Raw genomic sequence first — 143,532 nt, forward strand, 5'->3', positions numbered from 1 at the left:
AAAGGCTAGCACTCCTATTCTTCATGTCTAGCTGTGTTTCAACTCTCTCCAGGGAGAAGGCAGCAGCTGGGAGCATGGTGTGGTGAGAGTCACTGCTGAACGCTGGTGTCGTGAACTGCTGCGTCCCACTGACTGCCTCCAACCACACAGCTGGTAATGGTCTTAATGGTCTTAAAAATACAGCCTTTTATCTTGTACCATTAAAAAAAAAAACCCAGTCTCTCTGTTTTGGGCATCTTCAGGTTACTGCTTTGCAAATTGTAGGACACCTGAGCAGAACATCTTTGTCTGTTGGAAAGAAATAGCTAACAAAACTGCTACTGGAAAATATCTTCTTCAATTTTTAAAAAATTTCTAAATTTCAGGTTTTGACTTTTTCTTCACCTTGTGACTGCATTCTTTTAAACCAGTATTATACATGATGGGTTTACTGTCAGGAAATAGTGGAAATGTTTAAAAAAAGTAGGAAAGATTAACTAAAAACACTTATTTCAAAGTTAAAAATCATCCAAACAGGAAAATTTATTTACCATCACTCATTTACTAAATCCAATATATGCAATAAATTGTTTTGGAACAGTGAAGAAATTTTTATTCTTTGAGGAAATTACTAATCAAGTCAAATTCAATAATGAATGAATATGGTTAGCTCTAAACATTTTTTCCTTCTGTATTTTGACATGCCTTTAATTATTCACAAAGCTAAACCATCCTCTGTATTTGTCAGCTGTTAGTGATACTTAGATGCCATCACAGAGGCTTGGGGTATTTGTTTTCTCTCTTTAATCAAGCTATGCGTGGTAACTTATTAGTGAATTATTTGCAGGCAAAAAAATCTGATCATATGAAACATGTATTGAGTGGGAAGGCATTATATATTTAAATAGAATATGAGGATAGGTAGGATATAATATATGATAGCATATGAATCTGCTATTTTAAATAAGGCAAGAGAAACCTTGCCCAGACAAGGATCCACTTTTATGTGTGTTACATATTTAAGCTACATCCCTAAGAGACATGCTATCTAAAATCAATGGACACCGTTACAACATTCATATTCTCACCTTGAGATATCCCAGGAGTCTGATTTTTTTTCATTGTGACTAAAAGTGACCAGGCACACTCAGAAGTCCTTGTCTTTCAGATATTGCAGGCTCAGTACTTAAAAACAGAAGCAGCAGAAAACCTCCTGTATCTGAAAACCTTGACCAAGTAGTTATACGTAACACATACTTATCTAAATCTCTATTTTATGTGAATACTGAATTGTTCAATTTTTCAACCTCACTCATTAAAAAAAAAAAAAAAAAGAAATATTTTTAATTTGAATATTTCTGAAGTAGGTGGTTAGAGAACAGTCCTGGGCAGGGAGAAGAGTTACACAGGGAGAGCTAGCCCAGGGCGTTCATCTGTGGAGATAACAAACTGAAAGGCAGTCTCAAAATCACTTTTACAGGGGCTTTTAATCTGAAAACCAAAAAGCACTCTACAGACTTTGTGTCCTGGCTGGGCTGCAGTCACCTCTGGCTATTCCTTTCAGAGGCTTTTCAGCTGCTGTCTGTCCTCAGAGCTGCTCTGTCAGTCCTAGCCTAGTACCTCCCCAACAGCAGTCCTGTGCAAATCAGTGCACTGTTCAGAAAAAGCAAATTGAGAAATAAACATTGCATAGACATGAGCTTCACATCCACCAAACCATGGCAGTCCAGAATTATGGACACTGAAACAAACACCCACAAAACCAAACCATAACAAAGAAACCAACCAAATCTGCAAGAGAATTGGTTTTAAGTGTTGCACAATGCACAACTGCAGAACTAGACAGAAATATGGACTACTTTGAGAACTTTTAGCAGGGGTAAAGAAGGGGTTTCTCTTGATTTGTGGTGAATCTCATTGCAAAAATAATTTAAATCAGTCCTTAATCTTGCTACAGTGCTTTTCTTTTTTCTTTTCTTTTTTTCTTCTTTTCCTTTTCTTTTTTTCCTTTGGTAATATTTCCTTTCTGAAGACCATATAAAACAGGACACAACAAAAGCATTTGCTTCTCTGGCCTTTTGAGATGAATTATATTTAAATCCAGTTCTTCCAGTATCTGGGGGATGATGAGCTTGTGTGCTGCATCCCTTTATCCAGTTCTTTGGTGTCGTGAGGACTTCATGATTCACCATCACTGTGTACACATGAAAAAGAAGTAAACACCAGTGTCACACTGTTGGGTTAGTTGTCTCAGCAGGAAATAACATGCAAGAGTATCTCTAGAGTTCATGAGAAGTTGTTACCAGAAAATAAATCTGTCACTCCTGTAATGGATGAACTGATGCTGGCAGGAGGGCTGCTCTGATACCTGTCTGATGGTTCATGGCTGCCCAGCACAGCCTTTCTCCCGCTCCTGGCTCTCTTTCCACAGCTGAGGATAACTTTGGAATTTTTGGTTTACAGCTGACCTCATAACACGTGCATTTTCTCTTTGTCCCACTGGCTTCTGCCCAAGTGGCTTGCTCCCTAGCACTCTCTTAATAATGTTTGGCTCATGCCAATGTTAAAAAATGTGACATCTTATATTGGCTGATTGAATTCAGTCAGCAGGGATAACCAGCTCTGAAGCTAAAAGGGCCACTCATAATCTTACTATTTTACATGTTTTCTTAAGTCTCTTGCCAAAATGATGTACATTCGGGGAATGCAGTACTTCTTTCTGTACTGGCCTATCATCCACCCAAAACATTTCTCCATACTTTTTGGAGTCAGAAGGAGACATACTTTTTCAGATGGAAAGACTAGGAGGGTGCCCAGCAGCCCCCAAGACAAACCAAACCTCTCAGGTGATAAAGCACAGGGGATTGCTTGTACTCCACCCCCTGCAATGACCCATGCTGTGAACGGGACAGGCTGCACTTATTTTTCTGGAACAGTAAAGGTCCCTAGAGCAGAGATTGGTCTCTACCCACCTTGTGCCCCACAGATCATCAGCCCTTGCCTGCTGCCCCTGCACACACTGCCTGCTCCCTCCTGCCTGCACAGGATGGGAGACCTGGCCCCAGGCACCTGGGGGTGGCAGTGGGGGGAGTTTGCAATTCTGTGCTCAGGCACAATCAGGATTCTAGCAGTAGGTTTCAAATGCAAGAGGTTTTGATTCAAATATATATATTTTGAAAAGTGTATATAAATTTTGAAAATGTGTATATACGTATGTTTATAACTTAGCCTACAAGGCCAGGATAAGTGACTTCCCCCTATCAAGGAGCCCAGGCTGTCATATCTTGCCTCCTATGCACAAATGTGCAGCTTTGATGCTCATGAGTATAAATTTTGCCATAATTATAGCTTTGTTTCATTTTATTTCTTAGTCTTCTACTTTCCCTGCTCAAAAGAACTGCTGAAAACATCTATTTATCTGTATGTAATTCTCTTTCTGACATTATTCATCTAAGAATTTGGGAAAAGAGGCAGATCTTGGACTGATAAGGTTCAATTTCAAATAAACAGGAAGCAATTTTTTGTTTGTTTACCCAGAAATCCCACCATTTCAAATATTTTTTTTCAATTTGAAATTAAGCATATTTCAAAATTTCATGTGAAATGAAATTTGAAGAAGTAGCCTTGGGGTAAGGGAAACATTCAACATAGAAATATTTTACTCCCACACAGTTCTGCTCATCAAACATTAAAAAAACTTTATATTAAAAATTCACTTACTCTGAAGACTAGTTTTGGAACAACCATCATTCTGAAAATGTCAAAGTGTCATTATTGAAATGTTTTGTCTCATATGTTTTCAAAATTGTATCAAAATCATTCATAGTTCAAGACATTTGGGTCTTGATGAACTCCCCCTCACCATCTTTGTGAAGAAAGAAAAAGCCATCTCTGTTCAGTGTGGCCTAAGATGTTTCCCATACTGAAATATCAATAAAATCTAAAATATAAATTACCCTAATTTTAGAAGAATTTTGCCCAAACAAAGTAGGCTTTCAGAATCTTACATTGAATTTAATGTTCCTGCACTTTGTATTCAACTAATGTCCCTTGTCTGAGCAGCTCTGAATGTTTTAGAGATAAATCTCCTATTTTTGTTTGCATTTGTTTGCCTTTCTACAATTTAGGAGCATAAATTTCTCTAATCTAGTCTGATTCTAAGATCCATTCACAAGAAAATTTGCTTAAATAATGTGTGTGCCTTTGCTCTGACTGAAGCATACTTACCTGAACAGGGTTGCTTTTTTGTATCAAGGCTTAAGCCTCACTGTAGTTTTCTAAAATAACTCTGTTTTACAGCTGGGGAGTTTGAGGTAGGGTGTAGCCCAAAGATGCCTTTTGATAGCCAGGAGCAAAATCCCCTTCTTCTGATGAGGTTAATGCAAATCCAGTACAAAACCACTCCTTTAGCGAGGATGGTAAAATGTCAGCTCAAGCTGATAATTAGGTAGGCCATGATGATTTTTCTTCCTCTTAACATGAATTGTTAAATATTTGCAAAGTAAACTTGATGCTAAGGGTGATGTTGTGCCTAAAAAGCCTTTACAATATGACTTTTGCTAGTGTTAGCCTATGGCTGAAGCATCCTTTGTGCTGTACTCCCTGCTGCTGTAGTCAGTGGTATGCTAAAAAAATCTGCTTTTAGAGAATTGCTGTGCAGCTGCCTCTCCTTAACAATTTTCCCCCCTCTGAGTTATCATTCAGCAGCAGGAAGACCCAGATGGCTAACAAATCCAGGATATTTTCCAGTTGCTAAGGGTAAAATTAATGTGCTTGCTTGCATCTGGAATCTAGGATCTAAGCCTTTTTTTTTTTTTTTCCAACAAAACTGAACTAAAACAGCAACAACATTGATTTCACTTGCAATAGGTGTAAAAAGAAACCTTTTCTATACAAGTGGCTGTAGTGGACAAGCCCCATCCAAAGGTTCCTCTGAAACTGCAGCTTTGGAGCAACTGAGCTGCAAACTCTGCAGCAGTGATGATTTAACATCCCTATTTCACTCCTAGGCAAGGAAATTCAGAAATGAGGATTGGAATATTATGACAGTCTACAGCAGGAGGTGCAATTCTGCCAGAGAGGCATGGTCAGTAGAACGATCTGATGCCAAGTGAAGCAGAAGACCTAGGTCCTCTCTCTGCTCCTGGCATTGCCTGATTGCATCACTGCTTCCACTGCACCAGGGATTTCTTGGCACACAGGATGGCTTGTTTGTTATCATAACCTGGCACAGAGAAGCTGCTTTGCCCACTCCTCAAAATGCAGCTGCAACACAAGGGTGCAAGCAAGGGCAATGTACAACCTCTTGTTTCCAGCTGGAAACAAGAACCAGAATTTTTAATTAGGGAAAATTGCGAGGGGTTTTGGAGATCTGAGCAAAATCCTGAGGAAACCAACAAGAAAGATTTTAAGTCTACAAGCTGTCAGGATTGTGGTTTTGCATCCCATTGGGATCTCTGCTTGGACTATCAACTAGTGCCAGCTCTGGGGGAGTGCTGCAAGGGGGCACCGGGGAGATCCTTCATGTTTATCATTCTCATTTTTTTCTTGGAGTCAGACAAGTCCCTGTCTGTCAGGTCACAGCTCCAGCCAAAACATCTGGCAGTGATTCCCAAGAACCTATAGGCACCAGGTGGCAGAGGGGAACTGGGTGCCTTTGGTGAAGGGTGCCAAGGAAGCTATGCTGAATGCTTGTATTAACACCTTGGGAAACTGTGATTAAAGTCTGATCAGTGAATGAAACTCCATCTGTGCCATCTGGTTGTCTGTCTTGCACCATTTTACAACTGTAAGATTATTTAGCAGTGCAGTTTACAGGAAGAGACCTGTTTAGAAATAGGAGTGTCAAGCCTTTAGTTTAAGTTGAAGTCAAAGTTTCTATATATAAAAATTTAAAAACTTAAATGGACCAAAGAATAATTATATAATTACATACAAAAAAAAAAATTAGAATAACACTGACCATATTTCTTCAAATAATAGAATGAATTAAAGTACCTTGGGTTGGCAATTGATTCTTTTTCTTCTTCTCTTACAGTAGGTAAACATTCACAGTCACCTGGAAAAGGGAAAGAAACAAGAATATAGTTACTCTACTCTGGCAGTTTTTCTATATTTATTTCAAAAATGCATAAACTTTTATCATGCAGTCACTCTAGAATACAGATCTGCAGATGCACTTCTGCACCCTTTTATCTGCATGGTTCCCATATAATGAATCTTACACCTCCTTCCCTTTGATAGGTGTCGCCACAATTTATTTCTTTTACGTGTTCCAGTTCTTTATGTACACCTATACAAATGAGCTACTTTTGAGCACTGTCTCCTGCACACTGCCACAGGGAGAGTTTCCACTACTGACCGTTGCACCTATGCTTTATAGTCCAGCTGGAAGTTTGGGGCTGGAGTTTAGGGAACACTAACACACACACACACACACATGAAAGTATGTAAAATATTTGCTCCCTTCTCTCCACAAAATTTTTAAATATATTTTACACCACTTTCCCCCCATGTAGTACAGTTAATACCTCTCTTTCACTACTGCCACTTAGTACATGTTTTCTACAAGAGCTTTCAGACCACGAAGGTCAAAACCCCATCATGTGGAGCAGTGTGCTAATGCAAAGAAATGCTCCAAAGAGTTTTATGTCCTGAAAAACAAAGCATGCCTAGTAGGTCAGGCAAATGAGCCATTTGGATAGAAGGCAAGGGACCAGGAATGAAAAAAAATATCAGTGTTTCAGCATTTCTTAGCCAGTGAAAAGCTGTTTATGGTTCAAAATCAGGCCTTGGTTAACTCATGGCTTACTGAAGGTAAGCATTTTTTTGAGGAGACCCTGCATTTTTTGAGGAGACCCTGGAAGGACAATGCAGACCCCTTAGAGATTTTGACTGGGGAATTCACCTGGGAGAAAAATGGGGGGGAAAATGCAAGACTTATAAGTAACTGAGAAGGCAGCTGAAGATGCTGCTGCTGGTAGTTACCACATGTTCTAATTGTTCCATGTGCTGATAGCCTTGCAAGGGAGGGGAAGGGGTATTCATAGGCTCCTGGCAGCAATTTTAAATAAATGGTGATCTGACCTATGAGCAAATGAATGTTTCTTCTACAATACCTCAGTGTGGAGCACAAAAGTATAGAAATTCTGGAGACTGAAAAGACTAGATGCTTCAGAGAAACTAGTATTTAGCATTAAAATGTGTGTTTGAAAATATAAATAATATTCACAGCTATAAGTGTATTTCATAGAATGTCTACTGGAAACTGAAAACATTTATGATATTCTATCACATATTAAAAATAAACTCCCACACAAACTAAAATACTCCTCTGGAAAAATCTACCCCTGACATTTGTTCAGTTATTTTAGTAGGAGGGAGTCAAGAGCACAACTAAAAATGTTGTAGGGAAAGCAGTGATATGCATACAAAACACCTTCCATTGGTTTCCTATGCATGGGATCTATGTCAGCAGGCAAGAGAGGGAGGATGGAGTAGAGAGGTTACCGTGTACCATTTTTGTTCATGCTGTTCATCCATTTATCAAGCTCTTCCATTTCTATCTCCATAACAGAGGGTGTGTCTTCTTCAAAAATAGGACTTGAGAGAAGAGAGGGGGGAAAAAAGGCATTACACAAAATGCTTAATTAAAACAACTTACAATGTAGTGATTTTGTGTGACTTCCTATAATTCCAGACACATGTATTAACTCTGAAAAGCCATCCTAGCCCAGTAATCTGAGGAGATGTCAGCCCAATGGGTGTGAACCAAGGGGCCACGAACCAGTGCCGCGAGGGAGCGGCACTGAGATGCCAGTCCTGGGCAGAGGTAGGGCCAGTTGAGACATTACAGAGGGGCTCAGTGCAGCCAGAGACATGCCAGAGCACAGGATCATTGCAGCTTCTTGAAAACTGTCCCTGCTGTAAATAGAAAACTAAAAAAAAAAAAAAAAAAAAAGATAGTTTGTCCCTCCCTGCCCTCCTGGAACACATGACAGAAGTACCATTGCTCCAGTGCTAAAAGCTGAAGGCCTAAAGTTTCATATCTGTGACTGACACTTGCAGCGACTTCAAAAGGAAAGGTCATGAGAGCTGTATTTCTTTAAATGCCTCTGGTTAGCTTCCTTTTGCTTGTAGAGCCAATTCGTCAACTTTCAGCATTGATTAGCAAGATGGAGGTCAATAAAAGGCAACAATAAAAATTATGATTCTGATAAGAGCCACACAGCTTCTTGTCTTGTTTTTCAAGCATCTAAGACATTGCTCCTGTGGCAGCCAGGCAAGCCTTTCTGGCTCACCTCTGAGTAAGAAGATAAACTTGAAAAACAGGGGAGCAAGACACAGAACTTATTCTGAATAGCAAAAGCCTGTGATGAGCCTGGGAACTGATCCCCTTTGCTCATGGGGCACCTTGTACCACTCGTGGCTGATGGAGCAGGAGGTGCCTAAGAGCAGGCTCAGCGAGGTCTGTGGGCTGTGGGTGTCTGTGGGGCAGTCCTTGCCTCAATCACCACTAACCCTTGTTTGCCTGCTCTAGTCTTACACTTCAGCCACATATTAAAGTCACACTTTATCCACCTGTTGAGATTGCTGGTTCAATTGATGGCAAAAAGTAATGGTTTTTAGTGTACAGATAAATTAGAAGAGGCAGTGAAGGAGACAAAGGTTAGAGTAAAAGTAATTTTTTAAAAAAAGAATGATATTCATAAAATTTACCTTTTTACATTTTCACTTCCCAGCTCATCTGGAAAAGAAAAAAGTTGGTGTTCGTAGTTCTGCATGATATTTACCCATTTCATTTTCAGGGTCCAGACTGCATGCAAGCCTTGAATAGGGTCAAGTAAAACAGGTTGCATTTTCAAAAAGCATAAAAACTAAATGGCAGATGAAAGACAAAACATCTTATCCTGTTTGCAATTTTCAGAGGAACCCATTATTTTGAAGCTAAAAGCATCTCATTGTTAGCACAGCGATGCTGGGAGGAAGCCCAGCGTTGGTGTTGCAGTGGGCAGGACAGGGCAGATGCACACTTCCTTCAGCAAAACAGATGTGCTGAGGGAAATGCTATCCTGAAAAGGAACCACTTCTGCAAAAAAAATATTTACTAGAAGTATTGGAACATTTTGCTACAGATTACACTCGGGCAATTCAGCTCTGTCTGGAGACTCTGGGAGCTGCTCATGGGGAGAAGAGCCGTGGGTGCGGGGGGAGTTGGACTGCATGGCAGATTAGATCTCAGTCAGGCAAATGAGGCTGAACTAGCCAGATGTCAAAAGGGATCCAATCTACTTATAACTCCAAGACAAAGCAAAAATGGGGGGGGGGGGGGATGGTGTCACAGACATAATTCTGATAAATATCTTCACCTCCAGGAATGAAGTGACTGAAAAACCTGTCTTAAATCACCTTATTTTTAATTCATTGTTGCCAGCAGATGATACCTCCCAGTTGTTCCAGCACATTCCCAGACTGCAGAGCTATTCCAGGACCACAGAGCCATCCGCCCCAGCCTTGAAGATGCTCAAAATCCCAAGCTGGCACAGGGCATGAGATCCTAAAATTGTGTTCCTGAAAGGTACCATATTTCCTAACCCTCTGAAGAGTGTACCTGCATTTCAATAATCCAGAAACAGGCAGGCAACTGGGTGCCTGGTTGCAAATTCATAGTTTGTTAGAGGGAAACCCAGTGATCAGACAAATGCAACCTAAAAATGCCCTGAAAACTTGACTTAAAATCTATGTTGAATGTGTTGCACTGTCTGCAGGCTGATGAGCTGACAGTTGCACTCAGACCATGTAGATACACTGATATGACCATCTCAGAATTTCACTTACCCACTGTGTGGTTTTATTAAAACACCTCAGTTTGTTCTCCTGTGTCTTGGCACTCCAAGTAACCAATTCCTGTTTAACAGATCACAGCACCTTCCTGAAGCATTGATCACCCTACTGCAGCACCCAAGCAGTCTGACCTAGCTCTTTTGCTGTGATGTCTTCATAGCAGCCTCCACCCTATGGAATCAGGATTCCTTAAAATCGTTCCTTCAAATTATTTTTCTTGTTCTTATTTTATTGAAGTTCCAAGCAGCTTTACCTTGTGGGCACTATGGGCAGTAGAAGCATTAATTACACCTTGCCTAAAGTTGTTGAGCATAAAGAGAGAACAAGCATTTGCAGCCACAGTTACATCCCTGAGCATTCTCAGCATTTCCAGGAGCCAGAGATTGATGCTAGGGCTCCCGTGGGTGTGGCAGCATGAGCAGGAGGTGCCAAGAAGCAGAAGTAGCTCCTGCCCAAGGAGAGGTGTGTGACCAGGTACTGCTGGCTGGGGAGGATTTCTCTCTTACTTGTCAAACATGCAACTACAGTCAGAGAAGGTCATCCTAAATGTGGCACCCCATGCCTCAAAATAATGCTCTGTTAATTTTGAACACATCCTAGAAACAGCCTTTTGATGTACAAGAAGACAAATTTACCTTGCTTGGATTTTTTCCTTTTATGATGCATTACAAAAAATGTGATCAACAAAACCAGCAGGACCAGCAGCGCCACAGGGACAACATATATCAAGATAGACTGTTCTGCTGCTTCTAGGCTGTCCTCATCGTTCACAGCATTCAGTTCAGTACTTGGAGAACTCTGTGTGTCAAAGCTGCTTTCAGTAGTGCTTGCAGTTACAAGTACTGGCTCATGGTCATCCACTGTCAAAGGACTCGTAGCAGGAAGATGTGTTGCTGTAAAAGTGGGTAATATCATCGATCCGTCTCCTGATCCATCATTTCCAGGGTCTGTCAAATATATGAGGACAACTTAACATTTTAAGAGTTGCATTAGTATTATCAGTGAGTCACAGTGTACAACTTCAGTATTTACTTCTCATTTGATGTATTTTTAATAATCAGTAGATGCCCCATACACACAGATTGGAAGTCTTGGCCATCGGATGTAAAAATAGATCTCAACTTTATCACAAAATCTTACCAGTCATGACCACGTTCTTCAGCAGACTTTTACTGGGACACGTCAGCATGTGCCATCTGTCTGCAAACAGCTGCCTTGCACAAACAGACTTCTTTTGCTGCAGGTTGGCATCCGGTCTTGCTCACATGAGAAATTATTCTGCTTCTCAGTAAACCACACCAGCCTGTTTTGCTTCTCGGTCTTGGCACATATGTCCCTCCCATTACCCAAGGAGTTAGGTACTGCCTTCAGGGAGACCATTATCTCTGGTTCACCAGTTCCTTTGGTTCACTCATCTCCCTGTTTCTGTGCCTTTCTCAAATTTGTTAAATTTTTCTCACTGTGAAAAACAGAGTTGGTGAAAGGAAGTCTGAAGGATGCAAAAGCTGTTGACTTCCCCATCTGCGTGGACTAGAAGAGGTGGTAGTAACATGGGGACCTTACTGCATACAGGCCCAGTTAACTGTGCCTCTGACTGATTCTACAGGCTGGCTGAAGGAGTGTGTGGCAAAGCATCAGTGCTGGATATTCCCCATAAGTTCTAAGACTGGGGGTTTTGAACTTTGATCTCAGTTCTGGTTTCATTTATCACACATTTCACAAGAAAAGTGGCTAAAATTGGCTGTGTCAGTAACAGTGAAACAAATGCTTTCCGTGTGTTTAGGTGAGAGTGTATTGACTGTCACAGAGTTCAAAAGCTTTACAGAAGTACAGCAAATTCTGGGCTGATACCGTATTCTATACTGATGCCCAAAATCTTGTAGTAGTCAAAGGTGCAAGAATAAGCCTTTAGATAAATTACAACAGCAAAGCCTTCAATAATTTTCTTGGCATGAAATTAAATTATGGGTTTTTTGTGTTATCTGCCCTTTCAGATACAATGCCAACATGGTGCACACCTCATTTTATGCAATAAAGCAGGATGGAATTTTTTTTACTTTTGCAATTACATGTTTCTCCTCGTTCTTGTAATTGCTGGGCAGCCAGAGTTTCCACAAGAGTTAGCAAGAGCTTAAGGTTTTCAGCACCTCAGTGCTGGCATTTCCAATCTCACAGGACTGGAACCAAAAGTACTTAGCATTTTAAATGCTTTTGTAAACACATTAATCTTCATAATGGCCCTGAGAGATGAGCAGTTATCATCTCCATTTTACAAATGAGAAATCAGAAGGACAGGGATGCTGTCCTTCCCAGGGATGCCAAGTGAGAGAGAAAAACTGGGATTAGAGCGCTATCTCTTGCTTAATCCATTCTGCAGCATCTCCTCTCCCACCAGATTTGTCTCAAAGTGAAGATGAGTATTTCATGAGACTGTATTCAAGGAAACCCAATTTCAGATGAATAAAATTATTTGAGTGTGACAGCAGTGTTTTGTCTCGATTTTTATGCTGCACATATCACACAGGCATCTGATTGTTTCATCCTTTCCTAAAAACTAGGAAAGAATTTGAATACTTAATGTAATACTATGAAGGTCACCAGACTCCTGCAGCACAAGAGGACAATGAAAATGATAGCTCTTCTGTGGCAAAGCACTTTGTATCAATACTCCCTCTGTCTCTTCAGTCAAGAGTATTTCAGTCAATAGCAAAACACTATCTCTGCCTCCCTTGCAGGCAACGATCCCCTTAGGTGTGTGCTGCTCCACCCCTTCCCATGATCTGCTGGCTGTCCTTAATCTTATCGCAGATGACAGGAGGGAGAGCTCCCCTCCCTTATTAGTTTGGCCATTTGACTTTTCTTTTGCAAGGTAGTTTGCAGTTCCCAGTGTCTGCAGCCAGTCCATTTCAATCGCTGTTGTGCAGAGCAGCGAGGCAGCACGAGAGATGTCTGTGCTGCAGGCTGCGGCATGATGGACTGTGCCACGGGCAGAGCTGATGGCCCGTCGCAGTCTCACTGAACCTCTTCAATGACCTTGCTTCGTTTTCCTCCTCTAGCCATTGCCCTTGAAACCCATTGCCTGCCACATTTGATATATTGAGAGGGACAAGCCTGTTGCTTAAAATAGGGAAAGGGTGTGGAGAAAATACCTTACTTTTCATTTATTCGTAGAGCTAAAATGGATTTTTCAAATGTCTAAGGCATGGTGTGGCTTTAAAGCAAAGCAAGCAGTCACACCTCATTAACTGCAGTCATAAACTTTCAGCTGCAGAGTATGCTGTGCTTGATTTCTGGGAGAGATTTTTTCAGTATCTCTGCCACTTTTCCTGGTTTTGAACTATGAAGCAGACTTCAAATCATTTGTCTCTGAGTGAAATAGAATTACTTTTCCTAGTCTCTAGGCAAAGAAAATGGTAAATCACAGGGAGTGACCTTGCTGCCATGTATTTTTTTCACTTTGCATAATTCCAGGGACAGAACATCATCTCTCTGGGAACACCATTTCCTCTTACAGAGCTCTTTTCTCTGAGTGAATTAAATACATCTTTCAGTAGAAGGGCATCCAATTGCACAATGTTCTTGCAAGGATATTGCTCTTATTTCCTGCATTTTACCTGCTGCTTCAACATACCCTGCTCCCTCGTCACCTCTGAGGAACAGAGCTCAGCCTCAAGGGATGCCTCACCTGTCACCCAGCAGTAGCTATCACTCTCAGGCCACCTACACATCACCCTTTTTACACAGTAGGAAAGCACAACCTGCACCTGGGCTGGCCCAGTGGCTTGCATCAGGGAAGGATCTGTGCCTCCAGTCCAGCAGGGAGTCGGGCTCAGGCTGTAGCGCCTGCCACAGCCACCTGCCCACTGAGACACACGTGGTTGACCTCAAGATAGTTGCTATTTGTCATAGTGTTTCAATTTAAAATGCTCAAAATAGCAAGTGGGCTGTGCTGCAGCTGGCCTGGGTGGCTATTTGGTGGCGTAAATTACAGTTGGGCATTACAAGGTTTGGAGCAGGGCAGAAGAACATCTGAAAGTTGGAGATTTTGTGAGGTGCTGTTCAAACATTTTCTCCATGCCAGATTTTTACAGTGATAATTCATACCGTGAACTGTCTTGTCAGCTGTGCTGTGGTTTCATCTTGCAGACATCTACTAACTCCCTGCAAATGGGAATCTTACAACAATACAGCATGACATTCAGGATGGAAAAGCAAGGTCAGTGGAGTGTAACAAAGAGCAAGTCATGTGTGACCATATAGATATCTCCTTGACTTTGCAAAGCCTGTGCCCTTTCTCTTTCTTGTTGAGTTCAGCCCCATGCTGTTGGCTACATTCCAACATCCATACTCATCCCTCTGCACATCTTGTCCAAGGAGCAAATGCTCATACAACAGCCACATGGGCTTCACCTTTGTCTGGACTACCTGGAGCATGAATGCTGGTGAATTCTTCCTGTGTTAAGGGAAGTGGATGGGAACATACCACAGCTTCAGCCCAGCCTGTATTGCCATTTCCCCTTCTTTCAAGAGAAGAAGGGAGAGGGGCTGGCATGCAGCTGCAGCCCACCCTGATGGAAAGGTAGGCACAGCTGGAACTGGAAGCTAAGAAGCTAAGAAGCTGGAGCTGGAAGTCAGGAAGTTCTCAGGGTTCCACAACTGAGGTATTAGAGAATCTAGAACTCAAGGGACCAAAATACTTGAGCAAGCACTAGCAGCATCTCAAAAAAAGTTAAATTAACAGTTCTTACAAATTATGAAAAAGCTATGTCCCTGTACACAGATACTATAAAGTATTACTCAACAGTTTTTTCTTTTAAAATATGCTTGGATCACTGATAAATTTTGCTTGAGTTTTGGAGGTGCTCCCAAATACACTTTTCATGGGAGACAGAAGTAGTTGAATATACCAAGCGGTTTTACAGATTGGAGTCCAAAAAATTATGTCTCAATCAAACAAACAACATTTCTGTTGTTGCAGCATTTCTACCTCTGTGCTGCAGCACTCAGAGGTGGTGATATGGGCTTCCTGATGAAGTAAGCAGGCAAACAGGTTTCTGAATTCATTTGGATGTGAGGCAAAGGAAAGTAGCAAAGGAAAACAGCTGGCAGTCAGCACATTCAGTTTTGTTGTAAAACCATCAGTCTCTCTGCTGCCTTGCCGTCAGACTCAAGGACTGGGTTCTCTCAAGGGAATTTTTCAAATTGCACCAGAGTGCCTACTGACAGAAAAAAAAGACAGAGAAAAAGATAGAGAAAAAGTGAGAGCTATGTCAGTGTGATAGCCAGGCTTATTAGTCTGAAAAGAAAATTTTTATTTCTGCAAACTTTCCCATAAGCTATAAAAATGCAGTGAAGGAAGGAGGGCTCATGAGAAGGTGACAGAACAAGAAAAGGCTATAAAGCTGGAATAAAGTTACCATATCCTATATCATTCTGCTCCATGTACACCTTCCCTTGGTGGTGTAGTCATACCACTCCACATGGTCTGTATGATCCTCTGGTGTATTGCTTGGCTCATCCCTGCGCTGTTCCTCTCTCCACATTTCAGGCTGCTGTAAGAAGAGCTGTTCCTTGCCGTGGCCAGGGCTTGCCCGGCTGCCTGTTGTGGCAGGTCTTGCCTGTCAGTCTGGCTAGAAGAGGAATCCTTAAAAGCCTGCAGGCTAGCTGTTGGGAGCATACACTCTTCTGATGAGGGAGCACAAGCATTTCAGGGTGGCTAATCTGTAGACAAGATCCTATTAAAACGAGGTGCTTAGAAAGCGTTATCTAGGTATAACCTGAAAGAGGAAACAACTGTTTAAGCTCATTTATACAAGATGGAAACTGCTTTTCCTCACTGTATTTCTATCCAGCTGAAGTGCTGCATTAACAGGCAGTGTCACAAATTCAGTCACACATCTTAGAGTCCAACTGTGAACCTGTAATCTCATTGCTCACCCCGAGTACTACAGACCAATTTATGCATCTAGTTGCCTCTACTTAATCTGATGGCCTTCTAGCTCTGCATCTGTGATACCCATGCGACCTCACTGTGATGCCAATCTCTCGGTGCTCCTTGCTCTCAGGAGGACCTTGAAATTAAAGATTCAAAAGCTCCAGAATCTTTCCAGTTATCATAAAATCTCTTGAGGGAAAAGAGACTGGTGTCATTGCCTGAAAATTAGTATAAAATCTTGCTGATGTAAATGAGAAATTTTCTGAAATGTCCCTGAAGCAGCTGAATAAAACAGTGAATGTTTGTGTGTGGCTAAAATGGAGGAATGGTAGTAAATACATAGGAGGAGTTTATGTGTTCAGTAGAAAGGATTTTTCATCTGCTTTTTAGGGCACTGAGCTTTGGAAAGAGAAAATGTAGCAAATCCTAATTTCTTACATTGTTGCTTTGCTAGAAAATTTTAACAGGTGATTGTAACAGGTTCAAACCCATTCTCAGTTCATAACTCGAGGGGGGAACGGGTCAAAATTATTGCTCCGTTAGAGACCTTGGCTTTGCAGGGGAGGCAGCCTAAAAGACAATTCTCTGCTGAGGAGAGAGTCACTGCCTGTGCTTGTGGTACAAGCTGCTGAATATCTGGGTCTTTGATAGCAGTGTTTCCTTGAATGACAATTCAAAACAATAGCACAGAGACACAGACAAAATAGAGCACTACCTGCAACCACCCTAGCTCTTCCACTTGGCGATATTACATGTTTTACTGTTCCTCTCCCTCACACATTTTCTTGCTCCCCATGTCAGACCACTTCTGCTGCAATTTCCCACCTGTTTCACTGAATGCAGTGGGAGATGGCCTAGCCTGGGAAGTGACTCAAGGGTCAGAGCATGTTCCTATAAGCTATAGTAAGGGACTTAATGCTTGTTACTAGAGTCAGCAGACACACCTGGGTAGGTCTTCAGGGCTGCTGCAAGGCTGAGCAGTGGGTACCATCCCCCACAGTAGAGATGATGCCCTACACTGTTACCTGTAGGGCTTCCTGACTGCATTAAAGCAAGGGGAAGGGAACCAGCGCAAACCCCAACATTCCCTCAGTTTGGAGCTGGGAGAAGGTCAGCACCCAGAGCTGAGACCTGAGGAATGCTCTTAGAGCTACTGGATTAGATTGATTGTAGCATCACAGGGAGAAAACCATCCATAAATTATAATCCAAATGGCAAGGCCAGGTTTTTACGAGGTTCTGACATGGTATGGGAACAGGACTTATAAAGACTTTAATCTGTCTGTGCTGCAAGATTTAATCATACTCTGTTTGCCTGGTCTCTAGACAGAAGACTGCTTAAAAGGTGAAGACTGTGTCTGGCAAAAGGTGAAAAAGATCCCTTAAAGGTTCTGCCCTGTTGATCTGTGAGCAAGGAAGGGTGAGAGCAAAGGATTTCCCTGGGAGGCTGCTCTCAGCGGAGGGGTTTCTGACCCACCAGTGCCTGTGGGGTACATAAGCCCTACATAAACTTTCCCCCCACTAGTTTCATTTCCCCCCAAGGGGGGGAAGTTCACAACTTCCCCATCCCACCCACAGTCAGAGTAAACCCCCAGGTACATTTTGGGGCTAGTTGCATAAGCAAAAACCACCTTTGTATGCGGAGCAAAGGTGGGTGCTGTCCTCCCTTTCCCCAGTGACTGTGGATTGGCTCTGTAGAGTGAGAGCTGACAGGGCTTGGGGAGGGCGCTGGCAGGACTGGCTCACTCCCAAAGAGGAACCATTTCAAAATCAACCAGAATTTAAAGGTGGACCTACTGGTAGGAAGTGGGGAGTGTGGGGAGTGTCACACACCTGGTGTGTGACATCTGCCTGGCACTTCCTGCAGCCCCTAATGCCCATTGCACAGAAGGGCAGGGGCGCACCCAGTCATGAGCTGAGGGGCTCTGGACTAAGGTGTCCTCCCCCCATGGGGATGTGGTGATGAAGTAGTATCTCTCAGAACCCTGCACATGAGCTAGAGAAGCAGGAGCCTGATCACTCTGCATTGCCTTTGTGCCTTCATTGTACTCCTCCATTTCCCTGGGACCTCTGTTTTGCTCTGCCCATGGCAGGACTTTTGTTCCTCTGACCGCTTTGATTCTGAGCTACACTCAGTGCTTGCAGCATATACTCCTAACGTGTCTGCAATGCAGCAGAGCTGTAGTAACACAGCCAAACCCAAACCATTTTATACCTCACTTAGCTTGCTTGTACAGTTAAGCAAGTCTCCTAAGTGCAAGCAGCTCAGCAGCACACCAGGAGCCCGCAGCCCAGCTCTACACCCTGCTTAGAGTACTGTTTTTCAGGGGAAAAACACTCACACTGAAACACCGATTCCAGCAGTACATTTTAGGTCATTAAGAGAAATCCAGTGATATCTGAGAGTGACTGTCTTCTTTACCTTTTTGCTTTCTGTAGATCACCCGCTTACTACAGCAGCACAGAGGTAGCAAACACTTCTAGTCCATACCAAGGAGCTTTGGCAGGGATTTGTTTGACCCCAAAAGGCTTACAAGCACTACCTCAGCAAGGTTTCACTCCAAGAGCTGCCTGTCATGTTCAGTCAGTGGCTGCCAAAATGCCAGTGGAACCAATGACCCCTGCAAACAGGCGAGAGTCTCTGCAATGACACCCCAGTGCCTCAGCATTTTGTCACAAGCTGCTTTTCCACTCATGGTTTTTTTCTTCAGAGGATCAGAACCTAAGTCCATAGCACCGGCCACTTTGTTCTGCAGCTGAGAGTTCAAAATATTTGTCTCCGGAACCGGGTGTTCCTTTGTTAAACCAGTTTCAGTGCACCGGGACTACGGAAATCGGCAGTCACTTTTGAATGGAAACAGTGCTTTGCCTTTAACTTTGCTATTAAACACTGGTGGCATGGGTGTGGGGTATGTAAAAGTTCAAAACATAACTAAAATTAGGAGCAAAATGCCTGATGGGTCAACATGGAAACTCCGCTTCTCTACACACCTGCAATTTAGGAAAAGTTTGCAATTGTAGGATTTGTTTACTGCTGTTCAGGCATAGGTCTAAGGGAAAAAAAAGTCAAAGCTTTGAAAAAAAGAGGCAACTGAAAACAGAGAGGGTAAACCCAGCAAAAAGCAGCAGAGAGCAAGTCCCCACAGATCTCCTGCCTGTGCTCAGTTTGGAGGGTGTTGCCCTCCAACTTGGTCCCATTGCTGCAGGCAAGACACGCGGTCCCACCTCGGCAGGCGAAAGGCGCTTTCTTACTCACCAGTGCCGGCAGATCCTCCAGCCAGCGCCAGGGCAGAGAGCAGGGTGATGAGCCCGGGGCTCCGCATGCTGCCCCGGCAGCGCTCCCACCTGAGGGGCGCTCCGGCAGCCTCCCTGCTGCACCCGAACATCTACATTTCCTGCTTCCTGCCGGGGAGCATCTGAGCTGCATTTCTTCAGGAGATGGACTCTCTTTGATGGGTTTTAGGAAGTGATGTAATTCCGTCTGGGCCTGTCAAGCGAGCAATGATTGCAAAAGAAAGAAGAAAAAAAAAAAGCCAGAAGTTGCTCTTCAGGCACACACTTGACTGAGGCACCTTTATGCTATAGGTGAGAGAGCTCCTGCTCTCTTCCTCTCCTTTCACTCCTGACTTTACCACCTTCTGTCTTCATCTACACACAGTGCCACAGAACATACAAATACAAATCAGACACAAAACTTCATATATGTATGTTAGCAGGAAAGTTTAATATCATTTTTCAGGGTGGTTAAGCAAGAAAATTTCAATAGTGCCTCCCCTCCTACCTTGGTTTTCAAGCTGTAATTCTCCCCACATTTGGGTGGGAGACTATGCATTTACAGTCCCAAAAGTAACCCCCAAGTGGGCTGTCTTTAGCAAATGGGATGAATGGCTGGCTCTCTTATTGGCCTATAACTGAGTATTCTGGGCTGGTTCTTGCAGAGGAAGAGGAAAAAGCAGAAAACCACATCATTTTTTTGTTATGAGCAGGTGGCTTAGTGAGAAAGTCTGAGACACTGGTGTGATGATGGCTGCAGAAGACAGGGGACAGAAGGTTTCAATCCCCACCAGGATGCAGGGCTGACAGCCCACAGTGCCATGGTTGATTGAGGTGGTAAGGGGAAGGTAATCCTGCCTCCCTTCCTGACTCCTCTTTATTTTTGCTCCCCCTTGGCAGTCTCTGTCTGGGTGTGCAGACCTTGGCTGTTGCCCCCCCCCAAATGCTGCCCTGTCCTCTATCCCACCACCCCATCACTGTCCACACACTCAGAAACATGTAAGAGCTGGCCAGGGGCTTCCATGGATTTCCTGTTGGTTGGTGCTCTCTGGGCAAGAGCAATGGAAAACTTAAAAATTAAACCAAATATTTTCAATCTTCTTGCTATACAGGGTGGGCCTAGCCAGGGCTCAGGATTTAGATCTGGATCTAAACCACACATGTATCAAGCAGGGAGAGTGGTTGGACCATAGATTTGGGTTGTTCCACTGTAGAAATAAGTGCTAGGTCTAAAATTAATCTCTCTGAGTTGAGGAGAGTCTGCACTCCAGAGTGCTCCTGGAGCATCCCAGGTTAGAGCCATTTTAAATACTTGCATAAAATTTTCCAGTAGTAATCTAAGGAAGGAGGGTTGAATGGTGACTGTGTAGGAGCTTCATAGTACTTCCCCTAGACATCAGTCTGTCAAAATCTGGTTTCTGGTCAGAATTTGCTGAGTTCTAGAATTTGTCGAAGCTGGTGAATCTTTCTGTTCAGATTGGTGGGGAGTGATCAATTGCTGCTGTGCTTCTCCAGCTAATATTTTTTCTTAACACACTGATGCTTTTATAGGTCATCAGTTATAGGTTATTTAGCTTGAGTAGCTGAGAAATATGTCAGTGATTCATTTAATGACCAGCTTGTTGATAGATTTAAGTCCCTTGAATGATACAGTTAACTAAAAATCTGAACTGGTTGCTTAGTATTGGCAATGCATGTTTATGAACTTCATAAAATAGTGGGGGGAAAAGCAAACTTGCAACATTTGCACCTACAAGTAGATAAAGAGGAACTCTGAGTTTTGAAGCCAGTACACTGACCAACAAATCAAATATTTCTAGGAGATATTCTTTAACATAATTTCATAGTCATATACAATAACACTTATCAGACACAAGTGTCAGAGGTGAAACTTGCCAACACTTTTAAGATTTTTCCATTAAAAAATGACAGAAACTCCAAGGATTAGTAATAGTGTCTAATTGACATAGACTGTTTGAATGATGGAAGTCCAGAAATTGAGGCTACCTGTCTGTGCTCAGAGGTGATTTTGTCTCGACTGGCGATAGGAAAACTGATAATGGGCTGGTGGCCAGAAAAGGCAAAGCTTGTCTGTGTTTTCAGGAGCAGAGTCTCAGATCCCAAGGCTGGAACTATTGTCCATCCTCAGCTTTCCTTGAACTTTAGTCAACAGTAGGCAAAGTCTTACTATTTAACAGTATTTTCGTTGCTTTAACGTACAGAAAAGATGTGCTGTACTCCTTTCCATTTCTTCCCCACTTCCTTCCCAACTTTGCCACTCTAATACCACATGGGCTGCAAACGTGTTCTTCTGATTTAGCCTGCCCTGCATATTTGTGGTTTTGCCCCATTCTGTAGACTCAGCCCAACTCACTCATCCATTATGAAAAAATAAACCTGGATAGGGAAAACAGGACAGGATTTGTATTTGTTTTGTATCTTTGCTGCATGTTTACACCATAGTTCTAATGTAAAGAAATTATATACTTTTCTCTTTTCCCTTTCAGTCTTTCTTCATAGGTTGTAGCATTTCCTCTCAAGTTCCCATCAACTATTATTGACAAATGTTTGGCTAATAACTCATCACTGCACCTTGAAAGCAAGATAGCCATCTACTGCTATGTACATAAGTATGATTTCTAAGGCAAATAAAAGTACAGGAAATGTGACTCTAGGCCACAGTATATTTTATTTAAGATTTTTAGAGGCATATGAAGGTGGTTTGGCATGAATTTGACTATCCTTTTTTTTTTTTTTTTTTTTATTTTTTTATTTTAGAGAAGGAGAAATGAGGTATTTTGGATGCCAACAAATCAGACTCTCAAGCAAGGGCAGTTACCTCAGTCTGTGCCCAGCAGCATTGGGATCGTGCTCCCCTGAAGTACTCCCAGCAGGCTCCCTTTTGCCTGCCTGGGAAGCAAGGTTGGTACCTTTGCCTTGGTTGTTGTCTTCAGCCTCATGCGTCTCTCTTCATAGTTGAAATACAGAAACCAAAAGCTGTAGTGACAACTTTGCTGCAAACCAAACTTGTACATTTGGAAACCCATGTAGCTTCAGGCAGAGATGATTTTATAATAGGGGTAGATTTTATCTGATAATTTCATAGGCCTTAGTGCATTTACTAGGATCCACAATGCACCTTAGCAAAAAGAAGTGTCTTTTCACAGGTAAAACCACTAAATTTTTGGGGTGCTTACAATGTATGTTACCCATCTGGAAACATTTCTGCATGTTCAATGTTACTGTTTCATTGGTTTTTAGAGTATAAAGGACAGCTCTGAGCACAAAGCTAGGCTGTTTGTTGATGTTGTTCCCTAATAGAGAACGATTTGCATCACTGAGATTACAGGATGTCATCAGAGTGATATTTTCAGAAAAACAGAAATGTATTGCAATGCTGCAGCCGCTTCGCTGATGCTCTTCTAGTTCCTTTTTCCTGTGAGAACAACAACAGCTAAACTTTTTCAAGTGATGTGGCAAGTTGATGGTTGGTTACAGGGCTTTTATTACAACCCTGCTAGCACAGCTTGTCTGCTGCAGTCCTGAGCAGCTAATCCACCTGCTCTGAAGTGCAGGCAGGGGCTAGAGCCAGCCAAGTTCTGCTAGTCCCTTCATGACTTGTTTCTGTCTCTGACATATGTTGAGAAAGGACAGATAAAAATTTCCCACAAGTTGCTGTAAAAGAATGGAAAATAGCAGTGTATTGCAATGCACTACAACATTTTAAAAAGAAACAAACATCAAAGCAAAAGAGTTTGTGCAAAGCCCACAGGGGATCTTCTTGAGTCAGCCACAGTGTCAGCAGCAATGGCACTTCTGCGGACTGCTGAGTTAAGTCAGATTTGCAGAACCAAGGCTAAAATCCATCCTTGTGTAGAAATCCCATGAGGATCTGGGACCACATTCACAGTTGTACTTGTTTCAGAGCAAGCAATGCCTGACTGAGTTGCAGATGTCAAAGCTCTCTTTCCAACAAATTCAAATCTAGATTATATGAAAGGATAAGTTACATTCTATTTCAGCCACAGAGGTGCTTGAGGAAAAGTTTTCGATCTTTCTGAAAACAATGCCACCAGTATAAATTAGAACAAAGCTTAGAACAATGAGATGTCATCCCTAACAACTGGGACAATGTAATATAGCTAAAATGAGAATGACAATAAAAGTATAAAAACAAGTATCTGCCAGTTTTAAAAATCTCTTTGCTTAACTGGACTTGTAATTGTCTTTTCTTTTTCTTTTTCTTTTTTTCCACATACATAACACAGGCTGTTATTTCATGCTGACAATATTTTGGATACTTCAATAGGAACAGAAATAAAATACAAAACTAAAATTGAAAATTTCCAGATGTTTGCACCTACAAAATTATACTTGAAAATATTCAGATGTTTGCTTTAGCAAAATAAAGTTTCCTTTAACAAAATAAAAAATGGGTTTGAATAGAGACTTCTAAGATTGAAAATCTCTAAATGGAAGAGGCCTCAGGGTGCATTGAGAGCACTGGCAGATTTATATTGAAGTGTAGCTGGACACTTAATTTCTACTAATTTTTGGAAAAGCAGTACATGGATTATACATTTTGCACATGCCAAAAGATTGCTAAATTACTTGTGACTTGTGTAAATTCCTAAAATAGATGATGCCTCCATTCCGTTGTAGTACTGAATGTGTTTTGAAAGACAGCTTTCCCTCAGGCAAAATCCACAGCTGAAACTGCACTTCCAAAAGGACAATGTCTGGCCAGCAAAGTCATCTTGTTATTTGACCACAAGAGAGACACAATTACTAGCTGATGTAGGTAGTCCCCAGCAGAGCTTTCCTGTAGCCTAGTGGGGATTCACCCATAAAATCCTTCACACAACAACCTTCCTAGACTCCTATCCTTGAAATCTAGGTGGGACTCCATGAGGTCTATCTTTGTCTCAATGCAGGCTGGATAAAGGTGGAATGAACACTCCAAAATATAACTTTAGGGTTTGCTTTTTTTTAAAGCCTGCACTTACCTCAATTCTACCAGTTTCATATTCCTTTTGGTAGCTAAATAATTAGTGCATTCTCCTAACTTTGTAACTTCAGAGTGTTCTTGGGCACCAGTAGTGGTTGTACCCTTTTCTGCCCCCAAAACTATCTATTTTAACATGGAAAACCCAGGGTTTTGGGCCAGGATGCTATGCCCCACTTATTTTCAAAACTGAGCAGAGCATCCTCATGAGACATGAAGCCATGAGCATCTCAGACAAGAAGCCGAGGTCTGAGCAATGAAATTCTGAGAATTGAATTTTCAGGCACTTTTATTCATTGTAACATACCACTACTGTGAGAGAAATTTACAATTTATTAATCTTTTACATTTTGTTGTTCTGAGGCCAGTGCTGGAATGAAACTGAAATAAAAAACATCAGTTTTTAAAAAGGCTTGGATCACCTTCCTGACCTTTTATTTATGAGTAAATCAAGCTTTGGCTTCTTTGTGGAACAGCATAGGGATTTATTAGTTAAAGGTTTTTTTCATTCTTTGAAAATAATTATGCACATATTGTATTAGGGTTTAAGCTGGAATTAGAGACTGAAATCATATAAATGGAAATATAAATTTTCTGTGGGGTTGCAGTATCCCAAACCTGTATTAAGTATACAGTTGGTGTAAACAATCCAAGTCCTAGTTAAAGGAACAAATGGGTCATTGGGCACTACAACTCAGTTGTCAGGAGAGGATCCCCTTCCAGTCTCAGTCAGGGGCTGAGGAACACTTCTGACCAGAAGTGGACCCCAAAAGATGAGCCATATAATAAGCTAGGAAGCATTAATTTGCTTGAGATGCTTCGCAGACGGATGAGAATGTGTTCAAAAGCCTGTTTAGAACAGGAGCTGGCTCCTGAGTCTCTGGTATCAGGAATAAAGCTGTTTTGTACAGAAATGGCTGTGCAGGCACAGAGAGCAGCAGACCTCCCAGCACAGACAGACACATGGCAGACAATACAACTGTCACGCTAAATGGATTATCTGTGCAATTTAGAAAAAACTTTGGAGAATGGAAATTCTCTGTGGCTGCTCCTGGGAGTGAGAGAAGAAACATATCCTGGGTGTCCCATGCAAGGATCAGAGCCTTGTCTGGTCACAGGCTTTCATGTGCCAGCTCACTTGATAGATGCATGGTCAGCAACTTAAACGGGGAAAAAAGCTGTCAGCCGGTGAATTATCTTCACATGAAACGTCAGCGCTGCGTGTCTTACACGGAGGTGCCTGCTCAGTAGTTGTCACTTACAAGTCAATGCTAGCTTAAGATCTGGCTTGAAAAAACCCATAGTGCTCTGTAGAAATTCAAATATTTCTCTTAAAGAGATAACTAGATGTGAGATTGATGAAGTATAGGATTGAAAACCAAACAGAAATCTGTCTTGCGTGCAGTCACTGGGGGTTTAGTAAAATGAAGAGCAGGGAGACAATTTGAGGGAAATTAAATTCGATTTTTTAAAATCCTCCTTATTTTCATTTTTAGGGTGCTTCAGCTGGATGTCTGAAGGTATTTTCTCAACTGTGAGCAATTCCTAAGAAGAGAATAAAATCTGAAAACACATTCCTTCAGGAATACTAGACCATAAAAAACACACCAGCACATCCAAATTGTAATGTGAGTACTAAGATTTTTCCAGCCACACCTAAAGCATCTGAAGATAATGTCCTAAAATAATGCTGCTTAAATGTTGCATGATACTTTTTTAGGCTGTGGCAGCTCTCATTTGATCCTCCCATCTAGGTCTCTTTTTCTGTTCTTGAATTAAATGTTCTCAAGTTTTCCTTTGCATATTTTCACTGTAATTACTGAACTTTACTTCACAAATAGTTTATATAGAGTCCAGACTCTAAAGAAACATTAAAGACAAGCCTTTTTAAAGCTTCTCAGATACCTAAAAATGCAAATATCCACTAACTACATTTAAGAGTATGGATATCTGATCTGGGGTAAATTTTGTTCCTAGATTATTTGAAAAATGTATTTTCCACAGCTTGTAATTTAAATACCTTTAAAGGACCTAACCCAAGTTCTCAGTTCTAGTGTAGTGTTATGAACCAACATTTAATATCATGGAAGCAGCTTCCAGTCCTGTCATAGTCAGCTCTGCAGAATCTGAGGACTTTAAGCATATAAATAGTCCCAGTTGAATTAAAGAAACAGCATCCAGCTTTAAACCAGACAGATATTAAAGGAAAAGGTGTGATAGTCTGCAGAGAGACTGTATTTATAATATGTATGCAAGTGAGAGGCTAAATTAGGGCTGTTTGGAAGCCTCTCAGCCTGTATTTTGAGCCTGTGCCTGTTTAACTTCAGGCCCCTGAATCAAAATGTGTTAGTGGTCCTGAAGGCACTTTGTCCGCTCCTCTATGCAAGTGGAAACTAGGACTGAAGCAATGAAACATAGCTGATTATTAGAAAACAAACATATTTTTGAAACACATATTTTTAAAAAATATATCCAGTTAAAGCACTTTCTGCATGGCATTCCACTGTTAATACTAGTTTGACCACCACAGATGCTAATATGTGATATATCCCTTTGTCAGGGTGATTATTCTAAACCCACATATTGCTAACTCAAAACGTTTTCAACAGCCTTTGCAGTGCCAAGGAAGCTGTTTCAGAAATTTTACACTTTTGTCTAGAATCTGAAATCAGAAACCATGCTGAAACCTGGAAAACCATGTATCTCCACCCTCATTTTCAGATGGAAATGTGAATTGTGTCTTGCCTACAATTCTTATTTCTCTGAAAACCCCATCTCAACACAGGGTGTATTTAATCACTGACGAGATCTTCAAACAGGTGATAGAATTTTTTGGTGATATGCATCCAAAATGCCATCAGTCACAACTCAGGGAGGGATGTACTGAGGGCATTTGTGGCAGAAAGCATTGTTTCTCAACACCCTGTGTTTAAATCTAACTTTCAGTTCAGTATAGTTGACTGTAATGCTGCAAGACTACCTGAAAAAAAAAATCATAAATTTGTCCTTCTGATTGAGTCTGGTATGGGGAGAAATCCTTTTCTAAGAGCTGGGTTGGATGTACTGCAGCACATTTTCAGGTGGATCCATGTTTTGACCAGTATCTGTGATGGCAGTACAGGATGGCACACCTTTATTAATTGTTTTTTGGTTGCTGTAGAGAGCTGTGACAGTGAAATATACTTCAGTATATATACTAGAAGCCAAATTACACATAATTATAATAGCAGTACACAGACTGATATCCCTTAACTCCTGTGGTTCCTCTTCTACGCATCTGTCCATGCCATAGTCACACCCCTGTGCCAAAGTGTAGGTGCACCAAGTCTGGTCTGAAATGAGAAGATCGTGGTTCTGATAGGCTGCTATCTTGCCTATATCCTGCTTTCTGAGGCTTGATCTTCTGTCAGAAGGTACAGGTTTTATACTTAGATGTATCCTAAGTATGAGACAAGCAATACTAAAATTCTGTGAGACCTGGCATTCAGCCATTCACAGGCAGATGCAGCAGGAATGAAAGAGGTCAGTCCTAACTATCGACTGTTAATGAAACCCCTGACAGAAATAATTGTAGATATGATCCTATAGGAAATAGAAGCTTCCTGGAAGTGAACATATAATTCCTCTTGTAATCTATTTTGGTTCTGAGTACTTAATTGTGAAGCTTTATGCCTTCTACCATGTCTGCAAAGGTCAATCCACACCTAATCTGAGTCTACACCCTTCTCAAATGTAAGTAAGGGCAGATCTCAACATGGTTTAAATTCTTATAATTTTATCTCCACACAGAGAGAAACACGGAGTTCATTTGAGGTTCACAACTCATTATTTTCCATTAGAGCTGGAAATGCTTTTAGACAACACAAGTATCCAATACTCAACAAAAAACCAAACCCCCCCCCAAAAAAAAGCCTGCCAAATATAGTGCTATATTTAAAGCCTGTACATCAGGAGGGTGGATTGCACAGAACCACCCCAGGTTTCCAAACTGTGGCACTGATCGGATCAGGCAGGCGGCCGACAGGGAATTTTTAATCTCTGAGAAGCTGGAATGGCAGACAGGACGAAGAGAGAAGGATGAATGATTAAAAGCAAACCAGTACTTGCATTACTGCTTTTGGAGGATGTAATCTCACAAATATGTGCCTTGCCTGAGGAGTCAGCATCCTAATAAGAAGCTGGCTCAGCCCAATTGGGAGGGAGAGCAGCAGTTAAACCTCCCGCTGGCTGGATCCCATGGGCTGTTTTCCACATGTTGCAAAATTTCTTCCTAATCCTTGCAGGTCAATATGCCTCTGAACACTAGCAGAGCTCTCCCCAAAGAACATTTTTCAAAATTATCTCTTTTGTGAGGCTGCACCAGTGCAAGCTACTGGATTCTCCCCCTGTGAGATGAGGTGAGAGGATAAAGAAATCTGAAGGAAGTTTTAAATTCATAAAGCTACCTAATCCCCATTCAAAATAATTCCTTAGGAAGCTTACATTAATTTAAGTTTCATATAATCACATTCTCCAGGATGCTATCTGCTATCCCAGTATTAGTACTCAACACATCATCACTGCAGATGCAGGCATTTCACAAAGAATGCAGGTTTGGATTTGCACATGTCCATTATGGCTGGGTATAAATAATGCTGTAGATATTTTTAGGGAATAAACAAGTCATTTTACTAAAGCTATTTAACCATGAATATTTAAGATTAAATTTCAAGAAGATTTCTAGCCACCCAAGCATTGTTTGCCAAATGCTCTCCTGTTAGCTCTGGCAGACAAGTTGTTGGCACCAGATTACACTTTGACAAAGCTCCAAAGGTGTTGTATGATTTAGGGCACCTAAATGTACATGAGATGAGTGAAGGCCAGTTGAGGATGGGATACAAAAAACTACAAGTTTTATTACATGTTTACTTCAGCTTTACCTTTTCTATTTGGATTTCTGTTGCTAACTTCTACATGGTAAAAGGGTATGAAGAACAACATTGCCAATTTGGCAAGAAATTATCAAAATCTAAATTTCTTTTGGTTCCTAGGAGAATTTCTGTTGCTTTTTGAAAAGATTGGGTTGGTAATAGGACATGTAGGGGAAGCCTCCTGATGGGAATTGGAGGGAGATACCTCTGTTTGTATTCATTCAACAAGCAGAGCCAAGAGCTTGTAGCTCTGTCTGCCTGTACTTGTATTTCTGTCCTGCTGTTGCATGTCTATAGCATTTGCCACATCTGTTCCTGCTCCTCTGCAGATGCTCAGTATATAATGCACTGAGTCTGGTCATCCTTAGCTCTCACAGGGATTGTCTCTACTACAGTTTGAATTGTAACTCAAATTTGAATTGTTTGCCTTTGCCATGTGTTGAGTATACATGTAACACTCAGAACCACTTTTTCTCAGAGCAGTAAAACTGATACCCATTGTGCCAGCTTTTCAAAAATAGTTCAGCAGTTGTTAGTAACAGCACATAATAAGTATCTCTAATTCAGATCCCAAGTTCATATTACCAAGTGTCTCTTGGTTAACTTCTGAAAAGCCATGTCAATTTTCAAGCTCATCTGACTCTTTCTGAGACGTCTAGACTCTGCAGAAACTCTTCTTACACAAAAATGCTGTTTCAGCCTTGCCTTTTCTCTAGGCAAATGTCTATTTGCCTACTGAACATCGATGAGCCCTGGGCAGGGCAGTGACAGACAGTTTACACAGATCGTGTCATTAGCTCTGGGGAAGACAATTCAAACACAGATTTGTGTCAGTTTTGAAGTGGAGCTGAATTGTGGGTGGCCATTTCTTGCTATCCAGAATTTAGAGAACTTGTGGTGTTACCTCTCATAATAATTTCTGTGAGCTAAATTATATATGGATATGGACTCTTGATGTTGATTTTTAATAAAAAGTTCTGCTTAACCTGACTTACAAATTCTCCTTGAGTTCCTGCAGGGGAATCTCAATAGATGAGGAGCCTGCCTTTTAACTCCTTTTCTATGTTCTACCTGCCTTTCTCTATGATCTCAGGCCACATGGGCTCGCTACACATGGCACAAATATCTGAAGTCTCACAAACAGCTATTGAAATAGCAAAAAGCAAAAATAAACAACAAAATATGTAGGTTCAAATAAAAACCTTGATAGATATTAGCTAATATTTGAGCTGGTTTTCAATCTGACTTTTTAAAGCAACATTGTAACACAGTTAGCTATGTCAACAAACAGTCCTAAACTCTGTCTTTGCGCAGGTTTTGTTGGTGGGTTTATTTTTCACAAGGTTAAAAAAAAAGAATAAAATTGATGCTGGTGATCAGGAGTGCAAAAGAAATGTCCAAACAAAGGCAAGACTTGACATTACTAAGATAAAGGATGGGGGGAAATGCAAAGAGGTAAAGTTAAGGAAGATAACATACTTTTAATCATTACATAATATTTGATGTACAAATATCATGGAGACATGCCAAGTAAGATAGAAAGTAAAAAAGCTGACTGTCTCCAGAAATACTTAAGTATTTGTTTTTGGATGAGAGAACTGGACATGAAATCACAGAAAGGAAGACAAGGGAGTTTGAAATACAGTTTAAATAACAGATGGGGCCAGTAAAAGAAGAGGGAAGAAAGAGCCAAAGAGCTAAGAGTAGCGATATAATATTTAGAAACATAAATGTAAAATTGGAATGTGGGAAGGATGCTATACAGGCAGGTAGGGGTAAGAGAGGAAAGAGAAACAGGAGCAGTTTAAACAAAGATACTAAATGTCAAATTGAGAATTTCAAAAGAACAGGTCAGAAGGGACCACTGAAAGAAAGAGAAAATGGAGACACCTGAAAGCAGAGAGTGATTATGTGTTTTGTTACCAGTTCTCTTGGACATCCTGGGGAACTGTTGGAAAAAACACTGCTCACCTTCTGCTACAAAAGGAAAAGACAAAAAAAAAAATAATGACATACTAAATGTTTTCAGCTAGATGAAGCAAGGATTTGGGAAAGTCACTAAATACAGCAATGGAGAAATTAGGACCTATGATCACGAGGATGTGTACCAAGAGGGTGATACATGAGACAGTTCAAAAATATGATCTGCAAAAGATAATATTAGAAATAGGGAGTGTAAAGAGGAAAGCAGTTTGCCAGAAGGTTAGGCCAACAATCCTAACATTAACATTAGAATTGTCAGGATATCAATTAATATAAAATGATACAGGCAATGGATGAACAAAAGGTGGAAGGGGAAAGAAATAGAATTTTGAATAGCAAAGTTTCATATTGCATCATTTATACAGGTTAGAAATAGGAGGCACCAATGCCGCTAGACGAAAAGCAGCGCTTTCATTAGGTTGTCTCCTTGTATGCATGATACGGAGGCAGCCCCACAGCACATCTCTCAAGAGAAATGGGTGACTTCAGATGAGAAATCCAACAACTAGTTACCACATGTCTAAGTAGTTCTTGAATAGCAAGTGTTTTGTAAGAACTTCTCCAGACCAAAAACTTTCTTTCAGCCTTGCTACTGAGCAGGGACCAGGAGAGCCGAGACATCTTAATGCCCTCCTCAGCAATCCTGGGTCCCACAGTCTTCAAACAATAAACAATGAATTATTTCATTTGGCATTTGGGATGAGGTTGCACTACCCCATCAGACCATGACTTTCTCAGACAGATGAGTCACTACCTTGGTGATTACAGCCAAGCGCTGACACAGCACATAGAGCAACGCAAGCGTGGGAGGATGCAAACCAGCTCTGGAACTCACCTCCCCAGTGACACAGCCACCACCTGTGGGCAGGCTGACAACTCACACAGATTGTAGCTACCTGTGTGTTGATGGGAATGACCTGCTCCCCTTGGTGCTATTCATGCACAAGGCTGGAATGTTGTGGCAGAGGTAGCATGACATGAAAGCTTAGGAAGAATGTGACTTTCAGCTGAAATATTATAAAACATAGAAAGCCATTTTAAAAATTGTCAAAAATACGGCACCTTCTCACTCAACAGATTTGGTAATTCAGTGTGCTATTTGTTTACTTTACTGATCGCACTAATTTGCAGTTTACACTTTTCCATTCTGCTCAAAGAACAGAGGTGACACAGCTGTGAATAAGCTGACAAGACACTACTGGCTTCCCCACTCTGCCTTAACCCAGATGTTATATGGTTTTAACTAGAGCAATGTAGTTAACATTTGAAACAAACCGAACAGCTACATTTGAAAGAAGAAAATTCAGCTCAAATAGAGTAATTGAGCTACCAAGAAGGGAAATGAGCTACACCTGAATTCCTGTTTCTATAAACCAATGATGTGCAGTTGTATCAGGAAAAGGCAACCACATGTCTATACCACACTGCTTTACCAGCATAAAGGCTGTGTGTAAAACCAGGCTGTCAATCATCAAGTTTTTATATTTTCATCTGTTGCAAAGATTTCTTTTCTGTTGTTAAAGCATGTATTGACAGAAATATGCTGTCACTCATCCCACTGCAAAAATTTCAGTTTGATTTGTTTGCTTATTAATTGACTAGGCTTTGTTCTGATTTTCAAGGAAGGGTCCCCCAAAACAGACATATTACAACATCTAGATACAAATACCGACTTCCTTGCACAAATATAAAAACTCTTCTCTGGCCACAGCATCATTCAATTCCCAATGAGAACTTTGCAAACCCTTCCTTTAACAAATGCTTCCCAAAACTAGGAAGCACCGTTTTTTATTGACATTAAAGGAATAAAATAACATGAAACACTGTCATTACATTCCATGGTTGCCCAGTCACCATGCATTTCAGGTAAATCTTGAGTAGGCAAATATTTCTCTACCATTTCAATAAACACAGCCACCAAAAAAACTTGGAGGTATTTTACTAATATTCTCATGTTGCAATTTAAATTAAGTTTACAAAAATATTGCACATAAAATTTAAAATCACTTAATACTCTGTGTGTTTGAGGGTATTATTCTCAAGACTTGTCTAACAATGTGAAACCATTGACTCATTTACTCCCATGATTGCTTAGCTATCAAAACATCGCAAGTCTTGAATATACAGGCACACATGGATTGCTCTCCTATGGATTCCTGACTGCCTTCTCTCTTCCATTTATGCCTAAGGGTGCAAAAAGTTATTTCCTTTTACCATTACAGGAGAGCAGTCTTCCTTTTGCTAACAGTTTTAAAAGAAGATGTAGTTTTATAGACCTGAAAGGTATCCAGAACTGCACACACAGTAAGAAACACACCAAAAAATCACAGTGTAATATTTCTTACAGTTTTCAAAAACCTATGCATTTTTGAAGAGCATACTTATTTTACATATTACTTATCTCAAGAATGAATCTGAGGATGCTTTTTATTATATCAAATATACTTTTCAATTTTTTTTTCTATTTTGGCCTTGTTTAGACATCAGATATATTTTTAAAACTTCATATTTTCAGTTCTAGAAGTCACTTTTGGGTTACCAAAAGCAACTTCACTGACTTCATGCTGAAAAACATTATCACTATCTAACTATAACATGAAGCAGAGAAGCTACACAGAAAAAGCACCTTGTTGTCTATACTAATGTTAAAGTATTAAAGCAAATAACAGCCTTAGTTACCTGCTTTTTGTAGAAAAGGTTCTTCATTTTAAATATGATGCAATCTAAAGTTTTATTCTTCCTCTCCCTCTAAAAGATACCACCCCAAGATGTAAAAAGCCTGGTCCTGGTGGTTTACCCAGGCAATGTAAAGAAATCTCCAGCTCAAACTGTGTGCACAGGCTAAACTGACAAACATTTACACAGCGCACTGCTTCCTTTCCCACTGTTTGTATTTCGGATCTGGGAGTCTGCATCTCCCCGTGATAAACACCTGAAAAAGTAACAACTTCAGAATGGATTTCATTTTCACTCACTATAAATGTGACCAAAATCCAAGTGAGGAGAAATATTTGGGCTCCTAAATAATTTTGAAAGCTGTAGTGTTAGACTATATGGTGTCTGACTTAAAGAACCAGTTTCAGTGAGTGCATTTTGGTTTCTCAGAATGAACTAGGAGGCGAGGAAAAGTCATAAATTCTCTAAAGATACAGGATTTTGACGGACAGGATGTTTTTTAAAGGAAGTTTCATAATTCAACTTCAAAGTCCAGGCCAAATTAGTAAATCCTTCCTGTTACTTTCATGAGGGACTATGACAACACTCAGTAATTCACTTCCTTCCTTTCCAGCCAACAATGTTACTTCCCATCTCCTGATTTTACAACCTCTTCTTGCAAAAGTTACACTTCTTGTAGAGTGAACCCTTGTTTAACCAAGATTTGCTGCTTACATACGTGAGTCATTCTCATTCAGATCCAACATTTTCACACTCTGAATTCTCTCAGAAGGAAACAGAGTTTCTTTATCTGGAACCCAGGCCAGTGAGGGCCACATGGAATCAAATCATAACAAATTACATATTTACTATACAGATAAGAGAAACTTTTCCCTAAACTTGCCTTTAGCAGGAAAAGCTGTTGCAAAGAAATAGATTTTAAATTGAAAGATTACTATAGGAAAATTGTCTACAGATGTCCGTGGGATTTAGATGAACTTCAAATAAGCTTAGACAGAATCAGAAGTACTTTTCATAACCTTGTTCTAAAGTATTTAACCAAGAAGAATGTGACACAGATTGTTAATTCAAAAGATTTTGCATCTGTATTTTAAAATAATAAATACCTAGAAGAGATAATTCGGAGGAGTACCTTTTTCACAGATTCTATAAATCTCCATGTAGGACTTTATTTATTGGGATTTCAACAGAAATTTCTTAATTTATCAGAATACCCTTTGGATGGAATTCACATAATATATTTCACAACAAGAAACCAGAAGTTTGTGGAAGGGCTTCTAGTAAAACGTTCTTACAGCCAAAAGCTTTTTCTCACCAACCCTAATATTTTCACTGTCTTCCAACAATCTGATACATTTTCTGAAATGATTTCTCAATAATGAACATGGATAAACTGTTCCACACCAGAAAAAAGCTGTAAACAAAGCTACAGCCAAACAATTTATTTAAAACTGAAGATTCACATATGCACAAGATTTTTTTCTCATGGTTTAATTTTAGGCAGCATAATAGATTTTTTTATTACGCAGGCTTCCTAAAGGGCCTCTAAATTAGAAAACTATGCCTCTAAATTAGAAAATTTATTATCTCCAACTTTTCAAAAAAAATTGAAACGTATAGATATGGAAAAGATTTAAAACAGGTTTTGAAAAAAAACAGAAGGTCATATACACTGTGGGTTTTGGCTCTTATATGATTACCTTGTTTGAAATGCATACTCAAAGACTTGTAAATGTTCTGTGATTTACACAACTTCCCGCTGCAATCATGCAAGCAGCACCCTTGTTAATGGGACTTGTAGTGATAAACCACATTAGTGCATTGAATCCAACAGCAAAGCCTCCAAGTATTGAAAATAAAACAAGAGCTCAGTGAGGTTTTTACTCCAGATACTGGGGTTTTTTTTCTGAATTTACTGTAGAAATTCATGGAGTTGCACAAAAAAAATCTACATCAAATCTATGCACCAAAAAGGCTGAAAAGGAGAGAATGACCTTCCTTTTTGACCTCTTCAAAGACCAAATAAAGGTTTGTTTGTCTTTTGACTCTTGGATAAATGATTATGCCATTTGAGCAGTTTTAAGAAAACAAAACAACACATTCAAAGCTGTGGTAACTTTCTGCTGTTCATCATCTGCAAGAGTAAAGATGGCCAGAATTCTTGATGAAGGGCAAAAAATATTTCTTTTAAAAATGCCTTACTTCTCAGAATCTAACCATGTATTTTCTGTGTTATTCAATTTTGTGTTTATGTATCAAAAACACCAAGGTGATAAATATTTACTACACCACTGTCAAAACTCCAAAAACACTGGTGAAAATATTGATGTGTAGAAGTGCTAGTTTCCTTGAAGAAAGAATTCCAAGTGGTCAACAGTTTATCTTGAGTTTAAACTGCTCAAAGAATTTCTTTTGCCTCCACTGTACTTATTGCAGTTAGCATTTTAAGGGTTCAGCTTACTCCCTCTCTTCACCTCAAATATATGTTATTTGCTCCTGATTTTGCGGAAAATTTCAGTTCATAGCCCCTTTTCATAGTTTTATGTTCATCTAGGCAGCTGAGCAAAACATACCAGAGAACATTTCAGCAATGCTTGTTTTTAAGCTATCTTTGATTATATAATTTCTTTTTTTTTTTTCCAATTACATGCTTTCCCACTTTGCTAAAATATTTATTCACACCCTACATGTTGAATAAAATCCTCCAAGTCAGCTAGGGAATCGTAAAGAAAATCATCTGTGTCTTGACTTTTGAGAAACTTTCGAAGGGTATCTAAAGCACACAAAGCCTCATTTTTGGATGGTAAAAGCTGTTCAGCTCCCTGAAGTTGATCACCTTGATCCTTATCTTCATCACCAACAAATGTCTCAGCTTTTTCTGATTTACTTTCTTTGGCACATATCCTTCCATTATTTGTGGGCACTTCATAAGTTACCAAGCCATCATCTAGAGCTGCATATTCTTCCGAAGACAAACCTTCTGGAAACTCTACTCCAGCTGCCCGTGCATGTGCAATCAAATCAAAATCATTTTCAACCTCATTGTCATTGTCATTTGTCTCAGTTTCTAATTTGAAACTTTTTGCAATAGTCTCTGGTGTTAGTTCCCTCCAGCACAGGTACAGCATCTCAATTGCATCAAGAAGGGTCAGCATAAACTCTTTATTACTTTCTACACAGTCAACAAATCTCTTTATAAGACAGTGCCTGTATTTTACCTTCAGACATCTGATAATCCTTTCTTTCATAGCTATACATGAAGAAGAGTCTGGAGGAAAGAACACTAATTTGACAGACTTCAGGTTCTTTACTTCTTTGTGAGCTGGGAGAGAATCAACGAGAATAACCACTCGGCGCTGCTGTGCTTCAAACCTGTGATTGAGTTTCTGCATCCACTGTTCAAAGATTCCTGAAGTCATGCACGCCTCATCATTTGCTTCATAATCCACTGTCAGTGATTTCACATCTTTGAAAGAGAGTGGACTTTTGCTTTTTCCTATAATGAGCAGTGGGAGTTTCTCAGAGCCATCCATATTTGTACCCACCACTACAGTGATGCTCTCTTTGCTTTGTTTACTTACAGAAAAAGTTTCCCCTTTAAATGCAAACGTGTTATGTGGTAACATCTGATATAACAACCCAGTCTCCTGTACGTAAAACACATTTTTTGCCTGATAATCATTTAAATAACAAGGAAGCACATTTTGGTACCAAAGAGTTGGAGCACCCACTGCAGGACTAGCAGTTGCTTCTACAGGCTGAGCTCTGAAAACTAAACCATACCTCGACTTGAAACGATCGAGCCAGCCATTGCTGCATTTAAAATCACTGTGTCCAAGCTTCTGGGCAAAATCATTCGCCTTTAGGCGCAACATAGGGCCATTGACCGGCACATTCAAGCACTCTGCAATTCTGTACCACTTCATCAATGCCACCTCCAGGTCGGCATAAAAAGCAGTCCTCAGTCTTTTCCTTTTAGGATCAAACCGCAAAGTTTCAAAGGCTTCCAAAACTTTTTCCTTATTCTTCATAATCGAAGACAGGGAGTTCCTCTTGATGCCATACTTGGCTGCAATGTCCGCCTTTTTCTTGCCGCTCTCCACAGCGCTTATGATGTCGATTTTCTCCTCGATAGTTATGCTTTTTTTCCTCCTCACTGTGGGTTCGGGCAGAGCCTCTGCCATGGCACCGAGCAGCGTCTCCCAGGCGCGCTCATCCGCGCCCACAGCCGGCCAGGCTCCTTCTCTGCCGCTCCGGCGGCTTCCCCCGCCGGCGGCCCGACCCCACGGGCACGGCACTTGGCGGGGCTGGGGCAGCCTCCCGGGCGGAGCCGGCGGTGGTTGCCATGGCTCCGACCATAGACATGACGGCCTAGAGAGGCCGCCGCCGTCATCCCTTTCCGGCCCGGCGCTTCCGGCTCCTGCTGCCACCGGAGAAGGAAGAAAATAAAGCTTGAGAGGGGCCGCCGGCGCCGCCCCGCCCGGCCTCCTCCGTCCCCCCTTCCCTCCTTCCGTCCTGCCCTCCCGTCCCCCGCAATACGACGCCCCCGGGGCCGCAGCGGCGCCGCCGGCAGGTGAGGGACGGGCCGGGCCGGGCCGGGCCGGAGCAGCCGCTGGGCCCGGGTTCGGGGAGGGCCGGGCCGCGGCTCCCGCTCCGTCCCGTCCGACGTGTCACCCCGCGGGAGCGGCCGCCCTTCCCCGGGCTCCGCGGCGGCACCGGCAATGCCCAGCGGGTCGGGGTCGGCCCGGCTCGTACGCCCCGCTCCGGGCGGCAGGACAGGGAGGGCAGCGCCCCAGCAAGGGAAGCAGGCGGGTTCCACGAGAGAGAAAGGGAAGTGGTGTGTTGGTGAGGAAGAAAACTGTAGCTGCTGTGTGAATTTTGTGCCCCTGGGAGTTATTCCACACCCTGGCAATTACTGTTTTAAGTGTGCCAATTTGTGTTTTGCTTACTGTTCTCAAAGCATGGAAACGCGTTGGTGTTGTGTGACAAGCAGGTGTTGCATGTGGTATTGTCTCCAAACGAGAGGCAGTTCTTCCAGTATTTCTTATAGTACCTCTCTAATAGGTTATTTTTAACTGAAACCCCCTAATAGCCTTTAGTCTTGCATTAAAGTCTTTGGAGGGGATCATTTGGAAAATCCAGCCCAGAATGTAGTTTCCGTTTCTCACGTGTGGTGGAAAAAGGTAGCAAGCAGTTATCACTTTGCAGTCAGTGGCTCTGTTACCTAAGAGTTGATTCTCTAGAGAAGATAACAGAAGGGTTCTTTTTGCAGGGCTGGAGGAAGATGTTATTTGATCAGTGCAACTCCAAAACTTTCTGAATTGTGTGTATGTTTATGTATGTATGTATCTGTCTATGTGTCTGTGTACGTACACAGTTAAAATGTCAGGAATAAGAAACACAGAAGAGTGTTAGATTGGAAAAACTGGAAGCTGAGGCAGTAGCTTGATCAGCTGCTTTTTTCTGATTTGGTAGAAGTTGAAACCATAATGGGAGCCCATGGTGTAGCTAATCTGAAGATGAGCAGAGCATTAAAGTGTTTAGGGCCGGGGTGACGTAGCATGGGGAGTGCGAAAGTCAACAGCAGCCCTGTTCTCCAGTCTTCGTCTCCGTCACGTCTTCTAACTCCCAAACATAATTAGATCTTGCAAGTGGAGCAGCCAGGGAATTCAAGAGCATTAAGAGGAAACTGTGGTGTGATTTCAGCAGGAAGTGTTTAATACAATTCTTTACATCTTTTTGTAAAAAGTGGTTAATCTCTATCTTGACAAGAATTAATGAAAGTGTTCTTAGTTAGAAATTGAAATTGTCATTAAAATGGTCGTTTTTCTACCAGCATTGGTATTTTCTGCAGTGTTGCAAAAATTTACATTCTTTTTGTAGTTAAGTAGTAAGACAACAATAAAAGTATGTAATAAACTTCATTTTAGACAGAAGATGTCTTTCTGTTGCCTTATTGGCAATTATTTTAGGAGAAGAGTAAGTGAAGGAACCAGTGCATCTTGCTTAGAAAAGCAGATCTGATTAAGAATCCCATGTTTCTTATTTCTGAGACCATCAATCATTTACCTAAGCGATGTAAGTATGTGAAGAATATACTTCTTATTCAAAATTAACTTATTGTTGATGACATTTACTTCATATTTTCATGAATAAGCAAATATGAATTTGCCTTTTTAATGAAAAGCACATAAGTATACTCTCATAACCATTAATTATAAATGGTTAAATGTCTCTTTATGTCTCTATCCTAGAGGAAGCTTACGTTCTTGCTTTGTTTTGCTTTTTACTTTGCCAGTTCAAGAAGTGATATTTAAATCCCCAGGGGTCAAAAATCATGTGGTTTTATTTATGATGAGCAGAACTTGAAATTACTGAGGCTGTAATCTGATATGCATTTAAGCATAGCTTCACCATGGGGGGAATGATTCTTAGTCTAGTCCTGTGTCTTCTGTTCTGCATCTTGTGATGCAGTATTTGTGTGGATTTGCAGAATTGGTACAGTGGGGTAAAAGAGAACCCAGAAGGGCAGGAGTGATGTGGATGGGGTTTCAGCTCTTGTCAGAATATGGATCAAGCATGTTTTTTCCAAGTAAAATCTCTTTTGAGTTGTTCTATTGCAGCAGATGGTGGCAAATGCCCTGGTACACCAGTCCCCTAATGTGTTCTAAAATTGTGGCTGCTTTAGTGAAGAAACAAACCAAGCCTTGGATAACACAATCCATGCTGTACTGGGGATTAGCAGCTTCTTATAAAGAGCAGCCCTTTGTCTGGCACCTGCAAGAACTACAGAGATGCTAAAGTCTGTATGCATTTCTGTAGTGGAACCTTAAATGATAGATGTATGTAGATGTTGTGATTACAACAATTTCACATGAGTGTCTTCACTTCTGAATCTTGGTGAAGGTGTAGAAAGTTTTCATCCTTGCATCCAGTATTTGATGTTTACATCCCCATTTTTTTTGCTGTAGAAGCAGTAATCAGGAAATTCTGTAGTTAAATTTGAATGTGCATTTGAACTTTTTATGAAACCCACCTTTAATCTACATTCTTTTGCCTTCTCATGTTTTAAAATTGATCACTATGATCCTGCAGAACTGTGTTGAAACTGTTAGCACTACTTGTAGGAAAAGAATACTACAAAAAATTAATCATGGAGGGGTGGTCTAACACAAATGGTGAATTAATTTGGGTTTTAAAAAATTAATTATTTGCCTTTTTGCAGTGTTTTCTGTATGGATTTGTGAGATTGTTCTTGCCCCTAGGTTCTTAAATCTATCAAAAATGTTTTTGCCTGTAGTAGTTCATAGTTTAGAACAGTGTTATCATGGTACATAGGCTTGTATGTGATGAACAAATATAACTCCAGGAACACTGATGTGGTAGAACTGAAGAACAGATTGTCGTAATGAAGGCTCTACCACGAGATGAATTTAGCTTTCTGTTTAACAAGTAGAGCAAGGAAATAACACTTATTGTCCTATTCTATAATGTAATTGTTTTAGCTACTCAGAAATAAGCTGTTAAGCACAGAGGTTGTTTTCAGCCACAAGCAGAGTTTGGACAGGACCATGTGGGCAAACAGCATCTCTGCTGTACAGTCTTCCACGTTCAAAAGAAATTCGAAAAATTAAGAAAGCTATATAAGGATGTTAAACTTATTTCTTAATTACTTCAAAGGAAATTTTATACTGATCCTAGAAAAATCCAATTTCATTCAGTGGTAGCCCTGAATGAACAGTTTTTCTGAAGAAAATATCTTATTTTATGTATTTGGTTTTCCAAAATAAAGTAATAGGTTATCCAGTGTAATATGATCTAGATGATCTAGGTGATTCAGTTTCTCAGCCTTTGTGTCCTTATTTTATTTCCCTTGCTATGTGAGCTGCTTACCTTATTAATTATTTGCTTTAAGTAGAATGTTTTATAGGCTCAAGAATTTGAAATACACTATAAACACAAATAGTAATCTCTTTTTAAATTTTCTTAATCTGGTATGTGTCTGAACATGTATGAAATGGTGCAAGATTTAATGAACTGAAGTCATGTGTGATTGTATGCAATACTGGCAGATTAATTAATTTTTAATGATTGGTTGTCTCCTTCTCTCAAACAGCTGAGTGAATTGTGGTATCACCTGTAGTTACCAGCTATTTGGAATCAAATTTAGATGCTTTCCTTACTTAAGATAAAATTGCGTATGTAATTCATCTTTCATGATCACTATATTCACAGAGTTGATTTCTTTCGCCTGTTCTCAGTGTTAAAAACTTTCTTTGCTTCTGTAGCTGAGATCTTTTTGAGGCTAAAATGAAAGAGATTCTGTTCTAGTAAACACAACAGACTTAAGAGCTTATTAAGTTTCAGTGGCTTTGCATTAATGTAATCTTGCAGTGTTGGATAAATATTGGATAAATCTTATGCCTTAACAAAATGGTGATCTTTGCAATGGTAGGATAGAGTCAGTGTACTGTTGCAAGTGGCAGGATGTATGTCACCTGAAGAGCCTTGTTTGACTTCCACGGTTTTATGTTGCAAGTTTAGTTGTCTGTGAGGAAAGGTTGCTTTGGCAGTGGAAGCTTACACTAGACTGTATTCCTAATCCCTCTTAGATTTTTGGAGAGCTGAAGGCCTGGTCACCATCAAAAGAAGGAGTTTTCACTTTGCTTTAGTAGAACTTGTAAAAGAAGCTTTCAGAAGTTTTCTGAAAGCCTGCTTTGGTTTCTGTGAGGTGCAACATCCAGCTCCTTTCACTTCAATTAATGCATGCCAAACCTGTTTGGTTTTCAGGTATGTCAGAACACAGCAGTGAATCCACAACACTTGATGAGTCTCATCCATCTGCAGAAGAGATCCAGTCTGGCTGTGAGGTGATTGGGTGATAGTTATATTAGTGTAAAATCAACCAATCCTAACAAGTTTCAGATTCCCAAAAATTCTGCTGTACATAGCACAGTGTTGTTAGTATGGGGATATGAGTTCATGCACAGCATCTTGAATGGGTGGGGTTGGTTTTAAGACACCATTAAGAAGTTAATTAATTCATAGCAAAGGATTATTTCAGCCAGTAGCCTGTTGCTGTGCTACAGTATTTGTTTTGTAATTTGAATAGATTTAGGCATGGTAGAATCTGAAATGTGTGAGCATTGCAGGAAGAAAGGGCTGGTATTCAAAGGCATCAATCTTTGTGTAGCCTTACTATAACAAGGTATCCTATCTACTGCTGAAGAATTGAATCTTTTTTTTTTCCCTGAGAGCAGATACAGTTTTCACCTTCTCTATGGAGAAGTCTGTGACAGATTTGAATTATGAACAAATTCTTAATGTTCCCAATATTATTTAGCTAATCAGGTGTGTTTCTTTCAGAAAGATAGAGTCAACATTTTCCTGACTGTTCTAGAGTAAAAATGAAAAAAAGTAATGCAGACTTTATCACGATTGGAGTTTCAGTGACAGTGAATTGTTTTTAAACTTTCAGTAAAAACAGAATATTAAAGATTGTCTTTAGCTTATTTCCAGATCTGATATTTGTAAACACAGATGTACAAAGAAAATACAGATTGTTACTGAAGGACGATTCTATTTTTTCAAAATAAAACATGCATCTGAAATGCAATGTTTTCCTCTAGAGCTTATGTCATTCATGTCTAATACATCAATACAAATTTAGGAACTTACTTAGATTTATAGTAGGTTGTTTATACATATGATAAATTTTCTTCTGAGGAATCAATTTCTTTGTATGCTTAGTTTAAGACAGCTGTGGGCTACACTTGCCGAAGAGACACTTGATTGAGCAATCATACTCCCTATTTCAGCAGAAATGCTGCTTTGGCTTGGTTGTTTAGTTTTCTCTTAGGTCAATAACCTTACCATGGTTGTGTGAAGTTACAGGAACACATCCAAAGGTAAAGAGAAACGGCTGCTGGATCTGGCAGTAGCCTACAGTCAGAGTAAGTATTTTTGAGATACTGCACTGCTGATGCTGTGGCCAGTCCTTCATTCTCAGTGGTTTCTTCACTGCATTACTACCTGCTCTGTTTAATAGTTGCAAGTGTTGGAGGTGTGCCTGCTTTGGAGACTTGATGGGAGTGGAAATATTACCCATCCTCTTTTTGAGCACAGGTCACTTTCTTTTGATCTGCCGTGTTTCCGGAATCTTGTTTGCTGTACAAATACATTGTTCTGGCTCAGAAGGAGGTGAAGGGATGGTGAAAGCTGCTGGGGGGAAGAGCTGGGGGGAAAAGGGCAAGGACTGGTTCTTGACAGCAATGCAAGCTTAAATTGTTAACTAAAATAGAGATGGTGGTTTCTTGTTATGTCCGAGTTAAATTAGCAGTTTATCCCGCTTCCCCTTTTCAGCTGCTCATTTCATGGCTTAAATGATTGTCTGACCTCATTGCAAACTGATTCAACTCACTGAAGCTGGAAAATTAACCTGGTGAAAAGGCCTATTGCCAGGCTAGTGAGTTGTGTGTGGTGACTGTAGTCAGGTGAGTGTTGGGGAAGTGAGGCACTGTGTGGTTCACAGTAGAGACTGGAAAGTAGAGTGGTGAAATATCCCCTTTTCAGCAGTGGGAAATTGTTGTCGTTCAAACGTAGCATGGAACTGACATTAACAAGTAATTTTTTGCCTTCTCTGAACTAGATACATAGGTCTGACTCAAGTAGGAATGCCAAAAAGATAGGTGAATTGCTTCTAGTTGTCCAGAGAAGATGATTAATTTTTGTTTCCTAATGTATGTATTTGAGATGTGTGCATATGCTTTGAGCATGTGTATCTCTGAATAAAAGCATAAAAATATATCAATGTCAATATTTGCAAAATTATTTGAGATTCTTGTTGAGAAGCACCGAAGTCAAGGTGTTTTTCCTTTAATTAGAGATGCAGTTCTGTTTGTGATCCCTAGCAAAGTGCCCCTTGACAGAAGAGGACTTTCCCTTTGCACTGTGTTATCTGATAATTTGCAGAAAAAAGAACAAAAGTAGCTGTGAACTGGACGTGGCCTATGCTAATTCTTCTGTATTGTGCAAGTAGCTGTGACAGGCCAAGCCTTTTGAAAAATACCTCACTTGACCATTTCAAGTAGAAGTGTAGTTCCTAGCAGTCTTAGAGCTTAATTAAGCATATATGAGATTTAGAGCAAGCTTAAGAAACTTGAGCTATTCGACAGATTTCCCAAATCAAAATGTGATGTGGCAGGTAACTAGGGCATCTAGTCTAATGAAGTTGTATAGCAACTCTCTGTGAGGAGCAAGGAATTGGACTTGATGATCTTTATGGATCCCTTACAACTTGAGATAGTCTATATTCTATGAAATGAAACAGATTACTGTTTTAAAAGTACTCATAAAGTAAGCATAGACCTTTTTGTGTGCTTCAGTAGAAGCACATTTATTGGAGCCCATAGACAGTGATTAGTTAGAAAAAGTCTTGAGAAGCCTCAAGACTAATAAAGGAAATCAGACTCACAAATGTAAATGAAGTGGCCATATGTGAAAGTGGAAGCAATATTAGTAATGAGGTGCAACAGAAGATGTTCCAGTTAAGAATTATGCAAGTGATGCTCAGTAAGTACCAGTAAAATCTTTGTGTTATAATGATACTCTGTAAAGCTTCAGGTGTGGTTGGAGAAGCTGATGGTACTTCAGATCCTGATCTCAGGCTGTGCCTCTTCCTGACCCTTGGGCTGAAAAGAGCTGGTTCAGTTTGATGAGTTAAGAGCTTTAAGGGTATAAGGGTACCTATTCTCAAGTACCTGTAGATGGTACACCTTGTCTTGCCAGTCTAGCACAAGTGTACGGGCTGGTTTGAGGACTTCAGACAACTTTTATGTAAGTGAGCGAACACTGCCTCAGTTGTGTGTTGATTTTTCTGCTGTTTACTCTTTAGATGACTGATGAAGCTGCCTTGCAGAGTTAGGAGTAGCTTTTTGAAAGGGATGAAATTTTCACTTCCTCCTAATTTTGGGGTGTTAAGCTTCCATTCTCTCTTCAGGTGCTTGTAAATGATGTGCAGTTCTTCTGGGAATGTCTCTTCAAGGCTATACCTTAGGTTCTACTTGAAAGCAGTGTACTTGAAACACAGCTGCTGCTACTGTTCATGATGAAGCTGCATTTGAAACTAACTTTGAATCCTGAATTCTCTTGGTACTTTTGAATTCTTTTTGCGCTTCTGCATTTCACTTCACGTTTGCTGCTGTTGATTTAATGAGAATTGCATACCAACAGTTTAGTCAGAAGGTGGCACTATATTATGATTAAGTAAGAAGCAACCGAAACTATTTTAAAGTTTGGAATCATTGCTTTTCTTGTAACACATGATTAAACATATTGCTCTTCTCTAGTATTATTGTTTATGAATTGCTAGTACAATTTTTTTACCCAAGCTCATTGTAATTTGAGATACAGAAACTACTCTAAGGCTCAAGTGTGCACATAAAACATTTGTCTGAGCCCATGCATCATTTGTGTCTTACTCCCCCAATGCCAATGGGTTAAATTTTTGTTTTCCTTTACTCTTAGATCTGGAAACTTTAAATTACTTCTGACTGAGCTGTGCTAGAGTATTATTGTGATTCAATGATGTGATTAAGTAAACATATACAGACAGAGTATATCAGAGTATTTCCAGTTGGAGTTTGAAATAAAATGAACTGTTCTGAAACCCATACATCAAATATTTTCATATGGATTACTTACTGGAAATGTAAGGCAAACTCTAACCTGTTTCTTTTTACAGGGAAGTGCAATGGCTCAAGAATCTCCCAAAAATTCAGCGGCAGAAATTCCTGTGACTAGCAATGGACAGCTGGAAGATTCTCATGAACGCAGCTTTAACAGGGTCAGAATTTTCTTTGCTGTCTGTTACGGTACCATTATCAGAAATGCTGAAGTTAGAATTTGATGCATAGCAGTCTTCACTTGACATGGTTTTCTGGAGATTTACTGAAAAAACGCCTTAGAAGCTCATAGATTATTCTAAGAGTTGATGTAACACAGTGCGGTTGCATATTGCAATGATCTTTTTTTGTGTAAAAGGCACGTTCATAGGGGCAGAAGCCGAGCTCTTCCCCCTCGCCTCGGTACAGGCGGAAGATCAGTTTTGCGCGTGCCCGGGCGTCCAGTAGAGGGCGCTAGGGCACAGCGTGTGGAATTTGGCGTCGGGCTCCTTTTATTTGGATTTTCGTTTGGAATTGTCCACGTTTATTTGGTATCTGCTGAGGCTTAGGTTTTAAAGACAGCTGTTAGGTTTTAACAGTTCCATACTGACTTGCAGTGCAGAACTATTCTTAAAAGAAATACTCAGCAGAACTTCAACATTTTATTCTGTTTTACTAAAATGCTGATTAGAGGGGGGCAACCTTCATAAGATTTGTTGTTCAACTAAGATCTACCAGTGACATAATGTAAAAATTAGTAGAGTGCTTAATGAAATAAAGTTAAAACTACATTTATATGAAGATGCATGTTTAGAGAGACAAGCTTGGGAAATGCATCTTGAAGTGGTAAGGAATTTGGGTTCACCTCAAAGCAGGGAAGCAGACTTAAGTAATTTGAAGCTTGACGTCCTTGCTGCCGCTGTGACTTGACTGCTGTCTAAGTTACCTTTTCCTTCCATAGTGATTCTTCTCCAGTGCAGTGCATGTATTTTTGTACAGCAAATGGAACTTGCACTCTTGGGGACTGCATTAGGGCCTTTGCTCAGGCAAAATGTAAAGCTGGAATTTTAAGGTGGTTTTTGTCTGTGGCCATATGTGAAAGTTGGAGTAGATTTTTCCTGCATGCTAATAGTTTTGCTGGCTTGGAGTCAACTATATTTTGAAACTTCTGCTTTGACAAAAATGGGTCAAATCTTTGGTCAAATTGCAGAAAAACCTGTACTCTGCAAGCATATTTCAACTTGCTGTAATTATTTTTGCAGTGCTTATTCTGAGATCAATGAAGAAGTGCACTTCAATTATTTTTTTGAACTGTCTTGTACAAGTTCACACCTGCATGTGTGACCTGAAGTCAGAATATGTGATAATCAAGGCTTCTTATAAACAAAACAAATTTCTTGGAAATAACATCTAGGTCTGTTTACTAATCTGTTAGTCTCAAATTCTAATATTTAGCTTTTATTCATCTTGCTTCATGTTTGTTATTTCTAATGCTTAATGCCATGCTTTCTCTTTTTTTCCTTGCCAGGTAATTTTTTGCTTTAACCTAAAGCAATATGCATTGCACCACAAAACTTTTGGGGTCTTTTTTCCTACAGCTTATGGAAATGACAAGCCAAGTACTGGTTTTTATGCAGTCACTTAAGAAAGGGGCAAGAAACCCTGACCACTCTAATTTGTACTGTTACCAAAATGCTCAGTAAGAGTATGTGACCACAGTAGAGTTTGAGCACTCAAGTGTGCTGATTTTGATTGCACCTGCTTGGGAAGCTGGGGAACAAAGTTATTTTAATTTCCTGCTTCCTTATTTGTATGATCAGGGAAATATTAATCTAGATGCTGTACAATTCAGATGTAAAGAACACAATAATACTAGTTCCGTAGTTTTTTAGTCTTCTACACCATCAAAGGCTTGAGCAGCTTTGATGGCATGTTTTTGAGAGAAGAGGTATTTGTACAACTTTTCTTTATAATTCTTTAATTACAAAGCTGCACTTTCCTCTAGAGTCATGTTCCGTTTGGCACTTCCATCAGACCTCATCCATAAGCTGCTCAGGCATGAAAATGCACATTTGTATTTCACCAAATGCAGTATTAATATGCATTCAAGCATGAGAAATATTTAATTTTGTGAGGCAGTGCAGAGCAAATGTATTTACCTGGAAATGACAAGTAGGGTTGCTCCTTTAAAGAAAGATGTGATTCGTTTTGCAGAACATCAGACAGCATAGATGGTCATAATGTCATTTCAGAAGGAAGTATGTTAGTTCCATTTTTGTGGGAATGTGACATGGCAGCAATTGGTGCATCTTCTTGGTATAAAGCATATTTAAAAGGTAACTTAAATGTTTTCCTAACTGTAAAATCCCAGTCAGAAATATGCTGGTACATTCTAATTCTCTAATAAGTCATGCCCATGGAATTCAGACAAGTTTTGTCCTGCCCATATGATGGATGGAAACTCTTTTACTAAAAAAAGCTGTAACTTCAGTCATCATTGGATTGAATATCTAACGTTCTTTCAGTACAGAAAAGCTTGACATGGTGCTTTTAAACTCTCCAAGCTCTGCTGGATCTCAGTTGAGCTTTAGGAACTTGATTTATGGAACTGTTCGATTTTGTTTGGGTATTTGTTAGAACACTTCAGCATTTCCTGATCAAAAGTTTTTCTTATTACTTTGTATAAGAAAGCCCAACGTACAAAAAGTCTGTCTGGTTTATATTATTCACTTGTTTTACTTCACTTATCCCTGACTTCTAGAGCTGTTTTCCTCCCATGCTGTAGTAACGATGTGATTAGCACAGTGGTGTTTTATTGTGACTAGGGGGACTGTGGACAGTAGGAAGGAGTGGGGAAGGTACATTATTGCTGTTACTTCTATATGCAAGAACGTGCCATATAGTGTGAGAGCTGCATAGGAATAAACTAATTTTTTCAGAAACCAGTCTGATCTGCCTGTAAAGATATTCAAGCAGCTGTAAGCAATTTGTTATGTTTAAACTATTGCACAAAATCTACATGATATTCTCATGTTTGAGCCAGAATTTGTTTCATTTCATTTTTGATACTGCCTTTTCTCCTGGTTCTTATTGTACTTTCATGGGAACAAACCATAGTTAAGCATGCATGTAAAACCAGTAATAAACTTCAGGATGCAAAAGGATAATGAACTTTTTTGTGAATCTTCAATTTGTCTTACTAGAATTACGAAATAAGGTCTGGGATCTGATGAATCTGAATGCATGTGTTCACTGTCTTGTTCTGTAATTTTACTGCTAGGCTGTACAAATAGATAAGGTCAATTCTCTTGATTTTTACCTTCTGAAAAAAAAAGCCAACCTTGTCACTTGTATTCTGCCTGAAATGTCTGAGTTAATATCTTAGGGTTTTGCTATGTTGACTGACATAGTTAGATTTTTACTTAGGGTAATTCTAGTTTAATTAATGTAGAACTGATTTAAAATATATTTCTACAGCCATGTCAGTCTAGAACCGTGTCAGTCTAGAACTGTGTCTGTTCTAGAAAACTGCTTTGAGGAGATAAAAAAGTCAAATGTTCTTCATACAGTCTGAAAAACCAAAAATATGCATGTTAATGATGAGAGTGAGAGGGAAACTAAAACTGGATTGTAGTATGACATTAGGTAAATCAAAAGGATGTAGTAGAAAGGGTCTTCTGGTTGAAGAGCAGTGTATTGGAGAATAGAAGAAATGTGTTAGTCTGTTATTTGCCACTTCATCAAAGATTAAAGCCTTCAGGTCTTCTCCCATTTATTTATGTTGAATTTATACTGATGTGAGGATCTAGTGGCTCAATTAATGGAGAATAGGAACTGAGTGATGTAATGGGGCAAAGAGAAGAAGAAAATGCTGAATATGTACAAGGAGCTCTACTTGCACGTGATTTTGATAAGAAGTTAAAGTTCAGAGCCCATGTATCTTACTGAATAGCCGTTATGTCTATCTGCATAACCTTTTGTTCCATAGGGCTTGTAATCACACTTTAAGCCGTGAACTTTACAACCAGATAGATATGTTGTAAATTTTTCCTGAAGTCAACTTGAGTAGTTTTATTTAAAATGTCATCCACCATTAAAAACAAGCAAGCATATGATTGGTCTGATATTAGTTGTTCCACTGTTTAACTAGCCATTGGTGTGAGATTTTAAGAATATCTTAATGCAAGGTATTAAAGGCAAGTAAAACTGTATCTGTCAAACCTCCTGTTAGTACTAAGCAGAATTTAATGCTTAGTGATGCATTACTAATGGACTAATATAACTAAGAAATTAATAGTGTTGTTTCCTTAGTTGCTCCTTAGTTAAGTAAGTTTCTATAAATTAAGTTTTGGCTGGGTTGGTTTCTGCTGTTGGAGAAACAATACGGTTCTTGTCTTTCCTCTCTTCATTTTAGATTATTATGGATAGCATGATTGGAAAGTATAATTTTGGAAATAGTCTCGTAATTCAGCCAACATTCCTTCATGAACATGCATTCTGAACTACTTCTTTGCTGTGTCTGCTGTCTCAACAGGACTGCTATGTCAAAAATCCGTACTGGTTCATCAGATGATCTGTATAATAGAGTTGTGTAAATCAGGTTAACTTGACTAAAATATATTTAGTTTAATATAGTGATTTGAAGTCATTAAAATGGGATTCTTAACAAATGGTTAAAGTGGCTTAAATGTTCTATGATGTATAGATTTGAACTGTCTTGACTAGACCTAATTAAGCTAGTGCACTTATTCTGTTCAGCTGTATTTCATGCTTTTGCTTCTTGCTAGATGTCTGAGAATGGAGTAGGTAATGCAACCTTTTAACTTGGGAATCTTCTGAGTTGTGGGTTTTTTTATACTTCTAGCTCTGGGTCTCAGTGAACTTACAGAATTAAAATGCTTCTGCTAGGTGGTAATTGCATAAACATGGTTTTAGCCTCATACAAATCAAAATTATTAATGAAGCATTTTTCTGGGAATCTGTTCTCACTTCCTATCTTGTAAGAGACAAACTTACATTTAGTGGGAACAAAAACAAAAGCTATTTATGTTGCCTTCTTAACATTCAAACATTAAATACACTCATACCTTCCTTTAAGTGTGACATTTTGTGCAGTGTTTCTAAATTAACCCTCTTTGTAAGTTATTGAAGGGATAAACTGTTTTGTCAGGTTTTTTTCAGCTAGCTTTTTTATTTATCTACACTTGTGTAAAGAAAAAAAAAGCGCAAGCACAATCAGTTGCAAGAATGACATTAAAACTTTTTGTTTACATACAGCAATGTGTCTCCCCTGAACAGTAACTTGCATGTTTGTAAACAACAAAAAGGTATTGTTTTGATAAGCACTGACTTTTTGTCAATTCTAGTCATGTGTAAATCAACAAATGGTAAAGTTGTCTTTTTAATTCATATGCAAGAGTATCATTTTTCACAAAGATATATTTGAACTGGTTTATAGGTGTTAAAAAAGGGGTTTGAATTGAACTTTGCCTTTCTTTAAATTGAACTTTGCCTTTTTGACAGTGGAAAAAAAGTAGATGTCTTCGAACAAGTATGTGTTTGTATACATATACGTATGTATATATATTAGTGTAAAAAAGTCTGGTATATATATGCACAATTGTAGATCTTTAACATTTTCATATTCCAAATACCAAGTTTTTGTTTAAGAGATGGATGCATTTGTAGTATTTTGATTTAATTCTGTAGTTTGTTCAGCTTGTGTTTAATTTCAGATTAGAATTACATTGAGTGTACAGAAGTAGTGAATTTGCTTAGGTTTAGATACAAGAAAGCAGATGTTTACAAAGATGTTTTACAAAGCAGATGTTCTGCATTTTAACCTTAAATACAGATGATTGCTTAGATTCCTATTGCGAACCTGTTTAAGCAGGTTAGCTGTCTACATTTGTTTGATTTCAGGTTTAGATATTTCTGAAAACTACACAACACGCCAGGGTGCCTTCAGGAAAAAAATAATTCATGCCATGTCCTTTTCTGAAATCAGTGCATCTTCTCTGCAATCTGGTTATCCTTTTTCATGTCTCTCTGCTTTTTCAGCTTCTAGTGACTTGCTACATTTTGAGTTAAATGGACTCTATTAGCTAAACTGAGTTGAAGCAAAGGTTTTCCAGCATACTACCAACTGCAAGTACTTAAATGGAAGCAGTAATGTTAATTCAGTTGTGAAGACTGAAAACAGTATGTATCCAAAGTTCTGATATGCTTGATTTGGGAGATCAGGTTCTGCATATGACTACTATTTATGTTTCATGCTGTTTCTTTTTCTTCTTTTTCTTTTTTGTATGATGCTTCAGGTACACAAATGTGGCATGATCTATTATCACATAGCCTGTTCATGTAAGTGAATGTTTGGCTGTAGGAATTGGTTACTCTTTGCAGTAACATGCTGGGTTTTTGATGTCAGTGAAATTTCTGGAATTCACATGGCAATATTAATTTGCTGGAGTTCATATATTTGTAGTTCTTCCTTTTTTCTTCTTCCCAGTGGTTTGTACTAAACTGAAGACAGCTAAATAAATCCGGGGGGATGTGATCCAAAATTACTTCTTGACAATCTGAGCCTCTAGGCAGTATCAGTACCATTCTTATGCGCTACCTTGCTTCTGGTTTGTGGATTGAGCGACTACAGTTACAGGCCAAACATGAATTAGATTGTAAAGGTTATGATTTCTTTGTAATTAGAAGCATTGCATGGATCATAAGCAGTTACTACATGTGTCTAGACACAGATGTCTTAAAGTTATATATAGCTTTTCTCTAGTGGTCCTCTATACTTACCCATTTTTTTACCTCTGTATGAAAGCAGAGGCGATGCAGTACCTGACTTCAGACACTGACAGTTTACTGATTTCTTGATGCTTTTATTTTTTTGTAACTGTATTTTACCTTTTTGCTTTCACTTTTATAGTACTTTTTCACTCACTTTTTACTTGCATGAATTAATGGTTTTAAATTGCTTTAAAACCTGAACTTTTTAAAAGTATTATGTCTAATTCCATAACACCAGAGGCTTAAACTTCAATTAGATCACTGGCAATATAGTCCAGGAAACGTGGGGAGCTTTTTGCAGAGGTAAATAAGACAGCAAAAAATGGGCAGTAGGATGGTATGTGAGCTGTGGTGTGTGGAGTCTTTCTTAAGCCTGTGCTGGGTTTCAGTGAAGACTTTGATTACTTGAGAGCTAGTTGAAATAGTTGATCTAGCCCTCAAAAGTTAAACAAGGTGATCTCAGGCAATTTTAAATGAAGGAGTTTCAAAAGCAAACAACAGAATAGGTGCTCAGAAGGAAGCTGTTTTAAGTGATGCCTTTCTGGATGTCTCTCCCATATAAAATATTGAAAAGATTTAATGTGCTATTTGTAAGAAATAAGGATGCTATGAATTTTTAGGCTATTCCTTGCTTAGTGATTTTTTTTTTTTAATCTTCAACATTATGATAGTTGCTTCCATATTTTTGGTTTGTAAGGTGTTTTCTGCTTAATAATCTTATATCATTCTGCACCCCTGTCACTTTTTAACTGGATACTTTATTAAACTGACGTGCTTGCTTGAACCAGCTTCAGACCACATGATGCTTCTGGCCACATTTTTGGTAACTGCTTCTCTAAGACATGGCATTCTACTTCGTTATCCATATAACAAAAGTATCTAGAATAAATACTCAGAATATGCTTACAGTGTTTCTCATTCATTTGTATTTTATTTGTGCATACCAGTAGAAAGCAGTGACAGCAGCAAGGACTTTTTAGGCTAAAGGCAGAATTGCTTGTCTGAGAGCTGCTGAAACTGTATTATAATACTTTAGAGTCACTTACATTGCTTTTTTTTTTTTTTTTTGTCTTTAAGTTTTCCTTTTTATTCATATATTTTCCAGGACTTGAAATGTTCATTACCAGTTGGACTTGGACTTTCTGAAACCAAAATAATATCTCATGGCTTTGATGGTGCCAAAGAGGGAGTTGTTGAGGCAGGACAATTTCCAAGTAAAGGTAAGTGGGTTTTTTTTGTATTTCTCAATTTAAAACCTTTTGTTTTAAAAACCATATTCTTACATGGTCAGAAACACAATGTTCTGTAGCTGCTTTGAGCAGTTTGGATGAATGTACACATTTGAGATTTGCATTACCAACAACCAGTTTATCTTCTTTTGTAGCTGGGTTGTTAAGATAGAGAATATATGCTATACTTGTAGTATCTGTCAAGAGACTGGAGGAAACTACTTAGAGCTGAATTGGTTTGCACTTACGGGAAGGGAAGGCCTTGGGCACCTTGAACTGGTGTCAGGCTGAAGAATTTTACTATTACATTGTGTTGAAGTTTTCTTCACTTTTGAAGTTATTGTTTTGATTTGAAACATAACTGGAGAGTTATTTATTTGTTAAACACACTTCACTGAGCGAGAGTAGATTAAAAAGTGGGATTCTTCTTGTCATATTAATGCATGCCTTATAGAACCTAAGTGGTATTAAGCAATGAAAAATGCAAAGTGATAGACAAGCCAATAATGTCACTATTTCCTGTCTAAAAGCAATAGAATACCATTACATTATATGGGTAAATGGTATTCAGTAAATTATGTACCTTTGACAGTTTCTGCATTTGAAAGATTTGAAATTATCTCAGTTATGCAGCTATGAAAATAAGTCTCTTTGTAGTCATTTAATTTAATTTAATTTACATTTTGCTTCATTTCCTGTTTGGTAAAATTCTTGGCTTATGAAAACAGTTGATTTACATGTTGTACTTTACATATATTACAAAGTGAATGCTGTGTTATTTTATGTCTTTGAAAATAGCAAAATATCTAGCTAAAAACTGGAGCAGATGGCAAACTGCTCACTATTCCTGCCTTTTTGTATTCTATTACTAGGATAACTGTTGCAGCTGTTAAGTGTATTAGCCTGTAAGGGAAAAGTGTCTGAAGATGTTTCAACAAACACTAATGTGTTTGAAATGCAAATGTTCTGTGGAAATTTCTGCACACAAATTAGGAGCTTTGGACACTTTGGCTATCACAGATTTTCAGCAAGGGTATTTCTTGGGATATTTCCTGATGTTCTAACAAAATCAGATAGAGAGAAGTGGTAAAAGCTAGGGCTTTCTATGAAACCATGGACAAAAGTTGAATGATTGCCCTATTTCTAAAAATTCTGTCTTCTGTTTGGGTGTCCTTATTAGGGCTTCGTTTTTGAATGCAAAGTAGACAGTACTGGAGAGGAAGGGCTTTTAGGATTTGAGGGATGTTGAATGATGAAGCATGCATAAGGCTGTGTTAATACTTTGTCAAATGATAAGGATTTTTTTAACTGCTTGTCTTGGCTCGCTCGCTGAAATGATTCAGGCAAGATCTTGCAGTCAAACTTTTATGCCTGGATGAATTCAGTTGCAGCTCTTATGCAACGTATATCTACAGAAGGACACAGCAAGTGAGCTATCTTTGTCTCATCTTTTCTCTGCAGTTGGATCCAAATCATTGGATCCAATATTACATTGGTAATATTTACCCCATGTTAGCAGTGCTCTGTGGAGTGTTTTAAAGCTGATTGTTGATCCAATTACTTTCAGTGATGTTTTGGTGTTACTGATAACTAAATTTTGTTGAAACTGCAAAGTTTAGGTTTAATTTTCTTTCCCCTCAGCACACTGTTAGCCCTGAAGTATACTGGAATTTCTCAGCAAAAGCAATTAAAGTTCCTCCCCAGTATGGTGGTCATTCATCATTACAGAGGAAGATCTTACTTCTTTTTTAAATCCTGAAAATTCCATAAGGATGCTGGTTCAGATTTATCTGTTATGAAAGAGTGGCAAAGCTCTGAAAAGCATAATGAGCATAATCCTAAAACAGCTTAGAGAACACACACAGTGCAGGTCATTTAAAGTTGGTTGCTTTTTGTTTTGGTTTGGGTTTTTTTGTTTGTCTTTTGTTTGTTTTTTTAAGAGAAAAAGCAAGTGCTATAAAATTTCATTTGGGAATGAGTTTACACTCTTTCACAGCTAATAACTTGTATGATCTTCAGGATAGCTTATTGCTGCATGTTTACACAGACTTAAAAGCCGATGTCAATAAAGTGTATCTGAAATTGGCAGAGATTTCAGGGCTTACTTCACCTCTTAATGCTTTAAGTACTGTTCAGTGGCAGTGCAGAGTGAATTCTACCTAGACCTGCAAAAGAGTGTTTCAGCTACTTATTGTTATGTATTGTTATATAACAATCTTCCATGGAGTTTTCTGGTTTTGGTCTGTACTTCACTGATGAGCCCTTCAGTTGTATTTTGATCTTACAGAAAAAAAGAATGGTCATCATGACCTAGAGAAAAAGATTAAATCTAAGAAAACTTGGAGTAGTTTACATGGAGAGATGCACCTCTTAAAAAACATTTCCATCAGAAATTCCAACAACGTTTCTGTGAATACTTTTATAGTTGCTGAAGCAAATGCTTCTTTGTTTTGAAAATGTGTCTCTGTAAGAGTGCACATTCACTTCGAAGAAAAGATTATGTATTTTCATTGTTAAATGTCCCATTTTCAGGTTCCTCAGCATCACCCAAATCATCTGTTATATCTCCTAGCAGTGCAGCAGCTAGCAGACTGGCTGGACAAGGTTGTGATTTAATTATTCCCACAGGTATTAAAGCACTGAATGGATAATGCCCTTGTCTCTGCTGAGACTGTACTAACCCTTCCATGTTTCTAATTATTTGATGTACTATTAGTTGGAAATGAAATTTCTGTGGGATTTTGGTGGCTTTTACTTCAACAGTTTACAAATTAACCTCTGCTTTCCTCTCTCTAAGCTGCTTTTACTCTGTAAAATTAAAATTATAGCTAATATTAATAATAACTAACAGTAGATAAAACAGTTGAGTGACCAAAATCTTTTATTTAGGTTAAAGCTGAAACTTTTAGCATTTTTAGCATATTGCAGTAGACTATGGGGGCAGCCATTAGGAATGCACAACACTCAAACTCAGCTTTGCCACTTGACTCATTTTGTGCCTATGGGCAAATTACTTAATATCTTAGTCTGCTTACTTCTGCATAAAAGGAGAAAACTCAGTTACCTCATAAATGTGTTGAGAGGGTTAATTACTTAATGTTTGCACAGCATGTTGAAGATGTACAAACACAGTAGAACTTGATGCTAAAGGAGTATCTTGAGGCATCTGTATAGACTTTTTTCCAAACTCTTGCTTGCATAGATAACTTGGCAAGACTAAGGTGACTGTAAGTAACAGTAGGGATCAGTCAGGAGTAGTTAAAATCAGTGTGCACATGAATAAATAAAAATGTTGCTTAAAAAGTGACGATACTTAGCAGTTTTTAATATTTAGGACACTAGGAATTTTGTAAAACTGAAACATGGAATCCATGTGATATCACATACTAGCTTGAAAATGCTGAGTAATGGCAGTTTGTGTGTGATGATTGGCCCTAGGTATTTTAATTAGTTGCTTTAAATTTCTTCTTTGCTAGTTTGTAGAATTAATTGTTCCTAATATAATGAGCTAATAAAACTGAAATAAATTAAATATTGGCTGAACACATCTTCTGGAAAGAATGACTTTCATTGGAAAAGATTAAAAAACTCTGTTCTTAATGACAACAGTATGCCAGTAATGGTTGTTTAATGGTCTTCAGGTTGTAAACAGACTTATAGATTGACTAAATGCAAAAGAGTGTTCAACTGTTGGAGTTTTTAAACATAGATATAAATGTCTCAAAAATAATAAGGATAAACCTGTCTCAAAAGCTGTTTTAAGCTTTCAGTGTGCTTAATTCAGCCTATAACTTCTTGAAATAGTGATATATACATTTTATATCAGTTTTAAAGTAAGTCTTTCTTTCTGGAACTGATTTTAAAAACCTGCTTATTCATCTTAAGTTCATTCTGTCACCTTGCTCTGCTTTTGGATGTGCAATTGCACAAATCTTCCATACCTGCTACTAATCCCTTAAAACAAGCTAAGAAACAAAAACCCCAGACCCAAGGCCTTGAATATTTGCTTTGTGTCTGACACAGGGGGCAGAGCTCAGCAGAAGAGTGGACCTGTTGTGTTAGCAGATGAAGTAAAGAATCCAGCGATGGAGAAACTGGAATTGGTGAGAAAGTGGAGCTTAAACACTTACAAGGTATGCAGCTTTGTGTGTGTGTATGTATGTATGTATTCTGTAAATGAGTTTGCTACTAGGTAGGAATAGAGCTGTATGAAAGTAAGCTGTTGTGGCAGTGAGCATAAGCAAGAATGTATAGGAAAGGCTTAGTTTTCTTCCAAATGTAACGTTCTTTGTTAAATCCCTGGTGTAATGTGGAAAATCTTTAATAGGTATTACTGATTTAGCAAGGTAAAGAATGTTCCATTTCTAAAGTTCCCTTCGTCATTCCAAATGTAGAGATTTCAGCGCTAAAGTTTGGAATTGTTTTTTTTGCTGGTTTTGAGTTGACTGCTGATAAAATAAGATTTTAGGTGATGTGAAAAAATCAGGGGTATCTAGAAGTTCAAAACTTGTTAATTGCTATTCTGATGGTTTTGTTTCATCTTGGCTGATGTTTTTTTCTTAGTGTTGTAATAGTTGCTTCTATTTGTGTGTGTTTTATGTGCTTATTCTTCATGATCAGTTCAGATTTGATGAAATTAAAAGGGTAACATAAGAATAATGAAAAGGTGCTTAAAGCACACCAGTTTTCTAGAAGTGACTCTCATTAAAAACCTATAAGGTAAGGAACAATTGTTACTGGAATGCATTCCTGTCAAAAGTTTAAAGAAAGACCCGTTTTGAAAAATAGCTTCTTGTTATACCTACAGCCTAAATAATAGAGTTGTGGACAGGTGCATCAGTGAGGTCTACATCAAACCATGAAGAAATTAACAATCTATGGCAAGGAAAGTCTGAATCCCTCCAGTGTTCTTTAGATCCAGATAAAAGAACATCCTCCTCAGTAAGGATGAGAAGCAGGGATGGAGACATTCTATCCCTAGTAGATGCTTTTGCTGTCTTTCTGATAGAATCAGAAGTTTATTTTTAATTTTTTTTATGTCTAATTAAATGTCTTTTAGATTTGCTACTTTTCTTGTCATCTAAATATTGCAGCAACTGCAGAAGTTGCTGTCCAATGGTATCCTGGGGTGCCTTAGGAAGAACATTGCCAGCAGGTTGAGGGAGATGATCCTACCCTGCTGTTCAGTCCTGGTGAGGCACATCTGGAGTGCTGTGTCCAGTCCTGGGCTCCTCAGGACAAGAGAGATATGGACCTTCTGGAGCTGGTCCAGTGGAGAGCAGCAAAGATGGTGAAGGGACTGGAGCAGCTTTTGTATGAGGAAAGGCTGAGGGAGCTGGGCCTGTTCACCCTGGAGAAGAGATGACTTAGAGGTGACCTCATGAATGCCTATAAAGTATCTGAGGGGAGGGTATCAAGAGGATGGATGCAGGTTCTTCCCAGTGGTGCCAAGCAACAGGACAAGAGGCAGTGGGCAGAACCTGATGCACAGGAAGTTCCACCTGAACATGAGGAAGAACTTTACTGTGCAGGTGACCGAGCCCTGTAACAGGTTGCCCAGAGAGGTTGTGGAGTCTCCCTCACTGGAGATATTCAAGAACCCTCTGGATACAATCCTGTGCAACGTGCTCTGGGATGGACTTGCTTGAGCAGAGATGTTGAACCAGGGGACCCACTGTGGTCCTTTCTGACCTGACCCATTGTGTGATTTTGTCAGCTACTTTGGAGTGCACTGTGGTACAATCAGAACATGTACTATTCAGCTGAAGCTGTTCTTTAAAATTCTCTTGTCTCTTTAAAATATTGACTCGGGATCAAATCTCCTATACCACAACGAAATAGGACAGGACTTGGCCTTATTCTGTATTTTTGGTACCTTGATTTAGAAAACAAACCCACAAAAACTCACAATGTCTCAAACTCACTGGCATGAACCAACAGCCAGAGGACAAGTGAAAAATGTTGGGGAAAGGGGTCTTGGATCTCTGTTTAGAACACTATTTCTTTGGCTGTAGTGTCTGCAAAGTTCAGATTTTTCGTTTTCTTTTATGGCTTAAGCCTCCCCTTTGCTGAAATCCAGAATCACACCAGTAATGACATAGCAAACAAAGACTAGCATTTTCAGAAAACAACATGTTTACTTTTATCTATTCCCAAACATGCCTAAGGAGATGTGTCAGTTATGATCTTTCTAGAGTTCCATATTCACTTGCTGTTCACTCTTTTTTTTGAGACATAAGATCATTCTGAGAACTTACAAATTCATTTTGAGTTGATAGAGTATTGTGCAACTGTACTTGGAGATGCCATATATTTGTGTTGTGGGCTTCATACAAAAAGCATATTTGATATGGTTAAGGACAATATTTAAATTTGCAGACATATTGGCTTGCTTTGGTTCCCATCAGGAAGATCATGGGAAGAAGTGTCCTCCTTATCTCATGATAGCTAATTGTTCATAAGTTTGAAGATGCAGAAATAAAGGACAGGAGTAAATGTCAGTACTTGAATCCCTCTGAATTTAAAATCCCTGGTATTATTGTACCAGACATTAATCTACAAGGGGATTTAGTGGTGAAATATGCTGTTAGGAAGTTCTTTAGGAATCTGACATGAGTAGTTCTTATACCACAGTGTCTGTATCAGGGGTTGAGAAAGCTAAATTATTGAATGTGTTCAGAAGTCATTCCCATCTGTAAATGCCTTTGTAACTACCATTGCCCTTCACATTCTCCAGTCAAATGCTCCCTAGTAATCATGAGTTAGTGTGAAGAGAAATTGCCCTTCTTTCCATAGTCTAGTGGCAAGATCTTGTTCTGTTCTTTCTTCTCTCCATGCTTTCTCCTTTGGATGAGAAAGAGGTTTTCAGTCTAGCAGAAACATTTAGTCAAGAGTCTTCTTGACTTTCAGCAATTCTAAGAAGCTTGTCTTTTTGTTTTTCATACAACTTCTTAAACTTTGAGGGGGGGAAAAGGCAAATCTGTTTTACAAACCTCTCTAACACTGGGCTAATAGAACATTTATTTTATGTCCAGAAATGCCTCTGTTCATCTTTGGCATATACAAGTTCAAATATATTTCTCTTAAATGTATTCTGGTAACCTTTTTTTACTCTGAGTTGTTTTTCTTAAGCTTTGCATTGGATGACTTCTTTTTGAGTTGCATGGTCTTTTCTATGACAGTTTCCTTTATAGATACTCTTAGAACAAAGTACAATGGAATTAATGTGTAGAATTTTCTTTGCTAGTGATAATACAGAGCAACTTGTATGCTTGTACTAGTCCACTTAGAACTGGAGTAAATCAAAATAGATTAGGGCATTTTCTCTATCTTTTGCTGCATCTAAGTTAACAAAGTATGCAATCTAAGTCTTTCCAATTACTGGTTTTTCCTCACTTGTCATTGCTGGGCTTTTTTAGGTGTTTTGCTGTGACTTATGAAGCAAATACCCCTTGGCTGAAAATAATTCCTACATTTGTAATTTATTCTTGCTTTCAAAAATTTTGCTTTCCATGATTTAGATTTTTCTCTTGCATTTCTATGGGGGTTTGTGTGTGTGCACGTCAGCTCTTTTGGAAGATAGCCAAAATTTGACCATCACTTCCATAGTTCCTAATGAAAGGCTCATTTATGCTCTGAGCACACTCAGAGCTGTATTTTGCCATTTCTCTTGGAGTCTTTGGTAGTAAAGTTGTATCCTCTGTTATGATTTGTTATGCTCTCCCAAATTTCTGATGCTTAGCAGACAAACGTCACCTAGATTAGCTGTGCTTTTTCTTGTGAATTACTTCAATCTAACAAAGTAGCCCAAATAGTCTGTGTCTTCTGACCTAAACCTTATGGGTCATGACCAACTTGATCTCCTTAATCATATTTGAGTCTCTTCTGTGTTCTTCTATTACATTAAGAAAGGACATGGAAGTTCTAGCAGGTTGAATGTGCATCTCCTTTGGACATGAGTAAAGATGGTATTAAACTAAAGTCCTTGAATTGGGAAACCCTGGGAGATCAAGGCTGTGGTATATTTTGGGACTATGTTACAAGATAAGTTTAGGCATTATCTCACCAAAAAATAATTTAAAATAGCGGCTCTGTACTTAGGTTAAGTCCTTTCAGAGCAGTCGTGGCCTTGACTACCAGCTTAATTTCCTTGTACCTTTTGTTGCTAGCAGTAATTTTTCATATGTCTAAGTTGGTTATCCATTCACGCCTTGTGACCACAGATTAACTTCAAGTAACTTACTAGAGCAGTAAATAATTCTGCTTTCCATAGAGAAACTGTATAGCTTTGCTACACATCTGCTTTGCAAATGTCTTCTCCCGTGTCTCAGTCAAGGGAAACCCCAGGGTGCATCTTGGGAGGCTCACTGCCAAGCTGGGCTCGAATCTCTGGCAGAGAAGGTGTCGCAGCTCAGTGGAATGTGGTAGCAGCCTGCTCTGTCACAGCCATAGGCTGGGTGAGAGTGTCTACAGCTGCGTAAGAGCACATTTCCTGCTCAGTGTGTTAATGAACTGCAAGCCTACTGAGAATTTGACTTATGACAGAAAAAAATAGTTTTTCTGAGTAAATCATCTCCATTTTATAGATGTGTAAATAATAAGTGCATTTTAATACTTTTGCATATTTCTCAGTAGGAGTTCCCAGTTTCCTAATCAGCTTTAAAAAAACGTGCTGAAAACCACCACCTTCTTACTTGCCCCCTAAAAAAACCCTCAAAACTAACATTTCTGGAAAATTTAACATGGATGTTCAGATCAGATAATTGGTAGACAAAGCCCAAAAGATTACTAACTAGATGTTTTTATGCAGAATAGTAATGCTCCTATTAAGTGACTTAAATGCAATGGGCTAAAATGCTTCTTTTAACTTAATGAGATTCACCAAACCTATAAAAAGATAAGTGTTCTTTTACTTGAGAAACAATTAGTTATGCTCTTGATTTGCTAACTTGAATATTCATCTTAGTAGGAGTTGAGACTTGTCCAGCTGTTCTTGCTGAGTCCTGATAAACTTCTGAAGACTGTGTTGTTTTTTCAGTTTGTTGTGCAAACTTATATTGGGAGGGGTGGTTGTGAAAGAATTGTGTGTAATTATATGTCCCTTGAAGCTGAAAATGGGTGTATGCTCTGTTGTCTTGAATATACTTGAATCTTTATAATTTAATTTTTTTTCTGCAGTGTACACGTCAGATCATCTCTGAAAAACTGGGTCGTGGCTCAAGAACAGTGGACCTGGAACTAGAAGCTCAAATAGATATATTGAGAGACAACAAAAAAAAATATGAAAATATCTTGAGACTGGCACAGACGCTGTCCACGCAGCTCTTCCAGATGGTACATACCCAAAGGCAACTTGGAGATGCATTTGCTGACCTGAGTTTGAAATCACTGGAACTTCATGTAAGGCTTTCATAGTGTTAAAAAAATACAGTGGCAGAGATGAAGATAAGCCTAATTGACTCGTGCAGGGTATCTTCTAGTTAGCAGCTACTTTTATAAACATTGTAGTTAACAATACATTACATGCTCTTTGTGTTGAAAGCTTCTGTGATTCACTTAAAACTGTAGGAAATTATTGAAATTACTGTAGTTCTTTACTGTTTCTTAAATGTTAGCCTCTAGTTGATGGTTAAACTCAAGAACTGACAATTTTGCTTTGTAGAGAAGATGCATTTTAGTTTTAATTTTTCACCTAATGAAATGTCATCAAAGTGCTCCAGGGTGTTACATAATTTCAATTACAAGATGTCTTTGGGGAATGTGCCTGGGAATAAGTAGATTAGGGCACATTACTTCACTTGTGCACATTGAATGTGAGTAAATTATTTTTCTGTAGCATATTTAAGCATTGAGATTTGATCTCTAAGTACTTTTTTGATCAGAATTTTCCTACTAATACGATTAATCTGTATTCTTATGTTCTTATGGAGATGCTGAGCAAGAGAGGCAATCATGAGATATCTGGGTTGTTATGATTCCATGGTTTAGAAGTTTATGTAACACTGGCACTTTCTTTTGCCAGTAGTAAAGCTGTTTGCTGTAAAGAGAGACAAGGTGCATGTTGCTTACAGAGTATAGTAGCTGGCTTTCTTCTACATTGCTTGTTCTACATTTGCAAAGTTAAAACAATTTGATCCTTTGGAAAACCAATATTAAATTGTTTAATAATTCCCTGAAACATAGCTGCTGAAACAGCTCAAGTTATCTTTGTGATTTTAAAAACATCTGTCTTCGTAATTGTCTTTTCCCATTGAGTTTTAAGGGAGTAGGTGGAGTTCATGCTTGCACAGAAAAACCTTAAGTGATAGCTAGCTGAAAAAATGTGAAACTCCTACACTAATGTGGAGGAATTTTTAATATTAGTCTGACAGATGACAATCTGTGAATGTAGAGCATTTCTAGCAGTTAAGAAATTAAATTATCTGCTAAAAGAAGCTTTTATAATCAGTTTATTCTTGACACAAATATGGGCATGTGGTTTGTGGCAGATCTTAATGATTATTGTGAAGTATGTGCTGAAACTGGATGTTTCTTCCAAAACTTGGATGGAATCTGGCATCTTGCTCATTTAATGAATCTTGGGCTTTTTCCCATGATTAGCTTGTAACTTCTAATGGGAATACTGATCTTCCAGGTTCTTTCAGCGTCTTGTATTGGTCTTGGACTTTGTTTCCATCATTCATCTCTTGTGTAGATTCTTGAATGGGGTTGTTGATGAAAATCAAATAAAGGTTTCTGCTGCTGTAATAAGAGTTATCTAACCTTTGCTTTTTGGAGACTTGCCTGGTGTTTGTCTCTTTCCTCTTTATGTTTTTCCTCTGTTTAATATGTAATGAATTATCATCTGTAACCAGGCCTACTTTTGGCTATTTGGATTTTTGCCTCTAAAACTTGTGCAGGACTAAAAGTAAAATTTCTGAACAGATAGTCTTTAATGTTTAATGTGATAACAGTATATATAAGCTTAAATAAAATTTAAAAGCCCCGCAAGTCTCAAGGTAATACTTTTTCTTTTCTACATGATAGCAAAACAAATTTTTAATGTGGTATCTGGTGGGGTATTACTTCATGGGAATGGGTTGCTGTTTCTCTTCTGGACGCAAAGATAACTGCTAGTTCCAGGCTCATGTGCCTCTAATTATACAGGCAGACGAATCCCAATTTTAATTGACTTGAGCTTAGAGTATGAACTGAGTGTAAACTTCGGGTGTAGAAAGGATTTCCTCTGTGTTTCATAAGAGGTATCTGCAGAGGTCATGGACAAAACTGAAAAGTTTGTATGAAACTATGAGCCACTTGAAGGAGACATGATTGTTGGTTAGCATATTCCTTAGTACTCCAGGCCACTGCAGACCAGTCCTTCTTACCTCCCCCTTTGAACTGATAGTGTTTTCATTGGGGTCTGGGATGAGAGGACCAGCTGGAGAATTAATTGCAGTCTTTTCTGCAGGAGGAAAAATAGATGGGACTAAGCTGCTGCAAGGGGCAGTTCTACTGCTGTTGTCTCTGCCAGCATGCTGCTATTTCTTCTCTGTGCTAGCAATCGTGTTAGCTGTGTAGCTGGCAACACTAGAGCAAAGCCAGCTGGAAAATACTTGTTTTGGGTTTTTTTTCCAGCAAAATCTGTAGCAATGTAGCCAAATGCTTTTGCTGCCCAAGCAGCTGTACAAAGCAAAGATGACAGATCTTTAGCAGTGCTTACAGGGCTTAGCTCGTAAAAACTTGCCCTAATTTCTCTTCCTTTTTTCTTCTCCTTCAATTGCTCACTTCCACTGCACCTTCTTTTCTAGAGGATTCTTCCCTTACCATTGCCCATTACCTATTACCCTTACTTGTCATGAACTTGTTAACATGAAGTATCATTTGGCTCTGGTGTTCATTTTCTAGAGAGATGAAAGGAAACTGGGAGAATACAGCACTTCTGAGTCAGTTGTTGGCAGTGTGCAAGCCTAAAAAGACCAAAGTTCCAAATATGAACCTATTGTATTTTATAGTCATTACAACCAGGGATTGTACTCTTTTCTGAGAACTCCCATCTCTAAAATACAGAGATGCTATGCGGATGACATATATATAATAACTGGATTCATTTGGCATCCATGCATTAGGAAAATCTTTGCAACCTTGCTCAGCTCACTCTGCTGTTAAATAAGAGACATGGACAAACATATGTCTAAATGTGACTAAGATGCCTTGGAAATAATTTTGCCCTCGTCCCTTTGAAATTTTTGGATCAGCTACATTAAAAATTTTATTTGCTACTCATTATAGTGCAGTGCTCTTCAATTATTTACAGCCTATTAAACCATGATAGATGTTGGGGTTTTTTTTGCAGTGCTCCTTTACAGAATGTAAGAATAAAACTTTATAGCTAATTAATGCTGTGTGCCCTTGTGAATTTAGTTACATTGCTGTATTTAATGTAGCAGTGTCTCTGTTTGTATTAAAGTATTAGCTAGACAACCACAAGAGATGCTGAATTAAAACCCTGCTGAATGGCAATGTGTAGATTGCATTAGCACTTACTTTTAAGTAACATTCAAGGTATCGGAGTGCAGAAAAAAGACATTATAAAATAGGGTTTAACATCATGTGTGGTAACAAAATCGTAAATTATGTTTTACTGATGTTGGAGAGATTCCATAAGAACTGTGAACTAAATATTGTATTGAAATCATATTGGTGTAATCATAATCATACCCAAACAGAAGTGAAAGACCTGCCACATCTGTGTTTGCATTTTTTATATAGTTGCTGATGAATGCTATAATTTCAATTGATCTGCAGCTTTGTTTCTCTGTTCTTTGTTTATAGGAGGAGTTTGGCTACAATGCAGACACGCAGAAACTTCTAGCTAAAAATGGAGAAACACTTCTCGGGGCTATTAACTTCTTTATTGCCAGTGTGAATACATTGGTGAATAAAACAATTGAGGATACGTTGTTGACTGTGAAACAGTACGAAAGTGCCAGGTAGTTATCCTGTGTCTAGCTCTTTTCCTTATGAATTAATCCTCAGGAAGCAGATTCTGTATCAGCTTAGGCCTTGTATTTGAGTGACTAACCTGTCACATAAAAACCTTATAACACAGCTCTCATCTAATGAGGGTTTCTGTTTAACTGTAGATGACTGCACAGATCTTCAAATGTTTTGTACATGTTTCCTGTAGACTGAATTTTACTTGTTAGCTGTAGGAGTAATTACAGCTGGTTTTTCCCACGTGCTAGATTAAGGTGGATTTCTAAGTAGCGTGACAGTGGAAGATTAACACTTTTATCCAGCTGCATTGCAATAGGTAAAATAATCTCTTTGACTGAAAGACATTTAGTCTTGTGCCTCTGATGAACAATGCCTGCAATTCACGCTCCGGTTTTTATGCAGAAGTTTCAGGCTTGGTCAGAAAGGGGAATACAAACCAAAAATTTCTCAGTGAATAATGGCTTTCTTATCCCAGAGAAGGTTACTTTTAGATGTGTATATTCTAAAGGTGGGTTCCTTTTTCCTGTCAGGGACTTGTAGTTCTTTCTGATGAGTGGTTCCATTCTGACCTTCTTTTAATTACCAGAATCAAGTGCATTTCTTTTAATTTGACAAAAGATGTAACTTATATGTATAATTTTTTGTAATATTTGGGGTCTTTTAGTTCCAAAATTGCAAACTGCTTAAGTTTTGAATTTCCCCCTTTTTTTAAATTGTTCTGTTTTAAATGCTTATTTTTGAACAAAATAGTAAGTTATTTTTTTGATATTTAGGTAAACACTTAAAGGCATGAAAAATAGACTTAATGTGTAGATAAGGTATTGCTTTATTTTTGACATGTGTTTAAAAAAAATATAAATAATCGGTTCATATATCCAGGTATCCTCTGGAAAATGTATGCAAAATAAATCTGCTGCGGTTGTTCTTGTCAGTCATTTTCAATATATGGTTCTTCCCTCCTGAAATACCTTCATTGCTTTCCCTTTCTGTTCACTAAAGAAATCAAATTTTGCCATTTTAATAAGGCAAATAAATGACAAAGGTTCTTCACTGACATGGCCAGTTCATAATTTTGCACTGTGAAAATAGGTTGCATTTATTTCTGTGCCTCTTTTTGTGCCTCTTTCTGTGCCTCTTTTTTCCCGGTTGTTCCCTCTTTGTTCCCGGTTGCACTTTAGCATTCATTTGTTCCCCTCTTCTGTCAACTCTCTATAAGTTTAATAGTTTCCTTTTTTGAATTAAGCCATAAATTACATATGAATCCTCAATCATAGTGGCAATGAGAATCAGGAAGAGCCCTGTGAATATTACTCCATTTACCTCTGAAAGTTTGTATTTTTCTTTTGAGCAGTTACATCAACTGAAAATTGTGTTTTATAACCAGTTTTTAATCCTGATTTGTTTCCAGTTTAAGAAATGTCTGTAAGAAGGCATGTTTAAAAGGTCAAAAATAGTGTGATTTGTCCCATTAAAATAGGTGGATATGCTAGGTTCCAATATTTGACAACTACAAAAAATATGGAAGGAAGAGTGATGCTCTGGGCAGGGCTGCACCATCTTTTTGCAGTCTGTTTTTCCATAGGACAGACAAGTTCTCAGAAAAGTGTTTGTGAAAGAGCTATGAAACTATCCAATTAATGCATATGTAGCAGACTGGAGCATGCTGAAAATGCTTCAGGTCAGAGTTTGGTGTATGTGACCTGTTCCTCAAACATCTGCTTAAAGGGGGTGTCATGCTCTTGGTGTGCCTCTTACTCTCAGCAGAAACTCTCCAGTGAACTGATTCAACAGCAGAAGAATGACCTGAAAAATATTTGCTAGCTTTTTCTGGGTTAGCAGGTTGAGATGTCTCAGGAGAAGCTCTGACTATTGAAGCCTGTACAAAACAGGGGCTGAGAGCCTGTGGCTGAGACAGGAACAGAAAAGGGAGGGTGCTTTTTGAGGCAGTTTTGTACAATGTGCTTGATAAATAGGAGGAGGGAGAAAAAAAACTTGCCCAGGTTTTTTGTTTTTTTGTTTTGTTTGGGTTTTTTTTTTCCTGTACTTAACTCTTTTGTTCATCTTCTGTTGCACTTGGACTTACATGTGAGGTCAGTTTTGAGGCACTGCCCTTAGATGGTTCTTTCTTCCCTTCTCCTCTTTCTTCTCAGGATTGAATACGATGCTTATCGAACAGACCTGGAAGAGCTGAATCTTGGCCCTCGTGATGCAAACACTCTGCCAAAGATTGAACAATCACAGCAACTGTTTCAAGTGCATAAAGAGAAATATGACAAAATGCGTAATGACGTATCTATCAAATTGAAATTTTTGGAAGAAAATAAGGTAAGCTACTACTTCTCATGTTATGATTAGGAGTTTTGTTCAACAAGTTACTGCTTTCTAGACATATTTTAAGTAGTTACGTCTTGAAATATGTATTCATTTAGAAGCAGAGCTAGCAAGGAAAATAAGCTGAATTTTTTGAATCCTTGCTGTATCACTGGGGGACACACTTTTACAGCAAGCAGCTTTAGAAGTCCCTAATCAAGCTGCTCCAGCTACAAATAACACTGTGGCAGTAAGTTTCTTGTTGATACAGGAGGTTTCAAGTTTGCAAAAACATTACTTTTTTCCAGTTTACTACATTTAATGGTTAAATGAGTCACATAATTACTGATTTAATATTCAAAGTAATACGTACTTTTGGCAACAATGTCATGGAGGTTATGCACAAAGAAAGCAACAGAACTTTGAAGAGATTTCTTCAAACTTAAGCTTTCTTTAAGAATTTGAATTGAGAAGTACTACTTTCTGTAACTAATGCCTTAATAATTTCTTAGTTTAAAACAGGACTCTTGAACTGTTGGTTTGAAGGGTAGGTTTTTTATTTCCTTAAGTGTTTATTTCAACTCTACCATTTCATCTATACTCTCTTTATGATGGAATTCTTACCCTTCTTATTCTACCAGGCAAAGATAAAACTGCCATACAAAACTTTAAAACTGTCCTTTCATTGATAAGTAAGTCCTTTAAAATTGTCTCTAATTAGATGTGAAAATTATAGTCTTTCAAGATCTGATTTTTTGTTCATACTCATGGTAAATGAGATGGTTATAATCATGTGTGGCTATATTTCCCATGTCTTCAGAGGAAGGAAAAGGTGATTAAAACTTACATAGGAGATAGTTGTCAGTTTTTCCAGGGTTAACGTTATCAGTGGGTTAACATTTTCAGTATGGACTGATTAACGTATTTTAAAAATTTAAACATGGGTCACAACAGCCTGTCAAAGAATACATGACTGGCCCCAGATTACAATAGCAAACCATGCTCCCTGCCTGGAAGGAGGAAACTTTAAAGGAAAAATCATAGGGACAAGTTAAACCAATTAAAATAGATTATTATTTTGTATTCATGAATATATTATCACATATTCAGTTGCATCAGCTTCTTAGAATAAAGATGGGGCTCAGGGAAGAAACAGGAACCATGAACAGATGATAAGAAAAAGGTTGAGAAAATAAGCAAACAAATATATGCTTAAAACATATCTCCTGAGCACTGTTCCTTCATACAGGTATCTGCCTTAGGACTCCCTCATCCGGAGTTACATAGCCATCAAAAGCTGGCTTTGTGATGGAGGTGACTAAACTGGTGTTGGCCTGACTTTATTTCTGGCTCTTGCTGAAAAAATTGGAAAATAAAAGGATTAAAAAAATTCATATTGAAATTAATTTTCTTGAAGAAGCAGAAGTCTAATCTAAATGCTGATACTGATTCTTAAATTAGAAAATGCTCCTGAGAGCTGGGTTTTAAAACTATGCTAGGTTGAAAACAGCTATGATGAAGCTGATGCAACTGAATATGTGATAATATATTCATGAATACAAAATAATAATCTATTTTAATTGGTTTAACTTGTCCCTATGATTTTTTCTTTAAAGTTTCCTCCTTCCAGGCAGGGAGCATGGTTTGCTATTGTAATCTGGGGCCAGTCATGTATTCTTTGACAGGCAGTTGTGACCCATGTTTAAATTTTTAAAATACTCTCCCTGCCTTTTTTTTTTTCTTCTTTTAGTAAGTTATTTGGTACCACTACAATGTACCTCTGTTAAAGTGGTTTAATCCTTCCAGCTCATATCTGTACAGGAATTCTGATGCTTAAGTTCAAATTAGTTTAAAATAGGACGTACCCTGCTTCCTCGTGGTTTCCATTATCTTCCACTTATCAATTTATGTTTATATGTATAGGAAGGCTTCAGAGCCAAAAGCATTTTATTTCCATATTGTACAAAACACATTTCCATAATTTTTTAAACTGAATTAGAAAGTTTATGAAACACTGAAGAAGTTGTCTTCCTAGTGACAGTCTTGAATTAGACCAAGCATCCTGCTAGCAGTCACAGCCTACAAATTGTTTCTGAAAGAGATTGTTTTTTCCTTCCTGCCTTTTAGAGTAATACAGTAGGGAATCTCACATGCTGAAGCCTTTTTATCAGTGGTTGACATTTCTCAGTTTTGACACTAGAGATGTAAAAATATTTACTAAAGGGTGTGTGTAATTTTGTTCCCAAATGAGCTATAGAAAGAACTTCCTTTACACTTAAATACTGGCTTAAATATAATTATCTGCTGAGAGCTTTTCTGAGGTAAGCTTTACTTTATTTTTTTCTGTTTATTGTGTAAGATGACATTTTGTCATCATGGCAAAAGTTTGAAGGGAGTGAAGGAAGTAGCTTACCCTGTAGTGTAGGAGAAGCAGTTAGGATGGCTAGTGCCTGCCTTGGAGAAGAAGGGCATATATTGATGGAGAAGCAGTGGAAATGGAAAGTGATGTGTTGCTGTTTTCATCAGGGTCCCTGCTCTGAGGCACAGAGCAGCAGTGTATGAACCTTGCTCTGCAGTGGCCTTGGACAGAAAAGCTCAGTCTGTGGTTTTCCAATCTTTTGTTTCCTGTGGCTGAGAGTGCTGGCACAGAAGCATTGCCTTTTACACTTCAGCTGCCTTTCTAAAAAAAAAAAAAAAAAGAAGTGTAAGAAGGGAGCAGGATTAGCAACAATTCTGTGCTGTCTGCTCTTGGTGGTGTATCTCTGGAAAGGACTTGTTCTCAGCATAAAGTGAGCATTCAACTTTTTGTAATGGCTGTAGGTGAACAGAACTTTGTTTTCTGAGCAAATATGCTCATACTCATCCCTTGATGAGAATCTGTTTTAAAGAGACTAGCTACTGGAGGAAAAAGAGTATTTGATATTCCAGGAGGAGCAGAAAGAGAGATCAGGAGAATCCTTGCAGAGTTCCTGTGTAACACTGGTTGGTAGGACTGAGATGGGTCCCAGTGTGGCTGTCTGATAACATTTCTTAATTAAGTGCAGAGATCAGATATAGAACAGAATAAACCTGAAACAACTTTTTAGTTCAGGTTTTCCCTGTTCTTGCTGTTCATGGCAGCATAAATCCATTGGTTCAGTCAGGAGCAGTTAAGCTATCAGAAGTATGTTCCTAGTAAATGGTGCTGCAAAGAACCTCTCAAGCCAGTTTAACTGGCTGGTGGGCTCCAGTTGGTCTGTGTTGCTGTGAATGTCACCTAAGAACCCATAATCTAGATGGCCCTATCTAGGTTTTCCCTATATGGGGAAAAAGCATCACAGGTTGCAGTCTCTTTGTGCCTGTTCTCCTCAGTTCATATGCTAATATTTCAATTAAAAGCCCTCAAAGGCTCAGGGAGCTGCATTTACAGTAAAGCTGGAATTGCAAGTTTCTGTCTGTAAAACAAAGTTACATAAGATTTCCATTGATTTTTATTACAGCATTTGATCTTGAAGTTAGAACTCATTTTTCTTAATGCTGATACAAAGTTTTATTGGTGCTGTCCCCAGCTGGCAGAGTTCTGTACAAGTTTGTAGCATTTGCTAATGACTATAATAATAGTTGCATTAAAATCTGCATCTTACAAATAGTTATTTTTTTTAAATAAGGATGATGTCCTGTTCTTAGTTCAAAGATTTTTGTCATTTCTGAAAACAGTTTTAGGTTTTGTCCTTTTGAGAAAAAAAACCCTGTTACTCTTGGATGCACTTGAGAAATGCCAAATACCATTTTGTGTAGAGAAAGAAATTGACTGCACTTCTGTGAACTGTACTTCAGGAGTTTGATCCTTAAATGCTTGCTTCTACAAATGAAAGTGGTCTGCAGTCCAGTGGAGACCCACATGATGAAAGTGTTTAGACTAAGTACCTTCAAATTAAGATAGCTAGGAGAAGGGATTGTGTTGGTTGTGAGGAGGTACAGACTCACAGATAGACTCGAAGGGGTATTGTCTTTTTGGTTTTTGAGATGGCTGAAACAGGCTGAATGAGGAGGGTGTAAAGAAATATGCACTTACTGTTCCACAGAAAATACACTGTTCAGAGGGAGGTGGGGAAAGACGACAATATTTAGAAAGAGCTGAAATGTTAAGAGCATCCATGTGAAAAATCAAATCCAACCTATAGTATCTTGTGTATATGACACTTAAGTCTCCTGTATAGGGTGTGTCTACATGTAGGTTTTTATGCTTATCCATAAAGTTCAGTTTTGTTTTGAGATACGTGTGCCAGTTGTATTGTGAAGTGCTTACTTTGCTTATAATTAGGAACAAATAGTTCCTAATTGTTAACAATAATGAACAAGGAACAAAGATTTTAACTGTTGTTGAACTGTAAAGCACGATGGCTTTTTGACAGCTATGTTAGTCACACATTGGAACCTGTATTTTAGCTGTATTTTAGCAGCATACCATTAGCATTCTTTGATTGAGGCAAATCTTCAAACACTTCATTCGTGGAGTCAGTGCTACAGCTTGGTGATCTAGAGTTGGCCTTTACTGCTTTAATCTGACAATTGTTTCAAGGCTTTGATGCAAAAAAAAGTAATCCCTTCACCCCCCCCCCTTTTTCCCCCATTGCTTTCTCTCTAGTGTTTGTGAAAGTGTTTTTGCAGCTGTGTAGAGAATCAGATTGGGGAACTGATCCAGGTTAAAGCAGATACATTATTGTCTGCTTAATTTTAATCTAGATCTCTTCTCTGATCCAACTGACTGCGTATCTGCATGAATGGTTTGCCAACAGAGGGCTAAGGTGAAATACAGTGTGGAAGTTGCAATCAGTGACTGGATATGGGAGTGGGTAAGATATTTACCCATTTCCCAAGATGGAGTGAGGTTCTTTCATGGGAAAAGTGGGTAAATTTGAACTTGGTTTTAAATGAATAGTTGGGCTCCAGTCCTTAGCTGTGGTTGCAGGTGGTTTTGCTGTGGACATAGGGTGTTTTGAGGTGTTACAGCTTTTTTTCTCTTTGCTGGCTGCTGTCTTTGTACAGTGTCAGACAGTTTAAGTGGTCTTTTTCTAGAAAAACTTGTATTGTAAAGTTACTTGAATGAAGCTATGGAAAAGAAGATCCCACCATCACTTTTGGGATTCACTTATAACAATCAGCTTCTGAAGGAGGAGAGTAGAAGTTCTAACACTTTGAACCTCTGGAAGCAGTTTGATAATAATCATGAAATTTATACCACAATGATCTAGGGGATAGAACCTCATACAATGAGGTAGCTTTAGTAGTTCAAAAAACACCTCCAAAACAAACCATATTTTTTCAGTCCAAATTATCTGCCTCTACACTGTCAGTTCCTGCTTCTCTCTGTGTGTGTGTACACATCTTTGAGCCTAGGCCTGACTGACTTTTTTAAATTATCAGAAGATTTTTGGGGCAGTTCACAGAAAGTTTAATTTAAAAGCTACCCTAACGAAATACCAAATATAGTCTCAGACTGATGAAGTAGGGCTGGGAGGGGAGGTTCGTTACCCCTGTTTTATTTGAGTTCCTATAAACCGTATGAGTAAAACTCTTGAAGCATTTTAATAATATGCTATAACAGTGAGTGTACTTCTCTGTAGAATTCCTGGTTTGGATTGCATGAAGTCTCGCATGTCAGTGATGAAAGAATCTGATCAAGAAAAGCACTGTGCTTTCTATCTAAACTTTCAAAAGCAAGTCCTTCATGTTGTTATGACATTTTCCACTTATAAAGTGTAATATTTTGGTAATTAACATTTTTATAGATGAAAAATCCATGTGTTTATATACCCATCTGCCCACACAAACTGAAGAAGAGGCCATCTTTTATGACTCAAAAAATAGGTTGAACTCTGTTTGAACAAGTGTGGTTAGCTAAATCCTGTCTCCTAGATGTTAAAATGTCTGTATGTGATAAATTCTGTAAATTCTTTTGCAAACTAAAAAAAAAGTCGTCTAAAGGTATGATGGGCAATTTCTTTCTAACCATTCACACCCCTCATGTATTTTCTTTATTCCTTTTGGTGGAATAAAGTATCATTTTACACTATTAATGAGACAAAAAGCCTATTCTTTGGCATGTATTTGCATAAATTAAGCTGAATTATTAGGGGAAACATAGGGAGAAAACATAGGGATTCCAGTTTTTTAGATTGTCAGAGCAACTTAGATGAAAATTTGGGCCAGCAAAGAAGAGGTTATCAATTAATTTTTGAATTGAGTCTGCTATTCAGTTAAAAAAAAGTGATATAATCAGAAATTTTAACTTTGTGCAGAACTTTTATATATTCCTGCAGGGATATACACACACATGCTCAGCTCTTTATTCTCAAGGAATTTTAAAACTATATTTATTACATTTCTGAATAAATGTTGCACTCTTCAGGTGTCATAGCGTGTCAAATATAATGGTGGGGGTTTAATTAGAAATCTTTCATTAAATGAAGATGATAAGGTGTTTCTGTATTGAGTTGCATGCATTTCAGAGAAGCACAGTAGTCAATAACAAATAATCTGTTAAAACAAACATTGCCCACTGGTAGGCATAGGCCAAACCTGGCCCAAAGACAGTTTTGATTCCCAGCATGACAGAAGTAGACTGTCCTTTCTGGATTGTGCTGAGAGACGAGACAGTGATCTAAAATTTGAGTGGAGAAAACTTAATCTTTTACCTCCCACATCTTCTCTTGGGGCTCATTCAGCCACCTTGTTCCTCTGTTCCCTTCTATGTTGGCTGTCTGCTGCTGGGCTCAGCATTGTAGGCTGGAAACAAGTACAGGGCCACCACCATGGGGATTTGGGGTCTGACACAAGAGTAAGGTGGTGCTGGGCTGAGAGTACACTCAGGAACAAAAAGGGTTTGGCTGCAGGAGAAACTGGACAGATGCCTTTCAGCATACTGCTGTCCATTCACTTCAGGTTTCCTGGTGTGCTAGGATGGAAGTGTAACATTTGCTTAACTTTAACTTCATCAGTGGGGCTGCAGCTTGTTATCATAGAGAAAAACAGTGGTGCCCTCCAGCTGCCCTTGTGCTCTTCTGCCCAGGTTTTGGTTGCTGCTGTGACAGGTGTATTTCATGACTACTTTTCACAAATCTTAGAGTCGAGATATTGACAAAGTGCTGTAAATAATCCTATGTTACAGGAGATGGGCAAGAAATATTGGTGGGAGAAGGACATCAGTTTAATTAGATTTAGGTGTCTATGAGCTGGAAAGCAGCAACTCTCTGCAAGGGGAGCAATGCAGGAACTGTATACTCAGATAATGCCCTTGCCATGTACTGTTTCAGGGAGGTACGTCCATTTGGCCTGCAGGTACATATCTTAAAGGTTTGGCATCTCATTTCAAGGCATCAAGTACTTGTAATCAAGTGTTTGATATTTGATAACATTATGCTGTTTAGTGAACTGTGTTTGCTCTGTGCATGCTGAGTTGGTATTGGCTGCTAAACACACTTTATGAAAACTCTGAATCACTTTAATGTTAAAGAAATTCATATTTGCATTTCATATCTGTATTTTTAAGCTTTTGTTAAATAAATCTATAGGAAGTCTGAGCATTTCAAATACACTTATTTCTTTATAACTGTGATGATGTTGACATCAGCCTCCTCCTCTTAATGTCTCTCTCCTTGCCTGCAGGTGAAGGTATTGCACAATCAGCTTGTTCTGTTCCACAATGCCATTGCAGCGTACTTTGCTGGCAATCAAAAGCAACTTGAACAGACACTTAAACAATTCCACATCAAATTGAAAACTCCTGGAGCAGATGCCCCATCCTGGCTTGAAGAACAGTAATCAGATCTTAGAAGAGGACCCAATGTTAACCTAAAATTCTTTAAATCTTTAAATCTGAGAATAATTGGGGTTGAAGGACTGTTGCAGTGATTCTTGAATGGACAGCTTTAAATTTTTTCCCCTTTTATAATACTGTAAAACTGAATTTGATAGGAAAGTGGGTGACTTTAAGGTAACCAAACATAATTTCTGTAATTTCAAATATAGAGCACTCCTTTTGTATGTAAAGGTTGGTGGTTATTTCTGTAATTGGGATGGGGGGGGGAAAGACGGAGGGGAAACAAAACTATTATAGATTTGCACTGACAAATGATGCTTGTGATTTCTGGTATTTTGGTGGCTAGTCAAAATATTTGCAAATGGAGGTTTACATGATTTGTACCAACATCTTGTATTTTATAGATGAATATAGAAAACATCTTTAGTAATTTTCATATGACTTTTAAAAAAAGGAGAAAGTTAAAAGACTATTTTGCAGATGAATACTATAAGGCCTATATGTGATATCTGCATATAAGGCAACAGTAGCAGATGGCTCATTGACAAGTGGAATTGCAGCAAATGCCTTTTTTAAAAATGTACCTTTCAATCAAAGGGTTAAAAAAACAAAAAAACACTAAAGCAAGAATCACTGTCAGTCTGAGGCTTCTGAGCACACGTTTTTGCTTTGCACCAAGTGGTTTGCTGAGTGAGGCCAACCATTAAATGTACTAATTTCATTTAAAATGTTTCTTTCTCTATGAAACAAATACCGTACTAGCCTTAAATCACAGGTATGTGCCTTTTTATAAGATAATATTTTCCACCAGTGTACATAATCTAAGAACCCTTTCATGTAATAGTTTGTCAGTTCCCAACAAGGGGAAGATGCCTGTGTAAATGCTGTGTCATTGTACACTTAGAGCAAGTTAAAGCTTTAGTGAAACTTCTTGGGCAGGTATGATTTTGTGAGTATGTTTTTTCTGTTTAATTGAAAAGCATACTTCGGTAATGGGAGTAAAATGGAGGATGCATTTTTAATTTCTTTATCATTTCTGTAGTCCTTAAATGTAAAATTATATGTCAATTTTATCATAGACATTTTAAATTCAATATATTGGAGTCCTCATTTGCACATGTTATGTTGCTTTATGTTATGTTAAGTAAAATGAAACACTTCAAATATGTTATTTACAATGGTGTGGATTGTATGATTTATGTACTGTACGTTCAAACGCCTTTCAGCTGACATTCTTAAAGTTTTCAGTGTTTAACACAACTGTAATGTAACTGTAAATCAAACTTTTTAATCATTCCTCATTAAATTCTTGGCCTGACAGAGCCTTCTTTATGTTTTTGTTCTGTCAGAATCTCTTGTAATAGCTCAATTACGTTCCCTGGAATGTATATCCTATGTGAATTTTGTATTCATATTAAACATGTTTGCAGTCAAACTTTCTTGACTTGTGATCGTTAAAAGTAGAAGGGGGCTTCTGCAGTGGAAGCTTAGTCCTGTTTTTGTGAGTTGTCACCCCTGCCCAAGAATATGTCATAAAGCAGTGCTAGGTAGTGATGCTGTTCTAACAGTGGGCAAGTTCAACTCGAAAGTAAATCCACAGTGAAACAAATCTTTTAATATCTGTGGGTTTTGACTTGAACTTCTAAAGGAAATTAAATTTTATTTACAATTCTTACGAAGCCATTGACTTCCACTGAATCCTGGTACAGGTGTTGTATGGCGGTGCAAGGAAAGTGAGCTGAGTGAGTGTAGGGTTGAACTGGGAAATGCATTATTGCAGGGGTGAAGAATGCAAACCCACTGACCACAGCTGAAGTATTGGGCTTTCAGAACACTGTAGGAAAAGGGTACATAAGGAACATGTACTTTTGGTTTCTCCCTCACATTCATGTGTCTCCTGCCTAGGATCGCTGCTGCTCAGAAGGAACTCCGTCAGAAATGGTAAGAGTGAACTTGAATTTGCAGTTGCCTTAAGAAAGACTGACCAATGTGGCATTGTGTAATACTCAAACTTTTGCAATGGCTTAAAACTGCTGGAGTCTCTTCACCTGGAAGAAAAGGTGGGACCAAAATATTACTTGCTAAAACCTGTCTGTGTATTGTTTAATACTGGGGGAAGGAAGAATTACTTCCATTTTGCTCAGCAAAGCAATTGTTCTAATGGGTAGCCTCAGTGAGCAGGGCTCTCTGTTCAATGGATCAATAGGTTATTAAACTGATAGTAGCCTGCTGTAGTACTGTAACTTTCTTTGTCACTGCTCAAACACACGTGCTTATGAAATAATTCAAGCTCATATCTTATATTTAAAATTAGCTTTTTAGATCTAACCAAATTTAGAAACATGTATCAAGAGATTGTAAGAGGAAAGACACTTCAGCATTTCCAATGGGAAGTAATTATGGTTGTCAGGCTTTCTGATTCTCACAAAAAAGCATAAATATCCTGAGGTTATAATGTGGCCTTTATCTAGGTGGACAGTCGTCAGGATGAGGTGTTTTTGTTGTTTGTAGAGGAGACCATACCTACCTTGTAGAGACTTGTCTGTGACAGATTTCATCTCTGTTAAATTGTTACATTAATGCTTGTAGTGTTGTGTGAGGTTTCTTAGGATGAAGGACTCAAAGCAATTAGTAACATTTTCAGATATGCTGTTGTAGCTGCTGTACCAGAGACTTGGGGAGCTGTGTTGATTCTCAGTGACCATACTATAACTTAATCTGTACTACTGGCTTGCTTTTGAAACTTGTTGCTCATGTTATTTTGTTCATCTGAATTCTACAAACAGCTTTCTTGATCTAAAAATGCTCTTTGGCCTAATTCAAGCTTTGACAAGCCCCTTACAAAGAATATTTCTGGTTACAAAATCTATCTGTATTTTTATGTGGAAAGAGATCTACACAGGCAGAGTATAGTAATACACCAACATCATTAAAGTAACAGCTTTCTGTTCAATCTTCAGTCAACTGGTTTTCCCAGAAACCTTATCTCTAGTCTGTCTGTCCTTTCAAAAATGATCAAAGTAATGTAAAAGGAAAGCTAAATGTTTGTTTCAACTGTGTTTTGAACTGAATGGGGGGCATTTTCACTTTTTATGCTTTGCTTATCTGCTCTTGTTCCTTGTTGTGGTGTTGCAAGAAGTGAAATGTATTGTAATTACTTAGCATTCCTGATCGGCAATTGTCTTTAGGTTTGGGAGGTTTTTTTAGTCTGGTTATCTTTTTCCATGTTGCATGCTTGGTGTAAGGGTTGTACTAGTCACAAAAAATTTTATATTAGTCATGAATCTTATCATGGTTAGCTCCCACCCTAAAATTAAGCAAACTACTCGTTGCTAAGTTGTGTCAAATTGAAAGGCTTTTTTTTTATTAGAAGATCTTTATTAGACAGAGGATTTGACTGCTGCTTGGTTTATATTTCTCTCATTTCTTAGTCTTTGTTGCCCTTTGACATCTTTGTGTTCTATCCGGTTGCTCTGGTGTTAAAGGTAGGGATACAAAGAAAACAGAGTTCTCTCTCTGTGACAGTGCTCTTGTTCACCTCTCTACACCTGTCTTCACCAATGTCCTTGCTCTTGATTTCTATGAGTCTTGTGTGGAAACCAAATGGCCAGGGAGATAGGGGGTGTTCACATGTTTTTGTCATCATGGCAAAAGTTTGAAGGGAGTGAAGGAAGTAGCTTACCCTGTAGTGTAGGAGAAGCAGGTAGGATGGCTAGTGCCTGCCTTGGAGAAGAAGGGCATAAATTGATGGAGAAGCAGTGGAAATGGAAAGTGATGTGTTGCTGTTTTCATCAGGGTCCCTGCTCTGAGGCACAGAGCAGCAGTGTATGAACCTTGCTCTGCAGTGGCCTTGGACAGAAAAGCTCAGTCTGTGGTTTTCCAATCTTTTGTTTCCTGTGGCTGAGAGTGCTGGCACAGAAGCATTGCCTTTTACACTTCAGCTGCCTTTCTAAAAAAAAAAAAAAAAAAAGAAGTGTAAGAAGGGAGCAGGATTAGCAACAATTCTGTGCTGTCTGCTCTTGGTGGTGTATCTCTGGAAAGGACTTGTTCTCAGCATAAAGTAAGCATTCAACTTTTTGTAATGGCTGTAGGTGAACAGAACTTTGTTTTCTGAGCAAATATGCTCATACTCATCCCTTGATGAGAATCTGTTTTAAAGAGACTAGCTACTGGAGGAAAAAGAGTATTTGATATTCCAGGAGGAGCAGAAAGAGATCAGGAGAATCTTTGGAGAGTTCCTGTGTAACACTGGTTGGTAGGACTGAGATGGGTCCCAGTGTGGCTGTCTGATAACATTTCTTAATTAAGTGCAGAGATCAGATATAGAACAGAATAAACCTGAAACAACTTTTTAGTTCAGGTTTTCCCTGTTCTTGCTGTTCATGGCAGCATAAATCCATTGGTTCAGTCAGGAGCAGTTAAGCTATCAGAAGTATGTTCCTATTACTTAATGAACAGTGTGTCTTACTGTGCTAATTAAATAATTATACATCTTGCTGTCTTTTAAAAAATACTAAGGGCTGTAAATTCAAGCACTTAAGAGATAAATAATACTAAAAACTAGTGTTGCCTGTTCAGTTTTGATTTGCCTTTCTTACATATGCATATGCATCATGCTAGTTTTATGTGATGGTGGTAATTAATAACAGAGTTTTGTTTTGAGAGCTTAACTAACAGAGTGATTTATTTTGAGCCCAAATATAACTTGTTTTTAATGTGACAGGAGTGCCACAATTAACTTTTTCTCCTCTTTTTATCGAAACTCTGTAGAATTGAGGGATTGTAATGAAGATGACACCTTTTTTCAGGTGGTGTAAATTGCTTTATTTCCATTAGATCTGTTCAGTCATTAGATTTGTGTTCAGCCTAAAGAATTAGAACCTATGTGCTCTGAAGAAAAGCAGAGTTTACAAAAGACAAGGTGGTTTTCTACTTCTCATAAGAAAAAAAAGCCTTAAAAAAGTAGTTCTCCTGAAAACTGTCTTGAGCATTTAATTAATTAGAAATCTTAAAAAATTAACAGTATGGTTTGATTTTGTAGTATACCAACTCATCTAAATGCTATCTGTTCTAGGGAGGTGCATTTGTTGTTTATTATAGGTGGGGCTGCTTGATCTACCTATTATTAAAGTTGCCTAATACTTCCTACTGTAAAGACCAGTTTTCAGTTGTTTATAACTCAGATTCATTTTAGCCGTGTGAGCAAAATACTTGCCTGTTTAGTGTTACATGTTTAGGTGAAAAAAATGAGCTAAAAATTTAAAATTAATTTGCTAACATATTTTGGAAAAGTTCAGGGAGAACAAACCCACAGGGTGAGGAAAAGTGAAGAGTTTTAACTTCACATCCGGACTGGCTCCCAAGTCCTCTGCTGTCCTGTTTGGGTTCTGACTTTTTAAATACAATGCCATTATGCAAGTCTCTTGTTTGGCTTGCTCTTTCCGTCTTTTCCAGAGAACATTTGTGCTCGTGACTGGCAGCAATGAAAACAAGTCCCTTTGGCTCCAGCACAAGCAGTTACAGTCCAAGCAGCAAAGCGCTTCCTCACCGATGACCTCAGGGCTGACCTGACACTCTCGAGGAATGTTCACACTGGCTCAAAGCTGAGCGTGTCCTCTCCAGCTGCTGCTAACCCTGGCAAGCAGACATGTGTGCTGTGATGGGAATTGCCTTTTACTGCAGTTGAACTCTTCATTCAGTGAATTTTCAGCTTAAATGACTGGGTTCTGGCATTACATTCCTTAAATTTTCCTTTTGTTCTAATACTGCATTTTAAATAGAGGTGACTACAGCAGGCTGTCTTGCCAGACCAGTAGGTCGCATCTCTGGCTGCAGAACTGTGAGCAGGAATGGTGTAACCTCCCCAACCATGGGCCTGGGCCAGAGGAGGCCACCTGGTCTCCCACTCTTCCTCTGGTTCCTGCCTCCCAACACCTGAGCAGAGTAAATAGCACAGGTGAGGTGCTACACACTCAGGTAAGACAAGATTTTGTCCTGCTGCTCTTGCCTTCCCACCCCTGGTTGTGTCAAGGTGATGTTTTCTCTCTCCTGTGCTCAGCTCAGAAGCTCTGGTGGCTTATTAAGCGGGACTGGAAGTGAGGTTTCTTCTTTCTCCCTCCCTCCTTTCTCAGGAAAGGAAGAGTTTCTGTTTCCACCTTTGGAATTTGCCTTCTGTAAAAAGTAGTGTTCAGGTGTGTGGGCTGACTATTAATTGACTTTGAGTGATGTTCTTCACCTTTACTCTTCCTGGGAAAATGTTTTTATTTTAGACATAGGATTCAATCTCTTGATGAAATATTTTAGAACCATTTGTATTTGTTTGCTGTCTTATCAGTGAATGGTACTTTGGCTTTCAGGCATCCACAACTCACATGCGCTGCTGCCTGGAGCGCTGTAACCCAGGGCTGTGATCACATCTTAAATTCGTCTGCACTTCTCTCACACAGTCCGCTTTAGAGTCACAAGGGGCCCGTCTTGCCTGCTTTCCCCGAGCTTGCAGGGCTGAGCCGGCGGGGAGCGCCGCGGCGAGGGATGCGGGATGGACCGAGGGATGCGCTTGCTCGGGAAGCGTGGGCAGAGGGCGAAAGGCTTCAGCCGTGGAGAGGAGCCCGTTCCTTCAGCTGAGCGCGCTGCCGGTAGCACCGCTGTCCAGTTCCTATAGAAATAGTTGCTGTGAGTGCGGTGACAGCGTGCGGGCAGCGATGGCTGGATGTGTCGATGGAGCAGCTCAGCCGGAGCTGGCTTAGACCCAGTGCCCCCGGAGGCGCCACTGCGCATCTCTGTTCGCCGCGGCGGCGGCACCGGCGCTGGGTCGCGGGTCGCTCTCCTCCCGCACGGGCTTTTCGGTGGCACGGGCCGGGCAGGGGGGATCGAGGCCCCGCGCCCGGGCCGCTCCGGGGCCGCCGGCAGCACCGTCACCTGCCGCGGCCCCGCCCGGGCGCGCCTGCGCTGCCCCGCCCCGCGCTCCGGCGGCGCGGCCGGGCCGGGCGCGATGGGAGGAAGCGGCGGCGGCGGCACCGGACCGGGCTGCGCCGCGTGCTCCCGCGGGCGCCGAGGTGAGCGGGGACACGGGGACCCCCGGGCCGGGCGGGGGCTCCGCGCAGCAGGAGGGGCGCGGCCGGGCAGTGCGGGGGGGTCGCCGCCCTCCTGCGTGGGACCTTCGCCGCCTTCCCGAGGCGCAGGAGGAGGGAGAGCTCCCGGGGAGACGGGCTCCCCTTCCCGCCGGACCCCGGGCCCGGCCGGCCCCTGCCACTGCGGGAGAGCCGCCGCCGCCGCTCCGCTCGCACGGCGGGGCGGGCGCTGACCCGGGCTCCCGGGCTTTCTCCGGCGGAGCGAGCGCTGCCTCCGCCACGTCCTGCGGGGGACAGCGGGTTCGGGGCACTCCCACCGGGCCAGGGCGCGTCTCGGGCGCCGGGGTCCGGCGGGAACCGGAGGGCAGCGGGCGCGGTGTTACCCCGGGTGCAGCCGAGCCGCCGGCGCCCTCCGCGGTGCCCCGTGGCCTGCGGCGTCGGTGGAAGGGAATTGCGGAGTAAGGATCTGTCTCAGCCCTTTGGGTGGTCCCGGCGGCAGGGCCCCCACAGGGCACTTCAGCCTGGCACCTGGTCCGGGCGGAGAACACGGCGGTGGGGCTGAGGGCTCCTCCCGTGGGAACCCTTTCCCTGCGGCGGGGCGAGCGCGGCACCTGGGAAGCCGAACAAAAAATAGCCGGAGTCGAGCCCCTCGGCCAAGCGCCGTGAGGTCCCTGCCTGGCCCGGGCCGGCTGGCAGGGACGCGGTGCCAGCTTTTGTGGGATGCATTGAGCGGGGAAGTGCGAAGTCGCTGCTGCGTGTTCTTTGTAACCCGCAGATTTTGGCAGGATTAGGGGATGGTTGTCGGCGTTTGCAGCTTCTCTGTCTGCAGTCAGCAACTGGTTGCTCCCTTTGCCTTTTGTAGTGCTTTTGTTGAGACAGGGACACCCAAGTGCTGTGGTTGGATTCGGCGTTGTTCTCATGAGAACTTGGAGGGCGCCTGATAAAGAAACGTGGGCAGGGGAGAACATAAGGTGTGAGTTAAAGGGAGTCAGTCATGTCTTGCAGCATGAATTATGAAATGCCCTTCAGTGTGTCGTGCACCTCACCTGTTAATTTGTGTATGCAAGTACAATCTGTGTCCGTCTCAGTGGCAACTGCCTTTTTTGCAAGAAACAAATTACTTTAGAGTGTTTCTCTTACCTGGGGAGAAAGTTGTCCCCACCCTCTAACTTTTAAATTACATTTCCAAGTTAGATTAGCTTGGCTAAAACAATGAATGAGACAAAGAAATAAAATATTTCTTTTATGCCAAATATGGACACAATTAAAACGTGCTGTAAAGACATTATTTTAGAGCTTTGGTGCTTCTCCAGCTGTTTTGGATAACAAACATGCAACAATGAGGTATAATTGCAATGTCTTAAACGTTTGTTCTTTGGTTCTTTTTTTTTCCCCTTTAATCCTCTGAAAAGTGTGGAGAGGCTCCTTAGGAGTTAAAATTTTGCTTGGCTTCTATTACGCATCCCAGTCCCAGCGTGTCTTGGTAATCTGTAGCTCACAGTTGGAACGGCTGGTTGTTCCCCACCTCCTCTTGCTGTACTTCCTGCTCAGAGGCACCTGCTGATACCAGCAAGCAGCCCAGAACCTGTCCTGGCTGCTAGCTTCTCTCCTCTCCCACCCACGGTAGTGGTGGGAGCCTCCGCTGGGAACAGCTTTGAGCCGCTCCTCCGGAGAGGCAGCATGAGAAGGGAATTTTGACCAGTCTCCCGGTATCTGGTAACTCGAGACTGCCATCCTCTTACAAGCAGGTGACCTCTGTCACCTGGATCGTGCTTATCTGTCAGAAAACAAAGCTGAATGCCAGCCTTTATGCTGTGCCTTTCCTTTCGTGCCTTCCTTCCAAATGCTGATTCCTCCCCTTTCCTGGTTCTGGCTGTTACCTCAGCTAAAGCAGTACAGGGCTCGTTGGATTGAAAACAGTTTTTCCTGTTCTATCTATCTTTACATCTAGGTTGGGATGTTTTCTTCCCCGTGCCTTCTCCACTCCTTTCACTAGGAGTGTCCCATGTCTAGCACAGAAGCAGTCAGGTCTGAGATCAGTCGTTTTTCACTCCTGTGTGTTAGTGCTGTGACTCTGATGATTCATCTCCTACAACTCTGTTCCATTAGGATTTGATCCTGTTTTTCCTAAAGCATAAAGATTTATTGAAAGTCTCAAAATGAGGTTCTTGAATGTTGCCTAGGGCATGGTCGGCCAGTCTGTCTGTGTCTTTTTTTTTTTTTTTTTTTTTTTTTTGGTGAATGTGTGGGAACCCAAGTTAGAAAATAATAATGTTGAATACTGCTTTGTATGATGGTGGAAAACTAGCTAATACATTTTTCATTTTTAAATAAGTAGTAGGGAGGAAAAGTGCTTTTCCTATTTGAGTATTTCTTTAAATTAATGCAACACTTAATTGCTTTGAGTGGTTAATCTCCTTCCACCACCTTGCACCTGCTTTTTTATGGCTCTCTGCTTCTATGATCATGAATTTGGGAGGAGAGGCATGAACATGCAGAGCCCTGTAATAGCAGCTGGGTGTTAATGCTGACTTAAATTTGAAACACTCTGTCCTGTACTTTCTTTGTAGCTTCTCTTCTTTTTACCATGCCATTAAAATATTTTCCATCATGCCTGTGATTTAAACCTCATACAGGCTTTTATATATGTTTTCTATTCTTGTAAATGCCCAGATAACGTAAGGTATGAGATTGGAAAATCTGAAGCAGGAGAGAGAAGTTCATTGCTACCTGAGCAAGGTTTTGAGAAGAAAAGGTACGGTGGATGCTTTTGTGTTGTTTTCCATTGATTTCAGTGAAGCTGTGAGTGGCGGAGTCCTTGCAGACCAGGAGAGAATTTGCCCTAAGGCTTGTTTCTGTGACTTGGGTCTGTTTGTTCATGTATGGTCTAGTGATGGATCTCTGGCAAAAATAGTGAAGTTTTTTCATCACTATTATACAATGTCAAATTGATCTGGGTTGCTATTAGCTCCGTGTGAACCCTGCTGAGGAGGCATACCACTAAGTCAGTGCCAAATTTCTGATTTGATGTTGTTCTTGTGCCAGTGCATTACTTGAGCTTCTTCTGGTGAGTTTTCCTGAGACTGAGTTTTGCTCAGGGGCTGTCTGTCTCCTATCTAAGTTTGTATTGCGTGCCATCTTTGCATTTTAATTTTTTTTTTTTTTGTAAATTCCCAAATATTTTTTTTTGAGATAGCTTCCAAATTTCCATAAAATCATGAGATTCCTCATTAGAATGTAATTGAAACACTTTAGTTTTTCTCTGAGACTTATGAATCAAATCTGTTTCAATAGATTCAGCTTTTCAAAAGTGTGTGGTTTGTGGAAGTCATGCTCCTACCTGAAGGTTTGCTGCTAATAACAGTATTTTTATTTAGAAGGTAACAGTATAAGAAAAATGCTAAAATCCATTGCGATTCCTGTTGTTTTATGAGATAATCCAGAGGTTAAAACTTCCCAAATTATTTAAAGCTTTGCATATGTGCAATGCTTAGGATGTGTTAGGGTCCTGTTCCTCCTACCAGTTTCTCTGTCCTTTCTCTCCCTCTGTTATTGAAGAGGCACTGTTAACCTGGATGCTGAAGTAAATGATAAAGGACAGCTTGATCAAACTGTGGTCTTTCTTCTCTGAGTGTAGTTTGGGAGGTGGTGCAGCCAGACCAGTAATATTTTTAAGTTCATGCTCAGCGAACACAGAGACTTTAGGGACTGTATGCTATTTTTGCCCTTATTGACATTTGTGTGAAAAATACAAAGGCAAAAAAAGTAGTACACTAGGCTAGACTGTTAAATCATCAGCAATTTTTTAGCTATTTTAACTCAGTTTGGATTTGAACCATGGGTTTAGAGGATTCAAGCAGGGTCTGTTTGATGCAGTTAATCCAGTACCATAGTTAGTACTATGTGCAGTCAGCTTTAAAAGCATACCTGAAATTAGCAGTAGAATAATATTTGTTTTAATAATTTGAGATATATATATTCTTTTATAAATTTGCACTGAATGGAGGTTAATAGGTAGTTTGGATACCTACTGTGGGTGATTTAGAGGTATTCTTGTGTTTATATATGTTCTTGAAATCTAAGTACCTGAAGCTGTTTGAAATCTTGGTGTGGATAAATGTTAAACAATTGCCCTGTGAAAGGCTTTTGAGTCACTAAATTTCCCTTCTGGATTGAAAACTTGATAGCTGTTGTACCTCAGCTTTGATGTCTTTTCAGTGCGAGGGACAATGTCCAATGTGTGTGATCTGAGTGTCCCTATTGTCCTTTGTCGCAGGTTGCGGAGATGGTACAGTCCCCTCTTGTGCTGCCGCTGCTGGCAGATAGGGCTTGAGAGGGCGTGATCCCAGCGGCTGCCGCGCTGACTGTTCAATGCTTCAAACCCGTCCAAGGAAGTAACACTCTCCCCTTGGGGGAGGCTGTAAAATGCATGTTATGAATTGTCTCTCCTTGGTCAATGATAAAGAAAATGGGGCTATTCCAGTTGCAGCGGGATTGATGAGCGAGGATACGACGACAGCGCCTCAACTTTCTCAGCCTGCCCCATCATCACCTCCTGCGCCATGTCCCCTCACAGGGGCTCCCCCAGCCCCTCCGCTCCCCCCGGGAATGCCGCCCCCACCACCACCCCCTCCTCCACTGCCTGGCCCCAGCATACCTCTGCCTCCACAGCTGGTGAATGGGCATGACAGCCACGGCAAAAAAAAACGAATGCGGAGCTTTTTCTGGAAAACTATCCCTGAAGAACAAGTCCGTGGTAAAAACAATATCTGGACAATTGCTGCAAGACCACAGTATCAAATTGATACGAAGACAATTGAGGAACTTTTTGGGCAGCAGGAGGAAGCCAAACCCCAGGACTCCCGAAACCGATCTTTAAAGTCTTCATTTAAAGAGACTAAAGAGGAGGTAAGAATTAAAGTAAAACCTCTTTTTTACATAGTACTGTAGGAGTTGATGTGAATTCTGCCTCGCCTTTTTCTCTTTCTCTGTCATGTTTCATCCTTACGGCAAATTTGTCTTGATTCAAAGGAGAGGGGAATGATGGGAAGCATAAACTCTTTGTTCTTAGTGGCATATATTTATTTTTCAAAGAGCTAACTGTGTTTTATTATTTTAACTTGCTAAGTGCTGTGATTTGATCACCTGTTAAAATAAATATGAATAAGCAGAGGGAGCTGAAAGCATCTGTATTTACTCATGTTGGATAGCCCTTGAGTTTCCAGTGTGGAACAAAATTGTGTTGTCTCTCCAACTCCTGCTCTGTGTCTGTGATGCAGGCAAGATGTTGTACATGCAAACATGTACCAGGCAGGAGAGAAGAGAGTCCTATTTGCAAGGGTTAATGCTGTATATGCCCACAATATCCTAGAGACATCAGGAAGGGAAGTGCCAGTATGGCAGCAAGGATATAGAACATAACATAGTGATTAAGAATATTTGTTATTTGATAATTTTAAAGTTTCCACTTTCATGAACATGACTTTCCTGCTGAGAAAAACTTCATCTTCCCTGCTTTTACTGGACATGAAGATAACCTTTCAAGAAGGTCCCAAGATTGCCACTGATTTCTGTTCTGGTGGTGAAGAGTACTCTGTACCGAGTACTCTCAGGTTCAGACACTTTCCAGGGAAGTGATAAGTAGCTTTTCTAGTTCTTAAACCCTCATTTATAGACAGCCTCTCTGTGAAGCCTGAATTGAATTGTCTCAAGTGATCTTTCTCTGAAGTAATTGGAGGGCTGAAATGCAGATTTAATCACTAGTGTGTGTCTACATATTAGCTTGTGTATGTTAGCTTGTAAACAAAATACAGAGGGCATGGGGTTAAGAGATGTAACAATGTATCAATTTTTAGTGAGAAAATAGGAACATGAAGTTGATGATATCTTCCAGGATTCAGGAGATGTCAAAATAAGATCAGAAGGGACAAGATGAGAAACCAATGCACTGATAGTATGCGTGTTGTACATATTGAAATTTAAGGTTTAAGAAGACGTGTGTATTGTAGGCTCTGAAACCCTGATGTCGGGAAGTAGTAATTGGGGCCATCACCAGAGGTAGTCATTAACCTGTGTGCTGTTTTCAGGCTATGTTCATCTTTGAATCAGGAGTGTAGTGAGTGCACTTCCTGTGCCGAATACAGATGTACAGAGCTCTGGCCTCCTTTGTTTCCTCAGAGGCTCCCCCTTCCAGGACTACTGTGTGATAAAGATCTAGTTCTAGTAAATATGACAGTAAGCTTCATAAACTGAATGTGGCCCATATTGTGCAATAGGTAGGTCAGAGAAAACCCCAGTGTGCTCTAGAACTCATGCAGTGGTAGAGATTAAAATCAGAGGCCTGCAAAACCAGGGATTCTCCAAGATACAATGCCTTGGAAACAAACCCCTGCCTTGCTGAAAGTTATGGTTTTCATGCGTTTGTCTGGAGTTGATGCCTGTGCACCCTGGTTCAGGGCTCCCGTAGTGACTTTGCACGTGGCAGGTGGTGAGGCAGCAGGACTTGCCTCTGAGTGATGCCACTTAAGTAACAAAATGTTCCGCTCACTCGCTAAGCTTTGTCAAGCATGCTGCAGCAGTGTGTCAGTGGTGAGCAATTTCTTATGTGTTAATGGACTTTGCAGTCCTATCTGCTTAGCAAGGAGGGGAGGAGATAATCCTGAGGAGCTGTGTGTTATTGGAAGTGTGGAAGTACAGCTGGGCAGCAGCTCACGTGCTTCACCCTACGGCAGGCCTGCTTCAGCAAGGGGCTGGAGATGGGAGTACAGGCCTTGTTTGTGACTCCAGCGATTGTCGGCTGCCATCGGTTGTTTCAATGTGGATGGTTATCCTCAGCTCACTCTGGTAAAACCTACAGAGGCTGACAGGAGCTGGGGGCAGGCTGAGGTGTGCGGAATCAGCGTGACCTTGTGGAGGGAGTGTTGGTGTGGGGCTGAGGGAGCTCTAGTTCTGCTTGTGGCCGTTTCATAAACCAGCAGGGGCAGGTGGATAAGGCATTTTGTGTTTCAGTACCTCCGTTCCTTTTGTGTACAACACAGTTGATTTTAGAGAGTGCTTTATGGTCTAACAAAGAAAAATGTTCTTAGATGTTTACATAGTGGAATTAGCCTAGTTGGCATAGTGTATCAGCAATGAATTTTCAAGACAACTTCAAGTGCATAAATTCAACTTTTACTTAGATCCAATTCTGAAAAAAGCAGCATGTGTCCAAAGTGCTGTACAGAAGGGCAGGGCCAGAGAGCGCTCTGTTGTCCCTATGGCCTCCCTCTTGGTGCAATGGTATAGCTTCAGTTGAAGTGGTGAAGAGTTACTCTTCAGCCAGTGTTGAGGGCACTGCCTTACAGACTGTGGAGAAGATTTGGGGTTTCATACCTTTGCCAGAGATCACTATTGATTATGAAATCATGAGCAGTTTTGGTAAAAGTTCTACGCATGTAGGTGCTTACAACACTGCAAGTCCTTTTAATTCCTCACTTGACAGTGATTTATACAGGGAATTTATGTGTAACATAATCATTATAACAGAAGTCCCTTTTGAGGCTTGAGTCAAACTCCTACAGCAAATGCTTTCCTTTTTGTAAACAAGCCCTCACCAAACCCTTAGGAGATTAATTAACATGTTTCCTTGACTAGAGGCTTAATTTGCCCTATGGTTCCATGTAATTTGAGGCTGTGAAAAATAAGGGGTGCAAGGTTAAGTTTACACGCCAATTTACTTTCCCCGTCCTTCAGTGGTGTCCCAGTGTGGTACAACAGGCACCCACCCAGGCTATAGTTAGCCTGGCAGTGGAGTGGGCAGAACAGCTTCTTGTCAGCCAGAGGAACTGGTCTTGCTTTCTCCTTCAAACTGTGCCTCTGCTCCTGTCTCTCACCTTACCCCACCTGTCCACTGGCTCTGGACAGATATTGGATAATGTAATACACACATTACACCCTCTGTAAACATATTTAAGTAAGCAGCTCAGCAGAGTGCTGTGGGGTTCTTAATTTGTTTTCTACGGGAGTAGTTTCTGCTCTTCAAGTGAGGTTTGATGACTCTGTGGAAGGATGCAGTGAATTTCAGAACCTGTGCAAAGGGGCAGTGAGAAGAGGAGAGAGAAGGAAGATGGAAGGAGGGAACAGGATGTCTCTTGCCCCCTCTTCTTCTCTGTTTTCCCTGTGCTGGCTCTGATGCTTATTCCACCTTCTTGAGAGCTGATTCAACCTGTTAATCTAGAGAAGAACTAACAGCAAGAACCAGATGAGATGAGTACCAGTGCCTGCCTAAGGGAAAGAGCAGGCTATGAACGTGACATGGGAGGATGACACAGAGTGGGGACAGCCCTTTAGTAAGCTGCTAAATTCACTCTGCTGCACCATGACTGCAGGCTTGGAATGATGATGGTAACTATGTTGTAATGTGAAGTGGAAGCTGAAACAGGAAGTTATTTATATCCTTCCTAACCTTCAGCACCAAACCTAACTGCCAGGCTGTTCCATGCTTGCTGTGATTTGTAAACTGTGTCCCACCATGTGAAACCAGATTATTCTTAGGCAAAGAAAACCTACAATATTTTGTTTTACTGATCTGTTATAAATCTGCTTTGTTGTGTTCCTCATTGATGATTTAATGGCAAGAAACTCCTGTTGCATTTCTCCAGTCACTACAAAGTCAGTTTTGATGTGGGTCTTTTTGTGTCTCCCAGAACACTCTGAATCTTTCTGATTGCAAATTCGTGTTGGGGTTCAGGAATAAATATCTTCATACCATCAACACAACTTCTCCATGGTACTCAGGCTAATTTTCCCCTTCTCATAGTACCTTGACAACTGAGTACTGAGTATTGAGTATTTGTCTGGAGTTGATGCCTGTGCACCCTGGTATTTCTGTGGTGGGTTAACATTTGTCAAACTGAGGCCTGTTACCATATGGTCTGTGCCTCCTGCAGATTTTGGAAGTATGCTGGGTTGAATACTCTGGTGATGAAAAGTGGATTAATGAGTGAATTGCTGTCCTTGGTTTAGAGATTGCACTGTTTATCAAGTAGATGTGGCAAGTGATGTCAAGTGACGTGTGATGTTTTACATGGACTTGTAAAGTGCAGGTGTGGAGATGGTGGAAAGTATCTGAGAGAATTGTAGTATTTCCAGTTTCAGAGTAGAGGATGAGAATGGAGAAAGTTCTCCTGAATTCATCTAAAGTAAATCATAAGAAACCATATGAGAGGGGTTTTTTTTTGCTACAGAGAATCCCAGTGGGACTAGGAATGCCTGTTCCCAATTCTCAATTACAGTCCAGTGTAACTTTTTGAGTCAGGAAGTCCAGGGGTATTACTGGTGGACAGTGCTTCAAAACCTCTTTGGGTGGCAAACAGAGACCTGAAACATGCTGTGCTGGCAGCAGCATTGATGGCGTGTGTGAACAGAAGACAGGAGCAGACTGAGCAGAATTTAGAAGGAGCTGTGGTAATGTTCAAAGGGTAAAAAGCAACAGCAGACAGTGCTCTGCATGAACGAAATCAAATGAAATCTCAGTGGAGAAGAGTAGACATTGTGAACAGATGTTCAGGCTGAAGTTATGAATCTAATATGCAACTGAATGTGGGATGGAAGATATTGTATTTGTGTGCAAGGAATACGAACTTGTATTTATGGAGTAGCTGCCAGGTTTCCCTTTTCTCCTCCTTGTGCTCCCATCTGGAAACTCCTTGAAGGTAGTTATGTAATGACAGCAGTTCCAAACACTTTTGATAAGCTTGAAGTAGACACTAAGCAAAGAGTGACCAAAAAATGAGATTTGTTCTGATTGTGTGGTTAAACAAGAAATCAGAGAAAAAATAGAGTACAGTCGTATGCAGAGCAAGAAGTGTATGTAAAATCCTGGTACAGCTGTGACATTTTTTTGTTGTGCTGATAAGACAAATGCAGCTGTATATGTTCCCCATTGTTGTCTTTCTTCGAGGGAAGATATTAAAAAAAAAAAATATGTAATTTGTTTGAAGTTGTACTGTAAATCTGAGTTGTGCCATGGAAAACAAAGGTTTACTCATCTGATGATCAGTCTCCTTATAACAGTTACTGACTGTGATTTTAAAAATATACATAAGATTAACTCTGAATATGCTTTAAAAAACCAAACAAACCAAAAGCCAAATTATGGTAAAGCTTATAGGCTTAAACTAGTACGGAGAAACCAGAGAATTAGGGGTGACCGGAGCAATTGGAGACTGGAGCTACAGTTAGAGAGGTCAGTGAGAGGTCCCTGCAGTAAAACATTTGAAAAAGATTAGATACTGCAGAGGGAGAGATAGTTGAACCTGTCCTGCGTTAAGGGGCTTTTCCTTAATGATCTGTTGCGGGCCTCTCAACTCTTAAGATAACAGGAGAATAAACCACAATCTGTCCCCTTATCTCTGCATATGCTAAAGCTGAAGGGCTTCGGGCTACCAATCATCTAATTAAAACTAATATGCTGATATTTCCTGCGTTTTCTAGTCTTCACTGTTTTCAGAAGAGAGGAAATTCCAGAATTTCAGAAAACTTTCAATATGCCTCACTATTTTCAGCAGACGAAGAGGCTGTCTCCTGGGTGTATGTTGAGGATAGCCCATTAATCATCCCTATATTTTCACTGTCACCAGCTGACTGCAGGCTAATTCAATTTCATGATAATGCCAATGTTGCATTTATATATCTACTTCTAATCTGAGCACTGTCACAAAGGTCAAAATGCCTTTCCAGTTGTCAAAACCACAAACACATGCAAGTCCAACAGTAGTCTTGAACATCTATGTGTACTGAGCTCTTTTATTGTAGCCGTCAGGTGAAACTGTTAAGGTGAAACAATTCTCTTGTCCTTGTAAATCTCATGACTTTTGTAGCTGTTATCACCAAAATAGCTGTGGTAAAATTTTAACCTTAAGGACACAATTTGCTAAAACAGGGCAAACCTCTCAGGTTTAAACTCGTATACTGTTACAGGAAGAAAAACTAGTATAAAAGGGGCACTTGGATTTTAAAAATTTTTACAAAATTAAGGGAAAATATTGTGGGGTAGGGTTTTTTCTTTCCATCTGCCTAATCTTCAGAATTGTACATGTAAGATGATAGAGCAAACCTACTTTGAAATACAAAGCTGGGAGAGCTTATTATTTATTATGGATTTCTGTTTGCTTCTAGGTAAGCAAGCAGATTTGATCATTAGGTGTTTCAGGGTTTGATTCAAGATTGACTTACTTATCTTCGCCTGAGTCAGTGTGGCTGTTTGTTGGCATGACTTAAATCAGTAATGCACCTGACCTCTGCTTAGAAGTCCCACCCTCACATTTGTCACAAAACCCCTGAATTTACATGGGTTTTGAAGTGGGGTATTCACTAACCTTGGGGCCTTTAAATGCAATATAGTGTATTACCTGATAAGCAACATTTTGCAGATGCAGGGTTATGAAATAAGCAAGAAGAATGTTTTTACTTTGTAATGAAATAGAAATACTGATTCCTTCCCTCATTATATGTTGCTATGGAATTTTTTGCTTCACTTGGAGAAAGGTGATGTGAGTGTGCTACATATTTCCCTGGTAAAAACTAGTTTTGTAATATATGAGTTTTGTTGATAAGAAGTGACTCTATATTTATTTGGCCTGGGATTTGGTGCAGTTATCTGTAGCAATTCAAGAAATGATATCTGCATTATATGGTATTTTCTTAAGTATTGTTAGATTAATCTCTCTTGTGTTCTCTCTCAGGTTTCCATTTTGGATGCAAAACGAAGTATGAACATCGGGATATTTCTCAAACAATTCAAAAAGTAAGAATTCTTTGTACTTCTTATAAAATACATACATTGTGCTCTGTTCCTTGTGAAGTTTGCAGTTTTATGCAGTTTTCTCAAAAGTAATTTGACATAATTTGTTTTCTAATATGATTCGTTTTGAGTGCGTTTATGACTTAGCATCAAACAGAGTTTGCTGATGTTAACCAGTCGAGGTGAGTTTTCAGGCATGGTTCAGGGAAGCCCTTTTACCTCATGTAACACTGCCTGTGAGCTGCCTTTCGCTGGCTTCCTCTCTTTATAAACAACTAGAAAGGGGCAATGGGAGCAACATTTTCAAGAGTGAGCTGTTTCATTGCGGTCTGTATTCACTGATAACGTTGCCCTACGGTAAAGGCATCACTGAAAATGGTGTCAGAGCAGTGCTGCTGTGGACACTGATGCATCCACAACCTCTTTATAACTCTGCTGAGTAGCCCAGGCATGTTTTTTTTCAATCTGTGTAACTGTTCGCCCTGCAAATGTTAGAAATATGTGTGCTCAATTGTTTTTTCAAGGTCTGCCGAATCCATCATTGAAGATATTTATCATGGAAGAAGTCAGCCCTATGGTTCTGAACTGCTACATGAATTTCTTAAATTATTACCAGAAGCAGAGGAGGTAAATAATGGTTTGACGTGGAACTTATTTTTTGTAGAGTTCTGCTGACTGGGATTCCAACATGAAGCTCTGTAAAAGAGGAATCTCAATGCCTTCCTGAGGCTAGGGAAGAGGGAACAGGGAACCACTGAGTGCAAATGTTTAATCTTCGTTTGACTTGTGGTATTGAGGTCGCAGTGTAGTCATTCCCTTCACATCAAGTAATTTCACCTGCTTTTAAGGAGTTGATAAGACATCTTTTGTTTTTATGATGTCCCTTTTGTCCCATAAACAGCAAGACCTGGAGCCTTCCTGTGTGCAGATAACTGCTATAGGGAGTTAGAAAATTCAGAATTGAAGTAAATTCTAAGCAAAGAAATTTAACTTCTTTGGCACCTGCTTCCTGCCTTCCCATTGCAGTGCCTGTGAATTGAATATTGGTAGCCCTGTGCTACTGCCTTTTTGCCTTCTGGTTCACTGCCTGCTTGGTTTATCTGGGTCTGTTTCTGGGCCTGGTCACTGGGTTTCAATAGGGCAGAAAGGCAGCTCCAGTGTTCAGCACCCATGGAATTTGCTAACATGGCTCAAAGGAGACATGTTAGAAGGCACAGAATTACCAGCAGTACCTTCTCAATGTTCCTGTGATCACCATATGACCAACATCCAAGCACAGCCTTCTCCCCTCCTAGTCCTAGACTTCAAGTCTATTCACATGATTAAAGAGGTGAAGCTTCATCAACTGACCTGGGAGCCCTGCTTAATGATGTACAGTTCCTTGCCTGCTCACTGTTGGCACTGACCTATTTGTATGTACTTGAGAGAAATGTAAACCACAAACCTGACAAAATTAGCATTAGAATTGCTTGGGTGCTTCACATCAAAGTGAGCGGCTGGAACTTGGGAAATTGCTAAGTTAAGGTCCACATATAGATCAACCTCAGCTCACATGCTTTACCACTTCAAGGTCATACTGTCAAAGCACTTTGTTTCCTCTGTGCAGCAGCAAATCTTGGATCCAGTCATCAGTAGAACATTTTACAGTCTTTTGCTGTCAAATTTATGACTCTAAACTGAGCTGCCTTTGCAGAGAATCTTGTAAAAATTGTGTTACGTTAGTATACTTGATTAATATATCTCTTAGAGTTGGGAGGATATCAACAAGTTACAATGTAATCAAAGAAAATAGATGACAGTAGTTGTTGGACCTCAAAACCATTCCCTCTTCCCTCTTTGTTTGCATTTTAGTACTGCATATTCCATTATATAAACAGAATTTATCTCCTTCCTCTGAAAGTCAGACAGAGGAGAACAGTGAAATACTAACTTGAAAGAGAGTGACTCCTAGCTAACTTTGCGTATAGTCAGAAAATTAGACTGAAATAAAAGTACTTTTTCTTCTTTTCCTGTTTCTGGCTTAGATCTGGTTGATATTTTATGACAAGTGGAAAATCTTTCAGCTAGTGTAGTCTATGTGATAAAAATGTCATTCAGCTAGAATTGTAATGTAAGTTGTTGAATTTTATCAGTTTTGTCTGCAATGCTCAACTAGATGCATTAGCTATCCAATAGGTACTGCTAAGAGTGAAAAAGTATGTTTATTTATTTGACAACAGATTTGGCAACAGGCCTGTCCCTCAAGATAGTGGGGCCAGAGAATTTAAGAAGTGCTTTTAAGGAATCACTTGAGAAATTAATAGAAGATATTCTATGATACAGGAAAGTATTAGAAATTGAGGGGCATCAGACATGAGATTTGTTGCTATTCCCAAGGGAAGGCTGGAAAGAGGCTGATTTCCAGTGTGCAAGTGTTTGTATGTATTTGATTAATTGTGTGCATCAGAAACAGGAAAGACTCCCTTTCTTTTTGTTACTCTTCTCATAATTGTTGAACTTTTTTTGATTTTTCCCCTTGAGAGCTGGGTGGGTGGTGGCAGGCAAAACAGGGAGAAAAATCCTGAATGTAAAGCCTGATGCTTCTGCTGGTATGGAAAAAATGTTTCCATGCCTTCATGTCATCATGCTTGGTGTGGGCAAAGAATAAGTGGGTCCAGTAATTCATTTACTACAGTGGCTTCTAAAATTTTAGTGTAGACAGTTAAAAAAAATTGTTCTTTTTAGGAGCCTCAGAGCTTTTTTTTTTTTTTTCACCATTTTTTCTCTAAATGTATGTTCACTGTTCTTCTGTTATATCCCCTTACTTTTTCTTCGTTTATTGTCTGCCTTCTAGACTGAATCTGTCTCCTAGAATAGTGATTCACTATTTGCTAAGGGAAAGGCATCAGAAGCTTACAACCCCACATACAAATAATCCAGGACCACCAGAGATACCAGGTGGTGTTATTTTTTTCTGCTGTTCCCTCTTCTGTTTAATACTTCCTAATTTCTTTTTGTCATGTCACATGAGATGGCTTTGGCAAGCTGTCAAAGCATTGGCCTGTCCTTGCACAATGTTGCACCCATCCTCAGCAAGGATTCCCTGGGATTGCCCTTTCGATACTTCCTGTTCTCCTAAAGACCTGCTTTGTTGTTTAAGAGTTGAGAATTGCTCTGAGCAGAGACTTAAGCACTCAGGTCCTGGAAGGTTAGCAGCTATTCAGTTACCAGGGCACATGTCTTGGTGCAACCATGGGTGGGCTTCTGCAGTTGGTGTTTGTAGGCTCCTCCCAGCAGCTCAGGTATTTGCAGACCCATTTGCCTGTATGCACAGGTTTCTTGCAAGCTGGAATGAGGGCCAAGTGCCTTCTGTAGGCTCTGCACCAGTAACTGTGCTTTGAGATGTCTTCTGCTTTTTCTTTTCTGTTTTAACATAAATCCTTAGTCTGTGAAAGTGAAAGGAGGGAGGGGAGTGCCTTTCCTCGTCATAGCTCTAGAAAGGGCCACTCTGGACTATTTTGTTTCTTCTTTTTTACCAAGAAGTTTAGGTTTACAGTTTACCTGGTGTGAATAAGCACCAGCTTTGTACTCCAATTGTATCTTACCTAGAAGTGTTGTGATAGCCAGTCACATTACCTGAATGTGCTCCACATTTCTTGTTTGACTTTTGTGACATATTTTAGATCATTTCAGTTCATAGTATCTCAAGCACCTGATGGTATTCCAGCTTTTTGACAATGAAGGCTAGGTCCTTGGGCCAACAAATACATTTAACATCTGTTGTCTTTAAAATTATTCTATTTACACTGTTGTAATGTGGCAACTCTGTTTGCATGCAGAAATAGGTTCAGTACTACTAATTTTCTAGCTTTTTTCTATGAAAAATCTCAACAGCTATCAAAGTTGGAGATTTTTGCATGTAAATGGCAAATACAGGTTCCTTACTGAATGTTTTTCTCAAACTGAATAAGACTATTATTGAAATATTGGCACTGCTGTGAAGTCTTTCCTACAACTTAAAATGTTTGGGTATTTTCAAATGTTTAATTTGAAAAATTTGACAAATACTTGAAGCTAACAATGATGGAGCTTGCTGCAAGGCTCTACTCAATGTTCGGGGCTGTCTGTGGGTGTGTGGCCTGGCCACTATACAGTGGTTAGAAAAAAGGCCAAGCAAATTTATAAAAATTCTCAATACATTAACAACTAGGATAAGATCACTGATTTTGTTTAAGCCTTCTTAGAAGTCCTGCTGTTTGTACCATACTGTGCTTAGCAGTTTTGTAAGGAGAAAGAAACGCTATTTGGAATCTTCTCTGCTTCATCCCTTTTTTCAGTTTGGTTTTTTTACAGGGAACCTTGACTGAAGCAGTGGTCTTCTCTGCTATATCACTTCTGAGAAGATTCCTAGTTGTTTCTGAATGATACCCTGTTGAAATGGCTGACAGCTTTTATTTACTGGCATCCTGACTAGAGCAGAGAAGAAGCTTTTAGCTGCTTTTATGTGCATATTATTGCGCTCTTCAACAGGCCCAGACTGGCAAAAGTTGAGAGTCCAGTGTTTAACGAGCTAGAATAGCCAGAATTTGTACTTTAAATACATACAGAAGAGAGCATATCACACTGGTAATCAGCTCACCCACACACATGCACTCCCAGGTTATCAACACAATGTCTTAACTTCCATTATAATGTCTTGAGCCTGTCCTTTGCTCGTGTACTCTGATTTCAAACCCTGGTCATCCGTCACCTGCTTTATTGGAACTGTTTGTGTCAGCTCTACTCTTTTCAAACCATGTCTGTAGTTAAATGCCCTCTCCTTTCCTCAGACAGTGCTTTATAGGGTTGACTATTTAATCTCCTTTTCCTTTTTCGCTCTTTATGATTACCGGCAGGTTTTTCTCCCTTTCTTTTTATCATTTGCTGGTAGTGGTTTGCCACTGCCCTGGCTTGTGCCCCATCATGCCTCACTGCACGAGAAAATGTTTATTCCTCTTCTTCAAAGATCCTGCATAGCTACAAGATCCTGCAAGATACCTGTGTTATGCCATAAAATAAAATCCCACTAGAAGTGCTGCTGGTAGCTTAAAAATTATCAAGAACTTGAATACAGTAGCTTTCTTGTCTGCCAGGTATAATGGCATACTTGCAATGGGCATCTCTACTGCAATTGTTCACAAAACAAATCAAAGATCAGGCTTCCTATGTTTCATAACTGTTCTTAAAATTAAGCAAATTATATACGTGAGAACCTTGTGTATCTAAAATCAGATTGAGTGTGCATGGGCATGCATGGACAGTGCAAATGCATATTCCTTACACAAATATAATGAAAAATTAAATTAGTAGCTCAGCACCCAATTTGAGTAATACAGAACTGAGCATACAATGTAATTATGCTCTCTTGCATATGCACATTAATCTGCTATATCTCAGTACGTGGCTGCCTACTCTTGTGGAAAAGTTTTGTTGTGCTTCAAGAGAGGAGGCCAAGGCCAGAACTGATAGGCTTATTCATTATGATTTTATAATAAGTTACATTTTTAGCTGTCTTGTGTTCTGAACCCATCTGCTATATCTCTTAACATGATTAATAGTGAACAATTGTTGTCAATCCCCATGGTTTCTTTGTAGCTCCTGGCTGCAGTTGGTATTTGAATTTGACCCCCACTTCTGGGAGCCATCAGAGAATCTCAGTTTTCTTCCAGAATACTTGGACAACATGGCAGCAGAGAGTAGAGGCAGTCCCATGGGATTTTGAATAGTCTCCCTTGAAATGTGTCATGACATTTCTTTATCCAAAATGTGTTCCAGTAATTTTTTAGCTTTGGGGTTCAGAAGTTGTTCTTTTAGTTTATTGCTAGTGTTGATAAAGTCAAATAACTTTTTTTTTTCTTTCATGCTGAGGATTATTTTTAAATTATGACATTATTAATAAAAAGGGAACAAAGAATAATTGCTGTCCTATCTTTACCTTAGATATTTCCCAGGCTCTTTACTATTTTAAGGCCAAGTTAACAGATTATTTAGTCTTCCATGTGAAAAACTTCAGACATGTATGGAGAACCATGCTGTGTTTGCTGAATTCTGGGGTGAAAAGGACCTTATAACTCTGTGAGTTCCTGTTTTGTCTGCTTGTGGAATGGGTCACTGTTCTCCACCATCCTTGGGTTTTGGGCTTCTTGGGTCAGCTGCCTTGATGCTTCTTACAAAGGTAGTTTGGGATATCTAAGGAGAAGGCAGTGGGGGTTAAGGTGGTTGATGTAGGCTGGGAAAAGTGGAACTGGGTGGTGAGCACACCTTTGTTTCAAGTCTGATTACACAGACTTTCTTCTGGGCTGACTGTTGCCCAAAGCTTTTTGCATGGTGACATTCACACCCCATCCTACCCATCAGAAGGCAGCCTTGTCAATGTCTTCTGTTGTGCATGTTTAGGAATGTTCCTCCTCTGAATTAATTCTGGGATTTAGTACTCACTCATATGACTCCAGGCATTTTTCCTAGTAGGATAGAAGAAAGAGGATTTCATCCAGCGCATATGAAACTAAAATTCCACATAGAAAACATTGATTTCTACTTACTGTTCAAAGTATATTTAAATATAGTACTGGTAGCATGAATAAGTCCTGTGAGTGTCTCAGGATCTATTGTTGTTCAGTTTTTGTGCATTTAAGTCTTCAAATTGCATCTTCCTATAATTAAACTGTGGCTTACATGATCTGATTTTGGTGAGGTGGCGTGGGTTTTTTTGGTGGGCTGCTTTTCTGTCTTTCCTCCCTCTCTCCCAGATCTGAATGCCTGTATGCTTTTCAGGCAAACTCTGATATTTGCAAGATACTAAAATGAGGAGAATTTGCAGATTTGTTTTTTTGCAGTCCACTAGTTTTGGGAAGGTAGGTTAAAGAACACCTTTAAAGACTGAGATAGTATACTATCTCTCACTCCCCACTTAATGATGTAGAAAAAGTGTTTATTTTGGGTTTGTTTCTTGCTCATTTAACACCTTAGAATTATCAGGAATGTCAAGTCTGGTCTTTCCTGTTTTTTTGTTGGCAGGCTTCTTGAATTACTCAGTAAATTAGGAGTTTTCTCAGGCCTAAAAAAAATTGGTATGCTGTTTATCTTTAGAAGGGGAGCTGTAGTCTGAGTGTCTTGAGTTAAATAGGGGGCGGGGGGGGGGGGCGTGTTAGGAAATGGAGCTAGATAGCCTGAATAAAAATTGCTCTCTGATTAGAGGTCTCTTTCTTGGTCATAAGGTTTTGTTAGGTTTTTTCCCTGTTCATTTGTTTGTTGATGCGGTTTTCAATTTGAAAATAAATTATTTTCCATTCTGTGTTTAACTTGTATTTTTCTCTTTCTTAATGTGTTCTCAACGTTTCTGTTTTTTCTGGTGTGGAAAAAAAATGGGAATAAAGCAAAAAAAAAGCTGTTCAAAGAATCCTTTTCTTCAATTAGTTCAGAACCCTGATTTAGCATAGCATATTTGTCTTCCACTACAGATCAGCTACTTTTTTGCTGTCAAAGCAGAAAAGTAACTGAAGTGATTCATTTGTAGGCTGATTCTTTAACAGAATTTTTAACAGGTTTCTTTAAAACCTGTGGATATGTTGCTAAATTATGGCAGTGGGGTAACTGCTGAGGCCTTGCTGTAGTGCCCTTCTCTCCAATAGCTTTATATGCTTTCTAAAACTGAAGACCATCTGTGTAAATGTGGTTGTGAATGGGCTTTAAGTGTGATGTTACACACAGGAAGGATGATGAGCTTGTGTGTAAATCAGTGGAAACATACAACTGCTGCTGGGTGAGAACTTGTTGGTCGAATAAAGAAATAGTCTAACTGAGAGTGAGCTCTGCTTTTGGACACAGTTGCTGTGTTGAAAGATGTGGAAGAAATTCCAGTTACGCTTAAACATATGTGCATGTATTTTTCAGTTCTTCTATATAAACAAATAGTGAGTATGTGGGTGGATCAGTGGCTTCCAGATCATGCAAATATATGGATTTTGGTGGAGCTGGGAAGGAAGATCGACAAAATTAATGCAGTGGTATTTCCTTTGCATGTAAATGGTGTCCTCAGAGGACTGAGAGTACCGACAACAAATTACTTAAAATGCAAGATTGCATTTATCGTTAAAATAGTTCATCTTAATGAAAAAAATACAAACTCAAGATCATGAAGTTTACCCCTTAAGAGTATTTTAGGGGAATTGGTTGAAGCAAGTATCTTGAAAAAACCCCTGTAACTTAAAGTTTAGTTGTATTGTGCCAATAAGATCTAGGCTGTCCTATGCTGGATATTCTGAACACAGTTATACTCTGCCCAAGTGTACATCACAGTTCTTGAAGAGTCGAGGGTCATTTTCCAGATTATCATCAGTATCCTAAACATAGTGATGAAAGCAATCATTGATCAGAAATCAAAATCGCCAATCAGAATTGTAGCATCATGGTTTCTGCTTTCTGGACTGTGTAGCTAGTTTTTTGGGAGAAGAGTGATGCTTTTTTTTTTTTTTTGTGGTTGGGGTGCGTGCAAATTGCAGGATCTTGGGACAGTGAAACCATTCAGTCACTGGGTGGACTTTCCAATGCCTTCATTTAAATTTACTGCTTTGCAAGGTGCTACCTTCTGAAGTCATCTTGATCTTTCATAAAATTCTTTGCTAGTGTTTTTTTTCTCTTTTCTAGGTAAAGAAATTAAAAGCCTTTGATGGAGATGTATCAAAACTGTCTCAAGCTGATTCCTTCATGTACCTACTAATCCAGGTGCCAAAGTAAGGAGATAGTTGGTTTCTTCTGTTTATAAGTGTTCTTTTTTGGCTCTCAGTTCTAAACCTATTTGTGTACTCCAGCTATGCTCTTAGGATTGAAGCCATGGTGCTGGAGAGGGAGTTCTCACCCTCCTGTGCTTCTCTACAGGATGACATGAAAATTATAAGACGGGCAACAAAAGGTAATTAAATATGTTGGGACATGCCTAATACTCTTGTTTTTGTTAGCATGTTAATTAGTCTGCATTACGAAGACCAGAGCTTGAATTTCAGGTACCTTAGCTATTAAAAGGAGGCTAACTCCCCTCTGACAAATGCCATCAGGGTGTGCCTGGTGGATCTTTGCTTCCAAAATCAAAAAATCTGGAGGCTTTGGGTACACTAGCAAAAAATTCATGTTCAAAGCCTATAAGTAATATATCTTAAACTGACAGAAGCAAAAATGTCTGTGCCCAAATTAGGATGTTATCTTTTGAGTACAGTTTGCTCATTCCTGCACTGCTGGTGGAATGCGCCACTCTGCTGCACTACTCTGATAGAATATGGTTGTTACACCTCTCTGTTTATTCTTTCAGAGATCCATAGAAAAAAAGACTATTTTCTAAATTTCTCTATAGGCCACTTCCTTTTGAGATGGCAGTATTGATAGGTTAAAGTCTTTACTATGGAGAATACTGTTGCTGTTCCTTGGTTTCCTGGTTTTTTTTCTCTATGTTTCTCTACATACCTGTTCTGCTCTTTACATTTCTCGAGTTTTGAACTGCTGCAGATGGCTATTTGTTGGGTAATGTGATGTCTTCTACTCTGCAGGGAAATAGTTGATTTCCTGGTTCCAGTTAAACATTAATGCTGACCCTTTACAGTATCTTGAGTGCCTCTTTGTCCTGTTCCTCAATATGAAATTCGTATTTCATGTTGGAAATTTTTTGATAGGCTACTAGATCACTGCTTAGACTGTTTCTAGTGGTATAAAATGGTGCACTAATTGAAATATTCAATTATGAGCACTGGTGATTAGAGTAGTCCTTTCAAGTGAAAGCAAATGGAAAAAAAGCATTTTCCCACCAGTGGGGATTGAACTTCTCGTTGACTCAGGAAAGTGTGCAGTACCCAGGATTAGGGCTGAGTTTGGCCTTTTATTAGGATCTCTTTTACATCATTGTTCTTTGTGTTTTGAGCAACAGACAATATGTAAGGGAATATGTTATGTATAAAAGTAGCCACACCTTAATGTCCTTGATGTCCTTCACCCAAGACATATGTAAATGGTGAATGAATTCCCTCCAGAGGGGAGACACTTTGGTCTCCAGCTCCTGCATCAGGCCAGTCATGCAAATCACTGACTGGGCTTTCCTTGTGCTCAGTCCACTTTGTCATTTGCTCTTCTCCATTTGGTCTTTTCACTTCAGGGTTTGTTGATAGCCTGAAGTTGTTTAGGAATTATGTCTCCTTTTCTATTGCTGTCTCCTAGGTTTCTTTCCTGTAATTAAATGGAGAGAATATTTACTTCAATTTTAATGCTGATAATCACTAAGGGTTAGGATGGTCTAAACAGCCATCTAGCCTGCAAATGGATGTATGTCACAGTGACGCCGAGTGGGCTCTCACTATGTGAAGTCTTTAGAAGTTGCCTTCTCCTCTTGGCCTTGTGAAATTTGCTATTCTCTTATTTATTCTCTCCTCTCTCTTCCTCCTTGCTTCCTCACCTTGGACCTAGCTTGTTACATCAAAGGTTATTTAATTATTTCTATGTTTTTAGGTTGCCAGTATTGAAATACAAATGTGCAAGGGCTATGGGCTTCCAAAAGCCCTTTACTGTATTGTGTTGAGCAGCTGAATGCAGGATAAATTACAGAACATGGACTTAGAACCGAGATAGTTTTAGAAGTATTTACACTACAATCAGAAGGATTCCACCTTCTATTTTCTTCATTAGGATAACATATAGTACCTCACATTAAAACCAGCTCATAGTGATTTTCTTGCCGTATGGGTAATTGGAAATTTGGAGTTACTTGGTTTGCTGTGTCACATTTATTAACTCTTTACAGTTTTGTATTTCCACATCTTATTTCTAAGGTAATCCCTCTGGTGCACATATACTGTTTTTTGCACATATGTTGTTTTTTGTTCGTATGTGGCTGGGTGAAAAGGTGTATGAATTCAGATAGTACAGTACTGTGCATTTTGCAAAGACCTGAACATACATACATACAAACCAGGCTTGTGTGATCGGAAAACTTTTAAAGGCTGTTTTATTCCATGTGACTCTTTGTCACACTGAATATAGCTTTGTGCTAAATCATCTTTGATGTGACAAGTAAAACAAATGCTGCTCTGAGTTGATGATCATACAGAAATAAAATGATGATTCATAGTGGGAGTGGGATAGGCAAGGAAAATTTAAACGTTGCCTGTTATCTTTTCAGGCCTTATGGCCAAGTCTCCTAAAAAAAGAGTAGTTGTTCAAAAATCCAATCCTGGCAGATGGCAAATGGATCCTGCAGGGTCCAGAACACTTGCCTCACACTGGAATAATTAGTAGGTGGTGAGGATACTTAACGACTTGCATGAGACACTTCACACATTGCAGGATGAGGCCCCAAATGTTTCCTTAGCTGCTGGAGGTTGCCTTGGAAATACGACACTTGCTAAGTTAAGGTCTGAACATACACTTGAGGTTTGTCAGTTGTGCTTGTGAATTGGAATTATATAGTACAATTATCTTTCCCACGACCTTTTCAGTTTATTGTAGTTTCTTGTCAAATAGAAAAAAAAAAAGCTCGAGATGAAGAGGAGCTTGGTAACTGACTATATTTCTAAACAAACAATTGTTAGACAGCACTTTTCTTGTTCCTTACAGAGTTAATGACTTGTGAGGAGCTGCATTCCATATTGCACTTGGTCCTTCAGGCTGGGAATATTATGAATGCGGTAAGTGACATCCCAAAGGGAGATGCCTGGTGGGCTGTACTTCCTTGTTAGTACTGCAGTGCTCTGATGTCATGCCTCAGCTTCTCATTTGCTCTTTTGCAAATTGTTTCTTTTTAGGGAGGTTATGCTGGCAATGCTGTTGGATTTAAACTGTCGTCACTGCTCAAGCTGGCAGACACGAAAGCAAACAAACCTGGGATGAGTCTGCTGCATTTTGTTGCTCTGGTATAGAAAATCTATTTTGCTGGTATAAGCAACTTCTACAAATATAGGTCCATTAATTGATACACAATATAAGGGGCCATGTGCTTCCCAAAAAAGCAACTGTCTCACAGCTTTGATCTAATCTTCACCTTTCTTCTCCTGCCACAAAATTCACTAAAAATTACCTCTATCTGGTCATCCTATCCAGAACCCCATGAAAAGCTTAAGTTTTTATATTATGTAGAAAGATGCCTTCATCAAACTTCTTCACTGTAGATTTTCTCTTATTGTCCCAAATTCTTACACTGTGCAAGTGGCTTATTTTGATAAAAATTCTCTCAGTCTTCCCATTGAATCTTTTGAGCAGCCTTCTTGATAGCTTTTTTTTCCTCTCTTGATGACTGATGTGTGTTTTTTAAAGCTGCTGCAGACATTTTCAAGCTATTTTTCCTTACTTTCAGACTTTTTGATTTTAAAAGGGAGAGAATTTAAATGCATCTATTGACTTTGGTTATCTGTGTACGAACTGGCTTAAGAGATTTAATTGGGTATAAATTGATGTTTGTGCAGGAAGCATTGTATCTGCTCAAACAATGGCATCAGTAAATTGTTCTTTCCCTGACATTCCTTATTAATACATCTGGCTTGTGTTCACTGGCAGAAGCAGCTATTATTTTACACTGCAGAATGGAAGCTGTTGTTTTAAAATCTGCAGTTCTGATCCCTGCCTTTCTTTAAGGGATGTCCTCCACTCAGTTGTGTTAGGATTGAATGGGAAGAAAAACAGTGCAGGAGAGAAACCTTTAAGTGCCCTCAACAACTGCCAGACTTGGGGATTTTGGCATGGTGGTGGAATGTTAATGGATTGTGTGTGTTTTGGTTTTGTTCTGTTTGTTTCAGGAAGCCCAAAAGAAAGATGCTGCTCTTCTCAACTTTTCAGAAAAAATTAGGAGTGTTCATGATGCCGCCAGGTGAGTTAAAAGAAAACTGAAAACTTATGGTTAGAATGAAATTGGAATTTTCTCATTTGTGAAGCAATGAGGCTTATTCACAAAAGTCTTGGCATAAAACCAGATCTTTACAAATGTTTACTGTAGCTTTGAGGTCTTCATTTCCATTTACTAGCAGAAGTATGCCTGCAATGTGCCTTCAGGTATGAGGTTTTTTTATTACACGATCTCCATAGGTTTTTGGTAATTCTGTCTCTGTCAAATACATGTGCCTGTTCATTACTTTCAAGGGATTAAACTAAAAGCATGGTACTCTTTTTCCTTAAACCAATTTCCATCAGTTTCTGAGCAGGCTACAATACTTTTCCTAATCTGGTACCAGGGGCAGGTGCTGGCCCAGGCTTCACTTAGATGTTTTTTGAGGTTTCATTTGCTATCTTGGTTGGAAAATCTGAAGGATTTGTGGGTCGGCATTTTATTCAGCTTGAAGTCTGAAGCTGCGTAATTTTAAACTGAAGCTGATTCGTACCTCAGCTACCCTGCTTACTTTTGTGAGACAGTGTGATCTAAATCTGAAACCTGGAAGCTAGCAGTGCTGAAGTTCTGTTCCCAGTTTTGCTACTTCCTTACTCTTAAGCTTAGGGCAATCTATTTACATTCTTTTTCCAGCTGCAAAATGGATCCAGTTTCTTAGATCTGATGGAGGGTTAAGTAATGTCTGCAAAAGAATAAAATCTTCTGAGGAAAGGAGTGGCCATTGAGTTAATCAGAAAATTTTTGAGGGACCACCTGTGTGGCTCTCTGCCATCCAACCCACACACCTCTTTGGCACTTTGCCATGTGGCCTGCTGGGGAATATAGCTTTCCTCAGTATCCAAGCCGCCTGGCAAACAGGAGGGAAACAGGCAGAGTCCCAAATTTGGTGATATTTATTTTCTAACCACTTTGTTCTTTGATCACATTTGTTAACACTGAAAATCTTCTGTTGTAACTCATGCTGAAGTCTATTCAGGGAGTGCACTCTGTACATGAAAATGAAACAAAATTAAATATGTACCTCACCACTGGGCATGAGGAAGGTCTTTAGAGAGAATTGTCATGTACAAGTTGCTCATAAATCCACCCAGTTAGAGCATGTTAAAACAACTACCATTATGTTCTTTATTTTTTACTGTCTTGCCTTCTTTACTTGTAGGCCATCCTCTTCCTCCTTCACAGGCAGAAAAATGTAGCCTGTACTTTCTACTGCCTTTCTTAGTTGCAAAAACACCATGTTTTCCCAAAACAGAGAACTAAACTTTGCAGATGAAGTATGCAGAGAAAAACCAGCACACATTATATTAATTTGTGTATGTACTGACAACCTGGCGCATGTGTCACCATTTGCTGCCACATGCATTTCAATCAGGCTGCCACAAGTTCTTCAGCTTTAGTGTATGAAAATCATGCTGCTGCTGAAACAGCCTTAGGAGGAGCATGTGTACAGTTGTTAGTTCTTATCACTTGGCTAACTACACTGCTTCAATTCCTAGGCAAAGTTTAGTTCTCTTGGGAAGGAAATGCCATAGGTTTAGAAGCATTTGCCCTCGAAGTGACTGGGAGATTTAGGTGGGAACTCGTGTTGTATGGAATGTGGGTCTCCCAGGAGAACGCTTAGATTACATCAGATCAGAGGTCTTTCCTGTGATCTTCAGTTTCTGAGTTCCCTTTTCACAGCACCAGCTTCACTGCTGGTGTTTAGTAGAAGGGTGAAATATTGTAACTGCGGGGTTGAGACCATGTGGGTTGCATTGCTGTGGCTGCTTAGAAGCAGAGTGTAAGAAGAAGAGTGTAATGTGCAATTTCATGATGCCAGATTCTACTGCCAAAGTCGGTAGTCCTGGCTGACAGTCTCTTGTGGCACCCTTTTTGTGGTAGCTCCTGCACTCAAACAGTCATGTAGTCAGTTGGACCAAGCGAAGGATCCATCTGGAACAAATTGGCTTTTTCCTTTTCCTAAGTTAATTTTCAGTTCACAGATGTGGCTGGCCACCTCGAAAATGAGTGCTAGGACAGGCACCAGGAGAGAAAAGGAACACGTGGACAGAGGCAGGGCAGCAGTAACCTTTCTAAGGTTAGGTGGGTAGGACTGGCTGGAGTTAATCATGAAACCACACCCCATGGGAATCTTTTCAGGTTGCAAATAAGAAGAAATGTGCTTATCTCTCTCCTAATTTTCAGTGTCTACTCGGGAAAGATTTCCTAAACAGGAAGGTCTTGTTTGATAGCCTGTTTGCACCTCATGTAAAGCATCCACTTCTGCAGCATGTTGTGGCTAACCTGTGGGCCACTCCTTCTCTTTTGATAAACGTTCTCTGTGCATGCTATTTTTAGGTTATCCATTGATAGTGTAGAAGCAGAGCTCCACTCGCTGTCTGTCAAGACAAGATCTGTTAAAGACAGCATCCGACGAGACCCAAAACTCTTTCACCAGATGGAAAACTTTCTCCAGGTTTGTAGGATATCTGTGTTAATGTGTTACCGTTGCCGGAATACAGCAGCATTCCTCAGCTGAATGTGATTTGTGTGGACCTGTCAATAAACAGAAGCACTTTTTTAATATGCCTAGCCTGTCAGTTGTACAAAGGTGTTCCAGCCTCATGCTGTTTGTCAAGTAAGATTGTTGGAAGGGCTGTGTTTTTACAGGGAGGGATATTGAGTGTACATTGCCCAAGGCTTGTTAGGCAAGCGTGTTTAGTGCGTGCAAAGTTACTGATGAAGATCAGTAGTTAAAATATAAGACAGTTTGGAGTGGTCTCTGGTTCTGTACTTTGCAGCTGCCCAAAATATAATGTCTGCATGTTATGTTATTCTGGAGCACATCAGTTTTAGCTGAGGGTGTGCAGTGCATATGAAGTCTTGATTGCTGGGTGACTGAAGAGATATTGCTAGAAGCTGGAAGGTTAAGGGACTCTTTTCTCTACTAATTTACCCTTAACAAAGAGTCTCTTATTCAGAGCCATACCATTATGTCCATGTGGGATCTCCTTTTTTTTTTTTGTTTTATTAAGTACTGCAGTGACTTTACAGACCTGGATGTATATAGCACTTACCTTGCAGAGTTCTTGGTATTTTCTGAGTATGTGGTGATGCCTCGAGAAATACAAATTATGCTTCAATTAAATTATTTTTTCTGTTTCACACTACAGGTAATTATTAAAAGTAAGAAGGCAGGTGTTGATCTGAAACTTAACCCACCCTGATTTTCAACTTGCAAATGTAGTTAATAGTCCCTGTAGTTTTTCAGGAGATGAAAAGCTGATGAAGAAAGGGGCAGGTTAAGATTGAAATACCTGTCCTCATTCACTCTGAATTGTTGGCTTTTATCCATTGCACCCAGACTCTTTAATGTTATGTTTTAACATGTTTGGGATTTTTAAAAATTTAATAGGTGGTTTTATGTAACACTACAACCTTGTTTAGGCCACATTCCAAAAGAAATGTTGGGGAAAAAATAATTTTACAAATGCATACCTTGCATAAACACTTCCGGATTTTGTTTCTAAATTGCAGGTGATAACCAAGCTGATCTAAAAGTCATCTTTGATTATTTCACCCTTGTGAATAAATTCCTGAAATATGTAGGAAGAACTATTTTTTGATGTAGGCTTTTATCAGTTGTCCAGTTTATCTTCAGGTTTTATTGTGGACTTTTTTTTTTCCCCTCTTTTTTCTTTTTTTTTTCCCTTAAGACTAGCAAGTCGTATTTGTTCCTATCCTAGTAGTTTAATTTTCCAAGTAATTCTTGAAAGCAGGTTTTGATTAAGTGATCACCAGTGCCTCCAGCTGCATTTTCCCAGCCCAATGCTACATTATGAAAAATATTTAGGTGACTATGAGTTAGAGAAGAGATTTGTCTGAAAAATGAACTTTTCTTCTCAGGTTGCTTTGAGCTACAGGTGGTGTCAGATGTGGGATCGTGCAAGAATAGAAGTAGATAGCTGGTGATGCAGATAGAGGAGACAGGGCACCTGATAAAAGTGTTTTAAGGAGTTCTGCTGCTCAAAGTCTAATCACAGCCTTATTCTCTTCCTCCTGAATCTTCTTCCACTAAACTACTCCCATCCCGTCTGTAATGCTCTATACTTACAATTTACTTTAGGGGAACATTTTCTAGATGTCTTAAAATATATGTATTTTCAGTGGTTCCTTACCTTTCAAGTATGAAAACCTTTTTTATTGTGGTCTAGGGTTACCTTAGGAAGGAATTGATTTTGTGGTGTATATCCATGAATCAGTTCATGTATGTTTTTGGAAAAGTGGGGAAGAGGAATTAATCCTTCATGCTTAGTTGAAGGTTGAAGGGAAAATGGGAAAATAAGGAATGAGGAGCTTTTAAGGAGCTCCCAAGAGGTCTGTCAGTGTTCTAGTACAGTCTTTGATTTTACTCATCTAAAAATTAAAGCAGTAAGTCTGTTCAAGGGCTTTTGAGTTTTTTCCTGGTTTTCATTCTAGTCACTAGAATGTACGTTTTGATTGATCCATTTTTCCTGACCTTCTTTACTCAGTTTGCTGAAGTGGCACGTGTCCTTTTGTTAGTATGAGATCTCCTTCAAAATTTTAAATTCCTGGGCTCTGTAACAACTTCTAGGTTGCAACATGAATTTCATAAGTTCTTGATATATACATGACTTGTTGTGACTTTAATTTTTCTGTCTGGTTCATGTGTGTATGATTTTTGCTGCAGTTTGCTGTAAGGCATCTAAAGGAGCTTGAACACCAGAAACGAGAACTGCAAAAGGAGGGAAATGCTCTCATTGACTTTTTCTGTGAAGACAAAGAAACTATGAAGTTGGATGAATGTTTCCAGATATTTAGGGACTTCTGCATAAGATTCAACACATCTGTTAAGGTAAGAGTGCTGAATGAGATTCTCACAGTTTTGACATGGATATAGGCTCACATGAATTAAGTTGGTTTTTCTGCTTAAGGGGTATTTGTAGTATCTTGTGGTATTTGATCTATTTGCTTAAATGGCTACAGAAAACTGCACTCCTGGAAGTATTCCTTGCCAGAAGCCAGGTAGGAAATGGCCATTGTGAGCAGCCTGCTGCTCTGCATCTTCTGTTTCAGGTGGGTGAGACCACTGGGGTGATACATCAGGGTTGTTCTTTGGCATGCTTGTAAGTGGGCTCCTCCCTTCTGTTTTGGTGAGGAGGTTGGTGACTGCTAAGCTGAGCTGTGAGACAGATTGCACAGCCTTCTTGACTATGGCTCGCTGTTCAGGCGTTGACCTGGCAGTGTTGGGTCGTTGGAAAGGCCTTGAGGTGTGGCACGCCATTCCTTGGATGTACCTGCCTGAATCTACACTAGCTTGGGCTCTCCACTGCCTTCCTCTGCATGGCTAGAGGCACTTCACCAAGTAAAGTAAGGACTGTGTATTCTACTTTGTCCTTTCAAAGGATTTTTGTGGGTGAAAACTTAAGAAGTGAAACAGGCCTATGGCAGCAAGATACCTTATCCCCAGTGTGAGCATTCATTCGCCGAGTACCCTGAATTGGTCCTAAATAATTCAGGAAATGTACTAAGATGGAGGAGCAGTACTGGGGTTGGTTACAGTTTTGGTACAGCAAAGTCTGTCTATTGTTACAGATATTTCTTAGGTCTTTATAAATAGCATGAATTAGTTGGATCAGTACCCTTTTGCAATCTGCATTTGGCAGCACTTTGGATAAAGGCTTTGGTTCAGAAAGAAGAGACCAGTCTCAATTCGGATGTTCAGCTAAAGTGCCTGTTGTACCGTTAGTTTGTCTAACCTTTACCACCCAAGACAACATGTAGTTACAGGAGGGTGAACATTGCACAAATGTATAAAACCAAATGGTGATAGCTATTGCAGTCAGTTTAGCAAGAGGTGACTTCATCCATATATGTTCAAATATTGGGGATTGAGGATTTCATTCATAGTCACATATTACAAGTGGTTGTTGGATAGCTATGACTTTTGAGGTCCCCTCTCTGTAGTAAGCAGCTACACTCTAAAAAATGACAAATTAGCTTCTTGCTTTCAAATTTTGAGAAGACTTGCTTGCTAACTGTGGATTGACCATTGTTCCTACAACATTACCAGAACAATTTAGAATAAAAATTGCAGTTCTAACAAAAGAATGTGATATGCAGACAGCACATCCAACAGTCTAAAAAGATGGCTTGTACCACCATGGCCTTGTGCGCATATTTCAAATGCTTAAACATTCTTTTGCAATTTTTTAAAACATGTTCTGGGTGAGGTTAACCATTTCTCTTGACAATGGTATATTTAAAGTTGAGCTTTAGCATTTGGCAAGAATTCATTCTGTAATTCCATACCTGTGAAAGAAAGCTTCCTGCCAAACATTTTTCCTGAAATGCAAGATTTTCTTTTTCCTTTCTTAGATGTTCGGGTTTCTTAGGTCTCTAATGCATCCTATCTTTCAGAGCCCAGTGTAGTCTCAAATCCTCTTTAAGAGGTGTAGATTAATCCATTCATCCCAAAGCATTAGGCTTTTGTTTACTGAAAGCTTTCAGGTGACTTTTCCTAGTGGTGCAGTTCTTCTGTTGTCACAACAATGGGAAGATTAAACTACACAGAGCTTTAGACAAATAAAGGTGTGATTTTTTTTTTTTAAACAGTGTGTCATTGATTAGACCAGATTCAACAACATGCTGGAAAATCATCTAACTTCTGAATCCTCTGTCAAGACTAGCCTCTTCCTTCTTTCTTTTGCTACAGCTGTACTGGCTGCAGCAAGCCAAGTTCTTCATTTCAGAAAGTAACCCAGAAAGTTCAACCAAAAGTGCAGTTAGATTAAATCTGAAGCCTAGAGGTAACAGTTAAAATGCTGATACTCACAGTAAATCACTGCTAATTATTTTAGTAAAGAAGTGTTTACTGTGTTGTCTTTCAAATTCAAACTACCTCTTCTATGGCTTCCTGAACCAAAATCTCTCAGTTTAGCTGCCAAAATCTCCATCCTACCCTGGGCAATCTCTGTACTACAGTTGCCAGTTTTTGAAACCGACAGTGATTACGAGATCCAAAATTGAAGTGAGACATTGATTGATGGTCCTTGAGTGGTGTCAGTTGATGTCTAAGTATCATGAGGCATTGTGTTAACTTTTCTATTTGCTTTCATATGCAATTATTCAATGCCTTTTCACAAAATTTTCAGTCTGTAATGGTAAAGTATCACTGTGTAGAAATTGGACTTGCTGAGGAACAATTGCAGTTGTAGTAAGGTAGGTTGGAAAAACTGAATTGGCTGTGTGCTGGTCAGACAAGTTTGTCTTAAAATGTGGATGTAAAGATTAGATAGAGATTTACTCACCTGGTAAGACTGCCACCTTTAAACTTAGTGAGGACTTGATGTTCTCCATCTTACATCTGGAACTCTTTGGCTCGACCAAAGAGTGGTTGGGCACTGGAACAGGCTGCCCAGGGAAGAGGTCACGGTGCCCAGCCTGACAGAATTCAAGTGTTTGGACAATGCTCTCAGGCACATGGTGTGACTCTTGGGGATGGTCCTGTCCAGGGCCAGGGGTTGAATTCAATGATCCCTGTAGGTCCCTTCCAACTCAGCATATTCTGTAATTCTAAGATGTGACATCTGCTTGGGTTTGATGGGTCAATTTGTTGGTCTTTGCAAGGTCTGGTGTGGTTTTTTTGCATATGCCGACCAGATGGATGTGTGGTCCCATTAGTTATGCAGGGAGCTGCTCTCCTTAGGGTTAATGGTTGCAGGCTGTGGTTGCCACGGTGATTTCATGCATGTGTATGTTTTGGAGGTCAGGAGTGGATGCTAGCAGTAGGAACTAACTTTGATGGAAAGAAATAAAGGGAGAGAGGAAGGAGTGTGTTTTGTTCTTATGCATAGGACACTCTCCACTGAGACATATATTTGTGATTTTCCTCCTTCAGGAGAATAGGGAACGAGAGATCCAGGAGCTTCATAGTCTGCAAAGGCGAAAGGAGCTGGAGGAGAAGCGTCGATCCTGGGCAGCTGGAGAGCTTGGGAGCTTTGGGCGAAGCAGCAGTGAAAATGATGTAGAGATGTTGGCTAAAAATGGACTTGGAGAATTTCTTCCCTTCTTGCAGCAGAGGCCTCAAAGCCCTTTGTACAGAAATACAAATTCCAGACGCTCTCGACTTTCTTTGGGGATCACTGCAGACAGGGAGTTGCAGAGTTTCCTGGAAATCTCCAAAGATGAGGATCCAAACAAGTTTAACAGCCTTCCCCGTGCAAACACCCGACAAGCAAAACCTAACGTAGCCTGGACGGAATCCAAAGAAACAAGAGATCTCAACTTAAATACCTTGCACTTACACCAGCAGTCTGAAATGGAAGTGAAAAGTGGTGGCCCCGTGAAGGTGCTTCCAGCTCAGCCCAGTCACTCCAGCGTCTCAGCCAATCCCGGTGCCCATTACTCACAGAGGAGCACCGACTACACCTTGCACACTTCCAATGTGTCCTGCGAGGGGTCCACAGATGTAAATGCTCTGGCCCTTGCAATTGAGGAGCGTGAACTTGTTAAAGGGTTACGTAAGTTTGATATTCAAGGAGCAACGCCTGCAGAAGATGCACCTTTAATATATTTAGAGAATGCTGGAGGGACAGACCTGGAGACTCTGGATGATCTAAGCTTCCATTCTCTGAGCACTGCTGATGATGAGCTGCCTCCAGCTTGCAGGAGTTCCAGAGAGGCCCGTGACCATCAAGCCAAGGCAGTGGGTTGCAAGAATGAAGCTTTAGAGCCCAGCAGCAGCAGCCCTACGTCTATGGATACAAGTGTTTCAGGAAGCAGGGAAGATGGGCCAGTGTGCTACATGTCAGATACCACGACTGATTGTTCTTTGACATTGGACTCTGAAGAGGGAAATGATTTTAAATCAGCAGGCAACGAAATAAGAAGTGAGCCTGGCAAAGCATGCTCTTCTGGCAATGATGCTCAACACAAGGCTAGATCATTCTTCTCAAACCTGAATTCCACCTCTGACAAGGACCTGTCTCTTCACACTTCTGCCAATGATAAGGATGATGCTGATAGCAAGCACACCCTTCCTAAAGAAAAACCCATAAAAAATAAAGATCTAGTAGGACCAAAGACAAACTCTCTAAAAGACCGATCTCCAAGCTCCACAAAATCCAGTGGCACTCGCCCTAGCCACACAGCTCCTTCCAGACCTGTCAGAACTTTGAATGCCTCTGAGAATGAAAGTATGAGGAAAGTGGTACCTATTTCTCGGTCAAACAGGGCACCCAGCAGCGTGAAAAAGCCGGAAGCCAAGCCAGCCCTTCGTGAAAGCAGTACAGTGGAAAATCGGCTGTCTCATCGCAGCTCTGTCCGAGGCACAACAGACACACTGCCAAGAAGTCCCTACAGGCACAGCATGTCAGTAGAAGAGCCAAAGTTACGAAGGGGCACTGTCACCTCAAGCAGTGCTCATTTTGAGAGGGACAGAGTTGCTCTCAAGAAGCCAGTCTCTAAACCCATTAGGAGTAATGTCAAATCAAAGACAGATGAAACAAAGATGTGTCGCTCCAGTGTAAAACCCCAGACCCCTGCAGATGACACCAAGGTTGCCACAGTCAGTATTCCCAAAGCACCACCTGCTATCCCAAACTTTGCAAGGAATACAGTGGCCTCTTCTTCAAAGCGTGCAAAAGTGGATCTATCCAGCTCATCCAGACCTCCACCCATCACAAGGTCTGTGTCCCAGAGGCTGCCTAAAGTGAAGCCAGCAGCGACCTCTGATGATCCAAATCCAAAGGAGAACAGCGTGAGTACCTTAAAGAGAGCAAGTAGCGCTAGAGTGGTTGGAAGAAGCATCCTGCAGGGAGAAGCTGTCAGCACGAAAGCAGAGCCTGCACCAAAGGAACTGGGAACAGTGGAAAAGGCATCTCTTAAACTGAAGGATGCAAACCGAACCACAATTGGTAAAATCCTGAAGCCATTATTGAAATAAGGGAGAGGGTTTTTTAACCTTGGAATGTGAACACTTGTCCAAGCACTGGATGTCTGTGTAGTGAAATTCCTTAAAACACTAACCTTGCCAATACATGGCATCATGTGCTTATTGAAGTATGGCACACTGTTGAAAAAGGGCAAGTAGCTGTGTTCTGGTCTAAATCCTTTTTTATGAATTTGAATGTATTTAAAGCTACTGTGATGGAATGTGAGCAGAACAGCAAATCTTTGCATTTGTGATAAAAAAAAGTTACCAAATGCCAAAAAGTTTTAAGAAGTTTTAACTACGAAATGAAACACGTTGTGACAGAAAACATGGATTAAGGCCAGTTTTTTTGTGTACATAAGATTCTTCCTAGGACTCAAGCTTTTGTGCTTGTTGGTTTCTTATTTGATGTCAAAATGAATCCTGTGGAACAGTACTGAAATTAACTGAGGTGATTGTGCTTTCCATTGCTTTCAATTCCATGGATTCGGGAGCTCTTTTTGCCTGTTGCAAAGTCCATTGCTGGCAATTGGACAGACTGGGAACTGCTGGCCAAAAAATTGTAAAACAAGACGTTTGCTGTTTATGGCTGTCTTTAACCTCCCTGAAGAATTTATAGCATGTTTTATGAATGTGTATGTGTGTCTGGGGAAGGCTTTCTGCTGGGCAGGAGGCTTGTTCTCCAAGAATGTGGCAGCATTGTCTTGCATGCACAAGTGGATATGGCTGGTGCTGCATTGGGATAGCACAGCTGGAGGCTGTGCCTGTTGGAAGGGCCATTGGCATGATGACTACTTCTGACTTGTTTTGATCACAAGCAAACTTGCCAGCTTTTGGTCATACAGAAGTGCCATATATTTATGATACATATCAGGATGTTTGCAGTTCAGCTCTTGAAGGCTGCAATGTAGTGCCGAGCACTTTCTTACCATTCCATGTTTCCACTGGTTTGTATACTACTAAACTACTTGAATGTTGCAATGGCTTTGATTGAGCCATTAGTTTCCCTGCGTCCTCCTCCTCCTCCTCCTCCACTCCTTCTCCTTGTCAACAAGAATATTTAGCATGAAACACAGAGCTTACGCATGACAATGTTTTTGTAGAGTTCTTTGGTTGCTTCAAATGTGTTTTTTTAAGCTTTTTGCAAAGTAAAAACACCCCTTTTTTCCTGCAGGTACAAATTTTAACTTCTGTCAAACTAAGATACAGAGAATGAGGCAAAACTCATTCAGCATGCTGTGCATCTTCCCAAGAGGAATGTATTTAGGTGGGGAAAGTGCTGTTCTCCTCAGCATTTTATTTAAAGAATTGCTTTTTATTCACTTACGAATGAAGCCTCATTTAAGAATAAAATAAAAAACAAAAAGGAAATCTCTTCGGACAAGTGGCATTGACATACTAGTGCTAGATCTGTTTGTCTGCTCTGTCCCTCTGTGCTGGGAGAGTGTAATTCAATGAGAATGAGCTCACATGCTTCTCATGGGCTGGTATCAGGGACAGCTACCTTTGAGGTTTGAATCTGGCAAGGGACTTTGGCTCCTCCCACATACCAGCCAATCTTGATGCAGACATCATACCCAAACACCATAAACTATTGCACAGGGCCTCTTGTTTGAGTCTGTCCCACAGGGAGAATTTATAGAGCCCACTTTCTGCAAGGGCAAATACTTTGCTTTTTGGATAAGCTTTTTGGATACTGCCTCCATTGTGGGTTGGATACAAGAGCATCTCCCTTCTTATTTGTATCTGTGTGGATATATGCACATCTGCAAGAGCAGATGATTGACATTTTTCCTTTCTTTTTTAAAGAAATTTGCTACCAACAAATTTCATTGGTAGCAAGCTTGAAAAATAATTTAAATGTGTTTGGAACATGTAAATAAATTTCTATAAATCTGTGTAAAAGAAAACCAACTGTATTTAATGGAACATTTATACATTTCGGAGTAACTTGGTAGTTTAATAAAGTTCCCGTTTGCTGGGTATGAGGTTTGTACTTTCTCCTTTCTATTACACTCTTGGCTTTGGTCCTGGAGATCTCAGGCAACTGAGTCTGGATGTGTGACTGTGGGAAGGACTCTACAGCAGAAATCGTGGTGTTTGAAATCCTGGGTTTGTTCTTATGTTGAGACATGCAGTTGAACTGCAGTTTCTGAACATTTCTGGGCTGGGACTTTCTGCACAGGTTTGGGTATAACATAGGAGGCATTAGATGGTAGATGCAGCACTTCGTGTACACACTGTATGTTGTGGCCAAGACAAATGTTCATGGCACTAACAAGTCTGGATCTGTCACTATCTTCATGCCTTTGAGCTTAGCACACTTTATTGAGAAATTCTGGTCTACAACTCCCAGGACTGTGGAAATACAGAACAGCCTGTTTTGCAGGAGCATGTGGTGACTTTTGCACTGCAATTGTGAATTTTTCAGTTTTGTCCCATTCTCCCATTATTTTTGCTTCTTTATTGCATATGAAAGAATATCTATTCAGCAGAAAAAGAAGCGAAATCCAGCCAGCCTCCTTGTCCTCAGGGAACACTTCCTCTTCTCTGCTATGGAAATCATTTCTGGACTGGAATTGCTGCTTTTTGCAAACTTGTTTAGCCCCTGACTTTTCTAGTTTGGTGAGTGTCTCTCCCCGTTTGGAGTGGCAAGCACCTGCTGTCTGCCAGTGCTGAGTGACGACTGCTGGTGGAATCTACGTGGGAAAACCCTTCACCATCAAAAGGTGTGTCTCAAAAGTTTGTTTTTTTAAACTTCATTTTTATGTCAAAAGGGTTTATAATTACCAATTCATTATTTAAACTACCAGGTGTCAGAGACAGCAATGCCCTGTAGGTTAAATTTCCCATGCCATACAATTTTCCCAAAGGCTAGCAGGGCATGGCACTCACCTGGTTGCAGTTGGCTTTCAAGAAAGGACCAAGACCTTGTCTCCTGTTTGGTTCTGCTGAGTGGCTGATGCTTCAGACTGTGACCAGGACGCATCAATCTCCTCTGGTCACTACTGAGGTGGCAGTGAAGTGTGGGGGAGCCCAGGGGACCATGAGGGTAATCTGGAGCTGTGGAGCTGGTGAAGATTGAGAGATAGAGGGAAGCTGTGGGAGTAAGAGGTGCTGATTCATACTTGGAGGAATTTAATATTCACATCTCATGTGGGAACTGCATACAAATGAGGGGCTCAGCGGATCCCTCATTACAACAGCTCATTAAATTATCAAGAAAGACAGAAAGGGTTCCCATCACACCTCCCACAGTGTACAAGCCTGGACTATGTAATTCAAAATAACCCATCAGTATCTTTCTAATCTTAGGGTCCGTCTGTGTCGATGGATGCAGACAGCCACACGCTGGCTCCTGCCTAACCCTTCCCGAGCCAGCTCCGTGCTGGAGGTGTTCCCTGGGCGCTGACCCCGCGCTCCCAGCCCGGGGCTGTCACGGCACATCCTCCCGGGCTTGGCGCCTCCGACTCGGCTGCGCTGCTTGGGCCAGAGCCCCGGCTGCCCAGCCCCGGCAAGGCCTGCCCGCTGCTGCGTGTGAGAACGTAATCCCTGTGAGAGAGGCCCAGCTAAACACTGCTCCTTTCAGATTTGGCTGCACAATGTTTTCCATTAACTTGATACATGCTGTTTACATCCTCCTGCTGCTAGTGCCAGAGATAACTGCCTTGGGAACAGCTCCCTACAGGTATTGTTAACAGCTGCTGGAAACAAAGGAGTTTGTTTTAGCCACGTCACTATCTAAATAGCCAAAAATACGTTACTTTTTTATTACTTGCAAGTTGATATTAAAAACTCTGTTGTGTTCTCCTGGTTGAAAGATGCATTCTGGAAATCTCGTATGCAGTTAAAGCTGGCAGCTGAAGAAGTCTCTGTGCAAGCTGAAAAGAAAGTGACACTGAGGCGAAGGACATGTGAAGGTACTTGCTGCAAGGTGTGTGATCAGCACCAAATACTTCCACTCAGAGAAAATGGTTTCAAGCTAGTGGTAGTTCCTTGCCATATAGTTGGTTTCCATGCCTTTTCAGCCTGAAGGCTGAGGTTGCAGGATAGGCACTGGTTGCCTCAGCTGGCAACTTGCTCCGATTCAAAAAAACGGAAAACAAAAATCCTCAATCTGCAGCTGCTGATGTCCTGACTTTCAGCACGGAAGCACTGGAGATATGAGCAGGTTGACTTTAGTGCTGTTGGTCAGAGTGAGGTTGGCAGTGGCTGAGCAAATGCTCAGCGAGGGTGGCCTTGTGTGCATGGAGGGGAGAGAGTTACATGAGTTTCTAAGACCGTTCACACCATCTGAAGCAGATGGACTCTCTTTGAACAGAGATGTGCCTCTTCTGCTTTTGATCAGGTCTGAACAATAGCTCCTTGTTTGTCCTATTCTATCCCTACTTGTTGGGAAGAGGAGGGGAAAAAAACCAAGAAACTTTGATGCTTCCTCGTGGGTCAAATGGAGCAAAGATATAAACTCTACCTACTTTGGTTTCTGTCTTTTTTAAACAAAAGGACTTTGACTCATAAATAGAGCTGTTAGCTTCAAATTACTCTCTGCTGCACAGGGGCAGCAGATATTTTCAGTGGCTGCAGTGATCCAGCAGCAAAATAAGCATAAAAGCAAGAACTCTGTTTAGCTCCAGAGTACATCCCAGTGATTGTTTCCTCTTCTCTGTAAACAAACCCTAGCAACTGAACCCAGACAATGTTCATTTGGGCACCCAAGAGGAGCTGGCTAGAAAGTATTTGATTCCGCTTCTAAATAATTGTTTACAATTCATTTTATTTCCCTTTGTTTTTCCATTTCTTTGTCATTAGAAGTAAAAAGGTGACCTTCAAGAGAGAGAGCAGTAGAGCAGGGCTGAGGGATACAAAACTACTAGCACCTTCACTTCTCTGGCGCTTGATCCTCATGGTCCTTTTCTGTAGGTTTGGGGAACAGATTAATTGACTCTCTATGTGCACTCTTGGGAGTTTCTTCAAAAGAGTAACATTTTATATCTTTCAGGTGGGCTAGCACAAGTTGTGGGAAGGAACTAAATATATATCTAAGGTGGATATGTGCTCAATTTTTAGGAATTTGTGCTCAAGTTTTAGGAATTACTGAAGCCCAGTAACTGGTGGGCTTCACAGGGAAAAGTGCACAAGGAAGAAAGTGACAACAACAAATAGGCACAAGTGGAGACAAGTGTTCAGAATCCTTACAGGTACTTTTCTGTCTGCTATGTATGGCAACTCTAGGTTTAAACCACAGTCTCCAGGAGAAACCAGGACTTCCCTGTGCCTGACTCCACTGAATTGCTGCAGAAAGCAATTGTCTGAGAACTGCTGGAGTCGCTTGAGTTCTGGGGCTGAAAATAGGACACGTTGCTAACTTCATATTTTGGTTTCTGGTGTTTCTCACAAAGCATTTTAAACTGATTCAGACGTATTCCCTATGCACATCTTTAATCCCTGTTGTTAGGAAGAAAAATGGGTGTAAATGTGATTTTGATTTTTTCCCCACCCTTTTACAGCTGTATTTACCCCTATATGTCCCATGACTGCTTCCTCCCACTTCTGTTTCCTTTATTATAATCTTCCATCTTCCTCTTAAATTTTCCATCATCGTTAATAACTCATCCCTCTCTTAATCTTATTTTCACATGGCAGGCTTTGTGTACTCTTCCATTTGCTTCATTCTGCTTTCTCTTTGTTTCTTGATTCCAGTGGCTGTTTTGCTCCATCCGTTTCTTCTTTCTGCCGATGTGAGTCCTTCCCAAACGTCTGTCTGCAAAATCTGCAAACTGAGACCTTTTGCTGCCAGCTTCCAGTAAGGTGTGGGAATAGAGGAACAAAATGAACTCAGGCTTTTAAGGCTTGCATGTCTTTATTTTGCACCTTTGCCTTATTACTGCAAGCGAGTCGCTGGGGGAGGCGTTACTGAGAAGTGCAACTTTGCCTCTTTTCCCTGTGAACGTTGCTCACCCCCTATGCCGAGCAGTTTATGAGGGAGCTGAGAATCTGAGCACATGGGGTGATTTTGCAGAGGTGGGTGAGGAAAGTCTGTTCAAATAAAGGTGTGACTAATTTAGCTCTGTGGTGTCTAAAAAGCCCTAATGAAAGACTGTCGACGACAGCTTCAAAAGCCATTTGGTGAAGTGATTTCTAACCCCACCCATGGTCTCGGTACTGAAAGCAAATACATTTATGCTGTCAGTTTGGTGCTGCTTCCCTGTGCATCAGAGCAAAATAATTGTATTAGTATTTCTTAAATTTGCACGTAGCTTTTCATGGTATGGACTAAGGCTCCAGGATATTTTGGGGTTCTCTGATAGAGTAAGGACAACAACCTCTTTATAAGAGCACATGAAAGCCCAGAGATAGCTCTTGAAGAACATATACTCAATTTTCCTTCTGCTGAAAGTAAGTAAGCACTACGTGAAAGGGAGAGCACTTGGAACACATGCATAGTATATTCATACCATAAGTACTGCTTATTGCTGCAAGTACTTGGTGCTCACATGTGTTCTTTCTAAAAAGAACAGAATCCTGTTTAAGACAGTCTTTCCTCCCAGGAGGTTATAGCCTAAGCAATTGAATAATTGAGCTGAGAAGGCATCTGCAGAGGTCACCCAGCCCAGCCTCCTGCTCCAAGAAGAGCTAACTTCACACATAGGTAACTTTGCTGTGGGCCATAGGGTGTTGTTCTTAGCCCAAAGTAGTTACAAGAGGGAGGAATAGGATTTTGCTACTGAAATAAGGGTTTTGAAGATGGGAAAACCCTAAGGAAAATGCTGGTCTTCTGTAGGCTATGGCTTGAAAGCTGGGAATATATTGCAATTTTTAATGCTAGCCTATCTGTGGTGGCTGATGGTGATGTGAAGTCAGTAAAGCAAGTAAAAGACAGGAACTTGGTAAGAAATGTGAGAGAAAACTCAAAAGCAGCAGACAACCTACTGAATGCAAGAAAGAAAGAAGTTTGTGGCTTAAAGGACACCAGAGGTAAAAAAAGAACACTGGAAAGTGCAAAGGCTTGTGGAAACAGTGGACATTTGCAGTTTGGATGAAGAAAGAGGAGGAGAGGTGAGAGATGCTCACTAGCCAGGCTGAGGATTGGTCCAGCAGTGTTAACCTGAGCACAGATGAATGTGGACAGGTGCTGGCAGCTCCAAAATCAATCTGTGGGAAACTGAGGAATGACCCTTGTGAGTTCAACAGCTCAACCTTTCCTGGCAGAGGTTTGCTTACCTTCTTCTTAAAGGAATTAAGGACCAAATCGAATAGTAAGTTACAGTAAGTGTTGCCAATGAGTAACTTGTGTCCTGCAGGATGGGATGCCTCTTTATGCATACATTGTTAAGCAGCAAGTCTCCTGACAAACGCGATGCTTCTGATGCTTGTTTTTTCTTGCAGTGTGGCTTTATGAAGCACCCTCGCACTTAGAGTAGAGCTGCTGTGGTCATCCCAAAAAGTACAAATACTCATATGGAGTGTGCAAAACAAACAGGAAGCCAAGAAATCTAGGAAGTATTTTTACTTTGCTGCAAAGTACTGCCTGAGTTACTGTGAGGGATTTGATGCAATCTATTGCCAGAGACTTGAAACTCAACTGGATGGAGCATGGGCTGGATCATCTAGCAGCTCCTGCTTTTAGTGGCCTCTGCAAAATATGAGACTGTTTCATACCCCAGTGGAGATGGTCCCAGATCAGAATTCATGGTCTGAAGGACCTTACATATTGAGTAGGGCAGCAAAGGAGATAGCAGTAGGGAGAATATTAATTGCACAAGCCGAATCTTAACCCCTGCCCTCTCTGTGTGTACCTTGCAGTAGGTATGTAACCAATTTTCACTGACTACTGGGATCTACTAAAAAATATAACCACCAAATCAAACCCTGCAAGACAATTTACAGATGAGTTGCTAACTGAAGATCTGGCACAGAGGTTGTGGGTGGGGTGTTAGCAAGGGGAGCTCTTTAAACAGTTGTGAGGAATATCCCTGAAATCTTGGTCTGTTCCTCATCTGTACAACAAGCAGAGGAGCAAGGCCCCTGGGCATAACCCTGTGGCTGTGGGGTCCCAGAGGCTGTGGTGTCCCCAGCCCTGCACAAAGACAGTATCTGAAATAATGTGAAATGTGGCATAAGCAACCCGTGGGTGAAGGGCATATGGAAATACAGCAGGAGACATTTTCTAATTGTAGAAGCAACCAACAGTATTTAAAAAGACCATAAAGCAGAGATTTGCAAGAATGTGTAGCTTAAAAATTCGGCATGAATTGGCAGTGGGGTCCATGACTAATCACAGAGGTTCATTGTACGATCGAGTTTAAACTCTTATTTAATGAAAATATTTCTCTGAATAAGTCACATTGAAAGTACTGTAAATATCGCTGAATAAAATGTCCAGCCTTAATATACAACATTTTAAATGACAGAGAAATCACCCCAACCTTTGGTAAATAGTTTGAACACATAATCCCGCTCTCTGTTTAAAACTGTCATAGGATTTCTAGCACAAATTAATCGGGGTGGAGTGTCTAATTGCTGGTAACTGGATCTGTTACAATGTTGTGTGCCAAACTGGCAAGCTCTTATTACCATATTTCTGCTCGATTAAGCCTTTGCAGGAAAGGAGTTGTGATTTCCCCTACTGAGCGTCCACAGCAGCTCTGGGGCCAGCCCGTGCTCCAGGGACAGTGTGGGGTGTAAAACACTTGGGAGATGGAGTCCCAATGTGCTTCCACTGCCAAGGTGGGATGGGGGAACCGAATTCTCAGCAGGCTTTTGGCATTGGGGGCATTGTTGCTGGCTTTTGGCCTCAGGCCGGTCCCCCCTCGCCTCCATGCAGTCAGAGGTTGCCATGGGATAGTGGCTCTGGCTGGCAGGATGCTGCCTGCCTACTGGACTCAGGGAGACCCACAGGAACAATTTAGAAACCTGTTTAGCAGAGTTGCGTTTGACAGCAAAGTTAAGTGGAAGCTCTGGGAGGTTGGATCTGTGTTTCCTGCAGTGGTTTCCCAAGGTAGGTAACTCAAGCTCAGTCTCTGTTACACTACAAATATGCCTAACAAAAGGGACTACATGATAGTTGTGTTTAAAAGGTTATTTAACCAGGCATCCACTATCTGGCCAGTTAGAGTCCTCATGCTTCTAGAACTCACCAGGGCTGTCTTTGGCCAGACCTTTTGTACTTGCTGTTCCTTTCTCCCTGATGGGGACAATATGGATGCAGATAAACCTTATGACTTTAACCTCTGTTGTCTTCTGCAGCTGGCCTGCAGCTCTTTGGCCTTATCCTCCTGTCCCTAAGTGAGGAATATGTATTTTTCAGTAAACCTCTCTTCCTTCCCCTTCGGACTGTGTTGAGCATTCCGTAATTAAGGAGACAGTGATAACATCTAATGACTCATTTACTGACATCCTTTAAAAAGGGAACTCTGACTCTGTCCCCTCTCCTCCTGGGTTTTCTTCCCTCCTTCCCTTCCACTAAAGCTGATGAGAAACCTTGAGCTATCCTACAGATTAAATGGCAGCTGTGCCACTTGTTTCTCAATTGACCATTTTTTGACCATTGACTATTTTCTTTATTTTAAGGGTGCATTTAAGAAGAGACGACTCATTTTTTCCCTTTCTTTTCCTTTCCCCCCCAATCTTTTTACTTTTTTTTCTTGAGCAGACCTGAGCTGTGCTGCTCCCTGATTGCTCCTGTTCCCCGTGCTATGGAAATGAAATATCCCTCAGTTGAGCACAACACGTTTGCTGCAGTGCTTCCAGGTGACTATAAAACAGGTGGCCTCATCTTGGGTCGTTCTTCTTTATTGATGTTATTGCAGAGTCCCGTGCTATGGCAACCAAAGGAGTTGCACCCTCTGGAGCTGGAGTGGGGCGGAGGGAGGAAGAACTCTGCGACTGCTGTCAGGGACCAGCCCTGCTGCAGCCGGCACCCTGCCAGCGCGGGTGTTTACCCAGCACTGCGGTGAGTCACGGGTGCCATGCTCCACCAAAGCCACCTCCAGCAGCCTCCCCATGAATCACTGCAGCCTGAGAGGACTTGCAACAATTCCTGGGCCATCAGAAGGATGATCTCATTGCCTGCTGAGTGGAATAAGGATAAAGTCATGTGGAACTCTGCTCTCGGAGCCAGGAACATGGCATCCCAGCAAAGAGCTTTCAGGTGACCTAATCGGGCATGTGATTCAGCGTTACAGGACCAAACAGGGCAAAGATCCTTCTCACAGGGAAGGAAGGAAGGTACTGCAATATACAAGGAATTAATTTGAGGTGACTTTCATAACAAAACTTGTAAGGCAAGAAGGAATGATATGGCACAGGATCTACAAAGGACTTAGCTTTAAGCAATTCCCTTTGCATCGACTGTTTTTATCTCCTTTTTTGATTCTCCAAGTGGCATTGCCTATTCCAAGTGATCACAACATGAAGTCTGATGATGTAATCTTTGCACACTGTGTCCAGCCCATGGAGCTGAGTTACTGTGATACTGGTTCAAACTTACTTGCCAAACCCAGCTGAAGGATTTACTCAAGCTTTTCTCTAGCTGAAATAAAGTGCTTTTGCCTCTTCTAAAAAAATTAATTTGTGGCAGTTTTCCATTTCAATTTGATTTGTTGTTATTTCTTAGAAATTGCTGATTTCTGAGCAGGAATTAAATGGTCTTTTGTGATTTCATATATAAAAGACAATAACCCTTTGCTCCTTCTTGTAAGACAAATCTTTAAATGCTATGAAAAGTGCTAGTTATTTTAAATGCATGGACTTCTAAAATCAAAACCAATGCAGAAAATTGGTAAACCTTTTAAAATCATCTTGAAATTGTAAAAGGCTAATAATTTTACAAAAATTTAAAATCAACTTTTTTTTTGGTTAAGAAATGTTGGGGGTGGATTTGATGAAGCTGGAATTTGCATCTATGACAATGAGGCAGCTCAAAGCTGCTTCTTGCCTCTATTGCTGTCAGCTGGAGTTCAGATCTCAGGAGAAAATGGAGGAAATTTATTCCCAGAGATGCCTGGGGTTTCAAGGTGCCACATCTGCTGGCTCCAAAACATGCGTGGGAAGCCTGTGGGTTGCAGCAAGGAGCAGTCAGCAGGGCTCAACTGCACATATTTGCTCCTTGAACTGTGAGTGTTGGCCATCATCCCTCTTCCTGGGCAAGGCATGCCCACGTGTTGGTGCTAATTGGATAGTGCTGACAATCCCCAAAGTAATATTTTGGCAGCTGCTTTCCATTCCTTGACTCTGTTAGGTGTATGTTGGTGGCTAACCACATGTAACAGCATGGGTTAGATAATGAAATCATTGGTGTAAGCACTGATAGAACTGAAGAAAATGATCCCAGAAGGGACTCCCTCAGTGTCGACCATCAAACAGCACCACCCAGCTCACATCCATTAATTTTCCCTTCCCCAGGCCTGATGTTGTCTTGCATCATGGAAAAAAGCCTTGTGAAAATCTCAACTAAGGATAAATGTGGTGGTTCTCAGCAGCAGGTTGGTCCAATGTATCAAGCGCCACAGCTGAAATACTTGTGAAAATTGGCCTGCTATGTTTTCCTCGTCTGTTCAGCTTCTGGTTTCAACATTTGTTGACCTTACGGCATGGCAGCCTGATTGCTTAGCTGGTAAAAGGGATGAGCTGCTATACTAGAACAAAGAAGCCTGGGGGATGCACTGCATGACCTGGGAAGCTCTCTAATGATTTTGTAGACAAGATGGAAGCTATCAGGTAAAAGGCTCTTTACCTTTCCCAGGAGAGCTACTTTGCTGGGGAAGTCTGCAACTGAGCATGGCCCAAGCCAGAGCTGGAGCACCAAGGGCACGATTTACACAGCCTCTGTGAATACCAGCTCTCTGTTCTGGCCTGCAGGATTTTAAGGAAGCGAGCTGCAATTGTGATGACATCAGGCAGCTAGCATTAAATTCAGGCTTGGTGAACTCTGAACGTGCCTGCTCCATGGAGGCACACCTGGAGCCTTTTGAAAGGCCTTTCCTTAGCTGCTGTGCTCGCTCTTTTGAGTCAAAACCACAGCGTGAGTGGTGCTGCCCAAGTGCAGCAAATGACACAAAGCTCACACTTTGGGAGAGGTGTCTCAACAGCTTTCCCTGCAGCATGTTGGGTAATCTTGAAAATGCCGATATTTTTCTTTAAAAAGTTAGAGTATGTGTGCATCAGAAGGGGTGCGGGGTAGTTGCTGCTTTCCACATCTCACTCCTATGGGGGCTGGAAGGGTGACACTGGTAGCTGGTTCCCTGAGGTTGTCCCTGCTCTCTGAAAGCTTAAGAGATGAGAAGGTGGGCAAAGGAGCTAAAATCTTTGAGTTGTGCCTATAAATGGAAGGGCGGGGGGGTGGTTTGAGATGTTCTCCACTGAAGTGGCTGAAAAGCCAAAGTGTTTGGAAATGTTCTGAGCACAGAGGAAACAAATTGTTTATGATACTGCAGCTCTCTCAGGCCTGCTTTATGCACAAATATGGCCAGAAATGATTTTTGAAGAGCTACACAGGGCTGGGGAAAGACAAAGAAGCAAGATCTCTTGGTCGGTTGCCTGGATTGCTGGAGGGGAAAAGGAGCCCCAGAGCCTCATGCCAGGGAGCAGATCCATTGGGGAGGAGATGCTCCAGGGTGAGTGCAGGCAGACAGAGGTGAAGCACACTGTGTATACCCCTGATATTCAGCAGTGACCAAGCCAAGGCCACAGTCCTGCCAGGCATAGGAGGCAGTGCAGCTCCCACCTCTGCCTTCTGCCCTCTCCACAGAGGAGCACGTGGGTGAGCATGGTGGAGGCCTTGGACCTCCAGGAAACTTAGTCCCAGTGCCCCCAAATCAGTGCTCATGCTCAGCTCTGCAGGCACCTTGTGTTCATGGATGAGACAGCTCAGTGTGCCCCAAATATTTCTTTTCTCCCCTGTGTTTTATCAGTTTATTTGTCATAATAGGATTATGCTTGTGTTCCTCTTGGCCCAGTCCCAGAGGTGCCTTGTATCTGCTAGGAATAGTCAGCAGCCACAGGCAAGCTGTCTTGTTTCAGGATGGCCAGCTGGGCCTGTGTGAATGGCACACCCTGAAGTTAACTGTGTGACTGCAGGACTCCTCACTGCCAGATGATGTCTTAATTTCTTGAGACTGCTGCATAGCCCAGATCGGGAACCAAGGGCTTCCTTTTGGGATGCGCCTGGGTCTAACTAGTGAAATGTACCATGAGGCGTCCACAATAGGAGGCGGAGGTCTACACAAACTACTTTATCTAAAGGCACTTTGGATTAAGGAAATGCGTAGGGATTCAGTATCTGATAGAAAATATACTCAAGACTCCCTCCTTTCTTTAGACCGTTTTACGTCACAGACCTATGCTGCTGTTCTGGCAGTTTTTGATATTCTGAGCTTTTGAGAAGTATAACCCCGATGCTTCCTAGTGAAGAATCTGGCTCTACTGCTGCATGTTGGAAACAAAACTTTGCTATTTAATTTTTTTTTAAGAGAGAAAGAAGGAGGAACATGGTGGGAAGAGCATAGGGGATGAGATGAGTGAGACAAGTGGAGCCAAAGGCATCAGCAGGTAGTGACCAAGAGGTGTGAAATGTCAGCAGGTAGGAGCAGGTGTCCAGTGTGATTCCTTGAAGAAGAAGCTGCTCCAGGAGCAGTCAGGTTGAGGCATGCACCATGTAGGGGGTGAGTTGTTTATCATTACTCAGGGGAGCAAGACAAATGAGAAATCAATTGAACATCAAACCATTGTTTCTGATTGCCTGTGTTGAAAATAAATGATTCATTGAGTGCTTTAATTGATTCATATACATGGCTAGGAGCTTGAGTCTTGATTTACAGATCTCTTCACCAGTCAGGCTGGAAAGTCTTGCTCCCACTCACTTTATTTGTGCAACAAACATCCTTTTCTCTTGGTCAACCCATTTACAAACTTTTTTCTCTCTCTGATTGTTTACTTTGCCTTTAAGACGCTGGTGATTCCTCTCACTTATATGGTGCTTTTTAATTCTTTTTTTAATTATCAGAGGAGCCTGGAAGGGATGGAGATGGCTGTGCATAAAGCACTGGGCTCTGTGCCCAGCAGGGCAATTAGATGGCCCTATATTCGGAGAGCTGCAGTCTACAGTGTACCATGGATTTATAGTATCCAGTGCCAAATAAGTGGGAAAGAGAACATTTGGTAACTTAAAAGCCTTTTGTAACTCCTTATGAGATATACTATGGAGTACTTTGTGTCTGCTAATCTGTATGCCCTCTGTAGACAGCAGCAGCTGCTGGCAGGGGCTGAGGAGGCTGTGCCCTATCCCTGCTGCTGTCTCTGTTATCCACATGCCTGAGGAGGAGGTGTTGGAGCTCTGCCTCTGCTTCGCCACAGCAGTTCGATAAGTCGTCAAAATAGAAGGGAAATAAGGAGGTGTTTGTTGTAGGTGAGGGGAAGGAATGGTGAGGGAGAGGTATCCTGGCTTGTGTAACCGGTGGGTGGTACCATGGTGGGGAGAGGTGTCAGGACAGCTGCAAGGACAGGGAGGTCCTGTCTAGCTGATTCAGGAGAGCAGGTCTCTGGCAGTCCTGACTGAAGGGAGCACAAGCAGAGAAAGGAGGGGAAAAGAAATTTCAGTTATCTCCGAGCTTATCAGGCGGCTAAGGCAGAGGCAGCTTCCCAATATAGCCCTGTGTGCCCCCAGCCATGCAAAGGCAAATGCCCTGTCTGCCCCTTCACCACCCCAGCCTTGTTATGGCTGGATTCTGTTGGGTTGCATGGCTCTGCCTACACGTCTCTGTGTGCCCTGAGGTCAGGCTGTGGGGAAGCAAAGTTATCTGGGAAGAGCCATCTCCATCCAAAAATACCATAATGCCACCGAGCTCCTTGACTCATGGTGACCACAGCTGAGATGGCTACCAATAAACTGAGCAAGAGAAAACCAACAGCAGGAGAAAAAAAAAAAACCCAAACAGTGGGAATCACTTGCAATTATTTGCCACTAAGTAGAAGAGTCCTAACTTAGCTGCCAAGAGCTGATTAAGAATGGAACCTGACAAGTCGATCACTGGAGCTGTTACGGGATGAACTGGATTTATCTGTCTGAGAAACAATGCTTTTCACCAGGTCGTTTTTCAGTTGATTAACACTTTTTAAAAACACTTTCTTTTTTAACACTTTTTTTTTTAACACTTCTAAAAAGACTATTTAACACTTTTTTCACTCGGCTGTTTGGTGTGGTGCTGGGGCTGGCAGGGAGAGGGAGACAGCACAGGAGCTGGGAGCTGCAGGACGGGCAGAAGCTGCTTTTTATCTGTTCCTGCACTCCACATGATGGCTATGGGGCTTTGGCTGGCAGACCTGCATCAGCCTGGTGAAAAGGGTTTCCAGCTCCGGACCCACAGGTTTCCTCTCTGATTTGATCAAATGTCTTGGCTGGATCTGTTTGGCAGTGGAACAGCTACAGTGCTGCTACATATAGTAGGCTTTTGGGTGATACATTTTTGCATTGAAATGGAAAGAGCTCATGTCCTGTGTCTGCTCAAGGGAGCCCACACAAATGAGAATAAATCTAGAAACACCTCCTGGTCTGTGCCCAGGCTGTCTCTGGTGCTTGGAGGCCTGAGTGTCCCATTGCCTGACAGTGTAGCACGAGTGGGTTATCTGCCTTTGTGTTCCAGCCAGGAAAGCTTGGTTTCTGCAATATTTTTGAATTTTGAAAGCCTATAAGGGAAGGGTCTGAGTCCTTTCCCCTGTCCAGAGAAGCTGTGCAGGCAGGCACTGGTGGGACAGCCCCTGTGTTGACTGTCAGGCTGCAGGAGCTGAGGCAACAACGAGCTCTGTTGAAGCTGGGTCTAGTTGTTCCACTCTTTGATGTGTAACTTCCTTCTTTCAGTAATGATTCAGTGAAGACAACGTGGGTTGGGTATGGTGAGGGAGGGCAGGATTAAAGAATGGGAACTTTGGCTTCGAAATAGGGTGTTTTGGGGAGGTAGGTAGCTTGGAAGTTCAGAAAATGCAGTTTGTGGTGAAAAGAAAGAAAAAAAGAAAGATACTAAGAATGTTGCTGGGCTAACAAACAATGTGATTATATAGCCACAGGCAGAGACCAACACCTGGAAGGATGCTGGTGTGCTTGTGCTGCCTGTTACTTCTTTTCTCATTACTGGTTAAAAGAGAGCAATGTAAAATAAATCTGGGGAGGATTCAGTATTCCCCTTCCATATGCCATACATTTGCAGGGAAGTGTCTGTAAACTTTGCTTCAGTCCTGATTCTGCAAAGAGGTTGCAGGAACTAATTATTCATGATTTTATCTACCTGAAATACATAAATAGCCTAAAGGTTCCTCTGATGGACTTCTTCCAGCTCTTTGATGTGCCAAAGATAATTTCTATACATACTCCCTCAGCCTGTCCCCACTCCCTACCTAAAGTTTAATGTTTCTACTTGTTATGTTTACCTGTCTGTACTAGACCGTAAGGTCTCTGAGGCAGGGACCTTGCTGTCTTTCATGCTGAACTACCTTGAAGGAGTTGCAACTTCAACAGCTATAAAATGTGATCTAAATTATTAAAGCAATGTCAACTAACACAACTCTTTGGCCTTTTCTGTACTAGGCAAGTTTCCCACAGGGCTGACAGCTGTTCCTGACACCAGGCTGGCATGATTTGTGCCAGCGGCACCAGCAGCCCATCCCCAAGAGGCAGCCACCATCGTGAGAACACGAAGTGCCCTGCAAGACAATCCTGTGTCTGTTACAAGTGGGATGCTGTAGCCTGTGCTCACTTGCAGTCAGACTCCTTATGAGGTGTCAGCAGTGGCAAGGCTTTTTGGAAAGCCTCCACCTGAGAGAAATCATTCTGCCAGCAGCAGGACCCCATGTCCCCATGGGTTTAAAACCTATCTCCCAGAACTTCTAAAAACTCAAGCCTCAGTGCTCTGGATTTAAGTTCCCTTATGTGAGAGTGTACTAATGAAAGCAAACAGATGCATCCCTGCCTACAGGAGGTAAGGTAAGAAACAGGTGGAGCCCAGCAACAGCATTGCCCTGCCCCGGCTCCCACATGGCTCTGGTGCATCCCTGGGGCTGGAACCCCCATCACAGTGTTTCTGGGAGCCTGCCCCTTGCACCTAAAGTCCACAGAGCACTTGCAGCCGGGTCTCTCTCACCTTCCTCTCTTTGGAGGCGGTTTCTTTGAGCAGCCTGGGATGTGTCAGGGAGAGACCTTGTTTTTATAACCTCCTGTTATGGCTGGAGGTGATGCCTCTGTGGTGACAGCTGGGAAGCAGGCTTTGATCTGGTGCATCAATGCCTCCTCTGGGAATTCAAGCCTCTGAGCCTTATTTGCCCTGGGCAATCATTAGGAGGATTTCCCCTAAATAAAGAGCCATCAAATCTTATCAGCTGTCTTGCTATGACTGTGTCACTGCTCTTTGAAGACAGCATCTGCCACAGAGAGGTCAGCCAGAGCAATCTCTGGGTAAAAGTCCAGTGTGCACACCAAAGCAGTGCAAAACTGGAGGGGCGTGTCCTGGCATTAGTTCAGCCCCACAGCATCCCAGCAGGTCAGGGACTAGAAGCCACTGGGCCAAGAGCCCAAGTCCCTATTAACTCCCTGCCAAGAACATGGCCTTTCAGGCCTCCCTTTAGTTTGCAGTAGATGTGGGCAGGGTGCCATCAACAGGGTCTCACCAGCATCAGATTTATCCCACTCACCTAGGAAAAGACTGCACAGGGCCTGCTGAGCCCTGGCAAGGGGGAAAGTTGGGCTGAGGCTGCTGGCAAGCAGGTGTTCAGTCCTACAAGGGATCCCTGGCACCCACCATTAACAGCCTGAGGCTGGGCTGTCCTGCTCCAGTGGTGGGAAAAAAGCAGGGCTTGCTTTTGGGTTTTGCAGCCCTCATCACTGCAGCATCCTAGAAATGAGCAGGGGCTGGTGGAGCAGCATGGTCAGGATTAGGGATGGGAAACTGAGACATCCAAGTGCTGCTTCTGGCTTTACTACATGCCCTTACTTTGCCTAACTGTAAAAATGCTGGTAATGCCTTCACGATTTTCTGAATGTGAGATTGACGATGACATTTGGAGGTAAACTGCAGGGATAAAATGCTGTTATGCATACAGGTTGTTTTTCTTCTTTAGAGAAGCTTATTTCCAAAGACAAGGGAGTGGTGATATTAAAGGCTCTGTAAACTGGTTCACATGGGGAGCTGCAGACTCTATACCCAGCAAGATTGCCTGGCTTGGAGCTGGCTATACATGAGACCTCAGAAGTGCCTGTAGTTTTGGTTACTTCTTTCACACATCGGCTACTGCAGATTGCTCAAGGCTCTTCCATATTTCTTTCAATCAGAGCTATTCTTTCACTGACCAAAGCCTGCTATTCACTGATGAATTGGGTGCTGTTCATTGCAGCTTGAAATACTATTTTGCTACCCGTAATGCTTCCCATTCATTTGCTGTGGTGATTGGATTCATAACAGCAGAGATGCAGCTTTCATTGATACTTGATGCAGCAGCAATACCCTCAGCAAAGGCTTTTTTGTACATAGGCTCCAAACCTTTCAACCACGCTATCATAGAAAGCTATAATGTCCCTTTTCTGCAATGCCCCGAGCCACCTGCAGTCCCTGAAAGAGGACATTGTTTCCCCAATTAACCAAACAACATGGGCAGTGTCTGTGCTGGTTGCAAGGGAGGGCTCTGGGTAATCTCTTTTTGCCCTGCCCCAACTCCTCACCCTCCACATGCCCCCATCCTGTTTGAGGCTGAATTTCAGCCCCCACTGCTGTTTAAAACTAAATGGAAGAATGCTTGCAGGGTGGGTTGTTTTAGCAGCTAAATAAGCCTCCTGATATTGTGCTCGCAGGTGGGGCTGGCTCTTCTGGGGTGGAGATCCTGCTAGGAGGGATTCCTGGATGCTGGGGCTTTACATGATCAGACACAATTTTCTTCTTGCCTCAAAGTGACCACTGGGGAAGTGGGGGTGTTTTTCTTTCTCCTTTTCTTTTCTATTCTCAAAAAAAAAATCTTCATGTGGGGAGAAGATGCCGCACTACCTTTTGCTCAGAGAACATGAGTCTGACAGCTTAGCACTGTTCAGAGACAGGAAAATTACTCTGTCTAGTGAATATTCTAAAGAGATGAAGTAACAGGGTGCAATCAAAATCCCTTGTTTAAAAGAAGAGCTGTCTCACTCCTGTTAAGCCAATGATTTAATTGTTTCGCTCATCTTTTGTAGAATAACTTCAGAGAAGGAATGGTGGAAATGTCTGTAAATGCTTTTTGGTAAAGAAAAGGAAGATTCAGACTGTAATCTATGTTGGCAACCAGAGGAAAAAGATCTCTGCCTCAGTGGATAAGTGGTGGTTTATTATGGGCATATCCTTGCTTGTTTCACTGAGTGGAAAAAGGAGTTGTCACCTGTAGCTCAGCGCTGTCAAGTGCCACCCAGCAGCAGCACGGTTGCCATTTGGCAGGGTGTGATACCAGCCCTTGCTTGTTTTGGATAAATAGAGTTATGTTTTGAATGGAATAGCAACGCTGTTTAAGAAAAACAGAGTACTTAAAGAGAAATGGATTATACACTGAGCTAGTAAAATGCCAAGAGATGGCAAAGAATCTCTGACCTGGCCCACTGCAGCCCGCTGGGAGTTGTAGTGCCTGGAGAAGTGGTTGGTGGGTTGTTATCCCAAGAGATACAAAGAGGTGTGCATAGTGCTTTGAATTATAGCTTTTTCTCTACCCCACATTTTGTCTTTCTTCCTTGTGGTTGTCTTGGAGGGGATGGAACACTGGAATCACCTCTGCATCTCAGGAGCAAGAGGAAGTCATCCTAAGTGTTGGGCTCTTGTAAACATTCCCCTTCTTTCAAAACCAGTGCCTATATTTGTGTCCTGTCCCGTTTCCAAACAACTGCTGACACAAAGTGCGTGCAAGCCTGCTCCACCCATGGTGTGAGGGGCTCTGGGGAAGTGGGGATCCAGCAGCATTGTCCTCAGGCAGGGCTCCTGCAGGCAGGGAGAGACAAGGCCATCCTGGGACTCCCAGACACAGTTCCTATAAAGACCTGCAAAAAAATACCTGGCACAGGAATAGCTTGCAGGAAGGATTCCCCTTCCTGATATTTCCCTCAAGGCCTTAGCCACTTGTTTATCTTGTGGGAGAAGTCCACAGCTACAGTTAGCTCTGCATATTTGATCCTGTCTGAGGTAATTTCTTCATCCGATCTGCAATATTTCTATTGCAAGCGCCTATAAATATTTCATTGAGGTGACACAATTGTTCAATGAACACATTACCTCTATTGTCCCTGTGATCTCAAATACAAATGTTGTGGCAGTCACCTCTTGTTTGTGAACTTAGTGACAGAGGTGCCAAGAAACAAATGCCAGAGCTGGCCGTGGCTGGCACTTTGGAGCTGATGTCTGCAGAAGCCCTGGGAGCCAGGCATGGTGCTACCAGCCCTCCACAGGGATACTGATGTGGCCTCCAGGACATCTGCTGAGAGGGCTGCAGTCAGTTTTGAAGTACAGCAGTAAATATGATTTTTTAAAGGATGCAGGGCACAGTGCCTTCGGTTCCTACTGAGCAACCTCAGGATTGTGGGTGTGTGGCACTCTTGAAAATCAGGCTGTACTTGAATGGGACAAGGCAGAGAGATGTATGACAGGAATGATCAGAGATGCACAATGCTATCTGTAAGAAAAGAGACTGAATGTCAGATTTAGCCTAGAAAAGGGAGGACTCAGGGCTGCGACAGGTCTGCAACGTGACAAACAGCAGGAGGAATGGCTGCAGTTGCAGTAAGGCAACCAAGGGATATTAAATGAAATCATCAGGCAGATATTTTTTTAAGGCATGGAGAAAGAAGTCTTTTTTTCACCCAACTATAATTAATTGGTGGAACTCATTGCCATAGGATGCTTCAGGTGCTGAAACTATACATTGGTTCAAAAACCAATTAGGCAAATTAATGGGAAAGCAGGCTATGGAGGCCTGTTAGAGCTGCTGCTGCAGATGCTGCCTGTGGCCTGGGAAGTCCCTGGGCTGCCTAGTGCTGGGATTTGGAGGGTTGCATCCAGCTCACTGCACTCTTTCCTGATAACCCCTATGGGCCAGAGCTGCAGAACAGCTCTAGTGTGTCTTCTTTTCCCAGGGCACACCATGTCAGACTGGAAATACTCCCTCTGTAAGGATTTTTCTCAAATGTAAAAATCAAAGGACTTCTGAATATCACAGTGGGGTACTGGGAGGGTACTTGGCAGCTCTCACTTATCTGAAGTGCATTACTGTGGGAGCTGTGTCTTTGCCTTTGTCCCCCTCCCTGACTTTCATGCTGGCAGCAGTGTTTCCTGACCAAGCCAGCAGTGTGGGTACCGACACAGAAGATGCTGTGAGGGTAGCAGGACACAGAGAGGAGATGGGGTCAACTTAGCTGCTGTATCTGCATGTTTAGCTTCACTTCCATGCACCTGGACATGTTGTCCTTCACTCCAGCACACTCTGGTTAATTGTGGCATGTGAGATGCTACTAGATGCAGGTGTAACATCAAGAAATTGCAAGGAAACAGTTCCCACATATATACAGATGGAGAAAGAGGTGTAGTCTGCAGACTGTGATTAAAGCTCAGTGTGTTTACATTTTAAATGCTTCAGTATCCAGTCAGTTTAGATGGCTTAACCTCTGAGAATTAGGTCGCTTAATCAGACAGAAATAGAAGCTGCACAAAGAAAGCTCTATAAAACCTCAGGGCTCTGGATACAGAAGCCCCAACCTTGAATTAATTTTTGTTTAATGCAACAGTTTGCCAGGCACTTTTCTGACAAGCATAAGAAGAATTGGAAAGAGATTTCATGTGCGAAGATATGTAAAACAAGACTTGTGATTTGTTTATTACATGAAAGAACACAGAGCTTAGGATAAAAGGGTATAAAATAAATGCCATGGGAACCCAAACAGCTGCACTTTTTTCTTGGCATAGAGAGAGGTAGAACACAGATTGTGTCAGGTTGCCTCATCTGAACCTGCATGCTTGGGTTAAGTGATGCTAACATTGCCCTAGGTCTGCCCTACCCAAAAGTCTCTGCTGCTTTGCAAGGAGGTTTGGGGTGGGCTCTTGTATGCAGCCATCCAGACCCTCTGTGCTGCATGCAGAACATAGGAGACCTGATGGCGTGTTTGCTGTAGCTGCAGGAGGGCTCCCTCAGGGGCTACAGGCTTGGGGTCATAAGGACACTGACCACCCTGAAAAGGGAACAGTCAATGGATGTGATCTACAGAGAATAAATCTGAAGTGACTCCAAGGCTGTTTATCGCAAACCAAAAACTACCTTTGGAAACCAGTCTTGAAAAACAACAGAGGTGACAGCAGTGCTTACCTGTGGCACAGCATTCCTGGCCTTCCATGGAAATTTGTGAGCTCTGCTGTATAATCTGGTCCCTTACTCCTGGTTATCCTATCTTAATCACTTGGAAAAACTGTATTCACGCAGGAGAAATGTACTCGCCCCAAGGCGTGCGCGCGTGGGATTATTTACCTGCGCTCCGGAAGGGCAGAGCTGCTCCGCACAGGGATGGGCAGTGCGCCCTGCAGGGAAACGCTGCGCAGGCTGTGAGGAGCCCTGCTCAGCCTTCCCCCCACCGGACAACAGGCACTTCTTTCACAGGTCTGGGAGAAGCTTGTAAGGAAGGAACTGCAAGGTGCAGAGGCATCTTCTATGCCCTTCATTAATCCCTGGGATGGTTGGGTGTTTTTTTGGTTTCAACTCTCCATCCATTTAACATCATACTTCTTCCTTCATTGTTTCTTTCCTTTGTTTATTCTCTTTTACCTCACTTTCCTCTACTGATGCATGAGAAATATCAGAGAAGTGTTCATTTCAGACACTATTCACCCTTGTCCTTGCTTGCCCACCCCAAGTGCACTCAGCTAGGCTCTCTCTCCTTTCACATTGCCTGTTTCCTACTTTGAGACTGGCTCCAGGGTTTGTCTCTGCAAACAAGCCACACATGTCGGGGTGGTGGGAGCTCCTTGGGATGCAGCAAGACACCATTGCCCCCTGCCCTCTCCCCAAAGCTGAAGGTCTGCTTTAAGGCCTGAAGTGAAGGTGAAAATCTCTGCAGTGCCAATCCTCAGCCAGATAGCATAAGGTAGTGAGGAGGGAGAGGCTAATCTATTCAGGTCATTAAGACGTGGGCAGAGCTCAGTCTGTCCTAATGCTCTCCTTTGAAATCCTATATGTATATAATTCATCTGGTGCTCCAGTGGATCCTGCCTGAAACTGGTATTGCAATTCTGTTTCTGTGCATCTGCTTTTGCATTCAGTACTTTGAGGTAGTTTACATAAATGGGTGGCTTTAATTTGCATTCCCATTGTAACTGCCTTGCAGCTGTGTGGGGTTAGGCTCCCTCCACCCAGTTTTTGGCGGGGGCAGAGTTACTGAAGGCATAAGGAGCCCTGTGTGAGGTACCAGCAGGCATGTGCTCTGTGGCAGAGGACGGGGCAGCTCTGCACTGTCACTTATCCTGCTCTCACAGCCCTCCTCGCTGCTCGGAGCAGTCTGTGCCACCTTGACCACACAGAGAGGGAGCACAAAGGCTGTGGCAGTCTGTGTGAGCCCATGAGGGACAGCGAGAGCTGACTGGGATAGCTTTAAACCTAAATGGCTTTATTTGTACAAGCGTTTGTTTGGTTTCCTTTACAAGTGATTTTGAAGGATCAAATTGTTCCTAGAACATGCTTTCCAGGCTAATTGAGTTGCCATTAGCCATGACCATACCTGCAGCCAGTTGTTGGTATCCCTGTCCTGTTCCACACAAGCATGGGAACTGTGGCAGGGCATGGGACTTCCTGCATCAGTGCTTTGCTTTGCAGCATATACCACAGCCCCACTCCAATCTTGATCTGGGGTCTTTGGATGTGACCACAACACACACCTGCCTTGTGCTAGGCCAGGCAGGCCACTTGTAGACATGAGTATTCCTGCAGTTGAGAGGCACCAGCTTTGTTTTGGCAAAGCAAATAAGGCTTTCATGTGTAAAGGCAGGGTAGCAAGAGGCCTCCCTGACAGTTGTTGTCCTTTCCAGCGAAAGGGTCCTAGGAAAAAGACATCACCCTGCTACCTGCAGGGCATCTCACGCTACACTTACCAGCTTTAATTTTAGCAGCTTGCCATAACTGGGTGTGTGTGTCATGCCTCCCTTTGCTGTCTGTCTCTGAAGGCTTTACTGGAGCTTGTGGCCTGGAGCCTGCATGTACAGCAGATGAACACAAGGAAATGACTGAGAGATTTATGTTAATTCATCATTCTCCAACACTCAGAGCCATTGCATCGGTCTGTGGTCAAAGCTGAAGCTTTCACTGTAAACAATAACTAACAGATACTGTACTTAAAACCAGTCTCTTGTCTGTCCTAGGAGGACACGCAGCTCCTTGGTAAGTGCAGGAACTGGTTGTGGGGATTATAAAGCAGAGTAGAAGAGGCAGGGAGGAAAAAACAACACCATGTTTAGTGCTAAAACTGTGGTGAACAGTGT

The 143,532-nt window shown here is 40.8% G+C and overlaps 4 protein-coding genes across 11 annotated transcripts; 2 read left to right on the forward strand and 2 right to left on the reverse strand.

Annotated features, from left to right (window-relative positions):
* Positions 1-486: 486 nt before the first annotated feature.
* Positions 487-19,142, reverse strand: TMEM154 (transmembrane protein 154). Its single transcript, XM_053975753.1, has 6 exons — positions 19,013-19,142; positions 10,458-10,769; positions 8,698-8,725; positions 7,496-7,581; positions 5,977-6,037; positions 487-2,173 (listed from the first exon to the last, which is right to left on the reverse strand). The coding sequence occupies exons 1-6, from the start codon at positions 19,140-19,142 to the stop codon at positions 2,158-2,160; spliced, it is 633 nt and encodes a 210-aa protein (XP_053831728.1). The 3' UTR covers positions 487-2,157.
* Positions 19,143-36,254: 17,112 nt separating this feature from the next.
* TIGD4 (tigger transposable element derived 4) lies at positions 36,255-37,901 on the reverse strand. The gene has a single exon (XM_053975959.1). The coding sequence runs from the start codon at positions 37,785-37,787 to the stop codon at positions 36,276-36,278; it is 1,512 nt and encodes a 503-aa protein (XP_053831934.1). The 5' UTR covers positions 37,788-37,901; the 3' UTR covers positions 36,255-36,275.
* A 98-nt stretch (positions 37,902-37,999) lies between these two features.
* Positions 38,000-78,810, forward strand: ARFIP1 (ADP ribosylation factor interacting protein 1). 8 transcript variants are annotated; one of them, XM_053975960.1, is made up of 11 exons: positions 38,000-38,176; positions 39,576-39,681; positions 42,394-42,473; positions 46,346-46,447; positions 54,163-54,277; positions 56,819-56,914; positions 58,310-58,419; positions 63,464-63,685; positions 67,100-67,257; positions 69,415-69,589; positions 77,222-78,810. In XM_053975960.1, exons 2-11 carry the CDS (start codon positions 39,639-39,641, stop codon positions 77,375-77,377), a joined length of 1,257 nt encoding a protein of 418 aa, XP_053831935.1. In that variant the 5' UTR covers positions 38,000-38,176; positions 39,576-39,638; the 3' UTR covers positions 77,378-78,810. The 8 variants fall into 8 exon arrangements, with proteins under 8 accessions (XP_053831935.1, XP_053831936.1, XP_053831938.1 ...); XM_053975961.1 differs by having other exon boundaries at positions 56,819-56,890; XM_053975963.1 differs by lacking the exon at positions 56,819-56,914.
* Positions 78,811-88,736: 9,926 nt separating this feature from the next.
* FHDC1 (FH2 domain containing 1) lies at positions 88,737-121,017 on the forward strand. Its single transcript, XM_053976535.1, has 11 exons — positions 88,737-89,353; positions 96,169-96,230; positions 96,752-96,854; positions 104,892-104,977; positions 105,056-105,156; positions 107,838-107,908; positions 108,026-108,133; positions 109,013-109,083; positions 111,436-111,553; positions 113,789-113,953; positions 116,999-121,017. Exons 1-11 carry the CDS (start codon positions 88,871-88,873, stop codon positions 119,042-119,044), a joined length of 3,414 nt encoding a protein of 1,137 aa, XP_053832510.1. The 5' UTR covers positions 88,737-88,870; the 3' UTR covers positions 119,045-121,017.
* The last annotated feature ends 22,515 nt before the right edge of the window (positions 121,018-143,532 follow it).

Source organism: Vidua macroura, chromosome 4, assembly GCF_024509145.1.
Source record: "Vidua macroura isolate BioBank_ID:100142 chromosome 4, ASM2450914v1, whole genome shotgun sequence".
In the NCBI taxonomy this organism is placed as follows: Eukaryota; Metazoa; Chordata; class Aves; order Passeriformes; family Viduidae; genus Vidua; species Vidua macroura.

Excerpts from the sequence above, each read along its gene's own strand:
- TMEM154 (XM_053975753.1), bottom strand. The coding sequence starts at position 19,142 with ATGTTCGGGTGCAGCAGGGAGGCTGCCGGAGCGCCCCTCAGGTGGGAG. Across the intron at positions 7,582-8,697 it reads GGAAGTGAAAATGTAAAAAG|TCCTATTTTTGAAGAAGACA; the intron begins GTAAATTTTATG and ends TCTTCTCTCAAG. Across the intron at positions 6,038-7,495 it reads GAACAGCATGAACAAAAATG|GTGACTGTGAATGTTTACCT; the intron begins GTACACGGTAAC and ends TCCCTTTTCCAG.
- FHDC1 (XM_053976535.1), top strand. The coding sequence starts at position 88,871 with ATGCATGTTATGAATTGTCTCTCCTTGGTCAATGATAAAGAAAATGGG. Across the intron at positions 89,354-96,168 it reads TTAAAGAGACTAAAGAGGAG|GTTTCCATTTTGGATGCAAA; the intron begins GTAAGAATTAAA and ends GTTCTCTCTCAG. Across the intron at positions 104,978-105,055 it reads CTACTAATCCAGGTGCCAAA|CTATGCTCTTAGGATTGAAG; the intron begins GTAAGGAGATAG and ends TGTGTACTCCAG.
- TIGD4 (XM_053975959.1), bottom strand. The coding sequence starts at position 37,787 with ATGGCAGAGGCTCTGCCCGAACCCACAGTGAGGAGGAAAAAAAGCATA.
- ARFIP1 (XM_053975960.1), top strand. The coding sequence starts at position 39,639 with ATGTTTCTTATTTCTGAGACCATCAATCATTTACCTAAGCGAT. Across the intron at positions 39,682-42,393 it reads CAATCATTTACCTAAGCGAT|GTATGTCAGAACACAGCAGT; the intron begins GTAAGTATGTGA and ends TTTGGTTTTCAG. Across the intron at positions 67,258-69,414 it reads AAACAGTACGAAAGTGCCAG|GATTGAATACGATGCTTATC; the intron begins GTAGTTATCCTG and ends CTTTCTTCTCAG.